Below are 144,179 nucleotides of genomic sequence, written 5' to 3'. Positions count from 1 at the left end.
CCTTCATTTGAAATTAAAATTGTTTTAATGATACCAGCTCCTTGATTTTTTTCAATGACAGAGGGAACGCAGTATAGGTGGCATATGGGGAGGTGCAAGAGCAATAAAAGTACAAGAATAAAAAAAATATTTGCAATAAAAACAATCAATACAAGAATAAAGGAATAAATAGAATAAAGTGCCAAGAGTATTGCACCTTGCAAATTACATTCCAGGAATGTACCTAATGCAAACACGGACAAACATTATATGGTTAGTGCAAAATAACTTTTACATTCAAAGTAAATAAAACATTTTTGTTTTCGTTCATTCCAGAAAGGCGTTAGTGTAAACTCACTGGACAGGATGTGGTCGTGATTAATCATATTTTTGGCCTTCTGGAGAACACGTTTCTCCCAGAGAGAGTTTTAGTCGCTCTGCTGGGTTCCGATGATTTTGGAGCAGACTTTCACAATATTATTTAGGCAATTCCTGTCCATCATCGACAAACCTTTAAACTAGCAAATGAATGGAAAAGTTAACAGGCTCTCAATATATGACAAGTAAACAGTACACAGGATAGATCCACACACCAAAGGAGTTGATTTTTAACAACGGTAACTGACAGGTTGGTCACCGCAGCAAACCGGTTTTAACGGTAGAAGTGGTTGCTCAAGTTATGTCAACATATTAGTTGGTATCAGTTTAGCTTCCGCTTTCAAATGTGACTCACACTTTGCTTACTTTTCAGTAAAACCTACGGGAACGTCCTGGTGCTGGATGGATTGATCCAGGTCACAGAGAGGGATGAGTTTTCCTATCAGGAGATGATTGCCAACCTTCCTCTGTACAGTCACCCTTGCCCCAAGAAGGTACTCAGATCTGTTGTTGTTGGGGGATGAATGAATGAATGAATGAATGAAGCTGCAGTGTGGCTACACACTCAGGATGAGTCATGTTTCCCCGTCTTGATGGTTCAGCCTGTTTCATCTTCTTTCCAGGTGCTGATTATTGGAGGTGGAGATGGCGGAGTGCTGAGGGAAGTGGTGAAGCATCCTCTGGTGGAGTCGGTGGTTCAGTGTGAGATAGATGAGGTGGGAGCAACAACACTGACAAGGATTATAGCTTCTCTCTAGAGAGTTATACTGATTAGTACGACGGAGTATTAGGGCCACAATTTCGAGAATTAAGTCATAATATTCCGAGAAAAAAGTCGTAATTTAATGAGAATAAAGTCATACTATTTCAAGAAAAAAAGTCGGAATATTACGAGAATAAAGTCATAACTTTGTGAGAAAAAAAGTAAAGTAACTTCCTCCTCCACAAAAGAGTCAGTTTCCCCATCAGGTCCGTGTGATTCTTTCTTCGGAATAAACGCAGTTTCTTGCACAATCTTTTCAAGGTCCTGATACTGATGATGATGTGGTGCTGATGTGCCAAAGATGAAGTATTTTGTTATTACTAAATATACTTAGGATAACTTCACAAGATGCTCCACGTTCCTCATTTTCACACAGGAGGCACGCTGCTCTATTTCCCCTCTAAAATAACACCTAAAATTACTTCTTTATAATACTATGACTTTTTTCTAGTAAAGTTATACTGATGATTTTTTAAATACTGCACCTGAGTGCTGCCTGCTCATATCGGTGTTAATGTTCTCTTCTGTGTAGGAGGTCATTAATGCGTCGAAGAAGTTCCTCCCGGGGATGGCCACAGCGTTTTACAACCCCAAGGCCAACCTCCATGTTGGAGACGGCTTTGAGTTCATGAAGAAGAACCAGGATGCCTTCGACGTCATTATAACCGATTCCTCAGACCCCGTCGGTAAGAGACACTTTTTAAAGCTGCAGTGCGTAGAAATCCGGAAAACGCAAAATCCTGCATCCCCTCGAGTTGCTCTCTCCTCTCTCTCCTCTCTCCGCTCTCCCCTCTCTGTCCGAAGCCCCTCCCCCCACACGAGAACGGGCATATGCACGCGCTTCATACGTGCTCGCTACATCTGAGGAGGCTACCGCAGCGAGCTACACATTACCTTCTAACGACATCAACAGTTTGGACTGTCTTTTTGAAAGTCTGTCTTTCTTTTTTTGGGTTGTTTTGAGGTGTAGGCAGTTGCTGCCAATGCTGGAATAGCAAGCTTTCCAGTAGGTTGTTCCGCCATTGACCAAGGCTTTCACTATCTACAGAGACCAGACGTGAACGCGCATCTCCTTTTGTGGAACAGCCAATAGGAACGCTCTCTCTGAAATGCCCTGTGATTGGTCAAAGTCGGCCGTCACGGGCAAGATGTTCTAAAGCCTGTAAACAGAGCCATGAGGAGGTGCAGAGGTGTAGTTTTCTCTCAGATCACTTGAATTACAATATGCTGGAAGGTTATTATGGAATTTTTGCCAAATTATGCCAAAATATTGTTGCCTACTGCCACTTTAAGTGAAACGACACCTTTCTTTGCCAACGGTTACAGGAGGCAGTCAAATTCTGAGTTGTGTTTTTTTTGTCTCAGGGCCTGCTGAGAGTTTGTTCAAGGAGTCTTACTATCAACTGATGAAGATGGCGTTGAGGAAGGGTGGAATCATTTGTTCCCAGGGTAAGTTTATATTTCACCACAGTTTTAGTTAAGTGCTAACTTGAGTACAAGTTATATCTATGCTACTAAATGTCAAGTTACATCCCCTTTTCAAGTCTACAGAGTAAAAAGACTATTACTTGTGTCTTTTATTAACTCTTTCCCCTGGAGCTGTTGTGTTTTCCATTTATATCGTTTGTCTTCTAACTGCCTCAAGATGGAACAACGGCAGACAGGAGATTAACATGCCCTCTCTTTGCTCTTGTGTCATTTTCACAGGAGAGTGTCAATGGCTCCATTTGGAGTTGATAAAGGAGATGCAAACCTTCTGCAAGACCTTATTCCCCGTGGTGGACTACGCCTACTGCACCATCCCAACGTATCCCAGTGGCCAAATTGGATTCATGCTCTGCAGTAGAAATCCTGTAAGTGTGCCAGCCGGTCTCTGTTCGCCGTTCACCACTTCTCTGATTGCTTTCGGATTGCCTGTAAATGCCACCGACTTATTATAAAACCATTCTGTAGTATTTTTTTTTTTAGCGTCCTGTAGTATTTTGTGTAGCGTACTGTACAGCACAATGAACTCGTCTGTATGTTTCTTGATGTCCTCTGAATGACTGAGGTGTCTTTTCACTTTTGAATTAGGAAACAAATTTCAAGGAACCGGCGAGAGCGCTGTCGAAAGAAGACTCGGAAAGTATGACCCTTAAATATTACAACACTGAAATTCACAGAGCATCATTCGTCCTGCCCGAGTTCGCCAAAAAGGTAAATGTTGTTTAAAAAAATAATTTTCATATTTGATTTGAGTGTAATTTAAAAACACATATTTACCACTTTTCACTCAGTATCTTTCCCAACCGTCGGCAGGTACTCCGTGAAGCATGACCAGCATCAACAGAGCACCATGTTCATCCTCTACCTGGCCCCTCAGATCACCGATAAACCACCTCGTTCTCTGGCTCCTTCACCTCCTCAACACAGTTCAGCACCACTGAAGAGAGCTGCCTCCTAAACAGTTTACGGGGGCGCCTAATATTCAGTCTTGCTGAGTTATATACAACGAGTTAATGTTTCGTTCCTTCCAGTCTTACATGCTCTCTGTGTTTTTTTTATTTTACGGATGTATTTGTTTTCTTCATTTTTACTCTGTAACCGTCTCATCGGTATTCTTGTGAAGAGCGATTTAACGGGCTGGGCCGAGTGGGAAGAGCATTTACCGTCGAAACCGGACCTCACTCTGAAACTGTGTACTGTCTATCGGATTCATTGTCATATACGCATTATGTAGTGCATTACATACCACACAGAGTAAATGTAATGTATACTTTTATTTGTAATGTTTAATATCAGTTTGTGCTCATATAGGATAAAACGCACGGTTGCCATCTGTCATGACTGTATATTCAGATTACTGATGTGTCCTCTTACACATGAACCCTATAGTGCCTGAAATTGGTTGAACTTGTTCTGTATCTATCAAAGTGTACCAGGCACACGCGCATAGTGGCCTCAAAGAAAGCTCAAGTGTTAATAGTTGAGAAAAGTGTCCCTTTAAAAAGAACTTCAGATGAAATAAATTTGCTCAGCTTTGACCATCAATTTGATATAAAAGTCTTTATGAAGTTTAAATGCAAAAATTAAGCTAAAAAATTCAACAGGGCATTGGAGCTTTGCATCGCGAGAAATGTCTTTTTAATATGTTACTTATGCAATTATTAACTTGCAGTATTGACTAGCGGTAGTTGGCTTGTACTGTTGTAAGCCTGTTTGCTGAGTCATTTACACGGTCAGTTACCTATTATTAGCTGTATGTCCACATTGAATCTGTCGATGAATAGTGTCACATCACCTGAGCAATGAATTTGTGGTTTTTATAAGAGCTGTAATAAATTGGTAACATGAAAATGGTTCTTTGAGATCTGTGTGCGTTCAGCTCAGCCACTGACGGGTTTTACTCAAGCTTCTTTATTTGCACTAAATTACCACTAAAGTTTGTTTTGTTCTGGTTAAAACATTTGATATTGTTAAAAGGTGTGGTGCTTAAACAAAGTAATGTTTGATTGCAGTGCTGGAAGACGTACAAATATTTTTTTTATTTAAGTAAAAGTAGAAATACCTTAGCCTTAAAAAAATGTTTTCATTCATTAATTTAACCTTTATTTAAATCTCGAGGAATCTTTGAGGTTATGGCCTCATTTTCAATGATGCCGAGAGTACAATAAAACTAAATAAATATAACAATTAACGAATTACAAGAAGCAATCAACCAGACAACAAAAGAACAATGAAAACAACTGTTACATTCTATGTAATCATGGATTTAAAATCACATATAGGTACAATTGTGTTTAATTTGAATGTATTTTGTAAACTGTTCTGAGTTTTTTCATCCAAAAAATGACTATAGGACCAATTTAATAAGGACATTATTATAAATAAATAAAACACAATGCCTATCACGTCTTACTGTTGGAGATGCTGCACCCAACCTTTTCATACAAAATACAATGATGAGTAGAATAACTGTCACCGGTAATAAATCTATAGGGCGGAGTGATAAATACTACCTTTCAAGTAAAAGTCTTGAATTCAAAATGTTACTTAAAGGTTATGTTGATACATTTTAATGTAGACGAATCATTTAAAAAAATATATACATCCACAGAGCTTTTAGAAAAGTGCCGAATAAAAGTATGGCTTTTCCTAAAAATAATTATTATTGTGAATTAATGATTTAAACATTTTTGGCGGGTCCAAAATGAATGTTTTTGTTTATCTCTGTGGAAGATATCTGACGTTTGGTTCCCACTTCTAACAAGAGTTATGAGCCAACAGTAAAACAACGTTGGTATCTCTGGGTCGTTAGTGATCACAGTTATATTATCATGATGGAATATTCAGTTTTTATCACTAACAAATATGCATAAGAGCTTTTTAATGTTGTAGCTCGTCACTGTGGAGCCAATTTTTGAGACTTGTACATTTTTCTATATCGTTTCTATCGTGATATAAGCTAGGCCTACATTTATTTATTTATTCTCTATAATTTCACTTCAAACTGTTGTGTTCATTTTACACTCAGGTTCTTAAAATGAGAAAATACTCAGTACTTTTTATTAGTCAAGTATTTAATTCTTTAATATAGACTTTATTGAATTAACAGAAAACATGCTATATCGTGATATATATCGTTATCGTCATAGTTGGGCCGAATAAAAGAGGCTTTTGCTAAAAAAAAAAATATGATTGTGAATTAATCATTTAAAAAAATGTTGGCGTGTCGAAAATGAATGTTTTTGTTTATCTCTGTGGAAAATATCTGACGTTTGGTTCCCACTTCTAACAAGGCTTATGAGCCAATGGTATAACGACGTTGTATTATAGTATTTTATTAGTATTTAATTATTTAATTATAGACTGAATTAACAGAAAACATGCTATATCTCTGGGTCGTTAGCCATCAAGTTACCAGTTAAAGGTTTTATCAGCAAAATGTGATCAAAGTATGAAAAGTAAAAGTAGTCATTATGAAGAATGGCTCCTTTCACAGTGTTATATTATCATGATAATATAATATTCTGTTTTTATCACTAACAAATATGCATAAGAGCTTTTTAATGTTGTAGTCCGTCACTGTGGAGCCAATTTTTTGATATATTGGGTAGATTAATATTATAGTACTGCATCATGTTATATAATCCAATCATTTAAAAAGTAACTAGTGTAAAGTAAATGTAGTGGAGTAAGAAGTGCAATATTTACCACTGAGATGTAGTGAGGTAGAAAGTAACAAAATGGAAATACTCAACTGAAGTACAGGTATGTCAAAATTGTGCTTAAGTACAGTACTTGTGTAAATGTACTTCCACTACTGTTTGATTGCAGTAAAATGATCCTGTTCTTGTTTCACTCTGGCTGCAGGACAGTCGGAAAAAGTTAAAGATCTGTTCAAGGTCTCGATCCACTAAACCTGTCTTATATTTTTGAGCTAATCTTTACAACTCTCCAACCAAATGCAGGTTAATATGTGATGTGCTTCAGCTGCCGCTCACTGCAAATGTGAGGTGCAGTTTCAGTATCCAGACACAAGATGGCATCCTTTAATCTGTTATATATTTAAACTCTAGAGGTTTAAAGGAATGCATTTTAAATCATACTGTTCAAATGCTTATTCAGAGGATTTGTATTTTTGGTTTTCTTTGAGTTTCTGAATGAAAAGCCCCTCGGCTCCATTAAATTGTTCAGATCAGTCAGTCAGTGTTTTGCAGTGTGAAGCGTCACTGTTGCCCTCAGTTGCATCAACTCTGGTGATTGTGTAAGACCGCGGCCCCGGTGCTGCTTTTCCTATTAAAATGTGACCAACCTGCAACAGCACAGTACATTATTATTATTATCATATACTGCCTTTATAGTGCGTTACGGTGGCTGTGCTCTACGTTGTTTGTGTTCACATATGGAGCATATATCCGCTGTCTTACATTAAGACCACTGAAGGAGTACCCATACATATTTAATTTGATGTTTATGTGTTTTAATCATAATATCTGTGCTGCAGTAACAGGACTCTTTAAGGTCTTTAAACTCTTATGTAAGTCAACTAGGGCTGGGAAATATGTTGATATAAGTCATCAAAACGATATTAAAATGTCTATGGTATATATTATTCTATATTGTTTTTATCGTGATATAGGCTAGGCCTGTATTTATTTATTTTTTCTCTATAATTTCACTTAAAACTGTTGTGTTCATTTTGCAATAACGTTCTTAAAATGAGAAAATACTTTTCATTTGTCAAGTATTTAATTCACACTGGAGTATACAAAAATAGGCTTTACCATGTTGTTATTACATATAGACTGTTTTATTTAATACTTTATTGAATTAGCAGAAATCTTTTTAGATCGTGATTAGGGCTGTCAAAGTTAACGTGATAAAAAGGCGTCAACGTAATCGATCTTTTGGAGGTTGTAGCGGGCTCAAAGCTAGAGTGAAGATACTGGTATATGAAACTTGTCCATACCATGTCATACTAGCTTGTCGTGAAGGAGGTTAAATAACACTCCAAACTTTACACTAAATTTTGGCGAGGGAAACCTGGCATGGCCATTTTCAAAGGGGTCCCTTGACCTATGACCTCCAGATATGTGAATGTAAATGGGTTCTATGGGTACCCACGAGTCTCCCCTTTACAGACATGCCCACTTTATGATAATCACATGCAGTTTGGGGCAAGTCATAGTCAAGTCAGCACACTGACAGCTGTTGTTGCCTGTTGGGCTGCAGTTTGCCATGTAATGATTTGAGCATATTGTTTGATGCTAAATGCAGTACCTGTGAGGGTTTCTGGACAATATCTGTCATTGTTTTGTGTTGTTAATTGATTTCCAATAATAAATATATACATATATTTGCATAAAGCAGCATATTTGCCCTCTCCCATGTTGATAGGTATAATAAATATTTGACAAATCTCCCATTAAGGTACATTTTGAACAGATAAAAAATGCGCGATTAAAGCTGAATGAGGTGAGATTGGAGCAAATATGATTAAAAAAAGTTTTTTTTATAAAACGGTCGCTATATCGTGACAGTAGTACATGAAACAGGTAACCTGAAAAAAAAATCATGTGCCTTTGTGTCCTCCGGTGCTCCTAACGGCATCTGTAAGATTTCACAGACCGGAAGAAAACAAGCAGTAAGAGCTGATCTGAGGTCTGCTGTCCAGCTGCCGTCTATGAGAGCCGGCTGTCGATCACTCGCGAACTCCAACGCAAACGGTCAAACTAGGAAGCGCTGATCAAATATGAATCAACATTATGTTACGTTAATGCCTATTTCTCTCCTCAGATGTTCTCTGACATGAAAGTTCCAGTCACATGACCGGAGTACAGCCAATAGGAACGCTCTCTCTCTCTCTCTGAAATGACCTGTGATTGGTCAAAGTCTGCCGTCACGGTCTAGATGTTCTAAAGCCTGAAAACAGAGCCATGAGGAAGTGCAGAAGTCTAGTTTTCTCTCAGAACACTTGAATTACAATATGCAAAGATGCCAAAAATATACTGCCTACTGCCACTTTAATCATGCGATTAATAAATAATTAAATGTATTGTTATCGAGATATGAAATTACCTCTATCGTGATAGAAGATTCTGGCGTTATCGCCCTAAAGTCAGATGATTTCGATGTTTCCAGATCCGCCTGTTTAATAGATAACACCCAACACGTAATCCTCAGATGATCTTTGAGTCAGTGTTCCTTTGTGATTCCTTTCAGAGAGCTGTCGAGGTGTTGCTCGAGGCCATATACGTGAAGTAGATGTAGTGAAAATGGAGACTTCTACGCACATTAATAAGATGTGGGAGCACCCGGATCCTGTCGTCATGCTGACGTTCTTCACAGCGTGAAGTCTCTTTCAGGCCGGACTGCAGATATACTTTATAAGCAGCCCGGTTGTTGTAGATTCTTCAAACACACTGAATTGCCAGTACAGACGTTTCAACAGTCAGCTAATCTTTGGATTGGCTCCGGGGCCCTTTCTCCAGATCAGCAGTGTGTGGAAGAAAATACCTCAAACACTGTTCTGAAAGCACGACGAATCCCTTTTTGAACATATCAACCGAGGCGTACTGAAATATAAGTTCTGTATGTTCCCTGCCGGTAGCACCGTCGAAAGACGTCACCGCAGTATAAACCATGTTAATTGTGCTATTTCGGCGATATACATCCTGGAGGGCAAGCTTCTCAAAAACACTTGAAACAATTTCTCCTCCCGACAAGAGCGTATGTTTTATTATATCTAATCAACTCTCCGTAATCAGTTTTGGTGAGGAGTTTCTCTCTCGTATGGACCAGTATAATTGGGTTTTGCAGTAGTTTGGGAGTCGCTCACACAAATCTTTTCTTTTCTAAGAGTGAACTTCATTTCTTGATGCAATTTAGCTTCAGCAAAGGCCACAATATTTACAAATAAATGAGTCTTTATGTAAGCCGCGACATATGTTATCGTATTATATCAGACAAATGCATCCTAGACATAATTATTTGTTGCCACACTTGAATGAAGACGGGCAAAAACTGTAATGTATTCTGCTTCATTAATATTTTAGTTAATGTTATATAAATCATAAACACTGGAGGCAAACCTCCAAAGAATGTTGTGTAGGAAAGACTTGGCTGAGACAAAAAGGGAATTTACTCATTTTTGAATGTGCGCTGGTTGCCAGAAACCATTTCTCACTAGTTTAATCCAAACAGCTTAGTCTATAGTGTGAATATAATTGAGCTGCAGCCACAGCCTATAATATATTTAACTGGAATATGTTGTACTCTCACATTCATTACTACTTGCAGAGTCCAGATAGGACTTTTCTTTTTGTATAATTAGTTGGGATAGAGTTTGTATTTGGTGGTACAAACCTGCCTGTAGTGTTTATCCTGAATCGAAGGCCATTGTTTTGTGTTTAATTCAGACAGAAAATCGATTAGTTGTTTGATCTATAAAATGTCAGAAAATTGTGAAAAATGAGTGTTTCCCAAATGACAAATGTCTTGTTTTGTCCACAACTCTAAGATATTCAGTTAACTGTCACAGAGGAGGAAACAAACCCGTAAATATTCACATTTAAGGAGCTGGAATCAGAGAATATTGACTGTTTATTTCTTAAAAAATGACTCAAACCGATTAATTGACTGTCAATTGATTAATCGTTGCAGCTTTAATGACTTTTCCTTTTGCATAACTAGTTGGGAAATAGCTTTTATTTGGTGGTGAAATCACTCATCAGCATCTGCCTATAATATCTATCCTGAACCAAAGGCCGTTGTTTTGTGTTTAATTCAGACAAGCAAATAAAAATATATTAAATTTAATCCACTAAACTGCCCGTGTTATAACTAGGGCTGCAACTAGCGATTATTTTCTCTATTAATCGATTAGTTGGTCTATAAAATGTTTGAAAATGGTGAAAAATATTGATCTGTGTTTCCCAAAGCCCAAGACGACGTCCTCAAATATCTTGTTTTGTCCACAACTCAAAGATATCCAGTTTACTGTCATAGAGGAGGAAAGAAACCAGAAAATATTCACAATTTTGACTTTTTTCTTTCTTTAAAAAATGACTCAAACCGATTAATCGATTACCAAAATAGTTGGCGTTGAATTTAATAGTTGACAACTAATCAATTAATCGTTGCAGCTCTGGACCAACGTTAACCATCAACCCCGTTGTACATCTAGCATTGAACTGCTGGAGAAGAATTGCTTCTTCTTCTTCTTCTTGTTCTTCTTTTAACAACTTTGTTTACTTCAGCAGACGGGTGATGTGCATTTCCTGAAGGCACTTCCTCCCATCATGCCGAGTGTCAGACAGCTCAATTGTAATCTGCAGGTGTCAGAGAGGCGCACGGAGGCGGCGTGACGGGAATCAGATGTTGACAGAAGCACCGATAAGTCGGCTTGTTGTCACTTTGTATTTCTTTTAGATTTTTGATGATTGCTGCTTACAGGGAAATGTGACCAGGCGATTAGAGTACGACATCACCCGGTTTACGAGTTGTGGAATTGTCCGTCCACCTCTCTCTGAAGAGGTCTCGCTCGAGGTCGTCTATCACAACTGTCAATACATTAGTTCTACGTTGATGTGAAAGCCCGTTGACGTCGTCGCCCTCTGCAGATGTTCCCAATTTGTCAAAAAGGTTAAGTGTTCAACGGTTCCATTTGTTCTATTCTGAACCCTTCATCTCCCCCTCCTCTTCCACACTCACACATACATCCTCCCCCATCCGCCCCCCCAAAAACCACCCTCACACATACACCCTCCACCCTCCGTCATACACCCACCACCCTGTACGTCAGTGGCAGACAGGGGTATAAAAGAGTGAGGGACTTTGGGGAGGTAGAGCAGAAGAACATTTCCAAATCTTGTGACCAGCTGCCACCAACTGCACCGCACTTCCTCCATCAGCACTCTCCTCCTCTGGAGCTGCTCAGACTCTCTCTCTTTCTCTCTCTTCTCTCCAACACACACTCTCCTTCCCATCTCCGAGAGCCTCCTGCTCCTGTGACTCTAGCTCTGGTCCGTCACCTGCACCTCCTCGTGTCACAGCATGCAGCTCCTGGTGGTGTTAGCAGCTCTCATGGGGGTCGTGTTCAGCGTTAAAGCAGCCGCCGTGCTTCCTGTGGAGGATAGGGGCTCCATCCACGTGAACAGGGTGAGCAGATCTTTAATTGTTCATGTGGGAAATGTTCTCTGTGATTTACATTGTTATTATTGATAGATTTGTTTGTGGGATTTTTTTTTTTATAATTCGAACTTTAAAAAGAACGACCTTAAAATCAAGATTACTTTTGAAAGCAACAAAAAATAATTATTTTGTGATATTTTATTGCATCTAATTTTCATTATAAAGTTTATGCATACTGTCTTAAATGGGTACATAAATAATAATAATACTTTAGACTTCACAGTAAGATAGTTGATAAAGATGTCAAAGATGATAATAAAGATGTTAAAGATGATATCAAAGATGTTAAAGATGATGGTAAAGATGTTAAAGATGATGATAATATTTTTAAAGATGATGATAAAGATATTAAAGGTGATGATAAAGATATTAAAGATGATGATAAAGATGTTAAAGATGATGATAATATTTTTAAAGATGATGATAAAGATATTAAAGGTGATGATAAAGATATTAAAGATGATGATAAAGATGTTAAAGATGATGATAAAGATATTAAAGGTGATGATAAAGATATTAAAGATGATGATAAAGATGTTAAAGATGATGATAAAGATGTTAAAGAGGATGATAAAGATATTAAAGATGACAATAAAAATGTTAAAGATGATGATAAAGATGTTAAAGATGATAACAAAGATGTTAAAGATGTTAAAGATGATGGTAAAGATGTTAAAGATGACGATAAAGATGTTAAAGATGATGATAAAGATGTTAAAGATGATAACAAAGATGTTAAAGATGATGGTAAAGATGTTAAAGATGACGATAAAGATGTTCAATTTTCACATTTTCCATGATCTAGTCTCTTTAATGATATGTTTAATAATAATATATGTGTCTGATTTTTGGTCAGGAGCTGAGCAAAGAGCGTAAGGAGCTGATCCTGAAGCTGGTGTCGGGCTTGTTGGACGGAGCTCTGGACACCAACGCGCTGCCGGAGGAAGCGGGACCTGTGGATCTGGAGGAGCCGCTGGAGTCTCGTCTGGAGGAGAGGGCGGTCTACAACAGGCTATCGCTGCCTCAGCGCGACCGCAAAGCCCCCTGTAAAAACTTCTTCTGGAAAACTTTCACCTCCTGCTAACAGTGCCCCCCCCACCCACCCACCCGGCTCTGCTGTCCTCCTTCCCTGCCAGCGATTCCACATGAACTGTAGTAGACCTCAGCTGTACATATCATCACCCACACCTGTCAGACACGCGGCGGCATCGATGGACTTCACTGACACAGTGTGTCTGTTTGAATATTAATTATGTATGTATCTATTTATGTATACAATATATGTATTTATGTACTGTATGTATGTAGACGTTTCTTTCAAGGGTCAACAATAAAGCATGAATATAACATTTGAGATGGTAATCACAGTCAACTGCTTTTTGTAACTTGTTCAAAAAGGTCATGCTTCTACAACATAAAAGCAAAGTCAGATTTCATGCAAAAACGGTGGCTGTATTTTTTATTTACGACGCTGAAATTGTGGAAATATTTTAGGGAATACACATATTTTTGGATCCACTAAAAACCAAATCGTACATGTAAACGCTGCAGATACAGATGCTCTTAAGAGGCAACAGAGCGCAGTTCATAATGCGGGTATCTTACTTATTCTGCTTACTTTTTACTTTCTAATTTATAAACAAAAGAAAATATTGAAGGGGAAAGACATATGGCGTATAGGAAAACATTTAATATTCCAATTTAGAAATAAAGATTAGAATAAAAGCGCCACAATTAGATCCTTATAGTATATTAGATTTCTAAATAAAAACTATACAATTACCGCAAAATAGCGATGCTGTGCCTTAAAGCTTTATAAATATAGATATACATATAAATATTTTTTAATCTAACTTTCATGTACGTGTTTTATCAGTAACCAGACGGTGGTCCTTATTAATTCCTAGTCACAAGTCGCTTCAGTGACTTATCACAGCTCGTTAAATATGTCAATAAGACAGGAAATAAATCAGCAGCTTCCTCCTGTATTCACTCTCAACGCTGTCAGCAGCAGTTAATGTCGTCTGGAAGGTGGAAACCTGTTGTACAATAAAACAGTGAAGGTGTGCGGTGTTGATATGAATCTGACCTCGCTGTTAACGAGCACAGACGAGGCTGCCGTTGCATGTTGGGATAACGAAGCGCCCCCCCACACGCGTGACCCGATCAACCCCGGTTTTTCGATTCTCGCTGCAAACGAGCGAGACCCTGCGTTGGCTACGGGGCGGCTCGGCCCTCAATCAGTCACACTACAATTACCGCATGCTCTCTTATAGCCCTTCTGGCTATGAACCACCATGGTGATGTGTTTGTGTGTCTTTTACCCACTTACTGAAGCCGGGAGTGGAGTATAGGTGCTGTATGGCCACAATCAAATATCGACCCACAGTCCCTATTAGTGAGCTGATGGATTTCATGTGGGGAATTACATGCAAGTTCAAATCTGTAGTGTTTTCTTTTATAGTTGTGAATAGATGGCCGATGGTTAAATAAATGTATTTCATGGTGTTGTTAGATTGCACCCCTTGTGTGTGGAAAGTGGGAGAGCAAAAAACGTTGTTTTTGAAAGGCTAAACGCCAACAAATATGGATTGAAGCAGAATATTTCGTGAGAGAAAAACATGTTATTACATCTGTCCTCTTCAATAAATTTAGACTTTTGGACTTCACAACGCTTTGGACTTATTGGAAATGCCTGAAACAATCCAACGCAGCCACCACTGGAATCTAATTAGTATAATACTAATAATATAACATTAGTGCAGCCTAATCTTTATCTGCAACTGTGCACAAATACCAGGTTTAAACACAACTCGGCCGACTAAGTAGCAAAAAATAAGAATCTTTTTAAATAGTTTTATATACAGACTTTTGTCTGTTATTATGATTTTAGCTATATACCAACACGTTCAACGCTTTGTCAGACCCCTCGGCGTCACTTTTCCATCGCAGTAAACACGTGCTTAACGTTGTGAATTTAACAAAAACACTTGCTTATAGGTTTAGGCAACAAAACCACTATAGTTAGGTTTAGGGGGAAAAAACAACATGGTTGGGCTTAAAATTATTAAGTTTTTTTAAGAACAAACAGCTGATTGTAACGTGAAAGTGAAACTTAACGCCCATCCTCCTCCCCTCCCGGTGTGTCTCTTTCGCTCTTTAAACTACGTCACCAGAGCACTTTCTCTGAGTGTTTACTGGTGCTGCAGATGGGTTTACATTGTAGTTAATGGAAAGCCTGGTGCATTTCATACCGCTGCTAAAGGATGCCTTGTGCGGCAGTATATCGAACACCAACAATATTTGGTATTTGATGCCCTGGGAATGAGAACAGGCTGGTTATACTTGTGCAAATCTAATTTTGACAACCTCCTTTGGAGGGTCCGGACATCAGGTTGGGAACCACTGAAATAGATGATTGATGAATAATGGAAGTAAAGGGTTTAGCACTTTATAGAGAGCATAAGAGCACTTTTAGTACATTATTGAATTGTATATATCAAAAGGCACTTCTTTCTTGTACACTAACTCTTTTACTGGCTCCGAGATTAAAATAAAAAGTAAAGTTTTTTAGATTTTTGCCTCGGTGTTGTAGGTTTCGGTTATTACCATAACAGCCAGCCCTGCGGTGTTGATCATGTCAAGCTATGTTTAATGGGAAAACTAACAATGCTGAATTAAATAAAGGTTATATCTCAGAGCAAAAAGCTAACAAATATTCACCTCGGCTCATAGATTAATGTATTTTTTTTAATTTAGCTCTTTATCAAAACTTGGGACGTAACTGGTTTCTTGTTAATGTCAAAATAGCTAAAAGTAGATCTATTAAAGGCAGATTTATTCAACCACCCCATGATAAATGCTGTTCTGTTCCAAGTTTCCTGCCAGCCATAATTTACCCCCAGTTGCTTAGCAGATGTTTGGCACATGAGCAATAATCAAACTATGAAATTTATAGTGAAATGTGTGAATTTTTAAATAACTTGCAATAATGTACCAGGCTCCATAGAAATCCTCCACAGAAAGAGGAAGAGGCGAAGCTCAGACTGGCTTTCATACACTTCTCTCTGCTGGGTTATACCGTCTCATTATCCTCCTGAACGGGATGAATAGGAGATAATGGCTCATAAATGTGCTTGTTTCACGGGTGCAAAGACACGAGTTAACGTAAGTTCACAGTACTGATTCAGTTTACAGGTGGAACATTAGAGGTCTACGGTGATGGCAGGTTTTTATCCTTTTATTGACAGTTAGAGAAAAAAAGAGCTCTTGAATGATCCGTCCCAGCTTTTATTGAACAAAGATGCATAATACCGCCTTGAAAACACCATTTGATGGTGAGTAACAGTACCACAAATTTCAAAAGCAGTGTAATTACATGGTTCTCGCAAACCGCCGGGAACTCTGCTCCGTCACTCCCTTTAACGACACTGAATAGACAAAGGCTCCGGTGGGTTTACTTGATTACAGTCACGCAGCATCTTTCAGTAAAAGAGCATCAAAATGACCCACGTTCAGGTTTACAGCTTGTGGGAGAATAACTGGACTCCGTTAGAACAAAAGATACAATAAGTTTGGAGAATAGAGAGAGATTTCTGCTCTACTAAAAAGCAGCATCCGATGCCAATCAGTAAAATCTGGAGTCGATATTATAAACACAAAACAATTTGACGTCTGCAGAGGTGCCGTCCACTCCTGACTTTATGGCCCCTGGGCTCAAATGAGCATGAGCAGAGGAGCAACATCAAAGCTGATGCCTGCAAGCGAAGCATTTTATTGGTTTTCCTTTTGATCTGAAGGAGGGAGGAAAAAGCAGCGCTCAGGCCTAACTGTGTAATTCAAATTTAAATGTGACTTCATATGTAAAAATAACAAAGACTTAGGGTTTTGTTGGTGCTCCTCATAGGAGGGGGAAAACAACTTCAAAGTGAACCCACCGTGGTTACATAAACGCAGAGAAGAGTTTTAAACTTTAAGGGACGTGACTATATATCATGGTGGGATTTCGGCTGGTGGTGCATCGTGATGTATGGCGCGTGATTTATGGCTAGTTCATGTTCTCAGTGCAAAAATAGTAAGCAGACATCTGGGGAATGACTTCTGATGATCAAAATTAGATTTGTAAATATGCACAACCACAAATAAATATTAAAGGTGCTATTGATTGATAAGATTCAGCCACTAGATGTCGCATTTTCCTCCCCTGTTCCATTGCATTCACTTCACAACAAGTTGTTGCCAGTTCGTTGTACAACCCTTCATATTTTATAGTCGAGTGGAGTAAGATTCAGACAAACAGTCATGTCAAGTGATGAATCTTTCGTGGTAGAGTAGTGAAGTCATTTTGCAACATGTAGCTATAGGCCTACGTTAGGTCTGCTGTAGTTTCAGCTGGGAGATCAGCTGTTCTAGTGGCTAAGCATCGTAAAACACACTTGATTCAAACTAGACAGAAACAAACTAGACAGAAACAAAATCAAATTCACCAAAACTGTCTTGATTAGTCTTTCCAACAATCACCAACAGTCACCCTCTTCTAAATCCCCTCAGATGATTATCTTTGCAGGAACGGCTCTAGCCCTTTTGTAGCCCTAGGCGAAGCTTTTTATTTTCATAAATAACTAACAATGTGGTTGGGCAGATGGAAAAACTGTGAAAAAGAGCGTTACAGGGGTGAAAAGTGTATTTCTTTCTTTCTTAATTTGTTTATTTGTTACCTGAATGCAGAAGATGAGGAAGGGCAACCACCGTCATTTTTTAAAATTACTTTTTTCTATTATTTTTTTTTCTTTAGAGGGTTACCAGCGCCCCCCCAGAAGGTGGCGCCCTAGGCGACCGCCTATATGGCCTATTCCTTAAACCGGCCCTGCATCTTTGTTGAAGCTGTTATTTTTCTCATTTTGACAATCGAACCGGTGACAGCACATTAGTTAAGGTTGTAAGGACTATGGCTGTTGGTAGTTGCTGTTAGTTTTGTTTAAACATACCAAATTGTAATTTTATGTTTGTTTATTGTTCGAACAATTAAGTTAAGATAACCAATATGTGCTAACGTCAGTTGCCACGGTGACTATTCACGTATTCTGCACCGTGATTCGGCATCTTTCTAAAAGCTCTCTGGATGTATTATTTTTTTTTAATTATTCGTCATTTGTTATCAATATAGCCTAACCTTTAACACAGTGAAAAGGACATCTAGTAAAGAAAGATATTCCATTAATCAATAAATATTTTCATATTAACATTCAAACAGTCAAACCACTATGTGTGATATGAAAGGGGTCCGTTGTACAGTCAAAGAGAATTATCATCCTTTATTTTTATAAAGATGTTACCTACAAATACATATTAAACTTGATGATTTACCTTCATTGTAAGCTGCCTCGCTGCCTCGCTGGATGCTACACGCTCGCTGTGTTTGTCTCTGTGTTTCTCAGATGTGTCAGAACTCATTTTCATCCTCCGGCTGGTGAGAATTTAGAAACGGTTAACATCAAACGGTCCCCTAACCCGGCCTCGATCGGTCAAGACAGGCCAAATTAACACCCGGCGCTCTGCTAATGCTTCTGAGGAAAGGTGCTAACAGGCAGGTTGTGTGGCGAGCCCAACCCACCCCCCCCACGTCTGACAGAAACGCCTGTCTCCCTTTTTTACAACAAAACACTGTCAACAAAGAGTTACATCATGCTGAAAGAAATTGATTTACATAAAACAAAACTGTAATGATATTTTTTAAATGAATGTTTTACATGCTGCAGCAGCTGACGTGTAATTTATAGAACGTGTACTATATTGATTCAATGAGTAAATTGGAAATATAAAACAACATTTGACATCTTAGCTAAGAAAAAAGAAAGGAAAAACACTTTTTATTTCATACATTATACAGTGAGTTTACATGTTTTGATGGAAGTTGTGTGCAGATCTGTAGTACTTGTACTTTATTAACCCGGTGACTCTGGATACAGCGCCTGCAGCAGCCTGATTCATCTCTGTCAGACGGACTCAATTTGTTTAGTTGTGACATTTCAGATAGGTTGCATCCAGAGCACAGTATGCTTCACTAGCTGAGGCATTTTGAAGTAAAATAAATATATTTTAAAAATGTTCTAGGACCAAGAATAATGGATCTGTCTCTCTCTGTGTGTGCAGCAGGTTTGCATGTCTTCCTGCTGTTGATCATTCGTTGCCTGAACAAGATTTTAGCAAGCAGAGTGTTAACAGATAAACTGACAACCAGATGTCTCAGATTAAATGAATTCAAAAGCCTCATAAAGAGCTACATCACCAGGAATAGGGAGTCTTTGACCGCTGAATGATGCCCCGTTGTGCCGGAGCAAAGTATCCTAACACAACACACAAGCCAAAGTGTCCTCTGATGTATTTCTCTCAAAGAGTTCTCCTGTTTGGGAGCACCGATGGGAATGGAGAGATTGTTTTCCCCCAGCAGGGTCTAATGATGCCTGATGGCTTATTCAGCCGCCCAGTGCCAGCGCTAAAAGCTGATCATTATAGGGCCCTATGCTCTTTCAGTGCTAAAGCCGTGGCTCAGAAAATGAGCTGTCACCAGCGCGAGGAAAAGGGGATGCAGCACGCCGGTCACTATAGTGACCCGGTTCAGTCTGGATGGCACACTGCTTTAGGAAGCTGGGCAGGTCTGTGGCGAGGAGGCAAAACACAGGGTTTCAAAGATTTAGTTAACGACGACCTTAAAGTGCCGTACGGATGCAAACCGCAGGTTTCATTTCTTCTTATCAGTTTAACATGAGGTGTCTTAAAGTAGAGCTCATTAGTGTGCTGACGATGACAACGGCCTCTTGCGGTTCCTTTTCTTTAAAAGAATAAATAACAAGAAGAAGAATAAAAAGTGAAAAAGTTTTGACTAGATGATCCCCAATGACTTTGTTGAAACTAAGAGTCGACCGCCATGCTAGCGGCTTTGTGAGGCTGCACCGGTGTGCTTTGAGCTAAATGCTAACATCAGCATATCATATTGCAGCCCAGTGTATGAATGAGTGAAGGAGGAGGAGTGAAGGAGTTCAAGTACCTCGGGGTCTTGTTCGCAAGTGAGGGGACTATGGAACGCGAGATTGGCCGGAGAATCGGAGCAGCGGGGGCGGTATTGCATTCGCTTTACCGCACCGTTGTGACGAAAAGAGAGCTGAGCCGCAAGGCAAAGCTCTGGATCTACTGGTCAATCTTCGTTCCTACTCTCACCTATGGTCATGAAGGTTGGGTCATGACCGAAAGAACGAGATCGCGGGTACAAGCGTCCGAAATGGGTTTCCTCAGGAGGGTGGCTGGCGTCTCCCTTAGAGATAGGGTGAGAAGCTCAGTCATCCGTGAGGGACTCGGAGTAGAGCCGCTGCTCCTTTGCGTCGAGCTGGTTAATGTGGCCCGGGAAAGGGAAGTTTGGGGTCCCCTGCTGGAGCTGTTGCCCCCGCGACCCGACCCCGGATAAGCGGTTGAAGATGGATGGATGGATAGTGTATGAATGACACAGTAATGTGCAAAGCAAAAGCGTGTAATATGAGTGCTGTTCTTGATGTGTCACTTGTACACAATGTAATCTGTACTGACTGCAATGTAAATGCATCCGTGTGAATATGCTACGTTGAGAGCTAGTGATGTAGAATAAAAGAGAGAAAGACTAGTTATGGTGGGCGGGAGGGGAGGGGAGGTGGATGGGTCCAACAAACACAGGACTTTCAACCAGGAGACCGCTGTTTTGTTCTGTTACGTTTGTGACGTGTTTTCCATACTTATGTTATGTTGTTTCCATGCCGATGTTTAACAGGTATAATGTTTACTTAGTTTAGCGTGTTTAGCTACAGCTATCGTTAGTTTTGCAGGTGTGTGGACATATATACGGGGGACCACAAGAGTCACAGAAATAGTAATAAAGCATTTAACTGATTAATAACTAATTGTACATTAAACACTGTACACACTTCACAATAAAGACACGTGGCTAATTAGCATTATTTCAGCTTTTTTTCTCACTGCAAGGCCCAAAGTGTCACGGAAAGGCAAAATGGAGAAGCTAAATGACAAATCCAATAGCTAACGGGTTTAGTAAAAGCCGAAAGGGAAATGCTAATGCAAATGGAAAATAAGTTGTCCTTTTAAATGCCTGATTAAAACCTGTATTCTTAATTCAACTTGTGAATCCAGTTATCAATTTCTCTTTTTAAACTGCATTTTCAATTTAAATTCCATTATTTATTTATTTATGAATTCATTAATGCATTTTTTTAAATGATGACTGTTTTATGGTGTTTTTGTAAATCCCCTTTTTAATTTGAACTATTTATTGATGGATTCATATTTCATTTGTAGAATATATTTGTATAATTCTTCTTTTTATTACTCATTAAAATGTTAAATAATGAATTACTTTGTAATTTAGTCCATTTATTCTTAAATTAATAAATTAAACAAATTTATTAATTTCTATTTTTATTGTACAATTAAATGCTTTATTAACATTTCCGTGACTCTTGTGGTCCTCCAACGTCGTAAACCAAAGATTTGACCTGATAATGACCCTACATGAAAATTCATTGCAATTTATAGTGAGAGGGACATGAATAATCCTCCACCATGACGTCCTGGTCTAAAATAATCTGACTCCTTTGTGAAAACACTTTTTTGCCGCAGGAGCCAGTCTTAACTGTGCTAATGATTGTAAACTCCTCATACTGTGTATCTGGCCGTTATATGAGCTTCATATCTGAAAAACAGCATTTTCCCCCCAAACATCTTAGAAAAAGCAACAAAAAGCAGGTGGACAAATGTCCATTTATGAGACATAATGCTTTATATCGGTCATATCTGACATTCTTCACTTTTGAACCTTTCCAGCCTACTTTTAGACCAGTAGATTATAACCATTTTGATATCAAAGGTAAGGGCAATTTTATACTTCCGTTTATAGAACGCTATATCTCTGCAGTTTTTACAATGCCAGACATAAAATGACACAGAAAAAGTTATTTGCACGTTTTCATTATTTGAAAAACTAAATATTTCAAACCACAAATCGTTAAATTTGAGTCAAGTTAAGCAGCGAGGCAGGAGAGGATTGTATAAGCAGTGGAGTAGAGGCTTTTGGTGCAGCGGTGCGGGGGTTGGGGATGTCCTTTTGGTGGCGATGCAAAACATGTAGAGATTAATTGTTTTGTGCTTCGTTGACCAGCTGAATGAATCTCTACACTGACAACTAATCTCATCGCTTTATCTCTTCTGTGAAAACGTGTTGTTCAACTCCTTCACAGGGCTGCAGGGTTGGAAATTAACTTTTTTTGTCTCCGTTGCCACTGTGGCTGATGGATTCCAGATTTTACTAGACACTCAATAGATTACTATTGTTTCTTTGGTTGCTGAGTGAAGCAGATCTAGCAGCCTCTTGCATATTTTACCAGCATTTAGCTGGTGGCTGGTGTTAATTTACAACCCTGTGTGCCTCAAGAAATGATTCCACTGGGGTTATTATGACTAAATATAACTGTCAAAGTTACTCTTTATCATATTAGTTATGTTCTAATAGGGTGAGTTGCCGTAATGTGGGACAACCATTAAGCTCCAGTGGGTTTAGGTCTTCCTCAAACAAATGAAAGTCAATAAAATTATTGGTTAACACAAGCTGTGGTGTCATGTGATCAAAATCACATGACACCTCAAATGTCCAATCAAAAGTTAGGTTGTAGGAATAATCAAACTGGAAGCACCCTGCGTGAACACCACCCAAAGGTCAATGACATAATGTTTGGACAAACTTAATGTTAAGGGTATAAATTTCTTAAAAATAAAATCAAATTTTTATCAGGATATATTTATGATGTACTTTTTCAACAAACAATTTTATAATATGGTGTAAATATACTGTATATTTGATATTTCAATAACATTTTTCATTGTCCCACTTTAGGAAATATCATTTAGAAAAGTAGGTCAGGATGATTTGCCTAATGTGGGACGGCGTGAATTGTGCAATATCAATGGTTATTTATAGTATATTAATGTTAATTATTTATTGCTAATGCCTATTTTTAATCTTATTTATTCTTATTATATTCTTATTCTTGTTGTGTGCTTGATCTATCATTGCTGCTGTATCTCAGAAATTTCTCCTTGGAAATTAATAAAGTACCTACGTACCTACCAAAATGGTATTTTTCTAATTTCTGCAGGTCGTTGTTTTTATGCCAATCATTACAGGTTATTCAATCAGTCATTACCCATAATGCAGTGTGTGGTAAGCAATGGTTTTATGCAGGTTCAGGTTTGATGTATTGGCTTCAAATAGCACCTATTATGCCTGTTACGGTTGTATGTGTTCCCTGTATAGTGAAATTAAAACATTTAAACTTTGCAATTCACATCAGATTCATGAATTTTTAGCTGTGCATTTAATTATGCTTTCTTTGCATAACAGATATGATAATATAGGTTATTTAATGTCTTTCTAAATGCTTCAGATCTATTATAGTCTATTGTTTGTTTGATGGTTTAACATCCACACTTATAAATCCAGGTTTTGTAACAGCAATAACATCGTCGGTGGTAAAATGACTGAACATGGGATCATTTCACATTTAGCCTTGAGTGTTTCCTACTTTAATTAAGGTGATTTTTAGGCCTTTTAACAGACTTTTCAGTGTCCTACGTTAAGAAGTAAAGATTTGTCTGAGACAATTTGGTACTAATATGTCTACCGTTTCTTTTATGAGTGTGATATCTGTGTTTTCTTTTATGGTTTGATTATGAGACATCCTGGGGATTTAGTATTCGTACCGGGTGTGCGTTTAGTGCGCAATATATTCCAGAAGTCTGAAATGCAAAAAAACTGTCCCACATCTAGGCTAATTCACCCTCTGATCTTATGATGAGGGAAGCTGATTAGATATGAAATACAAATTGTGCTTAAAGAAAAGAAACACTCATAGCCATATAGCCTCCGTGTATCACTGAGTGCCTCTATCAGAGCATCCGTCGTGATTCAGCGGTGGGAGTTACCGTCGCAGTTCATTAGTTTGGCTTTCAGACTCATGACCAGGAGCCACTCATGTTGATAGTGTCATTAGAAGAATAGGACTGCGGGGAGGGAGGAAAGCGCACACGAGATGGTATTGACTGTCTTGTTTAAGCACTCCTCTAGTGTCCTGTGTTGTATGTACAATATAGGTGTCTAATCACAAGGGTGACACTCGCTGTGATTATCTACCACAACTGACCTTGTTTGGCTCAGCCCTTTGCACCTGTAATAGATTTGTTGCCACAGCAGCAGATGAGGACCTCAACTAATGTTATTCCCCCCCCCAGTATGTAGTGCTGCTTAAGACTATTTTCAGGACAATTGGGCCCTTGTGGGATGGCAATACACCTGATTGCAGTTGCTCTAACAACACAAAAACGCGTGTCTTTGTGTGTGTCTGTCTGCGATGCAGACAGACACACACAAAAAAAGAAAAAACCCACATCCTAAATGTTACCACAGCATTACGAAAGGGTGACGGCGATGGTTATTAATGGCATGTGAAGTCCTTCGCCGCTGCTGACAAGAGTCGTGCCATCACTCATATCGGAAATCCATGTTTAATGTTCAGGCTGACCATCATTTTTCTCAAGCCTAACAGACCCAGGAATGTTTAATCAATTATACAAGAAATAACCCACCATTAATATCCCTACAGGAGTTATTGAGTCATGGCCTGTCGGCACTATTATATAGCTTCGTATCAGTGACATGGGTATGTTCACAATGAGTCAATGTACAGTATTATGTTAATAAAAGACACTGCTGATCACTACCAAGAACTTATTAGAGGTTTTCTTTGAGGCATTTTCTGACTTGTGAAAGTCGTGTTGGGTGAGCAAGTTGCAAATTCTCTCCTCGCCTTAAATTGCAATCCGGTACTTTTGTAAAAAGAGAGCGCTGTTTGAAACATAATGAAGGGGAAAGCACGGTGGCGTCGAAGCGCCCTAATGAAGGAAAGGATTCAGGGGGCGAGAGCAGCACCTGTGTGCCATTTCTCATCATTGCCCGTTCGCGCCGACATCACCGAATGCTTTACAGCCTCGTGGCAGTCCACCGGATTGCTGAAGCCGGTGGCCTGTTTGAATTAGCAAGGAAATGACCGTATTTGTTATCCGTGAAAAAGAGCCGTGCCGGGGCCAAATGGAAAAGAGCAGTGGGCTTGACGTCAGGAATGAGATCCAGCACAAAAAGGCTCAACATCAATTCATCAGGAGCCATTCTTTATCGTTAGCATCTGGGGGGATGCCGAGCAATAAATTATACGCCGAGCATGTGGGTCTAGTGTTTGGGACACTTTGCCGTAAATGCAGCGCGGCTCTGTCACAACAATACGCTGTCAGTGCAATCATCCTTACATGTGAGTGAAACCATACAACCCATGTTAACATATTTCCCCCCCGATATCTATTTATGAATTCAGGTGATTTTAGACCAAACATCTGATTGAAATGTGCAGCGTCTCCCAGCATGCACCACCATCAGTAAACAGAACAATTCATCTTGTCTCGTTACGCTCTTAGAACCAAGAAAATAACACACGAAATAAAGTCCACGTATATTTTGTAAATAATTATTTTACAAGCCAAACAATCTTTAACTGGATTCATTAAGATTTAAAGGAACAGTGTGTAACATTTAGGGGGATCTATAAGCAATCGTTGTGTTTTCAGGTAGCTTAGAATGAGCCCTTCGTCGTCTTCACAGAGTCCGCCACGTTTCTACAGTAGCCCAGAACGGACAAACCAAACACTGGCTCTAGAGCAGTGGTTCTCAACCAGGGGTCTGGGGACCCCCAGGGGCCCATGAGAGAGTCCCAGGTGGTCCCCAGACAAATGGGAAATACCTGTCTCATTCAGCACAAGGAAAGCTTGGGAAACAAAAAATTAAAATCAAGACAAAATACCATAACATTGTTGTACCACAACGGGCTGTCGATAACACCCTCACTCCACCAACATCCGTTATATGTCTCATTTTGTTCGTTTCGTTAGATTTGCCCTGTCGCGTTAATCCTGTCACGTCACCCGATGTATTTTATTTATTTATTTATTTATTTATTTATTTATTTATTTATTTATTTATTCATTTATTCATTCATTTATTCATTTATTTATTTATTTATTTATTTATTAATTTATTTATTTATTATCTTGTCAAGTATCACCTCTCTTGTCTTGCTTCACTAAATAATATTATCATTATTTAATTCAGTGAGTAAGAGTCAGTGACGATTCTGATCATAGGTTTCACTTCCTCCACGGTTATCTCTTCAACTGTTGTTGACAACAACAACAAAATTCTGGTCTTAATTATAGCAACCATCATCTTTTTTGATGGAGGTCCCTGAAGCGAAATATTATCAAATCAGGTTCTGTGACCTAATGTGTGTCAATTTAGGGGTCCTTGACACGAAAAAAGGTTGAGAACCGCTGCTCTAGAGAGACGTTCACGCTTTAACGTTACCTGAAGGCCACCCTAGCTCTCCGACACGCTTGTGAAACTGCGGTAACGTGAGCCGCAGAGTGCTTAACCGTGGTATTTGTTGCTCTTAAATTAGTGTCATTAAGGTAAGGATGCAGCTCTGAGCGAGGCGAACGGCGTTACCACTGTTTTACAATCTGTGGCTCACGTTACTGCAGTCTTGAGGAGGGAGGAGTGAGCAGAGGGGTACTCAGTTGGTAGCAATCTGCAACCACACCTCTAGATGTCACCAAATCCTACAACATTGTACCTTTAATATTAGTAAAGGTTGGCAATTTTTATTTATTTAAAACTCTCAACTTTTTCAAATTGTTTATCATTTAGTCAGATCATTTGGTCTGACATTTCCGCTGTGTATTGTCTTTGAACATTGATTACACCCACCAAGTTGACAGCATTTATGTTTTGCATTCATTTGCAAGTCCCATTTCTACTTATGTCATTTTCTCTGAAACCACCCCTAAAGAAAACTGAAGTGAGTCTTCAGCAAGAAGTCGCTATGAGACGTTTCCAGGTGTATTTTTTTTGTTTTATGCCATTTAATGTATTCTCTGTGCCCACGCACAATATGCAAGAACAATGGCAGTGTTAATGGAAGCATTAAACGAAACCTGCTGCTTCCCACAGAACAAAGAAAAATGTTAATATATATTGACGGCATTCAATCAATTTCTTTGGCTGGTGAACATCTGGCCTCGAGGCAGCAGCAGAGCGAGTCCCCGCAACAGCCCGAAGGAACAACATTCGAAACCTATTTTCTCTTCTTCTGTGTATTTAAACGTTAGACGTTCCTGCCAGTAACATTTTTTACATTTCAGCAGTGGAAGTTCAGACACTGACAAATGAGTGATACTAAGAGACGTCTTGGCCTGTGCTGCTTCCAAACCGTCTGTTATTTGCAGCAGGTACAGTGTGATGTGGAAGCATAAAAACCCTATCGTGTCTGCATAACTACAGTGGACGAGCAAATTACAGTGGATTAACTCCACATTGTTCCTCGGTGTTCGGCTGAAGTGACACATCCCCACTTATTCAAGTCCCTAATTACAGTTTACAGCATGTGGGTGGTTGAGACTGCTGTGATTGCAGCCGGTGGAGAGGACGGAGAGGATGAGGATGAGGATGAGGATGGCAGAAGGATGTCGTTGTGAGGGTAAATACACTCACAGAGTGTGCTAGCATGTCTGGGAGCACAAGATGTTCAGAGAGATGTGTAAATTGTGCAAAATCGGGGTAAAAAAAAGGAAAGAAACTTTCCCCTATTTGCCTCCTTCCAGCATATTCAACACTGATTTGCTGCTCTCTCTCTCTTCCCGCGTCTCCATCGCTGCCTTTTGTTGACTCCAGATACAAACAGCCGCCGTCCTTTCGTCTTTTTCAATTGATCTCAGGTGGCCTGTTCTTCATTTAATGACTGACTGACTTCCTACAAGGAAGTACTTCATTAAGGCATGGTATAGCGAGCAGGTGAAACAGTGCTGTCCGTCTCGCGCACATGGACATTGGAGATTTGATCATGCTGAAATCAAAACGGCCTGTGCCTTGTGTATCCGCTGCACGTTTTAAGTGCACTCACAGCTCCATGTGTGTGAGAAAAATTATCTATGGTACATGCACAACACTCACCACTGTGTTAAGTCTTGCAAATGTGCTTTGTTCATGACGCACATGTACAATACTTGCCCTAATTTCCATATGTACCCTGAAGCCTTTATAATGAATGTTTGTGCTTTGAGGATGTTCGGAGTTGCTCGATTTAGGTCACATTTAATTTCTTCAGGCAACACATTTAACACGTCTACATGAAGCTTTTCATAGTCAGATTCTGGCTGTTGCAGGTGCAAATGCAAAGTCATAAATGTTGCATCAAAAAAAATGTATCTGATCAACAAAAATAACAAACTGCAGTTAAAGGTGCAGTGTGTTTGCCTGCATCTAGTGGTGTGGTTGCAGATTGAAACCAACTGAGTACCCGTACGCTCACTCCTCCCTTTCCAAGACTGCGGTAACGTGAGCCGCCGGGTGTAAAACTGTGGTAACGCCGTTCGCCTCGCTCAGAGGCCATCCTTACCATAATAACATTACTGTAGGAGCAACAGAAGTCAGACGGCGGCTGGCGGTACCACGGTTTTTCAATCTGCGGCTCACGTTACTGTAGTATCACAAGTGTGTCGGAGAAATACGGTGGCCTTCAGGTGACATAAAAATGCGAAAGTCTCTCTCTAGAGAGCCAGTGTTTGGTTTGTCCGCTCTGGGCTACTGTGGAAACATGGCGGACACCATGAAGAGGACCCGCTCTCTATTTAGATATGAAGGGCTCATTTTAAGCTAACGATTCTTAGTTTCAGGTGATTATACATTAATGAAAACATTGTTACAGAATAATTTATTCCATTTCTGCTGATAGATCCCCGGAAATGTTACACGCTGTTCCTTTAATGTATTCCAGTTCTGCAAAAATAATCTTCTTTGGGTAACAAACGTCTTTAAAGGGAAAAATCCTCCACACATTATTCTTTTGATTTTGGATAGAAGAGCAGAAACACTTTCTTCATCCTCGATAGCTGGAAATTGGAGCCCCGAGGCTCGAGGAGGTGACGGTGCCATCAGGTGATGATTTTTGGAGTCACTTCTTTGAAAGTTAATTAGTGAACAAGTCTGTGGACTCATAGACATAGTTAGTTTGAAGCATCGCATCCACCCTGGTGACTTTTATTTTAATGAAGGGGCTCCCAGCTGTGAATAAGACAATGTCCTATCCCAGTAAAAAATCTCCACAGCTGCTGTCATGGTGTCAGCAGTTTGTTCCATTATTCACCATCTACAGACGGAGCACCGGGACGGTGCAAACAGGCAATGATGAGAAACGGCTCACAGGTGCTGCCTCTTGCCCCTGAATCCTTTCCTTCATTAGGGTGCAAGAAGAAGAAGAAGGCATTAGAACTGAACTGCACACTATTATTCTAAAATATTATTTTTCTATTCTTGTGTTTAATTACTTGTATGTGTGTCTTTTATTACTTTTTTTTCCATTTTGGCATACTATAATATTGCCTCAAATACCTCAAAATTGAAGCTTTAATATATTGATTGTGCTCTTCTCCATCCTTTTTCACCTGTATTATTTAATACTGCCTCCAGTCCAGTAAAATGAAAGGTTTCTCTACACCTATGGGTGTTAAAGGTATGACTATAGGGTGTGAAAAGGTTATAAGCCGGGCAGCTACAAAAAGCATGCGATGGTAAAAGGTGCTGGTGTCAGCAGCTGTAGGTATTTTAAAGGAATAGGTTACTTTTTTTCCATTTTAGAACAAGCTGCAGTGCAGACAACAGTCCTTAACCCACCAAAAACAATCTTTTGTGTCCAGTCAATGAAGCGAACAAGCAGCACATTATGAAGGATCGGCTGCTTCTACTGCAACTTCTAATTACTGCAGGTAAATGCCAATCACCAACATGACATTTAGGAAGTAGAGTTACCCCTCAGCAAAAGTAAATCTTAAAGGTGCAAAATTCGATATCCAGTGGGTTAATATAGCAGGAAACGAACTGTTTGCTATGTAAAGATATAGAAGAGTAATGTCATCCTGAGCAGACATTTAGCACCTTTAAACACTGCTTGCAGCCAAGTGTCTTTAATACACTTTTCAGTCATTTTGTGACTAACCATATTCTGCGTTTTCACAAAGCGATCACCAAATTGTCTCAAAGAGATCATTTTTGTGATTAGAAAATATGATTTATGATTGATTGATTCAAAATGAATATGGATTTTATGACAACTGTTTTACATTATTTTACAAAACATGTAAAACATCACATGTGTAAAAGGCTCCCTAGATTCCCTGATATGAACATTCACACAGTCCACCCGTCAGTCTTAATAATCACCTATCAGTGACTCTACCGAGCTACCAATCAGGTTGGAGCATTCCCGGTGCTTTCACTGAGGTCGCTCTGTTAGGTAACGAGCAGCAGGTGTTCAATGAGCAGTTGGACTATTAGTTGCAGTTGAGGAGACAGTTCATATGAAGATATAAGAAGCTGTTTGTTGCCGATGTGTGTGCATGCAACTACTTGTAAGTGCCAAACCTTCCTGCAGTATTACTTGCATATCAGTTTTTGGAACAATGTTTAGCGGGCTGTTTCTTCCAGTTTAGTATCGTCGTTTAAATGAGAACAGAGTGATCTGTTAAGAGCGTGTGTAGCTTAACAAATATTACATTTTAACATTTCATATTTTCAATTGCTGCAAATAAGAGTAAGCTTGTCAATTAAAGTGGCAGTAGGCAGTATATCTTTGGTATCTTTGGGCAAAAATTCCATAATAACTTTCAGCATATTGCAATTCAAGTGTTCTGAGAGATAACTAGACTTCTGCTCCTCCTCATGGCTCTGTTTTCAGGCTTTAAAAAATCTAGCCCGTGACGGGAGACTTTGACCAATCACAGGTCATTTCATTGAGAGAGCGATCCTATTGGCTGTGCTGTGGTCATTTGACCAGAACTTGGCGTTCCTTCAACAGATTTTACAATGACGGCCGCGTCACAAACTTTTTAATTTTACAGCTAAACAGTAACAAGATGATTCTGAAAACATTTGAGGCGAGAAATAGGCATTAACGTAACATAATATTGATTCATATTTGATGCCTGTAGAGGAGCCTACAGTCCGTTCAAGACATAATATCTGTAGACCCAGTTATTTAGCTGACTACCACACCACTAGATGCCACCAAATCCTACACACTGTCCCTTTAAGATCCCACTGAGTTCTCTGGAAATAAAGGGCCTAGAAGCTTGACATTAATTTCCACTCCCATAGGCAACAGAAATGGGACCCTGGGTCGTCTGAAGGACAGTGACAGTCATTATTAACTGTTTTTTTTTTTTTTTTCATATGATGAACTTCGCTTTTCCGGTAATGCTTTGTTGAGTGTCAGCGGGTGTCATTTCTGTTGGAGCATCAATGCCTGAGTGGCAACTGGGTGACATCCAAGAGGAGAACATCTGCCATCGGTACAGACTCCACGGTGACTCAACATCTCACAATCAGGCGAAAAGGGAAAAGGTCGTGGCACCGTTTAGAAAGCGTTCCATCAGAGAGGTCATTTGCGGCGAGAGAGAGAGAGAGAGAGAGAGAGAAAAAAAAGCATTGATGTTTATGTGGATAATTATTGTAATTCACTTCAAACACTATCCATTAGTGCTTTAGCGTTGGGGAAATGGGTGGTACAAGCTTACTTATGTCTGCTGGTTGAAATGCCCCATCAATTCTGAATAACATCAATATCCATATTCCATCAAAACAGACAGCATGAATACTCTGCAATTCCCTCATTGTGAGCCTTTACAATGAAGTCTGACCTTAAATTTGGCATTTGGCAGACATTTAAAAAAAAAGAAAAAATATGATGTAATGTGGTTTCATTCAATGGGAAAGTGTTGTTGATGTACTTGACTGTTTCTGCCCCTGATACGGTAATTATGGTAAATGGACAGCACTTATATAGAGCTTTTCTACCTTAGTGCTTTACAATTTATATCTCATTCACTCACTAACGTGTCCTCATGCAACGGTTCGTATGATATCTTACAAAAAGTTATTCACTTTTTGTGTGTTTTCCTACGAATGTCCAGCAACACGTGTCAATTTCTGCCCGTTACATGCATACAGTCTTTTCAAAATAAACTTCTGTCTTCACAGGAAACAACTTGGTTAGGTTTAGGAAAAGATCGTGGTTTGGGTTAAAATAACTACAGAAGTGGCGTTACTTAAAGGAACACTCTAAGGTAATGAAAACACAACAACTCTTATTTTCAGGTGATTACAGACTAAAGAAAACATAGTTATTAATATTATATTCCATTTCTGCCAATAGATCCCCCTAATTGTTACACACTGGTCCTTTTAAGTACGCTGGTTACGTGACAAATAAGTCAACATTTGGGTGGAACAGTGCAAACAATGGCAACAGTGCTGACACTAAGAGTGTAAAAATGTGATAGGGTAGTACATCCCAGATTTCGAAATCAAGGAGGACAAAATACTAGCATTTCACTGGTTCATTGGTTCACATCACACGCTATCACAAATTTTATGCTTATTGGACTTTGGATCTAGCACGGCGCCGTGAATCTCCAACCGACGGCGTTATCAGCTGTAACCGCCATATGAGGCCAGTGGGGCACACTCACATGCACGAACATGCACTAAAAGGAGGCCCGGCTGTGTCAACAAAGCACGGAGAAACTCGGATTACAACACACACAGAGGAAGAGTGACTTCATTCTCTGCTCAGGTAGACATTACTCCTCTATATCTTTACATAACAAAACAGATGTTTGCTGCTATATTAATGCTCTGAATATCAAATGTAGCACCTTTTAAATGCTAAACTAACAAGATTAATGAATTTTACCAATCAAAGGTGATAAAACTATATAAAATTGTGTTTTTTCTTGTTTTTATTTAGTTTGATTTAGACAATGAAGTTAGTGCTGTCAGTCTTCCTCCATGTGTTTGGTGAATGCAATGAATTAAATGGGAATTTTAGTGTCTTTTAAACTATCATTTACCACATGTAAGATCTGATTTGAGTAGATAAAACAAATAGGAAAGAGAGTTTAACAGAACAGAATGAATATAAATGATTCTGGCATTCATCAGTTTGATAGATTTCTGTGACCGGGGGAGAGGTGGGCAACGATGACAAACTGATCATGCGCCTGTCTCACTTTGTTTACCTAAATGTCGGCCAGGACAGCTGGGTTCATTTACCCTCAGATCACTGAGGGCGAACCTCTCCACAACACACACATTATCAGGGGGACTGTGAAGCCAACATGACCAGGTGAGTGTCAGATAGCGTTTATGTGTGCAAAATAATCCTTGAAACTGCTGCCATCACACCTAATTTTGCCCAGTGGGCGCTGTGTATTTGTCCTATTTTCCCTCCTCCATGTGTCGCTGAGTGTGAACATGACGGGGTTATACGGCAGCTTCACCTCCCCCGACTTCCCCCAGCCATACCCTGACAACCAGCTCGCGGTGTGGAACATCACGGTCCCGCATGGCCACAGGGTCAAACTCTACTTCAGCCACTTCAGCGTGGAACCCTCCCACCAGTGTGAATATGACTACATCCAGGTAACATGCTGGATAAACTCCCTTTTATCTGCACTGGAGTCTGTAAGCTTGCTCACTAAAAAAAGGCCTCTAACCTTGTCAAAGTAGGTTTTGGCGGAGGGGAACGAAACCTTGCGGTTCTGCGGTGAGGAAGAGAAGAACTCCGAAACCACCCCGAGGAACACCATCATCCTGTCGGCCGGGAATCTCATGTCAGTGGTCTTTAGGAGCGACTACTCTAACGAGGGACGATTCACAGGCTTCCAAGCGTTTTACACCTCAGAAGGTGATGCACTATAATGACATTTGTTTGCCAGGAGGCTTCTTTTAGTGGCTGCAGTTACACCGAACAATGTGTGATAGAGTTTCTAGTGAAATAAGAGCAGCATTACATCATCACAGTCATGTTTTAAAATTCAGATTTAGAAAGAAAGAGGCTACAAAACAACAGAAATGCAGTCGTGACAAAACATTGGGCCTCATGCAGGAAGCGATATGCCAACAAATTTCCTCTTATTTTTATTAGTACCCAGTTATTTCTGGGATTCATCAATATTTTCTTATTTTTGCTCTTTTCTCCATCGATGATATTGTGTGTGTTCACCGCCAGTCTTGACGCCCCGGAAAATCCTCTTTACGTTAAGTTTATTTTACGGTACCTCAATTTCATTACAGCTGAAGTTCTTCTTCTTCTTGCAGCATTTTTTTGGCGGCATCTCTCCATTTCTTTGGCATGTGCCAGAGTATTTGCACAACACCTGCCCTTATATAGTGTTTAGGGGACGTTACCTAAGCTCATAATAAACACGCCTCCAATTTATGATCAAGTGGGATTCATCATTCAGCACATCATAATTAAGAGAAAATATAAGAGAAATTTAAGAGAATGTTGCTGCATGGGGCCCAATGTTAATGAAGTGCCACATAAGTTACTGGAAGACACTTAATGTACATATAACTATCCAAATGCAATAACACAATTCATTTAAACATAGATTGGCAGGTTAAATAGTAATTTAACAAGCACTTCTTCCTATGTTTCATTGTCCTTGCATCCTTACATATGAACAAAACATGGTACTCGTCTCCCAGATAAGTTTCATTACACTGTCCACAATTTGTTTTTGTCCATTTAATACTTTTCCAATTTTTAAAAGGCCTGCTGTAGCACCTTTAGTTTCTGTCAATCCACATTTCTGTATGAGCTAGAGCTGAGACAAATCAGACTTGTAAAAGCTGTGGTGACACACACACTCTCCAGAGAGTTTAAAGGACAGTCGTATAAAGATGTTCATGGATGGAAAAATGCACATCTACTCTCTCAACCTTTCTGTCTCTAACAGACATCAACGAGTGTCTGTCCAAGAGAGATGGAGAAAGACTGTGTGATCATTTTTGCCACAATTACATCGGCGGATATTACTGCACCTGCAAACAAGGATACGTTCTCCATGACAACAACAGATCCTGCACAGGTAAGAGCCGTGCAGACTGAAGCTCAAGAGGCATGTCCATCTGAGCTCAATCATGTATAGTGATGTTCAGTGTTAAGAGCTTGGCTTATTGATCTCTGTAAATACCGTATACATATATATTAACCATTATTATGTGGTGTTTCTTAAGCTAAATACGCTGCTGCTGCTGCTCAGCTCCTCACTACCAGAGCTTTAAGTGGAAAGAATATAAGTGCCAGTACTTTCATTCTATCATATCCGGCCCGTGCTAACTCATTTCAGACTGAAAAGGCACGCTGATGCACAAAGTAGTTGATCTCTGCCAGCCGGTGTAAGACAAGGTTAATTACTGTCGATTCCTGAGGGAAAATCAACTTCAAAATGGCATTAAAAATTGATACCTGTGTGCAGCACAAATAATGTACTGACACTAGGTAGTTAATCACAATTACCAGTTGATGTGCCTTAAATTATCATTCTTTGCCAGAGGAAAAAAAGGGTGACAAAACAAATCATGCAATGAATAGGAAAAAATGATTATCCGCCTACAGATTGTACTAATTATATGAATCACAGGAACTCGGCCTATTTGCGATTCTCATTTGTTTTTGTCTGTAACAACATCTGCACATTTGCCGGGGCAATAATGCCAACCTAAATGAATCCCATCATTTATGATGCCAGCAAATGTCTCAATTGACATGAAATAATTATTGTCTTCTAAACAAAAAAACGTTTTCATAGTCGGTAACTTCATTGTTGCAGGTAGATCATCGGTAGACTTGTTCATCGGTATTCAAATTAACAAACAAAACACTGGTTCGGGACCCACCGGTGGGTCGCAGGAGATTTTATCACGGTCGTCAAATAAATTTGCAGAATTTCTTCCTGTTTTTTATTTAACATGTTCTAGTGGAAACCCAAAATACAAATATGAACCTGAAAATTAGCATTGTTTTGACCTCTTTAAGTGTGATTTTAATGTGTGTGAGTGTTCCCCCCACAGTGCCATGCCTCAGCCAGGTGTTGACCTCGCTGTCGGGGGTTCTGACTAGTCCGGGCCACCCGAGCCCGTACCCACCCATGAGTCACTGTGACCACACCATCCGTCTGCCGGAGGGCTACAGGATAATCCTGGACTTCCTGGAACCCTTCGACATAGAGAAACACTTGGAGGCCCCGTGTCCGTACGACATGTTGAAGGTAAGTCGTGTGACGAGCAATGTATTCCTCCTCATGCCTACGGAGGCAGTTTGTTATACAGACTTGTCCTCCCCGGGTGATCTACTATACGGCCATGCTGTTTCCTGCATAATTAAGTCTGGATGGACATAAATCAGTTTAATGAATCTTCGTATTTGATGCTCCCCCTTTTTACAAGATTTCAACAGCTGGACAAGAGTATGGACCCTTCTGTGGATCAGCGCCACCGGGTCGCATCGACACTGGAAGTTACGAAGTGCATGTTGCGTTCAGATCCGACCCCAGTGGGAAAAACAAGGGATGGAAGATCAAGTACACCAGTATCAAAGCTGGATCTTGATGGCTTGTTGACATGAACATGGTATGTGTACTTGTATCTGAAAATTCGACACAGTGACTTTTACATTGTGGCAACTATGTATGGAGGAAAGAACCTGCTAAAACCCAAAATAAATAAATAAATGACTTGATGAAAAATTTAAATATGCCATTAAATGTACCAAAAATAATATTAAAAATAAATGTAGGCATTAATTAATTGATAGCTAACCAGCTATCGTCAATCTTTGCACTGACCCCATGACACACGTTGAGTGACAGCCCCCTCATTTGCATAATGAGGCAGAAATGCATAAAGAAATGTATAAAGAAATGAATACAGAAATATATAAGTTTGGGGAAATAGATGGGTGAAATGCAAAGGGAAATTCCTGCAGAAAATACATAAATACAATTTAATAATGAATAAATAAATTTAAAAATAAATTTAAAATAAATACAAAATCCATGCATAAATAAAATAAATAAATAAATATAAACATTAGTAAAAAATAGATAAATAAATACAAGGAGAAATTAAATAGAGTAGATAGGGGAATTAATACAAAGGTAAATAAATAAAGACGCACATTAAAACAGAAAAATATCAATTTATGTCACATTTTAATAATTAATGAATGTCTTTATTGATTTTTTTATATTATTTTTGGTACATTTAATAGCATTTATTTATCTGTCAAGTCATTTCTTTTTTTATTTATTTATTCATTTTTTTATTTTGGCAGGTTCTGTCCTTTGTAGCATGCTAGTGCTACAAAAATACTTAAATTTCAAGGATTTAATTGAATCCTCTTATTTCTAATTTAATTGTCATTGTTTTATGTTTCCGTCTGGTGAGATGCTGCTATATAATCTCACCAGCACAATCATTTTTTTAACCACTTTTGTATTCGGCGTTTCATTGTTTTGTTACTTGAGCGAATAAAGGAAGACTCAAAAGACACTTTGACTTGAAAAAAGTTAATTAAAATACTGCAAATGCAACCTGAAGCCACATGTGATCAGACAAGCATTTTAATTAAACAAAGAGTGAGTATTCCTCAAAGTGCTGGATGCAAAACCGTTCTGCTCTTTTCCAGCTAAAGACAGAAACGCATTTTAAATGCTCCGGCAGAAATAAATTAATTCCGCGCAGCGCTCTGGAAGTCAGTCAGTCTGGTCTAAGGAGCGGTGAATGTTAGTCGTTTAACCTTCATACATTATGCAGCTCGCTCTCAGCAATCCCAGCAGCTCTACTCTTCTATCAAAACAGTCATTATATGGTTCTTCAGCATGAAATTGCCTCTCATTTGACACCTTTACATTCACCCGCTAACATTTCCTCCATCTGTGGCCCACAAGTGGTACCAAAGAGCACACCTGAATGTGGATGTGCTGATTTAAATGCACCACTTTTCTGTGAACCTTTTTTTTTTTTTAACCCTCATTATGTTAACTTTGATTGAACTGTTATGCTGCTACATACTTTGCACTTTGAAGGCCAGCACACCATAGCAAGGCAAGGTGCGTACTGACCCGTACGTCACCTTGGCATTTGCAACCCGACAGAATCACAAGGCCTTAAGGTGGACATGTGTTCTCTGAAAGTCATCTGACCACATGGGATGAGGTTTGTTTCCAGCGTGAAATGCCCAGACGGTCCCCAGGGCAACCTGGTGCTTACAGAGCAAACCTGCAGTTGTTACCTGAGCGCTGTTAACTCGTAATCTAATCCACCAAGACAGCGTGACACATGCTTAATCGACTGCTCAACCCATTAACCAACTGTTGGGAAATATATCTAGCAGCAGCAGCATGCACCCAGTCGGATAACAGCTAACATGCCCATCACTATTTTGTCATTACTACATGAGAAGAGAGAGATATAAAGAAGGTTCACTGTGCCAACAAAAACAACTTTTTTTGTTATTGTTGATAATGTTTCTCACTGTGGAAAAGCATTCATTAATCAGTATTTTAGGTAGGGCCAAATCTTTTCTCCCGATATACAGTAGGTCATTTCATATCTCGATATCTGGTACTTCAGTAAATAAATAGTCTATATGAAATAACCACATAGTAAAACCTATTTTTCTATATTCCTGTGCAAATTAAATACTTAACACTTGAAAAGTATGGAGTATTTTGTCATTTTAAGAACTTGAGTGCAAAATAATAATAATAATAATAATAATAATAATAATAATACATTTTATTTGTATAGCATCTTTCTAAACATAGTTACAAAGTGCTTGCACAGATACAATGAAATACAGACATAATAAAAACAACAATAAAAGAACTAAATATAAAGACCAAATAAGAGAAAACTAAAACCCGTAACCAGTGGTATCAATACATATGCCAAAAGAGATCAATATAAGGTGTGGAAAAATGAATATAACAGTTTAAAAAATTATAGAGAAAAAATAAAATATATAGGCCTAGCCTATATCGCAATGGAAACAATATAGAAAAATATGTACAATAGACATTTTTATAATGTTATGACGATATATATCATCATATTGCACAGCCCTAATTTTATTTTTAATTTTAATTTCTAATCAGAACAGCTCCTAGCGTTAAAGGGGACATTTGATGCTCATTTTCAGGTTCATACTTGTGTTTTGGGTTTCTACTAGAACATGTTTACATGCTATAATGTTCAAAAAACATTCTTTTTCTCAAGTGGTATTCATTTGTGGAGATTATCTTGCTGAACAAAACCTGTAAGTATTATAAATGTGTGTTTGCCACAGAGATTATTTTCTGCAATAATCCAAAACCCAATGGGAAAATACGTCATCCCTGCAGCACTCTGTATTCTAATGAGCCTGCATGTGACATAGGAAGGGGAGCTAAACCAGGGTTGTCTTATTTCACAGTTTGTGGGTTGCTCTCCAGATAACCAAATGTAACTATGTGCACAAGCGCCATTTTTCGTGACATGTCCCCTTTAAGTTTTGTCTACACAATGCTCGGCTTGAGTCTCAACAATAGAGAATCGTGTCAGGCAGTGAGATTTATCCGTACTTATTTCTATATGCATTTAAAGGGGAACTTTCAAAATTCATACGTTATTCCGATGGTCTAAGACAGTCCAAAAAGTATTAGTAAACATGAACAACTCTCTCCCAAATCCAAAAACTAGAGTGCTAAAACTCAGTCTGAAGCTGCTCCATAGACAATGAATGGGGAGAGATGTTGTAGATGACACTGAGAGCACCCACAGGGGAACGTTGTGAGTATATGGGTACATTTTTTAATACTTTTTAATACTATTTAGTATAAAAAAGAAAACAAACATCCTGTGGGTCCTATCTCCTATTCATTGTCTATGGAGCAGCTCCAGACATTATACCCTATGACATCACAAGTTTGAGACTTCTCTAGTTTCTGGCTCTAAGAGAGAGTCGCTCGTGTTCACAGACATTGATTCACTAAGCCATGGAAATAACATATTCATTTTTAATTTAGGTTAATATTCATTAATAAAGGACAAAATCATTGCCAAAAGATTGAAGGCTGGTTTATTTTAGAAAATTTCCTCCTGCCACCATTCAACATGTTTAGAAAAGGCACCTTAAATCACATAATGTACACTCATTATACAACTTCCTTAGTAACATTTGTCGTCCATGTTCAATTAAATACAAAGTGTGAATGTGTTGGGGAACTTACATATATTCTTACGGGGTTATAAAACAGCAGAGTGACAGCTTACACTTGGTGAAGTAAAATAAGTGCTCTTGATGAATGCTGTACTTTTCCCTGATATCTGATACTAAAGTACAAGCCGCCGCCGCCGCCGCTGACATCTCAATCTCCCCACAACACAAAAGAGGATCCCTCCGCAAATTCATCCATCATTTGTGCTCATTGTTCAAGAGATCGACGATGAGACGACAGAGGCTATCTTCCACATGACATATTAGTCACACAGACCTGCACACATTGTACACACCGTCTTACACAACGCGGCTACCATACTTCCATAATAGTTTATAATAGATCTTTAGTCTTAAATGAGCTCTCTTCCAGAAATATCGGTTCTCAAAGCAACTCAAAGATGAATGTGTTCAGTGAAGCTTCCCTGTATGAAGCGATACGCATCTTATCTTGTCGTACTCTTTACTGTTAGAATGATGGATTAGTCTGCGTGCCCCATTCAAAGTTAGCTTTTATACAAATATATTGGTTTGCATATATTCCTCTGTCAGTCTGATCCTGCCTGCAGTTCCTGTCCATGTAACTCTAACGTAGCGCTGTACATGTTACTTTGGTATTGTGGACTCAGGTAGAGAGTCCCTGTGTTCATTCATATTTTGGTATTTCTACCATTCATTGTACCGTGATGAGATTCACTAAACGGTCACACATCAGTTAACCCATCTGTGCCTGCAATTGATTTTTAAATCCGATTAAAGTGTTCTCTGGGCTTTGCCGAAACACAAATGTGAAGAGATTTTCAAACCGTTTGGCTGAGTTTTTCTGGACTAGACTATATCTAGTATTTGGGCACATAATGGGACTACTGTTTTTACAATAAACTCCATTATATCTTAGGAAATATTAGTAGTCCCATGTGCCCAAATACTAGATATAGTATGATAAGAAAATGGCAGTATTTCAGAAACTACAAGGAGCACAATCAAGTATTTGGTATCTATGAACACTTAAGTTAAATATCAAAGATATGCACATATATGCAGTGTAAAAAGAAATGCAAAAATCCTGTCTTTGACTATTAATAAAAGTGTGATTTTTAAGTTGTTCTGTTAGATACTTGCCCAAAGTATGTCCGTACTAGATTTTAAGACTTTTGACCAATCAGAACAAATGTTGTGGCATTTTTCCTTATCATATTAAATATACTCTTTAGGCACAAATGGGTTAATGACATTTCACACCGAGGTGCAACATACATGAAGACTGTGGTACAACAAAAGGAAAACGCCACATTAAGTGTATTAAGTGCATATTTACAAAAATGTTTATGTTCCCTAGAGGGAAACCCTGTCCTCCAAATGTTTTCATCATAAGTTAGAAAAAAGTTTAAGAGTCTGCTAGTGGCCTTTAAAACTGACAAAAAGATCAAAACTCAGAAACTGTAGTGGGAATCTAACAGCAGGAGTCACTGGGGAAGAGAACAAGCAGGAACACGTTATGAGGAACAGCTTCGGCCTGGCTGCCCGCTGATTGAAATAAGAGCACACTGCTACTCTAAACTTCCCCAAAGTATCCCCCAGTACTCAAGATGTACATGTCATTTCTGTGATAGCACACAAATTCTTTCCAACAGACACAAAATAATATATTTTGTCACTCATATCCACAGGGTTTCTGTAGCTAGTTCAACGTCCAGTTCTTACCTATATTTAAGCTTTCTAAAATAAAATGCAGTGCACACCTTCTCTCTGAATTAGCAGTGTTTAAGGGGAGCAGAATGTAAACAATAATGCTGAGAAGCTGATTCAACAGTAACAGTTGAAGTGATAGTTCGGGGGTTTTGAAGTGGGGTTGTATGAAGTACTTATCCATAGTCAGTGTATTACCTACAGTAGATGACGGTCGGCACGCCCTCGGTTTGGAGAAACAGACAGGAGCACCGACTATTAAACACCGATATTCTAAATATAGCGTAAACGATTATAATTTTTTTTAGATGAGCCTTCCTTTTAGGTGGCTAAAATACGTTTTGCTGCCGGCCCCGTCCACAACACCGTATTTCTTTGCTCCTGTCTGTTTCTTCAAGATTGGGGCACACCGACCGTCATCTACTGCAAGTAACACACCTACTAACGATAAGTATCTCATACAACCTAGGGCTGGGTATTATATCGATATTGTGATATAAGACTAGATATCTTCTTAGATTACTAAATTAGGGATATCGTAATGTGGCATAAGTGCATTACAGATGATTATCAAAAATCTTATTGTGTAAATATTTTGTAAAAGCATCAATAGTCAAATCTACAACATTGTCGCAATATTGATATCGAGGTATTTGGTTAAAAAATATTGTCATTTTCTTCGTATCGCCAAGCCGTAATACAACCCCACCTCAAAACACCCGAACTATCCCTTTACAGGAATGATTCCACCTTTTGGGAAATCCTCTTATTTGCTTCTTTGCCAAGAGTTAGACGAGAAGACCGACGCCACTCATCGATCTTCTCTCTCGACAACAAAGTGAATGAGCATATTTCCCTAAAGTTTCATATGGATATGTTTACGTGTGATTATTTTCACAGCCTGGCCCTCATCAAAATACGGAGCCAGTAGAAAGTTGAAGCCAGTGGTTAACGCCAGCATGTCTTTGATAAACATGACTTGTGCAAATGACTCCACTTCCTCTTGAAGCCAAAAGCATTCAAGTGGTTTACAAGTTGTACAAAAAGTCAACATCATTAACATTCATGGCTTCCAGCGTTGTGGATATTATCGGCAGGGTAAACCCCGTTCTTCTGACCCCGAGGCAGGTTGTGTGAATTCTTATCAGTCTCTGCTCAGGCGAAGCGTCGGTCTAGTCGCCGCCGCCTCGGGCTGGCGTTTCTACACCCTCCTCCTCCGCCGTTCTCTGCTCGCCGGACTGCTGGCTGCCGTCCAGCTGTGCGTTGCTCCTGACGGACTGCACGGCCTGAACCTGCTGGAGACGTCCGGTCAGCTCGGCTTCGCAGGCCTGCAGCAGCGCGGACGTCCTCGCCGTGTCCCAGCCCAGCACCTGCTCCATAGCCTCCACCCCTCTGCTCACGACCATCTAAAGACACGTGGGAACATGTGAGACTTTATACTGACTTGCCGTTTTTAGATGCACATGTACAAACTATTGCAATCCAATCAGGATTATAATGTTTTTGTTGGTACTGAGTCAGAGAACAGTCGACGCTATTTGACTGAATTATATTGAAAGGTGCTTCTGCTATTTTGTTCTCCTTGCGTAAGCAAAACTGATTATATGAGTCACTAATCAAGTATGGATGCGTTGTGTCGGGACTTGCAGTTTTCCATAATTGCTTCATCATTTCTGCAGCTGCTTATTAGACTTGGTTAGGGTTACGTTACAGCATGAGATGCACAAGTTTTAAAGCAGACCGGATATCAGTGGTGTGTGTGTGAGTGTATTACCTGCAGATCCTCAGTGGAGAGTCTGGTCTCTGGGCTTGTTTTGCCTTTCAGGACCATCAGCGTCCTGGACATGAATCCGGACGCAGGGTCCACCTCCATCGCGTCCACCTCGTCTGCAGCCTCTGACACACGTTAAAATAGATTTCAGGATCATTTGTTGTATAAGTGTGTAGTTGCAATAGATCTCTTCAAGAGGTGGGATTATTCAGCAGCAACAATAGTTCCACCTAGTGGCCAACATGCACAAACACAGCTCTTCTCTTATGAGCCATCTAAACACAATGAGGCACCAGAGGGACAATAGACTGATTACTGATTTATCAGTGTTAAAATAACATGTTAAGAGACAATATCTACAGTTGTTTTCATGCTTTTTTTTTTACAGAATTCTTCCTGTTTGATTGATTTTCTTTTCGTGATTACATGCTTTGCACTCTGCACATACAAAAACTAAAGCATGTGAGTATGGATGTGTTAAAATACTGATCGATTGAATACAAATAGTGGATTTAGTTCTTAAAAAAAATACATATTAGGATATTTATCAACAATTATTTTTTAGATTTCTTGATTCCTCAGAACCTATTTTTGTGCTAGCCCTATATGTTGATTAAGCTTTTGTCAGCGGTGTCCCTGACCCTTGTCCACAGAACAACCAGTTTCTGGGTCATTACCTTCCTGCAGGGCTAAACGGGTTAATATTGATTATTATGTTGGATGTTGTACTCATGCTTATTGATCAGCTATCCATCTAATTTTTTATAGAATAGAAGAAGATATATGAGCACCTCTGATATTTTAAGACTCTTTTTACAGCAAACAAACATCCTATATAAAAATATTATATATTATTATTATTAAAATATTGTTATATTATTGTTATAATCTGATTTATGTAATAAAAAAAAAAATCCAAACAATACAATAAAGATTAAAACAAATAAAAGAAAGAGGGTAACCCAAGAATGAAATGTTTAAGATTATGTTAAATTGTAAAAATGAAAACCACGACACGGTGGCACACACTCCGTCGTACCTTCCTGGCCGGGCTGGCTCGGCTCTTCCTGCTGTCCGTCCTCTTTCTCTGCAGCTTTGAGGTAGAGCTGGAGAAGCTCCTTGGACTGCCTCTCCTCTTCTCGTCGGTCCAAAACCCTCTGCAGCGTCTCCTGCAGGTCCTCGGCCTTCTTCTCTCGGAAGCCCAGAGCAGAGGCCAGCTCAGGGACCGGGACGTCCACTAAGGTCTGGAACAGCAGGGGACACAAAGCTTTAATACTCTACAACATTGAGAACACTACAGTATGTCTATGTGGTGCTTCACAGCAACAACAAATACTGGAACAAAACAAGGAGGGAATGAACAACAAAGCTAAACGTATAGCAGATAAAATCTTCTCAAATATTTAATTTTTTATTGAAGATTGCTTGCGTTCACCTTTTGCTTTTTTTTTTAGTCTAAATGAAGTTTTAAAGTGAACAACTCACAAGATGAGAAATATTACACTGTGAACTTATCCTGCCATAAGGCAAATGTTACCTATTTTAGCTTTAAAGGATACAGCTGGTGTTAGTATATGTTTTTCTTATTGTCAACAAATCCCAATAAAAGACCAGAAGCAACAATGTGTTAGTCCGTCTCTCAATACTTTCTGACTTCCCTAATTTGTTTGCAGCCAGGTTACGAACAAAACAACAAAAAACCCTGAACACTGATGGACAGCAACAACGCACAACAGGACATAGTTTACAGAGTGGTTCAGCAGGAAGTACTTGAAGTACAAGTCAACAATCTAATAACAAACGAGAAATTTACAGAGACGTTTAATAGGCTTCTATCTGCTGTTTAACATGTAAATGGCAGCAGGGACAAAGGAGACATTATATCTCTTGGTCCTCATAACAGGCACTTTAAAACGACAACATGAGGGTAACAGATCAAACTCTGGGAGTAACCTTCTCTGTGATACCATTAGGTTCCTACTGACAACGTAAATATTTAAAAATAGCTAACATCATTTATTAAAAGGCTCAGTAATTTCCTAAAAACAGCTGGGTACTGTAGTCTTGAGCAAACGTTACTCAAACAGGAGTAAATGGTGCGTTTGTTGGAGACTATTTTAGTTGCAGTTTAACACACGTTAGTGAGTATTTATGGACAGTGTATGCGAGATGGACTAATAATAAACAACAGTGCCCATTTTACTGAATGTGTTTTTAAATCATTTGTGGATAACAATGGAGGTCTATGGTGCGACGCCCCTCCCAGTCTTGGAGGCTGTCCTGACCAAACTCGCCACGCAATTGGCTGACGTGGGAGGGTCGTCAGCTGATTAGACTCAGCTGGGCCCTTGAGCTGTAAATGCTGGCCTCTGTGCTCACTGTCTCTTTTGGTTCTGCACCTTCAGCACCTCCAGAACATAAACTTATATCCATGCACTGCTTTCATTGCTGATGTACCTGCTCCATTATTTGTTTTGTGTTAGTCTCAGTTTAATAACTTCTTTTAAGTAAATCTCTTACGTGGATCTTCTCGTCACATTCCCTGAGCTTGTTTGTGACAAACGTGAACTCGTCCAGGATGGAGACTTGTTTGGTGAGGTTAAATAAAGCCTTAGCTGTCTAGCTTGGTCAAGCAGCTTTGGTAGTTAAGTGCTACAACTCATTCTGTTTGGTTTTGTGCGAGCTTTGCTGATGTAGCTAGGTTTCCTCCCTGTGTGTATGCGTTGAGATGATTTGGTTGGCCAGTGAGCCTTTGTTTTATTTTAGAGGAACCCTGGGGGTATGCTACTTTGGTTAGCTCTTACTTGGTAACTGTTTTGTGTTAACTTTAGTTTAATAAATAATTTTAAAGTAAATCTCTTGCGTGGACTCCCTCTTGGCCAGATTCCCTGAGCCTGTTTGTGACCATGGCAAAAAGGAATAAGCTATCAGACTTTAACCACACAGATAATACTTGTTAGTGGGATAAATATTGTTTGTCTTTCCATGGGATTTGTTGATATTAAGAATACAGAATATTATCAGCCATATCCTTTTTAACAGGACAAAGATTAAAAAGCTGATGGTCACAACTGAGGAAAGTGGTTTGTGAGTAGTACTATTTCCTTATTGCACTCTGGGATAGACATGACAGCCAACACTGTTGTGTGAAATAGAGGAGTGATGCTGGTACCTGTAAGTCTGCCTCAGACATGAGGATGATGCTGGCGAGGTCCTGCTTCAGCTGCTGAGACAAGTTCCACCAGGGTGCTGCAGCAGCAAAGTCCACAGAATCGGCCTCCAGCACCAAAGAGTCCCTGGCCATCCAGGCCGTGCCCCCATCCACTACAAGGACAAGGACATTAGTACCAAAACACACGTTAAAATCATAAGAATCACAGACAGAAGTAAACGTGCTTACTCTTGCGAACTGGAACCCATTTCTCTCTTTCATGTAACAGCATGAACTTTGTGTTCAGAGGTAAACACAGGAAGTACGCCTGGTCCTGTACGATCGTCCCATCGTCATCTAGGACCACTGTGACCGGCTCGCTGGGGCTGAACCCAAGAAACTCGCTGCCTGTGGGAAGAAGGACAGAAAAAGACAGATCTTATGTGAATATCCTTTATCACCAGTGCCAAACCGGTTTCAATACTCCTTTTCTGCAGTATCAATACTCAGGTACCAGCTGCTCTTTCTGTTCTCTCTTCTCTCAAACAGCGAGTTGACACACACTGCTATTTATCTTTACGTAAAAATCTAAAGTTTGATTTCGTCAATTTTTCCCCGTGGTATCGGAAAAAATATTTTTCAATATATTATATTAAAGTTAGAAATTCAAGTATGGTGACAACACCAAGCTAGGGATGGGATATAGGACTTTATTGCGGATCGCGATAAAAAAAAACACTCAATAAGTTGGTTGTGGTGAATTTCCATTATCGGGATAATCGTGAATATCCTCACATGAGTGACTTGAAAAAGCGGCCTATAGCTCGCTATCATGGTAGAGAAGTGGAAAAATAAAGCCTGATTTTAAAAAATACATGAATTATCATGTAAGAAACAACAGACTCACACAACATTAATATGTTTTTATTTATTTATTATCCTTTATTTATGCAGGGGGAATGTGTGATTTATGATTTTTTTCACTAAAAAGAGTATATTATAAATATTAAACATAAAAAAGTATAAATAAAAAGTTTCTTAACCATGTAAAGTGATTCCAGTATGTTTTAGTGACATTATTAGAGCATATTTTGATGATTATCGAAATAATTAGGGCTGACCTGAATGCTTCAACCGTTGCCATGGTAATCGACCTCCAAATCAGTATTCGAATGCTTCGTTTTTTTTTTAAATATAAGTATGTAATAATAATTCAAAAATCCCCAAATAGCACATGAAATAAAGACTAATCCCACAACATTATTCATTAGTCATACTCAACATTAATCATTATTAGTTATTCTGAGACAGATATCGGATATCGGATATCGGATATCGGATGCTGTCCCGAAGCTTCAAATACCTTCGAATATTTCTCACCCGAAGCTTCGAAGCCCAAAATATGGTATTCAGGAAACAGCCCTAGAGATAATATTATGAATATGAATGAATTGTGACATGAAATTTTCATATCGCCTCTGTGCCTATTCATAGCAGAACAACCAGGACAATCAGTCCCAAAGTTATACAAGCTAAATAAATATTTCAGGCAGTAACAACAACTCCCACACACCACCTGATCGTTCAAGTATTCAAGCAAATACCGACGTTCTTCTGTAAACAACTCAATCCATCTAAGCTGCCACCTCTTCTTTCATCACAGCTGTCCCTGTTTGTCACCCCTCTCGAGTGTTTGTTCTCACTCTCTCTGCCAACCTAACAAAAAAGTATTTATTTAAAAGTATGTATATTAATTATAAATCCATATTTCACCAATGTGTCTGGTGGTTTTGCTTCTGGTAGTTTTAGTTTCAGTCTCCACTGAATCTGATATTTGAATTCACATGTGAAGGATCCAATGAAACCCTTTATGGTTTCAACTGAGCTGCTCACATTACTATTGTTTTTTTTTGTATGTATGTACTGTATATGCTCTGAGGCCGTTTAAAAGGAAGGTACAACATCCAGTACTGCATGTAACAACACATTTGTAACTTTTATGTACGGTCTGCAGGACAGATAATAATGCACTATACTAATTTTTAACAGTCTCTTCTGCACTATATTCACTTTTTAATAGTCGTATCATATCTGTTACCCTGCACTATATTCACTTTTAACAGTTTTTCTTCATCTTGTATTTTTATATCTGGTATATCTTTTGTACTTTGCACTACTAACTTTTTTACTGCCTTTTTACTAATATGTTTTTGCACTATGGAACTGTGATGCTGGAAACTTCAATTTCCCCTCGGGATCAATAAAGTTACTATCTATCTATCTATCTATCTATCTATCTATAACTTTATGTAAAAGGTCAACATTTGAATTGAATGGAAGTTTTCCAGGTTTAGTTTGGTCTCCAGTTACAGGACTTTATCAAGATCTAAAACACATCTATATAGGCTATCCAAGATGTAGATGGTTTAAATAAAACAATAACACACTCTGCCCATGTAGAGTTAGTATTTTAGATATATTATTATTAGAGAGCTTGAAGTGTGCATTGAAGTGTGCATTGAAGTGTGCATTGAAGTGTGCATATTGATGTGGGCAACGCCTGCTGACTAGCATCCCAGGAATGAGTCAGTCCTGACTTCTTCTCATGTTCAGCTCCTCTGCGAGTTACAACACGATGGAAATGTTGCTCCACTCAGCTCTTCCGTGATCAGCACAGATAAGCAAGTTCAGCTAAAACTATGCAGCAAAATCGAAACTATGGTAACAATAGTGGCTGAAAACATCACATCACATTAGAGAGCAACACCTTTAATATCACTTTACACACCTAATTCACTAATGTGACTGTTAAATACACTAATACAGTGTTAAATGTATCTTTTATAATACAGTTTTAATCAAATGGAAGTCATGTAACTCTCCAGTCAGAAGTTAAAGCCTGTTTATTATAACTCTACTCACCTTTTACCTTCAGCTCGTCCAGAGAGGGAACAGCCAGCCCGTAGGATCTCTGTCGGCTGAAGTTACACACCTTACACGGCTTCCTATCTGTCATTATAGGCTTTTAATGGCTTTTATTCTTCCTCTTTAACTCAACACTGGCTAATGACTGACAGTAGTTCTCTCGTCTTCTATCTTCTGTCTCTTCTGTCTCCTCTTTCGAACACGGAACCGCCGCTGAGGCTTCTTCTTCTTCTGTCACTCAGAAGGTGAATACCACCACCTGCTGTGCCGGAGTGTGGAGCAGTAGATATTGTCATGGATTACTTTATATCACTAGGTACATAAAGTAATAATGAAATGATAATATTAATAATCAAAGAAAAACACACACAAAACAAAATAAATAAAAATCTTCTTCTTTGAGGTCTCTCTAACGGCAGTATATAATATATAATATATAATAATATATATAATATATAATAATATAATATATAATATATAATAATATAATATATAATAATATATATAATATATAATATATAATAATATATATAATATATAATAATATAATATATAATATATAATATATAATATATAATAATATAATATATAATATATAATAATATAATAATATAATATATAATATATAATAATATATATAATATATAATAATATAATATATAATATATAATATATAATAATATAATATATAATATATAATAATATAATATATAATATATAATAATATAATATATAATAATATATAATATATAATAATATATATAATATATAATAATATAATATATAATATATAATAATATAATATATAATATATAATAATATAATATATAATAATATATATAATATATAATAATATAATATATAATATATAATATAATATATCTAATATATAATAATATAATATATAATAATATATATAATATATAATATAATAATAATAATAACAACAATAATAATATTAATATAATAATAAATATAATAATAATATAATAATTTAATTAATATAATAAATGGACTAAATTTCAAAGTAATTCATTATTTGACATTTTAATGGTGAATAAAAAGAAGAATTATAAAAAATGATTTACAAATGTAATATTAATCCATCAATAAACAGTTCAAATTTAAAAAGGGATTTACAAAAAAAACAGCTAAAGCTAAATGGGGAAGCTACATGATTTAGTTAATACATTTAGTAAAAGCAGCAGGGAAATGCAAATGAGAAAAGAAGTTGCCCTTTTAAATGCCTGATTAAAACCTGTATTCTTAATTCAATTTGTGAATCCAGCTATTTATTTCTCTTTTTAAACTGCATTTTCAAATATAATTTTAAATTCCATTATTTATTTATGAATTCATCAATGCATTTTTGTAATGAAGTACTTATTGACTGTTATTTATGGTGTTTATAATAAAATATTTTATTGTTCAACATAGGTCATTTCGGTAGAATATGACAATAGAATAAAAATAAAAAAAACGTTGCTGCTGGGCACGGATGTTGAACAATTGACTTTCACTTCTTGGCAAAATACGTTTTTTAATATTATTGCCATCTTCTGGAGTTAGTTAACTCCTACAGTGTCCTACAGAGCTTGTCAGACTTTTCTTACTCCAGTATGCTCTTTAATACTGCTCCTGTTAGCCCTCATCTTTTAATTTCTTCCATCATGTCCTAAATCTCTGAATATTTCCTTTAACTAACAACTACATGTTCCACATGTTTCTGGTACCTGTATTCACAGAGACCAGGAAGTGTACCGTTCAGACTAGGCTGCTGTGTCCTATCTTTCCTTCCCTATTTTTCACAATACCCACTCTATTTAAAATAGTAAATCCTGAATATTATTGGACGCCCCTGACTAAAGACTGGACACAGTAGAGTCTGAGTCGCTATAGACTAGAACTTTATTTGGTTAGCTTTGTTAAATCATACCAAAGCCATCAAAAGGGTGGTGCATCTCAACACACTTAAAAATGTTTGTTTGCATATCTCAGGAACTTCAGAACCTGTATTATTGGATATTTCGATCCAAAGGTAAAAAGCGGCATGTACAATGCCTGTTGTAGGCTATATTATATTTACATTCATTATAGCCTAACCACAAAACTAACCCACTAAATCTGCACTTTTATTTCTTGACTTAAGGTAAAGTAATTCCAAATCTACCAACACCTGTCTATGCCATGGACACTACTTTTTTGTTCCATTGTTTAAACTTCATATGGTGGATAGTCTAGACAGAATCTCAAATAAAATGGTGGACAGTAAATGTAGTCCGCTATAGGCCTATAATAAATAGGGAGTGACCTCTGTCTTCAATGGAGTCTTGAAATATGTCTGTCAACTTCTCTCGGGAAATATAAAGACAGCATTGTCTTTCCACGAGACATTATGGTCGCAGCAGCTAATTTCACTTCTTTTAATGTGTCACTTGGTGGCGATTATGAAGATTAATGTTCCATTGTTATTACGGCTTATAAAGGGATATATCAGTCACACCGGCCTTGAGTGACAGGATTGTCTTGGAGCAGTCGGACTGCGAGGCGAGGCTGGATTATCAAACGGATAAAGTGGACAACTGCTCAAGACCCACAGAATTAGGAGCCCGATAGATTTCAAATTTGAGTAGGAAAATGCACAACTTAAGCACAGTATCTCCTGAAACAATAAGCATCATAAAGTGCTGTTCCTGCATTATTTGGGACCATCTTGTAGAGGGGCCCCGTCTCAAAATATAGGCCTAGTTTTACTAAATAATTTCCTTAGACACCCCTCACTCCCGTACTTCCCAATCTCAGTTTAGTTTATTCTACCGAGGGTCCAAAATATGGAATTCTCTGCCTTTACATTTTTTTGAACATGTCTCCACAGCATTTTAAAAGATCCCTGAAATCACTTCTTCTAACCAACCAATATTTTACATATGGACTGCCTATATAAGATAGGTTCAAACAATATTTCCCTGTGTCGTACAAGTCTAAAGGCCTATTACGAGTATCACTTGATTTGCATTTTTTTCAATATTTGTGTTTATTTTCTCTCTATTCTTTCTTTCTTGTCTTATGAAAACTCTATGCCATATCACATGAGCATATGCGCTTAAGTTAGTTTTTGACAGTGAATTATGAATGACTCTTCTTGATATTTCAATGGGTGTTTATGAGATGCATTGTTGTCAAGTAGCCTACTGTTTTTTTTTTTGGTTTTTTTTCACTATGTTTCACTTTGTCTAAAATTATTGATAAATGCATACAAATCGTGTATATTACATTACTGTAATTATTTCATTCAATATGCTGCCTGGAGAATCCAACTTTTCAAGCCCTTGGAGGGTTTTTAGGCAATTCTTCCCCTTGCAAATTATATTATATTATATTATGTATATTTTTAATTTTTCATATGTATAAATAAACAAACAATGATGTTTTTAATTTGTGTATTATTATTTTTATTGCACATACTTGGCCAATAAAGCTGATAAGCCTACGTTTATTATTATTATTATTATTATTATTATTATGATGATTATGATTATTATAATCATCATAATTATTATGATGATTATAATCATAATCATCATAATAATAATAATAATAATAATAATACAGGGCTCTAAACTAACTTTTCCACTGGTAGCACTGGTGCTACCAACTTTCTCAGTTGGTCGCACAAGCACATGATTTGGTCGCACCCTTTTTTTTGGGTTACAGCATGGTATTAATCAATGACCTTGCATGCTATTAAATAGTTGTCTTAATTTACATACCCCAGTGAAACATTGACAATGCCTCGAAACTTGATATTTGCAAAATATTTTAACTAACGAGTTTAGAGTTACCTGCAACGGATGGACTACATTGCCTACAATAAAAACACAGCACAGTGTTCCCCTCATACCGTAACCACGCGTACTGTGTTAGCCATTGTGGCTGAAAGTGGTACTTCTTTTTCTTCACCTGTCTGTCAGCCAGTCTATCCCTGCCTGTTGCACATTCATCATCGGTGGTGTCTGAGTCTGTTAGACTCTCCTCCTTTATCTTCCTCCTTTATCTCCTCATTTGTTTTTTTTAAATAATCAACGATAGACCGCTTCATTTTGGTGAACAGCGAAACTTTGGCGCCCTGCAGTGTGTGATGTGCGTGAGCAGGGTCTGAAATGAACTGTTTTCCATTAACTGTGGTTTGTTATTGCCATCTGTAGTGGTTATTTGCATAAAAACATAATTATTAATTGTGATTATTTAAATATAATATGTATAATCATAATTCCCTTTCTATTATCTATTTTATATTGCTGTGAGAAAAAAAAAATAGCATTTGGTCGAAAAACAAGATTTTGCATAGGACCCCCAAAAGGTTAGGACCTGCCCTGCTAGCTGCTCCTAAAGCTGGAGGAGCTGCTGGAGATGCTGCTGTCATGAGGAGAGACGCAGCATGTTGGTACTGACTAAATTCATTCATTGCAGTCTTGTTACCCAAAGGAGACAAAGTAAATAAGTGGTTTACAATAGTAAATTAGATAACTGTAACGTTACTTGCAACTACTAGAAAGTTTAACTCACTGACTTGAGAATAATTCCCAGTTGACGCTGCAGCTCCTGAGATCAGAGGCCGGCGGTGCATGTTATGTGTGTGTGTGTGTGTGTGTGTGTGTCTGTGTGTGTGTGTGTGTGTGTGCGTGTGTTTATGTTGTCACGGAGGTTTAATAATAACTGCGCGCTACACAAAACGCGCAGTCATTTTCATCATCGAACAAAAAGCACTGCTTTCATCTGCAATATCCAACGCTCTTACCTTGTTACCAAAATAGTAATGATCATGCCCTCGCACAATGCCACTAGGTACAAATTTTACTCGCGCACTCCCCAAAAAAGGTCGCATATGCGATCATTTTGGTCGCAGCTAGTCTAGAGCCCTGCTTTAACAAGCCAGGTGATATTGTGCTTGCTTTTAAACACAAGGGGCTCCAGGCAAAATATAATTAAGCTTTTCATATGAACTTTGATGTGCTCACTGAACTCAATGAATTTTTTTTTAATTCTTATTTTATTCTAACGTTTTTATCTATTCTTTTTTATTATACTGCTTATTTGCACCAACAAAACCAAAGCAAATTCCTAGTGTGTACCTCACACACCTGGCAATAAACAAGATTCTGATGAGTAAAACTGTCACTTTCTGTTATGAATATATAACAATAAACTACTATATTCTATATACTATATTCTATATACTATAAGATATGAATATGGACTATGGGCTGCTGATGTCTCCTCCAGGAAAAGCAGTCGATCTCGGCTCATCGAGCAGCCTGAGAGCATTAACCGAGGAGGAGGAAGATGAAGATGAAGATGGCATCCACCGAGCAACCTGATCCTCCAACACAGGTTACATTTATAACACTTAAACATGTACCTCTGAGTGTCCAGACACCACAGTGGACTCTAATAACGCGTTAAGATGTTGTGACTCTTTAATGACTTCAGTTTATTTAGTTGAACTGCTCTGTTAGCCACAGCTAGCCTGCTAGCTAGTTAGCATGCTAGGTAGCTAGCTCCTGCAAAAGTTCTCCTCTGCAGACAGACAGACAGACAGACAGACAGACATGCATACAGACAGACAGACATGCATACAGACAGACAGACATGCATACAGACAGACAGACAGACAGACAGACATGCTGGTGTTGACATGAAGGGCCCAGCTTTCTGCACTTAAAACTTGTTTACTAGGTCGTCTAGCTATTTAGCACCATGACTACATGTACCTCCTTCCACCTGACCAGGTAGTCTCCTCTGTGTGTTATTATGAGCAGGTAATAACATGATGTGGAAAGGTCACTGTAAGCCTCAACTAGTCTGCTGGATTGAACTTGGCTCTTTGCTAACAACTGTGTTGGTTTAACTTGCTGACAAGCATTTATCATTAAACACATGTTATAGAAAGTTGTGCCTCATACATGTAGCTGCAGGGACAGCTTTACACTTTGCCTCTACATTTATTATGCTTTTAATTTCAGTTATGTCATCCAGAATTAAATGTGAATAGTTCAACTGAATGATTGTCAAGCATGTTAACATTTACTAAACAATGATTAACTTTCTGAGAAATTAATTAACTGGTGCAGGAGGACAGATATCTGTCCAAGAACATCTAGTCCTTATTGCAAATTTATCAAGGTTATGGGTTATGTTTTCCCTTACTGCTCTGTATTAAATGGGGCACAAGTTTAGACAAATGCTTATGCATATAATAATTTAAGAACTAGATTTTAGGTGCATTCTATGACTGAGTATTAGGGCCACATTTGAGGGAGAAAAAATAAATCTGAGGTTTCGAGAATAAAGTCAAAGGTTTATGAGAAAAAAAGTCGTAAATATTATAAGAATAAAGACATAGATTTACGAGGAGAAAAGTCGTAAAATTATGAGAATAAAGTCATAAGTTTAAGAGAAAAAAAGGCGTAATTTTATGAGAATAAAGTCGTAAATATTCTGAGAATAAAGTCAGAAGTTTACGAGGAAAAAAGTCGTAAAATTATGAGAATAAAGTCGTAAATATTATAAGAATAAGGTCATAGATTTACGAGGAAAAAAGTCGTAAAATTATCAAAATAAAGTCAGAAGTTTACGAGAAAAACATCGTAATATTATGAGAATAAAGTCAGAAGTTTATGAGAAAAACATCGTAATATTATGAGAATAAAGTCAGAAGTTTATGAGAAAAAAAGTCGTAAAATTATGAGAATAAAGTCATAATATTATAAAGTAGTAATTGTACATGTTATTTTAGAGGGGAAATAGAGCAGCTGTGTGAAAATGAGGAACGTGGAGCATCTTGTGCAGTTAAACTTTAGTTTAGGTTTCACAAATAACCAAATACTTAATCTTTTGTCACATCAGCACCACATTATCATCAGTATCAGGACCTTGAAAAGATTGTACAAGAAACTGCGTTTATTCTGAAGAAAGAACCACACGGACCTGATGGGGAAACTGACTCTTTTGTGGAGGAGGACATGACTTTTTTCTCGTGAAGTTATGACTTTATTATTTGTACTTTTTTAGTTTGTCTTTTGTTAATTTCAGAAGCAATAATCTGTGAGATAGATAGATGGATAGATAATAATTTGCTTGCTGCAAATGTCACCACTAAGAAGTACTTAGATTTACTTAGCAATATTATGGTGTACAAATACTCTGTTACAAGTAAAAGTCCTGCATTAAAAATTTTACTCAAGTAAAAGAACAAAAGTATCAGCATCAAAATATAATTAAAGTACCAAAAGTAAAAGTACTCATTATGCAAAATGGCCCATTTCATAATTGTATATATTATATTATTATATATAAATCACATTACTGTTGCAGCTGGTAACGGTGGGACTAATTTGAAGTTTAAATAAAGTCTTATCTTAACCAATGATGGTGCATTATAATTTATTTGTTGATTATGTTTTGTATTTCTAATCTAAATCTGCAACTAGTAACTGACAGTATTACATTAATGCGGTGGAGAAAAAAATACAACATTTATCTCGGAATTGTATTGGAGCAGTAAAAAAAAGTACAAAAATTATTAACATCAAAATACATTTCAAGTACCAAAAGTAAAAGTACTCATTATGCAGAATAGCCCATTTCAGAATTATATATATATATTATTGGATTATAACTATTGATGCATTAATGTTGTCATCACTTTAATGTTGCAGCGGGTAAAGGTGGAGCTCATTTTAACTACTTTATATACTGCTGGGTATTTAAATGTATACATCATAGTTTGATGATTATTTTGTATTAATAATCTAAATCTGCAAAGTAACTTGTGACTATAGCTGCCAAATAAATATAGTGGAGTTAAAAAGTACAATATGAGATGTAATGGAGTAGAAGTATAAAGTAGTAAAGTACAAGTACCTCAAAATTGTACCTAAGTACAGTACTTGAGCAAATGTTCTAGTTACTTTCCACCTCTGCTTCTATCTAAACATCGCTGTAGCCTCTGTCCTCCAGTAGATGGCGCTCTAATACAAGTGTTTGTTTATGTTCTCAGCTTGGCCTTCCACCTGGAGGTGATGCAGCAGCCGCAGCTCCCCCCAGAGAAGCACTGGTGAGTACCCAGTATTTAATACAAACTACTTGACTGATAACGTAATATAGATTAGAATAACAAAAGAATTTAAGTATGCCTATTTGATATAAGTGCTTATATATAAATTTAATCTCATGTAATAAAGAAAACCATGTTTTCCTCATTACATGATCATTTTCAAATATTGATAAATGCTTTATGCCATGATTCTCAATGGAAAAAAATGTAAGTTTTTAAATACTTAAGCTACTGATTGTGTGCAAACCTGTGAAATCAGCTGCTGTAGTATTTGGAGAGAATGAAAGTCGGCATGCTCTTGTCATTCGATGACGCACAGTTGAGGAACAGTGAGTTTGTTATTTTATGATCTAGTGACTTAAAGAAATTTGTTTTCATCTTTTCATCAACAAACTACTTTTCCTCGGCTAATCAGATGATATTACACATTCCCGAGGGAGATCAAGTGTTGAAGGCTTCCAATTAGCAGCCAGTCACTTTAGCACCCACACTGATGTCCCCAGAAGCTCATAATGAGAGTGTACTTTATGTTCCTTGTCTTTAGAGAGTAAAAAGCAGGCAGGAAAGGTCTATTTTAGCAGTCACAATGGCTTCACGGTTGCTTTAATCATGTTTAGTGTAAAACTTTTACCACATAGCTTTGTCGTCTTTAGTTTGGCCCATTGTTTTCCAGTTTGGGTCATGACCCAGAATGTTTTTGTATTAGTTTGCCAATAGTCATAGTCAAACTTTTGTGTCATAGTCACACTTCAAACCTGCAATCCTCCCTGCACCTGCAAAAAACAAAGTTACTCATGTAGTAGAAAAGTGAAATATCATTTTGATGACACAGCACCTGCACATATTGCTTCATTGCTGCATTACAGTTGCATAGTTATACATATCCAGTAATAAGCTATAGAGATAATATGGAATATGAATAATATTTTTGTTCCCCTTTTAACCCAGTGTCTCCAGAGTCCTCATAAGTTGTCCAATGCAAAGCCAGTGACATTTAAAGACAATAAACGTCAGCTGTAGAGCTGCAACAATTAATTGATTAGTTGTCAACTACTAAATTAATCGCCAACTATTTTGATAATCAATTTGAGAATTTTCTTTTTAAGAAAATAAGTCTAAATTCTCAGATTCCAGCTTCTTAAATGTGAATATTTTCTGGTTTCTTTACTCCTCTATGACAGTAAAGTGAATATATTTGAGATGTGGACAAAACAAGACATTTGATGACGTCAACTTGGACTTTGGGAGACACATTTTTCACCATTTTTAGACATTTTAAAGACCAAACAATAATCGACCGATTAATCAACAATGAAAATAATCATTAGTTGCAGCCATAATCAGCTGTTTTTCAGTAATGTGTGAAGGAAAGTGTTCGTTAGACATCGCTCGGCTCAAGCGATGACAACGTTTATAGCCAGAACTTATTGCTAAGTGGGATGGAATACATCACAGGTGCATTCGCCCGTCCTTGTATGGACGCAGCATCCAGGTTATAGGAGTGCTGTATTGTTCAGCCTACATGTCTCAATGTCATTCACCACCATTCACTCTTCATCCTCCCCCCCCATCATCCCTTCATGCCAAGGCTAATTTAATCCTGGGGTTATTGATTGTGGGAGCATTCTCCCAGGCTTTCTTTCAATTTACTTCAATTTCATCATCCCAGTGCGCTTCAAGACTGCCTCCTCAAAAAAGGGAAGGAATTCTTGTTATGAGGGTCCTGATTCGAGACTGGTTGACAAGTCTCCCCGCACCACCACCACCACCACCACCACCACTTCCAACCCCTTTTCTCCTTTCTCTTTTTGATGAGCTGCTCTTTCCCAGTTAAGTGGATTATTACAGTAGGGATAATTCTTGTCACATGGCATTATTTGGATGAGGTGAATAATTGAAATTTATGTCTGAAAGGATTTTATCTGGATGAGAGGAAAGGGAGTGCTGGCAGGGTTGGGAGGGCAGAGAGAGAGAGAGAGAGGAGGAGAGAGAGAGAGAGCACACACACGTTTGTGTAACATTTATGTGCACATGTGCATGTCAGACAAGCCAGTGTGTCAGGCTGGGGACACCAGTCATGTTAACAGGTTCTGACTCACCTCGCCCAGATCAGCAGGCCCTGGCACACTGCACGGCGTGGGCTCTCCTCTGTGGCAGCAGGGCCCAGCTCAGGGGCCGGTGCCACGGCCCTTTGCCACCATCCAGGCCAGAGGGGGGAGGTCTGGACCTGCAGTGAGAGAGAAAGAGAGAGAGAGAGAGAGAGAGAGAGGAAAAAGGGCGGTTGAGCGTGTGTGCTCCATGGTTGACTGGTATACCAGTCGCTGCCAGCCGCTGCCGTTGCCTCTGGCGCTGCTCTTTGCTCGCTTTCACCCCGGCTTGCTTCGTCTCAGTCTATAACCCCCCACCCCTCCTCCTCCCACCTTCCACTCATCACAACCCCTGCCAGTCTCTCGCCGGTGTCTCCCTATAGTCTCCGTGCTCTCTCTCCCTGCAGTGACACCCCACACTCACCCCTCGTCTCCTCCGATCACTCTGCCCTCGTCGCCTTCGCGTCCACCCAAACACATCACAACAATAATTATATGTGTACAAATCCCTCTGATCACATGATACGAGAACAGGGTCAGTTCTGAAACCAGGAAATACGTCAACATGACATCCAGTAGCGTCGGAGAAGACTGAGATATGAGACTAGATATTAGATTTAAATGTTGTATTTTCTTCAACATAAAAAGCTGCATTGTAGTTGCATTAAGTAAATCCTTTTTCTTTTTAAATTATGTGACTGCTCTGAGTGAAATAAAACAGTCCAAATTCTCTGATTTCCAGCTGCTTAAATGTGAATATTTTCTGGTTTCTTTACTCCTCTATGACAGTAAACTGAACATCTTTGAGTTGTGGACTAAAACAAGACATTTGAGGACGTCATCTTGGGCTTTGAGGAAACACTGATTGATATTTTTCACCATTTTCTGACATTTTATAGACCAAAGAACTAATCGATTAATCGAGAAAATAATCGACAGATTAATCGACAATAAAAATAATCGTTAGGGCTGCAACTAACAATTATTTACATTATTGATTAATCTGCTGATTATTTTCTTGATTAATCTTTTGTCTATTCAATAGAAAAAAAGCCTTTTTAATTTACCAAGTCCAAAATGACATCTTAAAATTCCTTGTTTTATCTGATCATCAGTCCAAAAACCACAGATCATATATGACAAAGAAAATAAGGATGCACCGATCTGACATTTTCAGTCCTGATAGCAATACCTGGGGTTTGTGTATCGGCCGATACCGAGTACCGATCCGATACCAGTGTTTGATTGATAAGCTGTATGCCTCACTGTCTGGAAGTGACTGGGATCATTCTTGTAAGTGTAAGGCAACTTCAGGCTTAACTTAAACTTTGCTTTCTTAACTTTGTAAAATAAAAAAAAGAAACAAACAAACACATAGATATAAATGTATTGAATGGTTATTTATTATTAAAATAATAAATCACACATCAGCAAATTGTTCAAAACTTAAACAGGAATTAAAATTCCAGTATATAATGTATATAGTATATAAACATAGTTTGAATAGATTGGCTTCATTGTTGCTGATATCTGATCCAGCTATTTGAGTCAGTATCGATATTGATATCCGGTATCGGTGCTTCTCTAAAAGACGAGCATCAAATCATCAGACTGCAGTCAGTTTGTCACTGATTTTGATTGTGAACATCCAGAACAAGAAAAGGGAAAACCACAACTAGACAGTAGATTTAGGCCTGTCCTTTACTCTCCACACACTGAAAAATCACAGGCCCCAAATGAAAGTGCATACGTTTGTCACAAGCGTGTGGTTGATGTGTGCATCGGGAGGTGCATCTCTACCATTTGCACACCTCTGTGTGTGTGCATGTATAGTGTTAACCGAGTGTGTGTGTGTGTGTGTGTGTGTGTGTGTGTGTATTTAGGTTTGGGGGTTTTAGTACAGCAGAGGGAGGGTGGTAATGGGAGGGGGAAAAGAATTGTAAGAAGAACATCCCCGGTCTCACAGCAACTTCAAAAGCTCCCCTTCCCCAGGATATTAAGCGACTGTGATGAAAAATTTAGCAAGCGTTAAATAAGCCGCTTTGAAGTGATCTGTTTTGGCTCAGCAGTCTCCAAATTTCCGTAGCCCCTCTGCAATAGCCATCACACTATAGCGGGGGGGTGGAGAGGTGGAAAGGGAACAGTGTGTTAAGTGCAGGAGTTGCGGGGGACCTGGCAGGTTGGCAGAGGACGTGCCAACAGTAATCGGTCCAGCCAGCGTCATGAAGGCTCTGCCGCCGCCGCCGCCGCCACTACTGTCCCCTGTTGTCTTTTTCTGTTTCTTTTTCTCCTCGTTTCACCTCGCTCTCCCTCACGGCTCTTCTGCTGAGCCCCACGAGACAGATGTTCCTCATATGTTAGCGCTAAAAAAGAGATTTTTTTTTCTTCACTTGTGCGTGGGTGTAACACAAATGTAACACAGTGGTGATACCAGGAAGTCAGAGGTTACTCTCGGGTCTTGACTCAGTTATTTTTTTGTCCTTAATGACTTCCCCCCATGGAGCATGTGTTAGTGGAAATATACAGTACGTCCTTTTAACACCAGTCTATCCACCGCGGATTATACCGGATTATACGACTGAAGTGAAAATACAAGTTCATTTTAAGTGATTTGAACCGTTTTACATTCCCACCACCATAAAGCAAAAATAACAAGAAGCTAATCTCTTATTCCATCATTCATATTTCAATTCATTTCGCATTCATCACTTTCAAAACCATTATTTTAATTTTTGAGGACTCCAGGTTTCAACACGCCCCAAATTAATTATTGGGGCAGAATAAGAAATGGGAGCCGGTAATGAGTCTGGTATGGTAACTCCATTCTGTCAAGAAACTAGGCTACCATTTAGTTAGTCGAGGGAACCTTCTCTGAGATTTTCCTTTTTTCCTCTTTGCTCATTACTTTAATTGTAATTGTAATCCTTTATTGGAGCTGTCTGCAGTAAAGGAGAGTTATGGTCCGAGTGGGGGCGCGAGCCATGGAGATATTTCATGATTATTGGAGAAGACGGTCACTAGGTGGCAGCCACTAGTTCGGCCTCGCTGTAATTACTGGGTGGGAAGTGATGGCGAGAAAACTACTGAATGTGTGTGTGTGACTGTGAGGGTGTGTGAAGAGAGATTTTTCAGATTCGAACACACTCCTTGAAAGAGAAAAGTCGAATAAATCTGATCACCTGCCATCTCGCAGTCAATAGATTCAGCATCCTGTCACGTTGACTGTAAACATGCTCTGCAGAAGCACAGAACAAAAAGGCATGTGTGGAAGGCATCAATCTTCATATTTTTATGTTTAATTTCAAACTTTTTTTTTTTTTGATGTAGGATGTGGTGATGACATGAGATCCATTGCATTTTATTTCCCATGCTCAATATGTTTACATGTGAAACATCATGCACACCACAGTTTGTTTCAGTGGTCGTGGTGGAAGTTTTCTCTTTTTGAAAAGCTCAATTCTCTGTTTCTCAACGTAACGCTCATTGTGCATCATGCGCTGTTTGTTTCGGTGGTTAATGATACAGGAAGGGCCCTCCATTTTATTGTTGCTGTGTTGCACTTTTTCCCCCTCCTCGCCCAACCCGGCAGCCGGCCCTCCTTAGAGGACTCTGTATGAATTCTCACTGTCATGTCCAAGGACGAGTGGCGCAGGGTCAGCTAATTGCTTTTATGATTATGATTTCACGTCAGATTTATCGTGCATGCTCGGAGCACATCTTCCAGGTCCTGCCGACGTTGCTGGCTCGGATAGGGGTGGGGGGGGGAAATGAGTTTACAGCTTCTGGCTGTGACTTCTTGTTTAAGTGCAGGTCACACTTTTTGACTCATTAGAGATGAACGCGGCGGGTGAATCACACACAGGCTTTTCCTGTAAAAGCCTCTCTTTTCTATGTCGGTAACTCGACTTGTTTTTTCTCGTATTTGGCCACAAAAGAGCTCTTCTTTACTTCAACATGTGTGAAAGTTTGGAGGTTATGAGCGAGGGATGACACAGACAAGGATTTCTGGTTTTTGAACTTTTTTTACGAGCCATAAATCTCTCATCTTCGTTTCTGTTCGCAGATGAAATCATTGCTCTTATTCCCCCTCATAGTATGCCAGAGTTATCAGTCGACTTTCTTTTTGATGTTGGTGACTTTTTTTTCCTGATGGTTCCTCCCAGCTCTTTGAAAACGATGAGCACAGATGAGTCCAACCCTTTTTATACGTTTTATTTATTTTGTGGTTTCTGCCTCATGTGCTGAGCCGGACTAGAACCCCCCCGACAAATAGCGCCCTTTTGATTTTTCATGAGAGCATTGAAAAATCCTTTAATTCACTGTAAAGTTCATAGTAAATGAAGAAGAAGCTGTTGTCAACCGCGTGTCAATAATACGCATATTTTATGTAGATAGAGTCTCATGATGTCGTGGCCCCGTGGCTCTTGATTTGTTGCAGTAATTTGACCTCGCTGTGACCTTCCCCGGCTGGGCCGCAGTGTGACTGGTGACAGATGCAGCCTGGGAATATGGTTTGGATAGTTCTCCAATGCTCGGAGGAATGTTAACGCCAGTTTTACCCAAAGTTCATTCTGGAGACACATGCAAAGTCTGTGATTAAGCCGAATTCAATGAACTTTAATGAATACTTAGGGATTTATTTGCAGGGTTTTCGTCTCAGCGAGTACATTAATGTAAACAGCATGGTAACAGAGCTGTAATTTCCTATTCTCCCACAATTTAGTGAACTGTCATAATATGTTTACTTAAGAAATGATAGAAATACGACACCGGTTTAATTACAGCGCAGTCATTTTGCCTCAATATACTTGGGAAAGTGGCCTTATTGAGCCGAGCTTCCTTTATACTCTTCCATTCTGCTTTGTAATTACTTCGGCTTGATTTATCGTCTTTTCTTTGTGTTTATGGTTGTAAACTGCTCGAGTGAGTAACTTGGTCTGAGAGTGGCTTGTCTCCTCGCAGCGAGGCTGGAAATCTCCCGATGAATCTGAGATGTCTCCGCTGTCAAGACTGCTCACATCGCTCTCAGCCTCCAATGTCACTTTCAAGGCATAATTACACAAGTTGTGTTGATTAGTATGAGAAGCAATTACGCCGGCTTTCCGCCCGCAAATGGAGAATGTGATGGCTCTTGATTGACAGGAAGCATCCTGGCTTTAATAAGTAAATGACTATGGTAATTCAGGTACTGAGACCCTTTGATTTGTCAGCATCTTTCTAATTTTTGTGATGTCCTCTGATTTTAATGAACATGAATTTGATTGAATCCCCCTTCATTTCCCCCCTTGTCCCTGCAAGCCGTCCGTCTGTCTCTCTCTCCTCCTCTCTGACCAGCGAGTGCCCCTCACAAGGGAGCCATACGCTCTCAGAGCCATCCTAAACAATCCTGCTGCCGCTGCTGAATTATTTCCTCGTGAATGAATTCCGTTGTGTAAAAATAAAAACAAGAGAATAAATGAACAACATGCACATTGTGGCACATCCATTCAAAATGCTTTTTAGCACATGGAGGCTTTACACGAGTGTGGGAAATCAGAGGAAAAATTATTTGTAATTGACACTTTGGGGAACATTTTTTTCTCTTTTTATCTGGCTTCCCAGTAAGTTATTAGCTGTTAATTTGTCGGCAAGCTCCCCTACAGCGCCAGAATATTTGTTCAAATGCTGGGATCCCCTCAGTGCATTTGTAACTACACTTCTGAAAATGCTGCCCTGTCTAATTATGTAATATAATACTGCCTTTTAGGCAAGTTTCTTTTAATTGAATAATATTAGTTCTAGCTCAGCGTAAGCTATTAGAACAGCAATGCTTTAAAGAGCTCTTTATACTGCATAAAATACACAGTAGTCTACTGTAAAATAAGGATAAAACAATCTACTCCTTTTATATATGAAACAATGTTATCGATCGTAAGCTTTTACACTAAGATCTGTGTGTTTTTTTAGATTTTTGAATTGAGGCCAAACATTTAAATAATGCTGGAATGTGATTGGCCCGACCCTCCGCCTCATATTTCTTTTCTTTGTTAACCACAGTTGGCCTAATCAAGTAATTCCCTGTTTGTCTTAGTAACCCCCTATAGAGTCATACATGCATAAATATAATAAAATAATTTGCTCTTGCACTCCCTAGCCCAGCTGTAATTTATATGGATTGAATGAGTGCTGCATTGTGGAAAAGCACGAGTGGACCAAATGCTCGTTTGTCACCTCTAATAAATGTTGGAATGTAAATTATGAAGTTATGCTTCAGATGTAAATGCACTTTATTCCAGTCCTTTAATGTAAACAGCCCACTCCAATACATTAAGATGGGTGGGGGGGAGGGCAGACTTGGATTTTTGACTGTTTTCACAATCAATAATAAACACAAAAGAGCCGAGATGGGGAACGTTATAACATATCTGCTTCATAAATTATTGCATGAAAGCAGGCTTGTACAACCAAAAATGTAAATACATTAATGTTATTAATAATGTAGTGACTAATAGTTCTATCAGGACTGTAATAGCAGTTTAATGGAATATGACAGCAAGAATGTATTACACTTCTTACACTTAGACGGGACCTCACATGACATTTATCAGGGATTTCTGAAACAATTTTTTTGATTATTTTGTTAAGTTAATTGCTTCTTTTTCCCCCCAACGTCTTCTCTGGGAGAGGGGCAAAAAAAAAAAAAAAACTGGTAATGGATATTAATTAATATGTGTCAGTTTTCTGGGTTTGATTAAAAATAATGAAAGCAAAATGCTAATGGGATTTCAGTAGTTTCTCTGTGTGTGGCGCCCTGAGATTGTGGCTTTATCAGGGGAATCTGGAGAAAAAAAGAAAAAGAGATAGAGGGCTACTCTGCAGGCTATAAAAATTAAAGTGACGGAATACAGAAACTGAGATAAATTATCTTAAAACCAGCAAAAAATAGAGCACTTAAGTGGAAATATTGCACTCTAATTAGCCTAACTTTAGATGTATGATACAGGGCGGGGGGCATTACTGTAAAGTTTGTGATATAATGGAAAGTTGAGCTCTGAATGACGTTATCCTCACCTGCACATGACGGAGTTTTTTGTGAATCATTTCTGACAAGTTGCTGTCTTGGCGGGTTGTTTTTTCCGGCCTACCGCGATGTGTTTCAAATATATATGGTTGTTTTCCAGAAACAGGATGCTTACAAAGTGTTTTTTTTTTTTAGGCCTTTCATTTAAATTAGACGCTCCTCATGCTTTTTTTAAAATCGAGCTACACTTCACTTGGCGCTGATTACAGCTGGGACAGTCTCAAGCCTTCATCCGTAGTCCGCTACAGTCAGCATGGAGAAGAAACCTCTTTGCCAAGACTTCTTTGTGTCTGTCTGCAGCCTTCAGCAGAAAGAGGACTTGTAAAAGCTATCATTAAGGTGGGGCACAAGTGTAGACCAGCAGTGAAACACAGGCTGGCACAGTTAAAAAAAAAAAAAAAAAAAAAAAAGCAACCGTAGCCACTTGCACAACTGACAATTATCCAACACCTGGACTGGCTCCCCTCCCTGGCATGTGCGTCGAGACTGTCGACTTCTTGTTAATGCAGTGATTAACAGGAAGATTGCATTTGTTTTCCTGTGCAGCTCTCCTGGCAGCGGCGCTTTGCTTTCTCTTTGATTAAAATAGTAGACGGATGAATGCATTGTGGCTCTGTCATGAACTTCAAAAGAACGGGTGAGAATGAGATGATAGAAACGGAATAAATAGAATAAAGGCTGAGAGGCCTCTTTGTCCCCTTACACATTGTGTTTACTGTGGAATTTTGGATTTTTAATCCTGCGGAAAACTCTCGTTGGTTATCAGATTTTAAGTTATTTACTGTCGTTACATGACTCCTGTCCGTCCCTCCTCACATCTATTAGACTACGTCATGCCTTTTCTCCCCCCCCCCCCGTCCGCACCGTGTGGGAAAGTAGTTTTAGGTATCATGGGGACGAGAAAAGGGGGGAAGTGAAGGGGCTCCGTCAAACAGCCTGTACTTTTGAAATGCAGAGAGTGGCATTGTCATGTGTTTTCTGTGTCAAGGTCGACAGAAAATGTCAGAACAGGTGCGCGTCTGCTGCTGAGCTGCTTGCCAACTCAGCCCCTTTGCTGTAACACGCCACCCCGTGTGACATTATCGTGGTTCGCTGTGGGTCGTCTCTCCGCTCCTCTTTCTTTCGGAGGAGCCCGGTAAAACATGTATTTTTCCCCACCCTGTCACCGCGCGAGTTGATGCAGAGTTCAGATGGGTGTCGACGCCTAAACTTTGACCACTGCAACTCTTGATTGTCGCAAAAAGTATGGGTGCTGACATTCCTTTCTGATTACTCCTTTTTTTATTTCCTTCTGCTGTTTTTATGTGATTAAATCTTCCCCTTTTAGGAGACTTTTAAAGGAGAGTTCTTTTAGGTTAATTATTGGCCTTCTCAGGAGGAAGACAGAACAATAAGTACCTCTAAAGAAAGAACATACATGCAGGAACATTGCGTGACATCTGGATGGAGTTGTATAGGACTAGGTGTGCTGATTATATGCTATAATTGTCACGTTGCATATTATTTACAATCTGCAAACATGTTGCAAAACCTGAAAATTCTGTCTGAAGAGGTGGATTATGTTGAGGTGTGGCATAAACCGAAATGTCACACACACGCTTTATGACATTTTATAACCCATGAAATCTCCAGCGTGTGTGTGTGAAGCCTCTACCGGCTCAGAAAGGTTGAAACGAAGCATTATTATCCGATCTGACGAGCTGTCGTGTTTGTATCCTCTCTGGCGTCGGGTTAAACGAGAAGAAAGAGAACTGCTACTTCTGCGACCCCGATGAGTGTTGTTTTCTGACGCTGTCAGCACCGCGCTCCCTTTATGCTTATCCTACTCTCGAGGTTAGATTCTTACTGGCAGCTGGAAGCCTCCAGAAGAAGGAGAATTGGCCAACATTTTTCTTTGTCACTTAGTGTGATCAGGAACAGACTCTGCCTGCTCTCTTTCTCCAAAAAAACAAACGAAGGCCCACCGTTTTCCTCCCTCGTACGACGGTGATTTCACTCTGACTTTATCTGCCGCTGTAGATGTGTGGCCCATTGTCTTGGCAAGTGTGTCTAAATGTTTCTGACAGGTCTCAGTGAAAGACAGGCCGCGAGGGTAAACTGTCAGGCCCCCCCTCTCCTTGTGACTCCACCCGTACCACCCCTCGCCAGTAGATGGCGATGTTAATCTTCTCTGGCTCCTGCTCTTGCCTTCATGCATCTCCCCGTAACACCATCCTTCTCTCTGTGGCACTCGCTGAGGAAAGAGGGGTCTCACCCCGTGTGGAGGGGTCATGCCACCAATTCCTGGCCCCCTTTTGAAGACCATGAAATTGCTGATCCAAGACGCACGATTAGTGCATTCCGCCTATTGACTGGAGACGGGTTGACGCGCGATTATAATGTCACTGGAATGTCACAATCTGCCTGGTTGTCTCTGTGAGCGTACTCTCATCCGGTGGCAGGGTGTACCCAAGAAGGAATAATTTGATCAATAAAAGGACACCTCTCTCTCTGTTGTCACCGGCCTCTCTATTCTAGTTTTATTAGTCAATTTGGCAGGCTGAAAGGACTGCACACAGAACCCATGCCAACTCGCTGCATCTTCACTCCAGCTCACTGCTTTATTTGCATATCGCAGTGAGTTGCGTCGCTGTGTGTGCGTGTGTATTAACAGGGCGTGTGTGTGTGTGTGTGTGTGTGTCTTTGGGTGGGTGCTGCCTCGGTGAGAGGAGCAGTTTGGATCAACAGAGGAGGATAGGCTTGTCACTGTAAGTTGCTCGTGACGGAGGCGGCTCTTCCTCTTGACACCACAACACAACTTCTGTGGTGTGTCGCTCGGACACAAGCTTCACGTTGTTTGCTGCCGGTGCCGCTTGTGTTTTGCCTCAATCAACTAATTGAATGTGAAAGGCTTGCGGGGCCTTCGATGATATGAAGGACAACGCACACGGAGCAGTGGCAGTTTTTTAAGAAAAGCCTTTGTGTTCGTTTATGTGACTCATAGCCGGTTGCTTCTGCCATTTCTGCTCACAAAAGAAGTTTCAAATGTCAGTTAAAAACTTATATTTCAAAATGTTTGAATAGTTTTTATTGAGCTTAGTGTTCCTTTTTTTTTTTTTTTTTAAAGATTTACATACAATGATTTTATAAGATAAAAGGAAGTGTGTAATTTGTCAAGTTTTTATGAAATTCAAGTGATGATGAGCAACCAAACTTTTTTTATTTCACTTTTGATAACACATGTGTAAACCACTTAAAAGCACATTATAATTAGGGATGCACCGATCCAACTTTTTCAGTCCCGATACCAATACCTGAGCTTTGTGTATCGGCCGATACCGAGGACCGATCTGATACCAGTGTTGAATTAATAAGCTGTGTTTGCCTCACTGAGTGGAAGTGACTGGGATCATTCTGTTATGTGTAAAGGCAACACCAGGCTTGACTTAAATATTGTTTTCCTAACTTTGTAAAACAAAATGTAACAAATAAATGCATAGATATATATTTACTGAATTATTTATTATTCAAATATCTTCAGAATTTAATGCAGCAACTAATTGGTCAAAACTTAATTAGGAATTAAAATGCCAGTATATAATAAACGTAGAATTGAATTGAATAGATCGGTCCCATTGTCACTGATACCTGATCCAGCTATTTAAATCAGTATTGGCCTGATATCGGTGCATCCCTAATTTATATCATATCATTTACCTTTGTATCATTTATGTTTTACATAGATGTCCCACCACTTTGACCCAAATATTTCCATGAGGGAAAAATATGTCTAAAGGACTTGTGTCCTGTATGCCTCAGTCATTCTTTGTGTGTAAGGCAACATCAGGCTTGACTTAAATATTGTTTTCCTAACTTTGTAAAACAAAATGTAACAAATAAATACATAAATATAGATAAATAAATTGTTATTTTTTTATTAAAATAATAAATTGTACACCATCAACTTGGTAAAAAATCTTAGAAATTAACAGAAATTACAATTCAAGTGGAAACGTTTTTAATGCAGCAACAAATTAGTCAAAACTTCCAATATATAATGTATATAAACATAGAATCGATTGTCCCCATTGTCACCGACATCCAGCTATTTGTATCAGTTATCGGCAGATATCTGATCCGGTGTCTGTGCATCCCTAATTTTTAGTTTTTGTTCATTTAAAAAAATTGTACACAGTTATTTTGTGAAATAAGATAAACTAAATATGATTTTTTTTTATCTGAAGAGAGTCAGCAAACAAAGATCCAACACATTTTTATATTTTTATTGTATTTAAAACATTTTTTCATGTGCTTGATTTTTCATTTCTTTCAACAAAACTTTTCATACGCAACACATTTCGAAAAAAGTCAAAATACAGCCACATAATTTAGCACATTCCACTGGTCTGAAGTTGCATGTTGAGCGTTCTTGTGTTAAGTAACGCTCTCTCCTCCATACCAAAGAGCATCGCTTGTCACAGAATGTCATCATTGACTGTAAAAAGAAAAAAGAAAAAGCAAAGCTTCGAATTACAGGAAAGAGGCACTGCATTAAAGAACAAAGGAGATCGATGGCAGTACATTAAATTTTATGCGAATGAAAAAAAAATCAACTAATTAAAATTGATTACTCCTGCTTTGTAAATGTGTTTCTGAATTAAATTATTGTATGAAAACATTTTGACCAATCGAGGAGCTGAGGAAGTATCCATTACTGGATTGCAGCTGAGAAAGGGGCTTGAATGTTTTGTGGTGGCTAAGTAGTTTGTTGTGCTCCGCTGCGACTCCCCCACTGCTAAAGTGCCATGGGTTAATCTCTGATGACCCTCATCTCTCAGAGCCGCTCCAGACTCACGGTTTGGGCCCTTTTACCTGAATTAAAAGGAATTTGCGGTGCTATAGAAGTATTTTTGTCCAAAGTGGGTGAAAGTGAGGTGTCACTGGCGGAGTCGCTGCTCTTTAGTCATCGAGGCTCTCGGGGGCTCTCAGGGCCCCGCTGGGGACGTCCTTATCTAAACAGTCATCTGTCTCGCTAGTTTAGCAAGGGCAACCCCAGGCAGCACGACTGACAGTTACACATTATGAAATGTCAGACTCGGCTTTATGCCGTATCTCTCAAACTAGTTTTGAATTGGCTGCGTGCCACGTGTTTCTCTTCAGGTTCAGATCTCACGAGAATAAAAGAGAAAGCTTCACTTTGTTGTTGCCTCGTCTTATTTTTAAAACGCGCTGTTTCTTCATGCTGCACTAAAAAAATTGTATCTTGTTTATCCTGATCATAAAGAGGCTGAATTATTTTCTTTAAACCCCAACCTTTTAAAAACATACTTTTTTTTTACTTTGTTTATGAAGGAAGTGAAGCAATCACATGACATCAGCATGCATACCTAACATATGGAATCATAAAACACAAGTATGTGGCTGTAGTTTTGCAATATGTTTTAAAATCATAGTAGAGGGGAATGAACTTTTCTTTTTTCTTGATAGTCTTAGTAGAACTCCCAAGGCTGTATTAAGTATATTTATCTATACTACTGCACAGTTTTTACAGTTTAATGATGTCCTCAAATGTACTTTAGCCCCCAGTGTTTCTTACCGCTGAACCTGCTCAACTTTTCCATGTTTGTGATGACAGCGCTCTGATAGGGAAACGCTTCTGAATGGAAAGTTTAGTCTGTACATGCAGTGGACTTGAAAAAAGCTTGATTTCCGTCCACCAACCCCCCCTCCCCTTAAAAAAATTGCATAATGTGCTTTTGATGTCATGATTGTAGCCTTGCCCGTGGCTCTAACGCTGACACTGATACAGCGCTGTATGTTATTTTTAAACCTTTGCAAAGCAAAATGTCAATGAAGTTTTCCATGGCCCCTTTTTCATCTGTGTTGATCTGTAAATTTCGGAAGTTACACTCGATAAAGATTGACTCTCATTCAGAGAGGAGAATAAGAAACAAAACCAAAGCACGGTATTCATATTTACTGCACCGTTCTAACATGTAAAAGTAGGTTTAAAGCAGCTCATAGTTTGTCAGGAGAAGAAGAAAAAACTGCCCATGTTTTACTCCTTTTTTATCAGATTTTACTAAAGTTTTAATTTACTTTTCTCACATTGTAGCTTCTCTGAAAAGCAAAAGAGAAGAAGACACAAAAAGTTCCTTTTAGTACAGTCATTGTCAGACCGGTTCAGCTCCCGCAGAGCAGTCGCAGCTCCTGCAGCGTCTGAACCAGAGTGGATGTGGAGGGTTGGCTAAATGGTCGGGTCTGCACCTCACTTCCTGATGTCTCTCAGGGTCAATAATTCCCTATTGCTGCTCCCATGAGGCCCTTACTTCCTCTGCTAAAAGGTCACATCAAGGCGGGAAAGATGTCACAATTAGAAGGGCATTTAAAGCTGCTCTTTCAAAAAAGATTAAAAAGCACTGCCGGGCCACATCAAGCAGACGGGCGACTAAAGGAAACACAATAATTGCATTAAAACTTCATTCCTTTCTGGCCGGGCTCTGGTATCAGGAAAGGTATTGGGTTAAGTCATTTAAGACAGCTTGGCCCTCCCTGATAGCAAATCATCCATGAAAGCACCAAATTAATATAGAGCTTCATTTTTCGCCGTCTCTCACTTTCTCTCGCTTTTGGTCCTTCAAACGTGTGTTTGGGGGGTGAAATTTGAGACCGGCCTAACACAATTTTTGTTCATGTCTATCAGTCTGTTATTATATCAGGCTCATATTCTCCACAAATGTACAGGCCGGGGCAATTTGGAATGAATTGATTCACACTGAGACTGAATCCTATACGTGCTAATGATTTCCTTTTAGCCCCTCCATTGTACCCCCCCACCCAACTTCTAGTTCCATCATGTCCTCTCAATGTCTTCATTGTTGCAGACTAAATGTGTACATATACCTTTTTGTGGTATAGATGACCTGGATTAAGATGTTAAGTGCACAGCAGTTTATTTCTCTGTGGAAGTAGTTTGATAACTTTTGAGTTATTTTTTTATGTTTTGTTCCATGATACCATGACACGTGGATGGAAGTTTAGTTAAGCCTTTGGCTATGAAGGCCCACACGGCCCATTGTGTCGCGTCACGTCGCCGTTGTCTTGGCCGTCAAGTTGCATTTGAACAAACTGCAAAGATGACAGCCGACGGCCAGTTAGTACATACGTTCTGCGCCTGCGTGAGAGGAAATAACTCTCCACACAGTAGGCGGCGGTAGTCTGTATTCATCACTCAAAAAAAGGGAAACAGGAAGACCGAGGACGGCGGATATACAAGCCGTTGTTATGATATGTACACGAAACAAAGCAGCGTTTTACCGATCATTTTCTCACCACCCTCACTCACCACTTAGCTTCATTCCAGATGGTCTTGTCGTTGTGAAAATATCCGTGTATTGGAATGATCAGATGAAATGAAGATGAAAAATGCCCTTTTGACTTTACTTGCTGGCTCGCTTTCCTCACGTCCGTTTCTCTTCTTGTGCACTGATTTGTTTAAGCTGAACAGCCAATCGGAGGGATTTCTTTCACCGACGGGCTCCGCCGACGATTCAACATGCTGAATCGGCCAAAAATCATCATGATCCGGATTCAGGAATTTTTTTAAGGATTCCGATCAGCCAGAACATTTAGCCCTCTGGGTGTAACTGATGACGCGTTGATGATGCATGACCCCGCCTCTTTCCTTCAGAGGGAGAGAGCGGGGGGTGGGGGAAAATTGTAGAAATTACAGTTGAGTTTGACCAAAGCTCACTTGGTGATTGTTGGAAAGAGTAACAACGACAGTTTTAGATGAGTTTTATTTTGTTTCTGTCCGGTTCGAATAAAGTGTTTTACGATGCTACGCTACGTACAGCTGATCTCAAGATAAACAAAAATACACGTGGATGATGACGGCGAGGGGAGAGTCAATCATACTCGGGCACCTTGGCGAAGGTCTGCACTCTCGAGTGCCATTCCAGTTATGAATAATAATGGTAACTACGGTTGGTAAAAAGTCGCGGAGCCCCGGGTATCCAGCAAAAGTCACCACAAAAAAACGCTAATGACGTTGGCCGCTTCTCCGCTCTGAGTTGAATTTTTTTCAGTTCGAGGTGTTTAGGGCACTCCTGTAAAAACGCGAGGCGCACAGAGCAGAAAGGAAAGTCCCAGTTGTAAATGCTGCATTTTGACCTTATTTAACGCTTTCCGTTCAGAGTAATTGTTTGTTAACTGCTGGTTTGACTCGGCTAAAGTAATTAAGACCGGAAAACAAGAGTCAAAAAATCATTTCTTGTGAGGCGTCTTTTAAATCTGTTGTGGTTCAAATGTTGTTGTTCTAAATACTGAAACTTCCTGTAACTTCAAACACTGAAACCAGCCACAAGAACCAATCATCGGGCGTACAGTGTGTCGCAGTTTCAGTATAGAAAGTCTGAATGTCCCAACTGCTCTGATCCCGAAACCCCAGAATGCACATTTGCAAAAACATCCATAGGCCTTACTGTAGTTAAGTGCTGTTACTAGTTAGAGCAAAAATACACAACTGGTTACATGGATTCCCTCGGCCGTCCAACCATGTGGTTCGAACATAACTGGATTTCACCCTCATTTCTCACAATTCAAAGGTATCGCAATTGTAATTTTCAGACGTGCGCAGTGCAGAAGTCTTGTCCAATTCAAACTCAATAACATCGCTGTAATCTTGTCCGTTCATCAACTTCACTCCCTTTAAGTGTGTTGGTTAATGTTATCTCTTCCTATGATTGAGTTTCTGCCTCTTTTTCGGCTTTACCTGACACTTTATTGGTTATCCGGTTTGTAAAGATTATTGCTCTTAACATGGAGCACTTTGGTGCATTAGCAGTCAAAAGATTTACGAGAAGCTTTACAAAAGAGTCGTTGATTTAACCAACAAAATAGTTCTCCAAAAAGGAAGGACATTTTTTTTCTTAATTTTAGTTATTTACACTGCCAGCCCCCAAATGTGCCTTGTAGTGTTATCCATTTTACCCCCCTAAAAGCCCAGTTGTGTGCTACCCAACACTATAACTGGGATGATCCATAAGTCAATAACAAGACAAGACTGAAATCTCTGCAATGTGGTTATAATTGATTGAGATGTCTGGGTGGAACTTGTGCAAAGCATCTATGTCATCTGCTAAGAAGTGCACTTTTCCTCTCCCTGAAGATCCACCACTACAGTTTTAACCAAATGGACATTTGCTTCATTAGTTTGCCGCTGAGCTAGCTGCGGTCCTCGCTAAGATGTCATACTTACGCCAATTAACATTGACACAATCTTTTTCTGTCTATGTTGTGCTATTGAAATTTTTAAGAGAATGTAAACAAGGTTTGCTCATTCAGCATATTCCTCCTCTATTAGGTCATTACCTCTCACAGGGCCGACATCACTCCGCTGTTTACTGGAACAAATATTAGAATATTAGATCTCAGTGTGTTTATCTGCCTTTTACCACACAAGTAGTCTCATTGGCTCGCTTACTTGAACAGTAAGAGCTTTTGCCAAGAGCAGGATGATTTGGTCTTGTTATCAAAGGGGATATTTTCTCTGTGTTTTGACTGTATCTTTTGGCCCAGAACATCAGTTTGGGGGGGTTCACCATGCAAATGGTTTAATCTGCTTGTCACAATGAAGGTTCCGGGTGACTGACTTTAATAAGCCCTCAGCGTATAGAGATACAGGAACTTCCATACCGCTTGCGTAACCCATATGTACATCAAGGTCACGCTAGTGTCACAGTGAAATGGTAGATTAGTGTCTAAATAAATGCTGCCAGCATCTCTTGGGAATGAATCTGGCACCTTTTGATAAAATTCACTATTGAAGTTACTGCATTTGTCTTAAAGGAACAGTGTGTAACATTTAAGGGGATCTATAAGAAGAAATGGAATATATTATTCATTTGTGTAGAAGAAGTAAGAATTGTTGCGTTTTCATTAGCTATGAATGAGCCCTCCATATCTACACAGGGAGCGTGTCCTCTTCACTGAGTCCGCCATGTTGCAACACCATGTTTAGCACAGAACGGACAAACCAAACACTGCCTCTAGAGAAGAGCCATTCACGTTTTTACTAGGGCTGTAGTCACATTTTTTATCTGTTCAAAATGTACCTTAAAGGGAGATTTGTCAAGTATTTAATACTCTTATCAAATGTATGTATATATTTATTACTGGAAATCAATTAACAACACAAAACAGTGACAGATATTGTCCAGAAACCCTCACAGGTACTGCATTTAGCATAAAACAATATGCTCAAATCATAACATGGCAAACTGCAGCCCAACAGGCAACAACAGCTGTCCGTGTGTCAGTGTGCTGACTTGACTATGACTTGCCCCAAACTGCATTAGATTATCATAAAGTGGGCATGTCTGTAAAGGGGAGACTCGTGGGTACCCATAGAACCCATTTTCATTCACATATCTGGAGGTCAAAGGGCAAGGGACCCCTTTGAAAATGGCCATGCCAGTTTTTCCTCGCCAAAATTTTGTGCAAGTTTGAAGCTTTATTTATCCTCCTTCGCGACAAGCTAGTCTGACATGTTTGGTACCAATGGGTTCCTTAGGTTTTCTATGTTTAATATGATACCAATATTTCCCTCTAGCGTCAAAATTGAGTCCGCTACACATTACCGCATACTTGGAAAGGGAGGAGTGAGTGGAGGGATATTCAGTTGGTTGCAATCTGCAACCACATCACTAGATGTCGCCAAATCCTACACACTGCGACACATTGGTCATTTTAAACAATTATTGCCATATAAAATGATGGCATTTTAATTTGGTTCAAACACTACAGTGTGCCTTGGATTATTTTTGAATGAGACTTGCATTTTGTACTTTGAATAAGAACAATACACCTGACCCAGCAGCGCTTCTACTCCTTTAAAGTAGACCTACAATATAGTATACTTCTGCAGCAAGTCACTGGATGCTGCATGGTATTTTCATGTGTGTACCTAATTAGAATAAAAGTGTTATTAAGCTTTTGAGCGTATTCATAGTCTCCTAGAGAAAAAGTCAAATATATACAGAAGTTCCTTAAAGTTGCCTCCTCTGCTGTACTGTGTGTGTTTGTCACAGAAATCTCTCTTTATTCAGCCTCCCTGCCACACCTACCCCTTGGACAAGTTTAAACTGCAATTCTTTTGGATTGAAACAGGTTCATAGTATATGCAATGCATTACCCAAAACGAATTACCACTGGCAGGGCGCTCAATCACTTTGTATCTTTCAACACTAAGAGAAAAGAAGAGTAATCAAAACCTTTCAACCTATTAGAGGGATGACTTTTACAATTGAATCACGGGGACCACAGGTGTGATAATAAGTCATCTAAACCTCCCCTCCAGTGTCTTTCCCCTTTCTCCGTGTTCTTACATATTTATCTATTTTAGGAGGCGCCACTTCATGGCGCCCACTTCAAATTTATGTTTTAATGCCATTTGAGGATGATTTTTTTTTTTTTCTTCTCCCTCCAATTCTTGGAAACGCATGCTGGGGTGGAAAAATTAAGGTGCATCTCGAAGGAAAACATAATAGAATCGATGAACGCAGTGCACTTAAAACTACTGATGTTCTGATGCTATTTAACGTTCTAGTGCATTAACGTTTCAAGTCATTACAACATTCAGGCTGGGTGATTTGATCATGGCAGGTTTTTAACTGGAAGAATTACTGAAGTTTTTCAGCCTAGGATTCTCAAGTTATTAGATACAAATGATCACCTCTGCATTAAGTATAGATTTTCTTCCACTGCGCACTTAAGAATGGAAGTTTGTCTTTAAGAGGGTAATAGCAAATTAAGCTCCATACTCCATTTGTCCGGCACTCTTGATGGGCTAATTTTATAACTGCTGATTTGGTCATTCCCCACATTTAGCTGGAAAGTGGTCAGGTGGTCTTCCTCCTCACTGCTGGGTGTGTGTGGGGGGGTCTTAGAAGCAAATTGAATCCATTTTTGTCTGGATTTATAATGAACCTTTTTCCTTAAAGAAGGTCTAGACTGTTGTTTGGACTGTTAAAAGCATCACTTTCCTGCAGAGCAGATCTTCTTCCTCTCGCATTATCTCGTTATGAGGAATTAAATCACATTTCGTCTCTTCACAGATTACCACCGCAGTCAAATTTCTACAGAACCCAAAAGTACGTGAGAGTCCCTTGGCCACCAGAAAAGCCTTCCTGAAGAAAAAAGGTGAGACATTTGTGATTTATGTTGGAGGCAATGCAGGACGCCTTGAAAAACGCAATGTATATTTGTCAGAATATTGTATTAACATTATTATCCATATGTGTTTGTTTACAAAAATGTGGTTGGCCCTGGATGCACACACTGTCCTTTTTTTTTTTGTTGGTAAGATTAGTCTATAAGGGTCAAAGGTTGCGGCTGTAGCTCTTTGCCCTGGGGGGTCTGACAGGGGTCGATTTAGCTTCAGAGTGCATGATTCAGGCCCTGTGAATAAATGACACACCAGTTGGGATGCTCCTTTGGGTTCAGGAAAATTAATATTGACAAACTCCCTCTGCATTTTCAATGGAATTATCAATATTGCCTTCCAGCATTTTAACCCTTTTACTTAATTTAACTGTTATCGTAAATTTGAGGCGTGACACGGGGAGGGTTTTTCTAAGCAGGGACGGTGGAAATGTTTGCTGGCTCTTCAGTTTTTCTTTGCAATCCATTGAGATTATTTCTGACACATTGTTTGTGCAATAAAACTCGCAAAAAAGCTTTATTACTCTGAACTAATTTAAGTCGGTTCAATATAAAGCGGCGGTGGAAATGTGCAGGGTTGTGCCGCGTGTTTCTAACAGTCGCAATATGTGCAGGGGGAGAGTACGTGGCTTTACCTCAGATAAGCTCTTTGTGGTGAGTATTTTTTATTTCGGCTCTTCACAAAACAGTTCAGTACTTGGGGGACTGTACCTCTGCAGTGCTGGGGGACTTTGCCTCCAGCATTAGAGAAGCCAAACAGTGAAAAGTGAGCCTAAAAGCTCCATGACAGGGGAAGGTAACCTGAAACCAAATCCATGGTTGCCGGCTGCTACTACACACATCTCATGTGGCTCTAATGACTCTTGATATCTTTTGAAAATTTCTTTTTGTCTTTTGCGTCTCGTTATTGACAACTAAGGCATGTTCATAATCTACTGTTGGATATCTCAAATGTAATAAGGCTTCATCAATACCAAATGATGTCATACCGCGCCACATTTTTCTTCTTACTTTGTTGTAAAACTCCACGGAGCTCCGCTATCCAAAATGGTTTGCTCTTACTGCACTTTAAGTCCATGAAATATGTATGACGCTTTAATGCAGATTTATTTTGGAAAGTCCGTTCCACTGTAGATCTAAACAGGAACCCTCGATTTGCATAAGGGCATTGATCTCAGGGAGAGAGAGAACGAGGGAGAGAGGGAGGGTAAAGAATGAGAGACAATAGAGCAATGAAACACTAAGCACAAAGTATGTTTGAGTAGCACTCATATATGCAGTATTCATAGGATAACTCTTGACTTGCATGGTATAGTCACACAACAGTGAACCTGGAAGTCCTGTACATTCATACTTGAGCTTCCCTGAGTTGTTTCAGGAAAGTGTTTCTGCACACTAATTTCAACGTGAGAGAAGTGTTTGTAAATGTTTATGATGCAGGAAATTATGTCAGGAAAAGGCTCCTGGTTAGTTCCACCTTGAACCTTTCCGTTAGGGGTTGGAATCACCAGAGGCCCAACGATACCATATAATTAATTAATATATATAATTTATTACGACATGCTTTTATTGCGATAAGATATATTGCGATATATTACCTTTTTTCAACTGAAAATGATGCAGTTTGTCAACATCTGTTTTATCTGATAAGATACAGTTTTCACTCTGTTCATGTCAGAGGAGTTTTCATTCACATATTTTGAGGTCAAGAGGTCAATGGACCCCTTTGAAAATGGCCCATCCAGTTTTCCTCTCCAAAATTAAAGAGCACCTATTATGCTTTTGTGCCTTTTTGTTATGTAGTTTTTTGTGCATGTAAAAAATCTGCAAAGTTACAAAGCCCACACCAAAGGAAGTTACTCCTCGCCCACAGAAACGCTGCTCCTGAACTGCCTGAAACGCCTTTCTCGAAGTCCTACCTTTTTCTTTCGTAACGTGGTGATGTCACCAAGTAACACATTTGCATAACGGCTATTTCGGCACGCCCTCAAACAAAGCTGGTTAGAGCGGAGCTGGAATGGGGCCCGAAGAGTTTGATTCGGTTGACCAATTTGACATTTTTACGTAAATTTGGAGCATTATTTAGTGTTCTACCCAACAAGCTAGCGTGACATGGATGGTACCAATGGATTCCATAGGTTTCCTAGTTTCATATGATACCAATATCTTCACTCTTTAAAACTGAGACCACTATAACTTCAGAAAGACAGAATAGCAGCCGGATTGTTAAGAGGTAAATTATATAATAAAAGATCAATACTTGACGTCCGTGTATCGATACAGTATTGCCATCCAAAATATCACGATACTATGCTGTATTTATTTTTTTCCCCGACCCCTAATTTAGTAATTATCTAACTGTGATTGTTATTTCGTCAACAACTAATCTAAGTTGAAAGGAGTATAAATCATGAGTCAAATTTAAAGGTACTATATGTAACTTTCAGAAATTCCTTTTTATTAATGACACCGGTGGGCGTAAAGTGAACTGCAGTCGGCATCCTGTTGCTTGTGTACGTGCTCGCACTCCGTAGACGTAAGCGATCATCCTGGGCATCCTGGGCCAAAACAGGGACGTTACATTACAATCCCATATCACTGTTACTATCTGTAATGTCCAGTCTCCATGATACCAAATAGCTCGCCATTTGCAAATGACTTCATCAGCTAATAGAAATCAGTCCACAGGCTGTTATAGGCACCCGAGAAAGTCTCAGTGTTTAAGTTACATTACAATCTGTTCACACATTGGCAATACAAAGGAATTAATGCATGTAAATTGTTACATATAGTACCTTTTTAAAGTTTCTATGTTGACAAGAGTCACATTTTGAAATGACCACTTTTCCTCCACAAGTGTTCATATGTTGATAAAAGATAGTACTAGAACGTGATCTGTCACGATGATTGCCGATTAGTTGCTTCCTTTTCTGTCTCACTTGAGCCATATTAGACTTTTGCGTAGACATAGCAGCAGACCAGTACTCCCAGTTCCCCGATGTTTGTGTACCCAGCATGTATTGTCCTCTCAACCCTTTGACCTAGAAACTCAATCATCCTCCTCCTCCCGCCGTCACCACAGCAAATGTGTCAGTCTTAATTTCTAATACAGTTTAATGTCATATTTATGTAAATACTTCTGGATTTTACTCTGTATTAACAGCCAGAAATGTCAAAGCACACATAAAATGAAACAATACCATCTCCCGGTAGAGTGGATTTTAAATTGGATTCCTCTTGCTGCCGGTACTTACGCTGGACAGCTGATGAAGGGGAAAATAGGGCCCACTTTGATTGCATGTTGCAGAATCTTTACACAATAATCCCAGCTCCTGCATATTATTTCCCTGCACATTTGTGCCCTAATCTGCACTGAAGGATGCCTCTCTAGTTACATCTCCTTTTTTTTTTTTTCCAAAGAGATCCTAATAGTGTGGTTTATTTCAATATTCATTGAAAAATATAATTTTCTGTTTTCCTTCAACTGTCAATTTCGGAATATGAATTGGCAATTATGCAGTCCCAATATGTCTAGCTGCCCTTCTTGAGTCCTTGTTGAAGACACTGGCTGAAATATTGAAACTTTGTCACTTAGATATAATATAAAGGAAGATTTAAACCCAGATGTTTTTTTTCTTTCTTTCTTTAGCGGAGGAGTCGGGGAAATGAGTTGCATTTAAACTGTCTTGCAGCCATCTTGAAGCAATTTTGCTTTACTTGTCCCTTGCCAAGATCGAGTAAATTTTATTGTGTTTGAGTGAAATATAATGTGCTCCGGTCTCATCTTGTGAATTGTGCCATCTTATGTCCTCTACAATTAACAGATGTAACAACTAAAAGAGCATTTGGGGGGGCCCCATTTTGGCACTATCATTAAGCCCAGACAATTAGCAGTTACACACATAATTACCAAAAAAAAAAAAAAAAAAAATCTAATTCTCAGGACAAAGTCAACAACATTTTCCAGCTTTCAACGTGTCACTTTGACCGTGGCCTCTAAACCGACATCACTCAGACGCTAACCGATTGCGGTCTGTGTGTGGGGAAAGTACAGCGAGTCCACACACTGTTGCATTACAGGTACATACAATATTAAATGCATTACAGGCGCAGTACATTCTCTGTCAGCGAGACATAAATGATGGCTTGACTTATTTCCTTTTTATGCCGTCCCAATTGTTATTGAGTTGAATAAATAATGCTAATAGATTTCACCCTGAGTAGAGGGCCAGTGATCGAGGGTCACGGGGAACACAGGTAGGCTGTTGGGTCTATTACCATACCTGGTTTGAAGGTAAGGGGTAAGGTTCATCATCCCAGATATTAATAGGATGCTGTTTGTAAGTGGGGTTATGCGACTCACCTCTCGGACAAAAATGACAATGACCAAGGCCTGCGTAGAAGGTAAAGGGATTGATGTGGTTATAAATTACTCCACGGCGCCACCTAGCCGAGGCCTTGCCTACTTTGTCATCAGTACAAGGCGATAAAGCAGGGAAATGAGAGCAGAGTCCCCTTTTTTTAATACATAAATGAATACTCTATGAGAGTGGTCATTATTTAGGGACATGGCTATTTTCAAGCAGTTGTACCGATCCAAATGACATGTAGAATCTCGCTCGCCAGCGCGGCGTGAGAAGTTCTTAATAACCCATTGACCTCCATCTATTTATGACCCCTGCCATGCCCTGTTTTTTTTTTTCTAGATATTCAAAATGTAAGTAATTTTCACTCAAGGGCAACTTCATAATTCAAGCCTTGGGACGACAGTGAAAAAAAAAAAAAAAAAAAAGTCGTTCACCTTTTACCACCCAAAATATTTTAGTAAGCAATTTTTATAATTGGCTGTCCGGCCGAGGTGTTGACCCATAAAGTCCAGAAGTGCCAGAATTGGAGAAATGGATTTAATGTAAGAGCCTTGCTGCCTCTTTGCCCTTTAAAAAACACCCAGAGTACGAGCCAGTGAAAATAGAGCTGTAAATAACCTGACGAGCAATGGGTTTTCCTTTAAATAAATACCGATCAGGTTTATGTTGAAAGACAATAGAAAACGTAGCCCAGATATGCAGTTTACAGTATTTATAGCTGTAATATCGAGGTGCCAGCACCGTAATTTCATGCCCCAATGAGAATGGCAAGGTCAAAGCAAATGCTTTGGCTGAGCATCTGCTAATACGGTGACTCATAAACAGGCACTGCGTGTATCAGGTGCACCAAATAATACAGTATAATGAAATACAGAATAGCTTTCCATTATTGTTCTTTTTTTATGGTGTCGTCATTAGGTGTAATTTATGTCTTCAAAAAAAAGTCATCTCCCCCACAGGTCGATCTGAAATGGAGGTCCGGGGGTCATTCCACAGGTTTTGGAACCCGTAATAAATTTCACAATCCCTTTTTTGTCCTTTTCCTTTTATATGTAAAACTCACTTTCACCTTGTTCCCTTTTTCTTTTGGATCTAAGAGCTCTTTCATTTTTTTGCTGTTGTCTTCCACACCTCAACAATAAACAGATCAGAGCGTACAACACAACTTAACAAGCTGTAATTTGACTAGTAAACAGCTTCAGGAATTTCCATGTATTCTATTTTGATGCAAGGTACAAAAAAAAAAAAAACCTTTTCATATGCTGCATAAACAGCATCAAAGATGTGAGCAGCCATTAAGATGTACATACATTAAGCTCAATAGCAGCATAAATGTGGATTAAAAAAAAAAAAAAAAAAGACTTTACATTTCAAGGTGAAAACCTGGAGCATGTTTTTCTTCTCATTCAGTTGAAACTGAGATCTTTGCATGTCTCACTCAATAGTCTGCCACCATGTAGTCTGCTGTGGTCAGATGAATCAGGAGTCCAGGGACACATTATTGCTTATTTGACAGTGCAGTCTGACTGCACAAACTCAGCACATGGCGCTCACCACTTCCTGGCACTCAGGACCTGCTGTAGACTACAGGCCGGCCAATATTTGCCTTCAATTATTCAACAATTTTCATGGCCATTTGAAGTCCTCGGAGCATTTAAATAGGTGACGGGAGGGACCTCCTCTTGGCATAAAGAGTGTGTGGTAGATTATCAAAGGATTTCTTTATGCCTTTTGGGCTGCTGATACAGGGATAGGTTGAAGTGGGACTTTCTGATCAAGGTTCAACCTGCTATTCACATTATTCAAATGGGAGGAATCATTTGATTAAAAGATGTTTTTAAGACATTTTTATTTATATTATTTATACTCCACATTGGTGTTACTGTGTGTTCGGGGCGTAAATCACCGGAGGCCCCACGATACGATATTATCACGATACTTATGTCACGATACAATCTTATTGCAATAAGATATATTGTGATATATTACCTTTTTTCAACTGCAAATTATGCATTTAGTCGACATATGTTTTATCTAAAAGTTTTCACTCTGTGAGTTTTCAAAGGTTCTTTATTTGTCATTTTGTCAATTCCAGCAAAGCAGTCATCGGCGATGAAAATCTTTGGTCTCAGGTTCCTTCAACAATGCTCGTAAAATATGTATATATACTGTATATAAAAGGGGAAATCACGCACGTAAAGGAAAAATGATAATCTAAGGCATAAAGTAATGCAGTTAAATTAAATATAAACATAAGTAAATATAAAATAGTGATGTCAATTTGTAATTTAGTTGAAGACGGTATTTCAGATGAACTAAATGTAAACAGGATGTAGTATGTACAGTATATGCATGATGAGGAGTAATATGTAGACAGGAATGTAGTATGTATTGAAAAGTAATAGATATGTGCATATATATATACAGTATGTATATATATTTACACAGAGGTGTAACAGTATGTAAAGTATATATAGAGTTTAGCTGTCTTATGGCCTAAGTTCACATATCTTGAGGTCAGAGGTCAAGTGACCCCTTTGAAAATGGCCATGCCAGTTTTTCCTCGCCAAAATTTAGCGTAAGCAGCGTTATTAAGCGTTTTTCCCTACCAAACATGGTTGGTACCAATGGTTTTCTTTGGTTTTCTAGTTTCATATAGTACCAGTATCTTCACTCTGGCTTTAAAACTGAGCCCGCTACAACCTCTGAAAGACAGAATAGCGTCCGTGGGATTGTTAAGAGGTTAATAGTTTATGTAATAAAAGATTGATACAACTATATCGCCACGCGAAATATCGCGATACTATGCTGTATTAATCTTTTCTACTGTGTACTTCTCTTGTGAAGACCACTCCGGAGGTCAGTACCAGAGATATCAGGATGTGGCTCTCTCTGTGTGCACTTACTGTTAATGAAAACGTCGAGCCGTAGAGCCTTGAAACACTGCAACTGAACCTTTTCCAATTGCTCGATTTCATCTCAAAGGATGGAGGAAGCTTGTGTAAATTCTCTAAAACCCGAGGGAATAGTTGAAGTAAAAGGCTCTCTTACAGAAGGGGCTTTTCTGTCAATAAACAAGGGAAATGGTTTAAGGAAGTAATGGTAAGATGTTAGTGAGAGACGTAATGATACAGACTTAAAGAGATAAAGCATGCTCATCAGTGCCTACTGTTCTTACCAGTTCTGGTTCTCTGGATTCAGTTTTCTCCTAATTGTTTTACTATAAATTGTTTTTTTTTAATGTAGTTCATCAAAAGTTGTAATTATTCTCCTTTGTTTAGACCGAGTCGCTCATTAAAAGATGAGACCCACAGCAATGGCAGCATATGGCGCCTGAAATAAAATCCTTTCTTGCCACAAAAGGAGATGTTCATATTAGATTTTTTTTTTTTTTTTTCCTCTCCTGCCTTCAGATTCTCCATCAGGGAGCCCTTTGCAATTTAATCATCACTAAAATCATTAAAAAGATCTGAAGATTAAATTATATTGGCATTTGCAAAATTATGTAATACATTTACATTACAATGAAGAAATTAAAATAATGCATTTTCGCTGTCTGGGGTGTATGAAATCTCCACATGGGAAATATAACTGGAGAAGTGGACAGACTCTTATTTTCTTTGCCTTTGGTGGCAGTTAATAGGCTAGCAGAGTTTCAGATTTCATTGTGTGAACCTTTCCGCGCTATCTCCCCTTTGATGGATGTCCCCGAAGCAAGAAACTCTCAGCGGAGTTTCTGAATTATGAAATGAAAATGTATTTTTTTAGAAGAGAGGGGAAGGTAAAAAATTGAATGAAGATTTGTCATACTTTCTCTAAATTGTACTTAAAAGATTTGTGGGCAGCTTGGGAAGTATTTAAGCATACATTATGATAGCCAAGGAGCCATTTGGTGTTTCCCCATTAACACGCAGTCGCCGCCCCCCCCCTCCCTCTCCCGAATGTCTTTTAAAGGTGTGTGTATGTGTGTGTCTCGATTCCAGGGCTGACGGATGTGGAGGTAGAGTTGGCCATCCAGCGCTCTGGCAGCACAGAAGAAGTCCTGCCTCTGAGCCCCGTGGGGGCTCCATATCCACTCCATGCAACGCAGCTGGCTCTTGCACCACATAGTGAGTGCACACATCCTTTTTCTCTCCTTTGATACCTGCTGCATATACATAATATTAATATTTATGTGCACCTGAAAAAAAAAAAAAAAGAAGTCTAATTTAAAACTTGCTGTTAGAGGTCTTGTTTTTATTAATTTTAAACCAGGATTATCAGCAGCTCACCAAATACTTTACAAGTGTTGCCACACAACATTGTGAATTCAGATAGAGGGATATGACATTGCACGAGCTCGTGAAGCTCGCCGTTCAGTTTCAAGGGGTTCCACGCTGGCAAGACCCCACACCGCGACCTGTATCTTTATTACCTCAGGAGGTTATGAGTGCTGTCCGCTGATTTACCAATGCAGAATGAAGTCCGCGTAATGCTTAACCCATATGACAATGATTCCAGATGTATTCCACCCTCATTTATTACCACACTGTCCTTGACTCCCCTGGCATCTCATGTTTTGTAATGAAAGTGATGTTGATGGGATGGCCATGTAGTTAGGGAGACTCGCGGCTCTCCGTCCATAGTGGGGGGTTTTATATCAAAACGGCTATAAGGGAGCTGCATAATGAGGTGAGAGCGGGGAGTCTTGTATGGGGGGTCATGCTGAAAAGAGGGGGCTACCTCCCTTTGATGTCCTTGTTATGGGGACGGTGCGCGGGGACCCGCATCCATCTCTGTCGAAGTAATGGATACTCTGATCTCTATTTCCACGCGGTAGAAGGACAGGAAGGCCTCCACTGAACCCAATAAATTTGAGAGGAGATTGGAAAAACGGGGGATGGATACCACAGTTCCACAGCTTAAGTGACCAAATAAAAAAAGGAAGATGGCAGAGTGGAAGTGGTAGAGGGGAGGAAAAAAAGGAGAGAGAATGAAAGGTCCTAACGGGAGGGGAAAAAGAGCAAGTGAAGACCCCTGCATCCCCCGTGATGCAAGCGAGGCTTGTTCAGGGTCAACCACCTCTCCCAAGGACTCCCAGGCCTTTCAGAAGCACGGTATTCTGGGATAGGTGACAGTCTATCGCGGCCATAATGTTGATGAAGACCCAAATTTATGTGGTTACCATATGGATGCTTGGAGAATGACTCAAAAATCTTCGATAGGAAAGGTTACGGGTTCATCCCCGAATGCTGCAGCAGCAATGAAACGCGCCCTTGAGTAAGGAGAATAAAATAGCGTTCACCTTGAAGATGTAGCGTATAGTCCGATATGACAGCGGGTCCCTCGTTTTTATTTGCATGTCAAATCACACAAGTGGTAAGGCACCAGATCAATCTGGTTACTTTCAAGCCAGTAAACATGTACCACATAACCCATTAGGTGAAATCAGACCTGTAATAGAATATCAGCGGCGTGCTTTAGTGGCCTAGCCGCTAATAATTTCATATTCATTTGGGCTCCACCAGAGTAAATAAAAAAAAAGAAGACAAACTCACACAGTATATTTCCTCCAGACCTGTTTGTTGTTTAGTGACATTTTCAGTTGAATGCCTCTCTTATGTGGGGAATTTCCACTTTGACAGACAGTTGGCCTACCCAGATGACAGCTTGCACAATGACACACTTTCACATTATCTGTCACTCAGCAAGGCAGTCAACTTCTAAACACACACACGCACACACACACACTTACCTTTCTGTTTTCTGTACACGCGCACATGATGCATCCGGTCTGAAAGAGTTAAAGCTTTATATGCAAACAACTGCATTAGGCCCAACCCCAAAAATAAGTGGAAGACAATGGTGTCCTTTCTGGAAGAGCAGGATAGAGCGGGCTTGTTTGCTCTGCAGGCTTTACCCTTTACAGTTCAGACGTTTTGCGTAAACAGACGGATGAATAGATGGAATTCTTGTAACCTCACAAAGAGATAAATTGTGTTGCTTTGTGTTCATTGAAAGGCTTGCTAAAGATTTTAAAGACACATTTATGTGTTATATCAGCTGAAATTTTCATTACATCACAGCAATTAATAAATCTAGGGATGCACCGATACCACTTTTTTCAGACCGAGTACAAGTACCGAGTACCGATATGAGTACTTCTCTGGACCCTCGTTTACAGCCAGCTGGAGGGTGTGAGCGACACACGGCAGGCTGGGGAGTCCCGCATACGAGACGGTGCGCCGCGACTGGCTCTAGGTCGGCTTGAAACGGCTCGGGGCCAAGGTGGTTCCCGGGGCCGTGGGCAAAGTGCCACCAGGGCGGACTGTCCTTGGTGCGCCCAAACGGCGTCGTGCCCCCAGGGCGGGGCTCGGCCCTCGTACAAGGCGCCAGGGGTCTGCAGCGATGTCTGCAACCCACCCGACCTGTCTTGAAACAAGGACCAAGGAATCTAACGCACGCGTGAGTCAGAGGGTGGGTGCAAGCAAAACCCTGTGGCGCAATGAGAGGCCGGCGCGTGCCGGCTGAGGTGGGATCCCGGCCCCGCGGGGTCGGGCGCCAGAAATGAAATTCTGGACGGACTACCTGTCTATCTACCTGCGTGCTCTTTGCCCGTGCACTCATCGCTCGTCACTGGAGTCTTCCACAAGCTGCTAGCTTGACAGCTAACAACAGCCGTGTTTGTTGTTCACGTTCATTGTGACATGTTTATGTTCTTAATTATAATTGTGGGAGAGCAGCATCGGAGGGAGGCCTGAAGCGACGGACTTTCTCTCTAGATTTAGGGACTTTTGGAGCTAGTGCTGCTCGCTACTTACACTAGAAAAGACTGGTCTAGTGTGCTTTTGCTAGTTTCTCAAGATCACCCACCCTACCTTTAAGCGTACAAGTATATTTCTGAAACAGTGGACAATTTCTTTATCTTAGAGGACCACACCGTTCTGCTAGGTTTTTTACTAGATGGTTTTTTACTAGATGATTTTTTTCTATCGTTTCAGGCATCCATTGGCTTCCATTCACTTTTTTACAGTCTGAAAATCAATTAGGGGACTCTTACAACTTACTTGTGTTGTCTAATCTACCACAAAGCACATTTACATAATTAAAACAACTATTAGTTACATTGAGGTAATGCAGACTTTTTGTATCAGTCTGAATTAGGGCTGTCAATCGATTAAAATATTTAATCGCGATTAATCGTATGATTGTTGCTCTTATCAACATGGGAGTGGGTAAATATGCTGCTTTATGCAAATGTATGTATATATGTATTATTGGAAATCGATTATCAACACAAAACAATGACAGTTATTGTCCAGAAACCCTCACAGGTACTGCATTTAGCATAAAATATATGCTCAAATCATAACGTGGCAAACTGCAGCCCAACAGGCAACAACAGCTGTCAGTGTGTCAGTGTGCTGACTTGACTATGACTTGCCCCAAACTGCATGTGATTATCATAAAGTGGGCATGTCTGTAAAGGGGAGACTCGTGGGTACCCATAGAACACATTTTCATTCCAGTATCTTGAGGTCAGAGGTCAAGGGACCCTTTTGAAAATGGGCATGCCAGTTTTTCCTCGCCAAAATTGTGCACAAGTTTGGAGCGTTATTTAGGCTCTGTCGCGACAAGCTAGTATGACATGGTTGGTACCAATGGATTCATTAGGTTTTCGCGTTTCATATGATAACAGTATCTTCACTCTAGCTTTAAAACTGAGTCTGCTACAACCTCCAATTGATTGCCTTAATGCATTAAATCTGCATCCAAAGTATGCAAGCACACAATGGTTATGCAACATTAAAAATCAAAATCAAAATGTGGTACATATGATTTATACTTTAGAGCTAAAACTTCAACTTGACATAAAGTGATTCCTCCTCCTCTCCAGGTCCGGCGGGCTACAGATGGAGAGACTACGGCGCCCTCACCATCGTCATGGTGGGCATCGCCTTCGGCTTCCATCAGCTTTACAAAGTAAGTCACGCTCTGCTTCTCCTCCCGCTGCTGTTTTCCACCGCGTTCCCTCCTCACCGACTTTGTTTTCACAGTTAATCTTTCTAAAATTTGTTTTACAAATTATCCTTTGCATCCTCAGATCTGTCAGTCCTGCCTCTCCCTGATATTACATTAAAATTGGTGGGCCTAGCAGAGTACATCATTTATGATGAATTATGGTGCTAGAATTGAAGGCGCCTCTGCAGTATGTAACATCACTCTGGTCTTGTTATTAAAGCTACCCTGCTTTACGTCAAAGCATGATCTCATTTGAACCCCTTCTTTTTTAACTTCCCTCCTCCTCCTCTCATATATATTTTTTTTTTCCTTTTAAAAAATATAGTTGCTAACACAGCACACAACCATTTTTTTTTTTGACGTCCCACCGTCTAAAAATAATCACCCTGGTTTTTATCGGGCTTAGCAGCCCTTGAACATGAGCTCATGAGGCCCCCTTGTCCCCGGTGACATTAATCCCATAGTGGTTGTTAGTAGTAGTCTGAGTGGCATGTGGAAGCCATTACTCTCGTTTTAGAGCAGGACAGGAGCTCCAGCAGTAGCTCTCGGCCTCGATGACAGCCTGTTCTCCTCTCTGTGTGCAGAGAGAGAGAAGGAAAGGGAGCGCGTATCGTGTACTTGCATATGCCTACCTGACCCTGTCGGACATATTGGCTTCTCTATAGATCCTGTTATGTCCTATTATTTCATCCTCCCTTTTCATAAGGCTGCACATGCACAGTCTCCTGTCCCCGCGGTCTTTCTCTGACAAACACACACACTGTACTGTACTGTTTCCCCACATGCAGCAGGGTTTGCCAGCCACCGGCCGCCTGGGAGGTGGTGGGATTCCCTGGCGGGACGGCACAGGTTGCTGTCATGTCGCTGGAGCGTAGCGCCAGTCGCACCATATGTCCAGGCTTCTGCCCACACTTTATTTATGTTATGGCGCACCTTGTAAACACCACACTCCCAGCAACCCACTTATTAATTACTACGTGTTGACACTCATTTAATCTTTTTCTCTAAAAAGTGTTTATTACTTGCGCTGGTGTGGCCGCTTGCCACCTGAGTTGGAGAGAAAACCCGGCTCGGGGCGGCGGAGGGCTGCGAGGGATTAGGTCATCCTTATTCAGCCTTAAAACTGAATAAAGAAACGCAGTTCAGTGGGGCTCTCGTGAGCACATATGTAAAGGATTCAGTGAGACGCTCACAAGCTGCTCATCTGGTTAACCCTCACACTGGATAACAAACGTCCTCATTTGGCTGTCACACATACATATCATTTTGGTGGAGTTCTGTTTATTCAGCGGCGGAGAGACGATAAACAACATGACATTGTTTTTGGGGTTTTGTAAGACTATTTTCAGTGCTCACCACCATGTCTTTTCCCTGAAGGCCTGACTTATTTTCACTGTTCCTCTTTGGGTTTCATTCATTTTTAAGGCTCTAACTAACTTAACAGTTACTTTCATTATAGATTAGTCCCTGATTTACGGATTAAGTGTTTGTCTATAGATAAATGGTGAACATTTCTCAGAGCCTAAGGTTGCATCTTCAAATTCAAGAGTCTAAAACCCAAAGATATTTCATTTTCAATGGTATGAAATAGAGTGCTACAGGAATGAGTCAATGGAAGTCAATGGGTTTTCAGTTAGATGCTTGAAATAAGGTCTGTGGTTAAACACAAGTTTAAGAGATTTTAAAGTTTTGTTATACGACATAAAATACGTCAGTAAATATCTCACTCGTGAATTTTTTTAACCCTTTGCGTGTCTTAAAAAAAGCGATTGCTAACATGTGGTTAAATGAGACTACTAACGCCTGCATTCACGCTTCAAAAATCATAAAAGTGGTGTTCATTTGTGGAGATTATCTTGCAGGACAAAACGTCTAGGTATCATAAATGTTTGTTTGCCACAGAGTTTATTTTCTGCAATAATCCAAATCCCAATGGAACAATCCCATTGGGTCTTTGTCGAGGGAACCAGGGCGATGCTAACTTCCTGGTTGGCCTACAGAAATACATCATCCCTGCAGCACTCTATCTGGCAGCAAATTTAGAACAAGCAGCTATTTGACATTTTATGCTCTATAAATAACTTAAACAACCAATTGTTTATAATAAATGTTTGTTAATTTTTCTAATCGACTAATGGTTTCAACACTCTGCATGCTCCTAATCAGGCCGTTTAGACAATGAGGCTCTAGTCCAATAAAACAATGGATCTGACCCTCCGCTGCCAAGTCTAGGTGGCCCTGTCTTTTTCCTCATCTCCTGCCCCCTTCTCAGCAGAGAGAAGTGTAATGTTGTGCCATGCTTTTAATTGCAGAAATACATCCTTCCCCTCATTATGGGCAGCCGAGAGGACAAGAAGCATCTGCAGAGGATGGAGAGCAACATTGCGGCAATGAGTGGCACGCTGACACAGACAGGTGAAGATTAATATCTTCATCACTTTCTCCCTCCTTAACATTTTCCCTCATTTATCTGTCGCCAAAATCGGGGGGCCCCGCACGTTTTTAACAAATGACGCCGCTGTCATTTCGCTTTAATTTGAAATTGCTTGTTTACTGTCAGGCTCGGGCTCAATTAATTACGTTTCGCTGAAAAGCTCTTAACCTCGGAATATTAATGAGGAGTTGGGAAATGACAACTTTTCTCCCCCCCCACCCCCGCCCATCCTCTCTCTGACTCCCCCCCCCTTCCATCCGTCTCCCCCCCCTGCACCAACCTCACCCCCATCCAAACCTCCACCGCCGTCATCAACATCCACCCTCTTCCCCCGTAGGTTGCGAGAAAGTTCATTTTAATTTTCTATGCGCTGGTGTGTGTGTGTGCAGGATGTGCGTGCGGCATGGCACTGTGTGGCGTCTGGGCTCAGCACTGGCCCTAGTGTGATTAAGTGCACGGTGACAGGTGCGGCTCCCATGTTGGACAGGTGAGGAATCTCAACCTGGCTGTCAGACATGGAGAGAGAGAGAGAGAGAGAGAGATGCTTTCCGTGCTCTTCGTCAGTATAATTAAAAATCCAGGGAGGCGTAAATGAGAGAGGCACTCTGGAAAAGTTTGCTCTCGTTAGCAGTGCTGTTGAACTGGAGTGTGTTTTCACCTGAAAGGTACCAATTCCCTTTTGAGAAGTGAATACTACAGTTTCTAAAAGAAATGTAATGATTATAATAATACACTGTATTTATAAAGAGCTTTTCAGGATACTCAAAGACGGTTTACACGACAAGTTAAATAAAAGAACCTACTTTAAATCTAACATTAAAGGGACTGAATGTAAGTTTTTACACGTATAAACGTGTTTTAATTCTTTTTATTGCCAATGTTTGAACAGGTTGTAACTTAACCTAAAAAAACTAGACCTTCCGCAACTTTCTTGGTTTCCTCTATCAGCCTGTAGATCGCTTTTATTATTAAATTCAACGGATGTGACCCCATGCACGCTCGCAAGAGCCTTTAATTTCAGCTCCTCTTACAGGGCTAACAGTGTGCAACGGTAGCTAACGTTCGGTTAGAAATGGAGTCCGCTAATGCCCACAAACAACCAGCCTTCACCACAACTCAGATTATAGGAAAAACTACACGGATATACGTGTAAAAATGTACATACAGTCCTTTTAAAGCTGAGTTTTGAGTAACTTTTATGGAATTTTACAGCTTTGATGGCATAATTTGGGTCAACTTTTTAGTTTTAAATATGAAAGGATAAATCAAAATGTGTATTTCAATCAAATTAAGTTTCTTTTAAATTTAATAAAGTCACATTGAAGTGTACATGAGCTATGTGCACCTGTCTGTATGAGATATCAAACAAGGTAAAACCTTCCCCTCAGGTGGTTTTGATGCCTAAAGAGTAGGGGTGGGGTGGGGGGGGGAAATCAATACAGCAGAGTATCGCCATATTTTGCGTTGCAATATTGTATAAATACACGGACGTTAAGTATCAACCTTTTATTATATAAACTATTAACCTCTCAACAATCCCACGGCCGCTATTCTGTCTTCAAAGAGTATCGAAGCAAAGACACGAAACTCTGGTTCTTTTTTTGACAACAGTCGCTAGATGACGCTGCGGTAGCTCTGCCGCCATAGTGGACCGAAAACGCCAATAAGTCCATGGCCATAGATATATAAAGAAAAGTCTGTAAATCAGAGGATTTAAATCAACTTCCCAGTACGAATGCTTAAATAGCCCTCATTTAAATCGTTGTAACATTAAGTTACTTTAGTTATTTTAAGTTATTCTAAATTCCGTTTATTTCCATCGTCCACTTTATGCTCTTCTGGGAAGCGGCCGGGAAAAAACGTTTAATAAATAAATAAGTAATTAAATAGTTATAATTGCGTGCATATTTATAATATTTGTATCGTTCAACACAGGCCATTTCGGTAGAGACATTAGATATGACAATAGAATACGAATCATTTTGTTTCACTTTTGCATGGCACTTTGCAGGCGGACGTTTGTCAAAATGTCAAATTGGTCAACCGAATCAAACTCTTCTGGCTCTGTTCCAACTCCACTCTAACTAGCTTTGTTTGAGGGCGTGCCAAACTAGCCGTTATGCAAATGTGTTACTTGGTGACATCACCACATTATGAAATAAAAAAATAAATGAAGAACGCTAAATAACGCTCCAAAGTTGCGCTAAATTTTGTTGAGGAAAAGCTGGCATTTTTAAAGGGGTCACATGTTGACAAACTGCATAATTTGCAGTTGAAAAAAGGTACTAAATCGCAATATATCTTATTGCAATACTTGTATCATGGGGCTTCTACTAAAGAGTGCAACAATTTCCAGGAAAACCTGTATGAATGGCCATCATGCTCGTGTTTACAGGAAAGACAAAGAGGAGCCAAACAAATGTTTTCCAGCCACAGGCTGTATTTTTAACTTCATAAATACCATGTCAGTTTCAACACAAGCATCCTTTGTTTGATTTCCCCTTCATCTCCAAATTAAAACAAATTAAGTGTTCAGAGTTTACAGCTCTTGTCACGGACCAACACGGCGTACACACGGCTGTTATCGTTGCATCCAGTCACACCCATGCTATTGTTTTCTGGTAGGTGGAGGGCAGTGGTTGTGTGAGATCGCGTGCGAGGTGTGCGCCACCCTCAATCTGATTAACAAATATCTGCTCTTTTATGGTCATTTTCTCCCCAACTATGCAAACACATTTCCTCTGGCTTCACTGCCCATTCTTAGATCTACTTATCACTTTCTGGAGATTTGCCAGCTTAATACACAACCCTGTTGTGTTTTGTTTGTCGGCATATAGACAGGATTTCACAGCGAGAGTCTCCTGTGCTTTGCGGCAGAATAGGTGAGACTCCAGTGAGGGGAAAAAAAAAACATGGGTCTTTTCTTCAGCCGGTGTGGGGAACTAATTTGCTATGACTGCAGTAGCCAAGCTGCTATTGTAGTTAATGACTGTTGTAGTTAACAGTTGGGGAGAGGGGTTGCAATTACACTGAGAGTTTTCTCCCTCTGCTTTCCCTTTGTCTCCCTCTCCCTCTCGCTCCCTCGCTCCTCGCTGCACTGAGTAATAGCGACCGGCTGCCTCGCCCGCTGCCAATTGCTTGAACCCCCTTTTGTTAAAGTTCATGTATTTCTCTAGTGCCGGGCGCAATGAGGTGATGTATCCTTTTGAATGGGGACCACATTAGTCTCTCTCGCCAGCCCCAGCTCGAGAGTAGGGGCCTTGACTCCCATTATGATTTGCCTACAACTTCACACAGACAATTAATGAATGGATCTTGGAAGTACTTCAGCGCGGCCAGGCTGTAATGGAATTGTGCGGGCTGTTTGGCCACTCTTTGTCGGTGGGAGCCATATTGGTGACCAGCTGGCCATTAAAGACAGAGACATATGTAGTGTACATTATATCGAGGTATTTACTGAATAATTTACTGAATACACAATGTGCACCCGTCCTCGCAGCAGCTGCGAGCCTCACACATCATCTTGTCTCTGATTTTCTCTCTCACACACACACACACACACATCGCAGCCTTCTGATTCATGCCCGGCCAAAGTCATTGACTTCATTATTCTTGGCTTCATATCTGTGATAACTGGGGGGATAAGAAGTTGTGCATTTTTTTTTTTTTGTCTGAACTGTACAAAGGAGTCAACTTTTGTGGGAGAGACATGAAAAGGTTTGGCTGAAAAAGTGGCTGAAAAAAAGCGGTGCCACTGGTAATTCAGGAGGCACAGCGGTGCAGGCTGGCAGACTGACACACACACACATCTGGATAAGCTGTTTTGTGGCGAGGTGGAATCAGAGACTAATAGGGCGGCTCTCGGTTTAGCGCGCACACCCCGTTCAAACACCTTTTTTAAGCAGGGATGGCCGCGGTAATTTAGTTTTATTACAGTCTTCAGTAAGGCCGGTCGCGCAAACCCACTAACAAACTCAAATTTGTTTGCACAATGATTTTTTTTCCTGCTCCAACTGGTGTTCCATAGGATTCTGCAAGCACGGAGAGATCAAACACTCCAGCACCCCACCTATATTGATACAACTCCACCCATTTAAACACAGGTGTCAGTGCAAGATATTAGCTTCTTTGAAAGATCAAATATTTTGTCTGTGTTGGTTTTTCATAATAGAAACACAGCATCCCCAAGCAAGCCGCTGCTGCGTCTTTTGTCCCGGCCCGGGTTATTCTTTACATCCCGTCCAGCCGGCTGCAGGCTCAGGCTTTTAACCATTGGCCTGACAACCTCAGCAGGCGGACCGCCACAATATCTGTTGATGTTAATCCTATTAGGCTTGATTTAACACTTTACACGCCCATGATTTATATGAATGTTTATTGGTTTTCTGTAATATAATCAGCTCGGGGAAACTTAATGCATTGTTTGGTAATACACGCGTGACTGGAAGCAGGGGGCAACAAACTGTGCCCGGTGTTATTTGAAATCATACACCCTCGTCCAACACCAACACTTGAACTAATTCAATCTTCAAAGTCAATGGAAAAAGAACAATATTTATTAGGATTAGGGGGGACATTTTGTCTGGCAGCCTCCTCCCAAATGAGAGCCTTGTTTTTTCCTTTGTTGATCGTTTGAGGATTTAAGATGCATTAGAAGGCAGTGTCTGGGTGGATAATGGAAGGTTAGAGACTGTTATTTGATTTAAGTTCAGGCACTAGAGATTAATATCTCCATCCTATGTATGCCCCCCCCCCCCTTTCCCACCCTCGGACCAGAAAGCTGCGACTAAAGTTACCGGGTATTAGCTTTGATTACAATTTTTAGAGGGCAGCTTTGATCAGTGACACAAGTTAAGTCTCATCACTTCTGTCATCGACGCTTGAAAGAAAAAAATGTTCACTTCTGTGGCACCAAAACAACATTATCACACAATCTTAACTTCCTTTCTTTTTTTCTTTTTTTTAAGTTTGCTAAATGCACCGTCTTGTTTCCACAGTCAGCCAGCTGCAGCAGACCCTGGTCTCCGTCCAGGAGCTCCTGATCCAGCAGCAGCAGAGAATCCAGGAGCTCTCTCAGGAACTGTCTGCAGCAAAGGTAGCTACTATATCTCAGTGCCCTTCACTAACCACCACAAACTGCTAGAATATGAGTCATTTCAGTTAAACCTCCGAGAGTCTGACCTATTTATCATTCATTCATCCTCCTCCAGATTTTAGTTGTCTTTATTGTAATTTAGTTTCAGCAGAAACTGGCACATTTGTAGATTTAATCGTAAGGCCGTTATACACCAGCAGCGCTTTTTTGTGCTGTTGTTTTTGACATGAGTACTTTCACACAGAACGCGGCTATTATGCGGCGAAAAAGTGGCATAATTTTTTTTGTAACAGGGTTGATTTTCTGAGCTTTCGCAGGGTTGCGTCTAGACGGTAACCTGGGAAATCTGAAAACTTGCAAAAACTCTTGTGAGACTGGATTTCCCAACCATAACTATTCAAGATCAGTGCCTAACCTTAACCGTCTCGCAAGGGCTTCCCAACTCACGGGTTACCTTCTAGACACGACCCTTTCACACCGCGAATAAAGGCATCAACCAATCAAGTTGTGCGGAACAGTTTGATTTGCGTCTATATTTATGAAACCACACCACGGAGGCTCCGTAGTCTGAACCAGGACGGCGAACTTTATTACTCCTTTCAACCATGATAAAGCCAGAGCAGACCAGATCCTTCTGTTCTGACCTTTCACAATAAAAGTGTCTTTACACTAAGTTTGATTTCAGTCATTTTTATCCTTCATAGTTTGTCTAGTTTTAGTCAACGACAACTCAAGACGTTTTAATCCAGTTTTACCTGACAAAAAGTCATTCTACTTCTCTCTTAATTTTGTCAGCTATTTTTTAATTTATTAAAATGTCCTTTTTTCATCAGATTATATTGAACTTTTCAGTCAATCTGGTCTAGATAAAAAACAATAATTTTGTAATTTTAGTCAAATTTACTTCACATAAGATTTTATCTTATCATCATCTGATGAAAAACACAGTTTGAATGATTAAGTATGTAGCTCTGCTACTTCGAGTCCTCCCTGACTGAGCTCATTAGTGACGCACGGGTCAGTCGCACCCACCCGGCCCGTTACAAGAGCCAATCCGCAACCGCCCAACATGCAAAAATATGTGTTTATCAACCAAACCCAACCTGACTCGCAAACAGCAACTTTATGCATTATAGCAGCACAACCATCAGGACTGAGGACACAGAGACGGACTGAGCGCCGCCTATGCAGTGTGCGTTGTGTGTTTGAGACCGAGAGAAAGGAAGAGAATGTGTAAGGTGTTTGATAGTGTTAAATGACGTCAGTGACGTCTCGTCATCATCTCGTCTCAGTCATGGGAAAAAAAGGTTGTTGCCGAACATATTTGGTCATAGGTTTCGATACTGAAATTAACACCGACTGTGTTAATCTGGTGTGTCAAGTCACACCTGTTTGTTTGAAAACACTCTCTAACTTAATCATTTCACTAAATTACACGTTTGCGTTATTATTATCTTGATGGCAAACTAACAACTTTACAAAGCTGGCGAGAAGTGCATCTTTACTGTAGTTAGAACATGAAAGTTATGGACTGCACCTTCAAGGTCTGTTATGTATGATTAATGTTTTTTGAGGAAAGCGAGACAGGCAGTAACTCTGAAATTGCAGAAGAGCTCCGTAAACGTAAAGTTGCAGGTTAAAAATTTCCAGATTGATGAGGAGAGAGAAAGGCTTTCTCGAGGCCTCTGTGTACTAAAAAGCTCTCGCGCTGCCCCGAGTCATAACTAGCTAAGACGGACAGCCTTATTATACTGTATATCATCAGAACACAAGCTGCAAAAAAGTATGGTGCATCTCATCATGGGACCATAATCTTTAACCATATTGTCGCCTTGATTTTTATAGGCCGTGTTCATAATCTACTCAGAATTGGAAGTGTTTAGGTGAATCGGTGTGAGTGATTGGTCTAAAAAACTTATGTGCAGGGGATGAAATGTTGCTTGCTTTTTATAACACCGCTCATAAATCGCTTTATGATCTCCGGGCTTTAAAAAAAAAAGTGCCTTGGAAGAGACAATCTTAGACAATGTTTTATGTCCACAGCTTGTTAAGCACATGGGTGTTTCACTGTAGCATCTGGATATCGCAGGAAAACATATGCGGACACATCTGCTTCGGCACAAACGAGAGAGAAAAATATGAATCTCTTCCCGGGACGAGGTTCATCACAAACTGACGACTCACGGCTCATCATGTGCTTTTTTTTCCAAGTTGTGAGCCACACAGTGTCTCTCTGAGCGGCGCGGAAAGCAGCGGCGGCCCAAATCAGCATGTGTGAGCGACTGATCTGATTTGACCCCATGCTGGTCTGATATCTGAAGGCTTTCTGTCAGCCAGGCTGCAGGCCCCGCTTTCAAACAATGAGCATAAAGCAACAAGGGATGTTTTCTCTTTCCATTTGTCATCTCCAAAATCACAGATTGGATTAAACTTCATTTGCTACGAGTGCCTTGTTGGACAGCGGCAGTGTGTAAAAAGTATAATTCACATCAAAACAGCCATTAAACAAATCATAAACTCTGCTTTATAGCTATAGCGTTGATCTTAAATTTTCCCTGCGAGTCGGCACAAGGCCCTCTGTTGTCTCGGGCCACGGGGGAAATTGGGAAATTGTTTTCAGGTCCGGGACGCTTGATGAGAAACACATGTTGGAGCTGGCGAGCCACTTATCATTCACCGTTTGCGGCTTTCGGGGGGTTCGCCTCACCACGCCGCTCAAGAGTGCGCCACGCTTAGCAATTATACCTCTCAACGCGGAAATGTGCCTTTAACCCGAAACACATGGAGACTTCTGTTTCCTCAGCTGCTAAGAAAACATTTCTCTGAGTTTTGGAAAGCGCTCAGTTGCGGCGTGCGTTTACTGTCCCTAAACTGGGGACCTCATTATGGGAGTGAGTGAGTTTAGACGGGCTGACTCACGTCCACACACGCTGATGCTGCACATTTCCAGACTCCAGAGCCTGAGACACTTTCCTCTCTTTTTCACTATTTTAATTTAATTTTGTCAGCTAATTTTTTCCTTTTTTAGTCATCAGATTATATTGAACATTTCAGTCAACATCTAGTCTAGCTAAAACCAATCATTTAGTAATTTTAGTCAAACTTATATCACATAAGAGTTTATCTTACCATTATCCGATGAAAAATCAGAATGATTTAAAGCTGCAGTGGGTAGAAATGGAGCAAATATGATAAAAAAAAGTTGTTTTTACAAAAAAAAATTGTTATCTTGTTTTTGTGCCTCTGTGTCCTCCGGTGCTCCTAACGGCATCTGCAGGATTTTACAGGAAAACAACCAATCCTTCCGTCTATGAGAGCCGGCTGTCAATCACTTGCAAACTCCGACTAAACGGTCAAACTAGGCAGCGCTGATCAAATATGAATCAGTATTATGTTACGTTAATGCCTATTTCTCTCCTCAAATGTTTTCAGAATCATCTTGCAGTGCACTGTTTAGCTGTAAAATTAGAAAGTTTGTGACCCAGCCGGCAGCCATGTTGAGATCTGCTGAGGAAATACCAAGCACCGCCCACCAGCCGGTGCACGGCCAAAAGGAACGCTCTCTCTCTCTGAAATGACCTGTGATTGGTCAAAGTCTCCCGTCACGACCTAGATTTTTTAAAGCCTGAAAACAGAGCCATGAGGAGATGCAGAAGTCTAGTTATCTCTAAGAACACTTGAATTACAATATGCTGAAAGATTATTATGGAATTTTTGATGCCAGAAAATTGTTGCCTACTGCAGCTTTAAGAACGTAGCTTTGCAGTTACTCCAAGTCCTTCTGACATTTGTGAAGCGCATTTCAGTTGCACCCACCTGGCCTGTTAAGAAAGCCAATCCGTACCGCCCATTGTGCAAAAATATGTGTTAATCAACCACAAAAACCCATCCCGACCTGCAAACTTTATGCATTATACGTCCACACACACAAACACACACTGATGCTGCACATTTCAGTTCAGACAGTTCCTCTCTTTTTTCACTATTTCCCCCGTTATCATGACTCTGTATTCTACCACTGGTGTCGAGGATGGATTTGCCCGAGGAAGGATGATTCAGCCTGGATGTTAAGCAGCCCAGTCTATTTCTGCTCCATTATCATTACAAATCTGCCTGTTAGCCGTGTTTTCCCCCGCTGTCTCAACTCACTGATCGTTCTCTTTATTAGTGGATACTACATAGAAGATTAGAAACCGCCTCCTTTGCTTGCGCGAGACGAACTGCCAGTGGGAAAGTGCATAAATAGAGTGAAATCAATTGCACTGTACCAGCGTTTCCACTCAAAAACACTCCTCTGGGGACTTCCTTTTGAAACTAATTCCATCATAAATATACATGCGTTACACGAAAACACACTGTCTGCCGGCGGAGTAACTGTGAATTAATTTGCCTTCAGACACTCTTAAACAAGCCTTGTTAAAGATCTTATCTTGTTGCTAATGGTCCACAGGCATTTATCTTCATTTAGCCAGATGCGTTGCCGTCCTTGGGTGCTGCTAGAGTTGATAGTCTTTTTTTTTTTTCTTTGCTTGTGATATCTTCTTTTTTTTTTCTTGAAGCTCTCATTTAACCAGCAGCAAGAGGCCGACCTCTATCACACCCAGGCACCCACCCGAGACATATTAGTTACAAACCAGTTAGAGGAAATCTCTTCTTATGTACAGTATTCACACATCCAGCCAGCACAGTGGTGGCTGATAATGTTAATAGGTGGCTGGCACCTCGCATCCCAGGTTGAGTTGTTATTTTGGTTTTGGTTGCACGGTTCATTTTGTTTTGTTGGTTGTTTGTTCACGCATGATGCTTTTTTGCGATGTGCGGTGCCAAGCGGAGAATTATGTTCTCCAGTGTTTAGGCCACACAGAGCCCTTAGAGCCCTGCACCTGTACACCAGGAAGTCTGATAGAAGTCAAACACCACATTAAAGAGCAGAGAGAAGATGTGCACTCACAGATCTGAATCTTTTTTATTTTTAAATGCTCATATTGCCTTCTTCAGGGTAAAATTGTGTTTTATCGACAGGTGGATCAAATCACAATCAGAATCAGAAATACTTTATTGATCCCTCGGGGTACAGTTACAGTTAGAAAGAAATGTAAGAAAAATAGAAATAAAGGAGTAAGTAACGTGTAAGTTATGTACGTAATGCTGCAATATTATACATAATGCTAATGGCCTCCCTCCACTGGCTGCCTGTCCGTTTCCGGATTGATTTTTAGATTTTATTGCTTGTTTTTAAAGGTCCCATATCGTGCTCATTTTCAGGTTCATACTTGTGTTTTATGTTTTTACTAAAACATGTTTACATATTTAAATGTTTTAAAAAAAAGAAAAAATTCCTCATACTGTCTGCCTGAATATACCTGTATTCACCCTCTGTTTGAAACGCTCCGTTTTAGCGCATTTCAACGGAATTGCGTTGCTAGGCAACAGTTTGGGTCCATGTTTACTTCCTGTAAGATGATGTCATTCACATACTCTGCAACAGGAAATAAACTGGGACACATTTAGAATGTTTTCGTTTAAAACCGTGTAATGATCTATATATATATTGTATATTTGTGACATCACAAGTGGACAGAAATCGGCTTGTTTCAAACGCACAATTTCTGAATACAGGCTGTGTGTATTTCTCCGTATATTGAGCGTTTTGATAGTTTAACAGTATTTTTATAGCACTTAAACCTGCTTTATAATATAAAGGAGATGAAAATCTCACTTTTTACAATATGGGACCTTTAAGGTTTTAAATGGGCTGGCACCACCTTATCTATCTGAACTATTGCACCTTCATAACCCAGTCAGTGCACTGAGGTCGACCAATCAGATGCTCCCGGATGTCCCAAGAACTAGACTAAAAAAACAGAGTTTTTGCGGTGGCCGCCCCTTAATCTCTGGAACAGTTTGCCTCTTCAGATTAAAACTGCTCAGACCGTAGAATCGTTTAAGTCACTGCTGAAGACTCACCTCTTCTCGCCTGCTGGCGTTTGATTAAGTTGATTTTCTGTCATGCTGCTGCTCTCTTACTGCCGTTACGTGCACAGTATGGTTATTGTTTTTGCTCTGTTCATATTGCTGTTTGCTTTGCATTTGTATTATGTACATGTTCAGCACTTTGGTCAACTGCGGTTGTTTTTAAACAAATAAAGTTTGACTTGACTTGACTACAGTATAAACACAATATATGTAAACAAATATCAGTAAGTAATAAAATGAAAATGGAATAGAAGAAATCGCGATATTGTATCAATTCTCAAAAACGCTGTATCGATTTTTTTTATTAACCTCTTACAGCCCGCCGGCGGACCCGCAGCTATTCCGTCAGTTTTAAAGCTAGATTGAAGACACAGATATCGTATGAAACTAGACTAAACCTAATGGATCCATCAGTACCAACCATGTCAGACTAGCTTGTCGCAAGGGAGGCCAAATAACGCTCCAAACTTGTGCTAAATTTTGGCGATGAAAAACCGGCATGGCCATTTTCAAAGGGGTCCCTTGACCTCTGACCTCAAGATATGTGAATGTAAATGGGTTCTATGGGTACCCACGAGTCTCCCCTTTACAGACATGCTCACTTTATGATAATCACATGCAGATTGGGGGCAAGTCATAGTCAAGTCAGCACACTGACACACTGACAGCTGTTGTTGCCTGTTGGGCTGCAGTATGTTATGATTTGAGCATGTTTTTTATGCTAAATGCAGTACCTGTGAGGGTTTCTGGACAATATCTGTCATTGTTTTATGTTTTTAATTGATTACTAACAATAAATATATACATATATTTGCATAAAGCAGCATATTTCCCCACTCCCATGTTGATAAGAGTATTAAAGTCTTGACAAATCTCCCTTTAAGGTACATTTTGGACAGATTAATTTGCGATTAAATATTTTAATCGTTTGACAGCCCTAGCAAAATATTAAAGTCAAGCAAAAAATTATTGTTATTAATGGTAAAATTATAAAAAAAAACTAATAATATAGAGGTCTAATTCTGCATTTCAAAGTCAAACATTAACTCCCGTATATCCTCAGACCTGGAAGTATCTCCTCGATGACGCTGCTTTTGGTAATCAAAAGCCGGTAAATCATCGCAGAAGTTAAATATTTTGATCAGCAGTTTGTTAAAACATCACGTCGTACACACATCGTGCGGTCTGTCGGATACGTGTCAGCACTCCAGGCGGGGTCTTTTAAAGTCAGCGGTGTTTCTTTCTCTCCGGTCACTGATACCCCTCCACTCAGCCTCCACCTCCCAAGCAGCCAGTGCACTTAACACAGGATTCTTACACCGTGTGCGTGTGTGTGTACACACTCTCATAATGTATCTCCAAGCTGAAATCCAGTCCTGGCCCAACATTTAATTAGGTTTCTTCAGACTTAATAAGACATATGTCAGTGGTAGTGTTGTGTGACAAGTCTTGATGTGAGATGGTGCTGCTCTGTAGATAATGCACATTATGTAGCTGGCGGTTAACAATCCTACTCTAAAGCCTTTTTTTTCATATGTTAAGTGATATATATATAGAAATAATTTGCAGTTATTTGGAGCAATTTGCATATTTCTTAAGTTGATTCTGTGAAGTCTTTTAGCTCAGCCCATACAGCAATTAATTTTTTTTGGATGTAAAATGAGAGAGAAGCAGAATCCAGCCTTATTATACGGGTGCCTTGGGGAGGCGAAGGGATTAAGATGGTTCTAATGAGGTGACGGCTGTAATAAGAGTGTCTTCAGCAGGCCTCCAACGCACCACCTCTAAAACAGGGCTCCTTATCAGCGAGGTTTAGGAGTCGATAAGAACCTGGGAAAAAAAAAAGCCTCCTTTTTCTGTCTCCCTTCACTTCTCCTCCTCTGCCTCCCTCCTTCCCACTGTAAATGAGTCTGATCCCTTTCAGATGTGATTCAATTAATTTCTCTTAGATTTAATTACAAGCGAAAGAGTCCAAGTTATCCCTCTCCCCTCGATAGGGGTCCACGCTTCCTAACAAGCTTCCTCTGGTGAGTCAGGAGAGTCTTAATTACAGTTTTTACTTTTTCTTTTATCCCACTTTTCCCTCGCCTTCTCCCCTTCTCCTCCCTCTGGTCTCATCAGTCGATCCCCCCTGCTCTCGCACATGTTTGTGCTTTTTATTCAGGAATGGATTGCGATTGGGGAGCAATTATCTACATCACTGGTTACCCATTTTTTTTTTGGGGGGGGGGGTTTAAAGCCAAGCAATGCCTTTTCATGACGCTCCGTCACAGGTTGTATTTGTCTATGAGCAGTTCAGCCAATGATTGTTTCATTTGGAGGTACAACTCCCCAGTACTTCAGAAAAAAAAATGCAACACATCAGACCGGCACATACGGGTACTTGGCAAAAAGTCAAGGCCGCGCCCCCTTTTGGGGGATAGAAAACCGAAGAGCCCGTAGACTTCAATGCAATTTGATGTATGTTTGGGTTGTAATTTTGACAAGTTCATATGCATTCATCTCTTGATAAAAAAAATATTGTTGTATTCACATGTCTAGTAATCATTCTGCGATCTTGCCCTGAACCTGAGCGTTCGCGATTCCTTAATAAATGAAGGTCAATCGCCGTCATGTCCCTTCAGTCTTCCTTCGTCCAACAAAGTGGCCAGATATTGTGGCTTATCCCGACTTCTCTGGCGTTGTTGAATACTCGATTCTGATTGGTCAATCACTTAGTTCTACAGCCTGTTATTTCTTTATAACAGACCGTTGCTACGGGCGCTGTTCTGATGTCGAACTCTGGCGGACCATTTTTGTGTCAAATTATTGATTTCTTAAGTAAGTAGCCGTGTAATAAGCGGGATAATGTGCAGCTAGCGGGTCATTGTTGTTGTGCCGCATCGCCCTGCCAGGGTTTATTTCACAACGATGACCAGCTCGCTGTACATTATCCGTTACATTCAGTAACTTAGATTGTGGTCGGCATGCTCCCAGTTTGGAGAAGCAACCTCGAGGTAAAATGGTGTTTTTGTGAATGGAATTTTGGTCTGGCCTTGAAGACCGCGATATATGAATATAGAGTATACTTAAACAGATATTGATTTTTTAAATAGGTTTTTCTGCTGCTCTCGTCCACAGCCGCTTTACCTCGCCGTCAGACAGCCTGTTACAACGGTAACTGAAGCCGTTATATCGCTCTCTTCAAAGCCACCAGACTACATTCACAAAAACAGTCATTTTACCTCGCAGAACACGGGAGTATACATACTTCAAAAAATCCGAACCAAAGATGACAAACAAAGATGGACCCGCGTTTTAATCATCTCACAAACTCTCAGATTGATCTTGACCTCCATGTTTGGCCTTTGATGTCTTCACTGTTTGAGTTGCTATAATATTTTCATTCATTTTGCAGTGACCAAACTTTGACTGTTGCCATGTGATGTTTTTTTCTCTCTCTTATCAAAACTGGTAATTTTGTACCTCCCTCTGTCACAGTCCCGCCTCTCCCTAAAAAAAAAAAGTGCTGCAGCGACAGATTTTCGGGCAGCAATTTGCCATTCAAATCCTCGCCATTATACCCTGTAGCATTTCATGCCACGCCAGTGTGTGTGTGTGTGTGTGTGTGTGTGTGTGTGATAACACGTGCCTTTGATAAAAATGGACAAAACAAACTGCTAAGCTATGTGTCTGCCTTCATGAATGTGGCCATTGTTCAAGATAAAGTCATTATCCAAAACACCGGCCTAATCTTTTTTCTAGATAGTATGGAAAATTATGTAAAAGCAGCATGATTCCCACTCACTGGACTTTCTGAGCAGTTGAGGCCATAAAGGTGACTGTAGCGGGATTGTTTGTCCTCCTTTCTGTCATCGCCAGGCCGTTGTGAGGTTGTTATGGTGACGAATGACCTGACTACACAAAAACATGTGGCTTTTAGCATTTGCATTTACCATATTTGTTTACCTACCCTATGAACCTTTTTCTTTTCTGTTTTTCAAACAAAGCTTTTTTTATTATTATTATTATTTCATGATGTTGAGGCTGAGTACAGAGGAGTTGTTGAAAGACGTATATTGACTTTGTGCTGCGACCCTGCATGTGACCTGAACAGTGCTTGTGTGTGTGTGTGACTGTGACATTTGTTGTTGTGTGTGTTTCCTATATAGACATCGTCTTCAACCAGCCGCATCCTGGACAACCAAACAGTTGGAGAGCTGAAGGCTGAGATCGTCTCTTTGAAGGGCTTACTGCTCAGCAGGTAACAAAGTTATCCAGACCCCCGTCACATGAAACAGTACAGGTGTGTGTGTGTGTGTGTGTGTGTGCGTGCGTGCACCATGCGACTCTTTTTATCCTGTGAGACCTGCGGGATCGCCAACAATCCCGACTGACTTCACTGTCTTTTAGAGGCTGTAGCAGGTTCAGTACTGAGCTAGAGTGAAGGTACCTTTTCAAAGGGGTCCCTTGACCTCTGACCTCAAGATATGTGAATAACAATGGGTCCTGTGGGTACCCTCGAGTCTCCCCTTTACAGACATGCCCACTTTATGATAATCACATGCAGTTTGGGGCAAAAACATGCAGTTTTATGCATGCAGCATAACTGTGTTATTCTATAAAGTGGGTATTTGAATATTTCTGCATACTGGGGTCCTTAAACAGTCTTAAAATTGCATAAATTTGGAAGGCTCTTGTTGATCCAATGAGCCCAATTGTATTCATGTGTGATGATGTTAGTCCCCATAGTAGCCATTTCATTGTAGTGAGACCATCCATAAATGAGCTGTGGTGACCTCTAGGATAATGATGTACTGTATGGCTTTCCCAGGTATATTGAGTGACATGACACATGAATAAAAATCATGTATATGAATAAGAAATCCAGAGAGTCTCAGCTTTACAGTCATACCACATTTATGCATCTCCAAGACTGTTTAGGGACCCCCAGTATGCAGAAATATTAAAATACACCATTTTTAGAAATAGGTGAAAATAACACATTTATACTGCATGCATAAAACTGCATGTGATTATCATCAAGTGGACATGTCTGTAAAGGGGAACCCATTTTCAGTCACATATCTTGAGGTCAGAGGTTAAGGGACCCCTTTGAAAATGGCCATTCCAGCGTTATTATCGTGTTAACTTTGACACTTATATAAGTATTATACTTAAAGATAGGGTCGACGATGTTGGAAAGCTCCGTCTAAACCCCCCCCCACTCCCAGGGACGATAGAACATGTCCAATACTACACCGTGAACAACACGTCCCTGTTGAAATCAGCAGGAGGAGAGCTAGTTAACGTTAGCTGTTAGCAGCCGGTGAGCAGCAGAGTCCTATTTGGCTAAATAATTGAGCTAACAGCTAACGTACAGAGGTTGCATTGAGTTATATTATGATGTGTTCAAGCTATATTCAGAAATTAAATTACATATAACTAACTTGTATACTTGTAAAATTCAGTTTTTGGTGAGAAACTTGAGACGGATAATGTTAACTAGCTCTCGTTCTGCCAATTTCAACACAGATTAAAAAAAAGGGGGAGTCCAAGGCACTCTTCTGGCAAAAAATAAAAAGCCTTTTATTCCATTTCATTATGAAATACTAAAAACAATGCTGGTACATGTTCAGATTGGGTAACAAACCAACGCGTAGCGGCACAAACAGCCTTCTTCAGGGTGTGACAGATTTGTTGTTTGCATTGTAGCGTTATCAGGGGAAAAGCACGGTGCACCCCCTGGACGGTACTTACGCTACTGTAGAAAAATGAGTACTGTCGCGTTTTCAGAATTTTGGCATCAACTTGGTACCGAAGTATCAGTTCTCACGACATCTCTAATGGTACGTGTCCACAGGCTCCGAGCAGCCGCGCAATGCATTCTGGTAGCGTGGCGTCGCGATTCGAGAGACTAGGCGTCACGACGCCCGCTCCTTATTTGCAGTTGAGGGCTCGTCTACTTTATGCAAATCACGGGTGTCCGACACGACTCGCCGCCTCTCAAAACTCCCGATAATCTTTTAAAATAAACGTTGTCGATCCAAAATAAAGACAGATTCAGCAACTGCGTGGCTTATTTCTCGCCTCAAATGTTTTCAGAAACACATTTCAGTGAACTATTTACGTGAAATAAGAGAAGAAAGTTTCCAAACGAGCCTCCATACTGGTTCCGGTTTGAAAGCTGGGAGCAGCAGCCAACGGCGGGAAAGCGTTCGTCCAATCAGGAGCCGAGTGCCTTGTTTCTAGGAACAGCACACCAAGCGTCCAATGTTGGGAAACGTCGCATCCCCTCGCGATAAAAAAACGCCCCTGTGGACACGTACCGTAAGGGTAAAAACAAAACAACCATCATGCAATTCTCCTTGCATACCGACTAGTACAGCACAGTTCTGTTGTTGATGGTCTGAAAGTTTGTGTTTGTGACTGAATAAATAAAATAAAAGAACACATAACGTCACATTGCTCTTCCAAATTACTCGCACACTTAAAACATAATCATGAATCTCAAATATGTTTAATCTCAACGGGCGCCAGAGGTTATGATACTGATTGTGCCATTTCTCTCACTTCACAACCGATTAGCATACTGCAGGCATCAGCTGCTCTTCTTTGTTTTAATGCTTTTATTAGTAAGCGAGATAACCACACGTGCGTAATTGTTCTTTTGCAACTTCAGTCATTTTACGAGTGCAAAATGACGCGGCGAGAGAAAACGATTTCTGTGAACTGATAAAATATAGATACTTCATTTTGTTTGTTGTCGGGGTAAAATGGGATCGTACCGACCACATGTTAATACGAGGTGTAAAGTATTTTGTGTTGTCATTGTCTGCCGCCAGACATCGCCTCGTTCTTCCCATCTTTGTTCCTCAATCTAGTCAGGCACAACCCGGCTCAGTCAGGCCCATTAGCATGCATGATTATGTATCAGTGTCTATAATGAAGCCTGAAGTAAGAGTGTACATCAGAAAACCCGGCGAGGACGAAAATTGCCTCAGAACTGTGTAGTTGAGCGTGTTTTGTTCCCCTCGTACATTCTAATCAGCAATAATATCCCTTTGTCATTTGACTTCATCCTGACTCTCACAATGAGTTTTCTGGCAAAGGCTTGAATCACAAACTAAAAGGCTCTGTATCACCATCTGTCTCCAGACGTGTTCCCGTCCTGTTCAAATGATCCAAATCATCTCCAAACTGTTTTTGTTTTTTTTCAAACCACCAAGAAGTGCTTATCCCATTATGATTCAACGTTGTCTTTTTGATCTTAAAAGCTGCAGTGGATGTAATTAAAGAAATCTCAGAGCATCTTTACCAGGTGTGACGAACATCTGGCTGTTTAAGGGGGGAAAAGCCATTTTCTCTGCTGTAATTATGAGGATTACGTCGGGTGCTTTGTGTGTGGCTGCATGCTAAAATGTAAGCTGGTGTTGAGGATATGTTCTCTGTCAACACCTGACTTAGGAAGCTACATACTGTATACATATGTTTTTGTGGTTGCAGTATGGCTGATTCAGGCGTGTCAATCGATTCAAATATTTAAACGCGATTAATCGCATGATTGTCACACATTTTTTATCTGTTCAAAATGTACCTTAAAGGGAGATTTGTCAAGTATTTAATACTCTTATCAACATGGAAGTGGGCAAATATGCTGCTTTATGCAAATGTATGTATATATTTATTATTGGAAATCAATTAACAACACAAAACATTGACAGATATTGTCCAGAAACCCTCACAGGTACTGCATTTAGCATAAAACAAATATGCTCAAATCAAAACATGCCAAACTGCAGCCCAACAGGCAACAACAGCTGTCAGTGTGTCAGTGTGCTGACTTGACTATGACTTGCCCCAAACTGCATGTGATTATCATAAAGTGGGCATGTCTGTAAAGGGGAGACTCGTGGGTACCCATAGAACCCATTTACATTCACTGATCTGGAGGTCTGCGGTCAAGGGACCCCTTTGAAAATGGCCATGACAGTTTTTCTTCATCAAAATTTTTTGCGTAAATTCCGAGCGTTATTCAACGTCCTTCGTATGACATGGTCGGTTACCGATGGATTCATTAGGTTTTCTGGTTTTATATGACTAGAAATATGGCACTGAGCCCGCTACAACCTTAAAAATCGCAATTTGCGTTAATGCATTTAAGAAATAAGTGTCGTTAAACAAATTTGCGTTAACACGTTATTAACGCGTTAACTTTGACAGCCCTCTAAATAATAAAAGAATATTGCGTTCATTCTCTGTATGTATTTTGCCATGTTTTACAACACATTCAGGTGTCGTAATCGGTATCAGGAAGGAAAAAAATGGTATCGTAACATCTCTAGTTTACGATGAGGTTGTCTCTCTGGTCTCTTTCCACAGGAAACAGTTCCCTTCCACTCCCACTATTCCCAAAATCCCGTCATGGCAGATTCCCCTGAAGCCGCCGTCGGCACCGGGCTCGCCGCCGGTCAACCACACCAACAGCAGCAGCGACATCTCCCCCGTCAGCAACGAGTCCGCCGAGTCTGCCGAGTCCGCCGACTCCTCCCCCAGCAAAGATGGACTCCACAGCCCCCTGGATGCACTGGGAGGGCCCGACGGAGCGCAGCACGGTATCAACGGAGACGACGGCACGACGCTGCACCTGGACCTGAAGGACCAGGTCCGCATGGAGGTGCAGGGGGAGGAGGAGAAGAAGGAGGAAGAGGGGGAGGAGGAGGCGGAGGAGGAGGATGATGTCAGCCACGTAGAAGAGGAGGAGGAGAGGGAAGAGGACGGTGCAAGCATGCAGACAGTGGATCGGCGAGGTGGGGATGGACAGATTAATGAGCAGGTGGACAAACTGAGGCAGCCCGAGGGTGCCAGCAATGAGAGCGAGGTGGATTAGATAGCAGTAGAAAGCACAAAAAACACTCTTCTCTTCTCCGCCGACGGCTTTGTTTCACTCTGCTCCTCTCCGCTCATGCTTGTTTGTGTTTTTTCTTTTATTTGTTTTATCCTTCCTCGCTGTCTGTTTCCACTTGTTTTCCACATCTTAATCTTGAGCGAAACGAGGCATGAGAAGACAAAACCGACAAATATTGGAGTGTCTAGTTGACACACGGCTTACCTCGATTTACTTTTCATCATGCAAAACTAAATGACTGCATGCCGAGCCAAGTACCACGCTGTGACGTTTCTTTGAAAGGAGAAATGACGAGCAACAGTCAAATCAGGAGGACTTTTAAAAAGGCTGCGTGCAATACTAACCGTGTGTGTGACTGACTCGCTTTTTAATTTTCATGATCCGATCAGATAATTCACAGCTTTGCCTTGTGCGTCCTTGTAATTGTACTTTTTATACAGAACCAAAGAGGCACAGAATATCTCTCTTCCTGTATAGTGCAGCTGCAGGTCAGGAGTCATATGTTGGCACTTCAGTCCCTCAAAGTTACCGTGAGCTCCCAGAGAAGCATTAGCAGAGAGTTTGTCTCCCCCGTTGATGGCGATAGGAGAGGACAAGCTCTTCCAGGGCCGGAGCTTTTAGCCTCTTTTATGTGTCCTTTCGCATTGGTGTCAGTCTGTCAATAATTCACAAGGCCAGCAGGGTGGCATTTGGGTGAAATAAAAGCCCTGAAATTCGAGATTAGAATGTGATGACGGGCTTTGTTCCACGCCGGTGTCAGAGTGCTCAAAGGAGAGGGGGTGGAAGATAAATGTTTTTTCCTCCCCGCTTTCCTTTTTCACTGAGGCGCTGAATTGTGCATCTTTTGTTTTTTTTCGCGAGTGCGCGCGTGTGCAGGGCGAGAGAGAACCCAGACTGTCTGCTGTGCTGTATCTGCGTCTCCAGCAGGGCAGCTGATTTGGTTTGTGAAGTATGTTAATAATCAAATGATCAACAAATAACAGATGTATTAGTTCATGCAGCTTGAAATGTCAAGGAGGCTAAAAGCGGAAATCTAATACAGAAAGCCCAGTTGCATTGTATTATTTTCCGTGACAAACCCCGCGGTCCAAATTATGTAGGGGGCCTCCTACGGTGAGTAATCTTTACAGAAAACGGCGCCAATATTTTGTAATTAAGCTGCAGAAAGACAACGAGAGAGCTGCCACAGATGGAAGTTGCAGAAGTTGCGTCGCTTTTTCTCAGTGTGGAGGTGGATAGGGGAAGTTCGAGGAGAAAAAAAAAAAAAAAAATTGCCCGATGATTGAAAAGGAAAGTAATAAATGAACACTTGACTTATTGAATTACTCACTCTGTACTCACTTGTCTCCAGCTAACAAGAAGAGTCCGTGAGTGAGAAGAAGGGATATCAGCTCTGGTGCCATTTCCACCTGCATCACATGGCCTTCATAGGAACACAGAAAAAGGTAGAAGGGCTCTGCACATTTTCCTGTGTGACACCCGTCCTAAACCTGCAGATTATGTCTGGTTATGATGATTGAGTTTCTGTTTAAAAGTGTCGACAACAATGCAGTATGCTGTGAACTATATTTTTTGATTTTTAGTAGAGATGAGATTTGTATGGATGAATAAGGTTGGAGGTTTAACTTCTGCTTCTTAGCCACTGTAGAACCAGTGATTGGTCCTCTCTCTCTGTAACCTGCTGATTACTGTCTGAATGTCAGCCAAAAGTGTACATAATAAATCTGGTTTATCTCAAGTAGAATCTCTGTTATATTCTTTTTAAATACACGCCACTGTATGTTACTATTAAAGGCTAAACCTAGTATTACAGGGTCAGTTACATATACTTTGAAACACACACACACACACACACACAGCAAAATACTTGACTTGCAATAAAGAACAGTGCACAATAACAAACTATTTTTATCAACAAATTATATTATTAATATGTGTTAAATTATGTGTTATCTCTCTGAGATGTTTGTTGTGTGAATGTTCAGCTGCAGGAAGTTTTTTTCTATAGTTTCGTAATAATAAAAAGTGAGAAATGAGACTATCCAGTCTATGAGAAAACTTTTTTTTTTGAGCCTTATACGTCAGCATTGTAATTTTTTTAAGTCAAAGTTTCTGTTTTATCTTTGTGGTTCCTGAGCTTTCTGTTTTTGTCACGTATCTTTAAGACCAGATAGAGATGAGAATACTACAGTACTTTTCAGGAAAGCATGACGGGGCAGGGGACTTTCAGCCTTTTTTTTTTCAGCTTTCTCTCTGGAAATGATGACTGGCATAGTCGCACATTATGTGTGTGAAGTGTTGTTTATTTCTGTAGGTGGATCGTCAGTGTGTCTCTTGGTTTCTGTTGTGAGCATAGTGCCCTCTCAAAAAGGGGTTTCCTATTCTATTTTGAATACATTGAAGATGATGAAGAAGGCCATTATAGACTTTATAGTGCTTGATTTTGAAATAAATACCTTTTGCTTATTCCAACAGTACAGACAGCTCTGAGGCAGGGTGAGACAGGCGGTGAGACAGGCGGTGAGACAGGCAGTGAGACAGGCTGAGAGAAGGAAAAGAAAGTATTATGATTGCAGAGTCAGAAGGTAAGCTGGGATTGTTCACAGTAATCTGATGTCACCAGGGTGCAAAGAGGGACCGGTGGCATTTAAGTGTTTGAAAGTGACCCGTTGAACTAATAACACGCTAAGTCTATCGCCACGCTAGAAGCCCTGTGAGGTTGTAATGCTCAGACCCAAATACAGCATCACTAAATCCATGCTAAATGTTAGCAAAAATGTTTTGCAATGCTTGAATTTTTACCACCAAGGTTGGCGTGAGGTGGCGCCAGAGAAAAGCCATGTTGTTACCTAAATCAGACGGGTTTATCCTCTTTACGGTGTCCATTTTAGGACATCTCAGAGTGTCAGGCTCAGCTTTACATTGTCAAACAGTCTAAGCTGTTCCTTCTCATTCCCAGCTAAACTTAGTTATACTGTTAACTGTCATATGCATTGATGTTAACTTGTATAAGAAGCTAGCTTACATGCATTAGCTATTGCCATGCTAGTGCATATAACATGCATGGATATCTGTATCTAATTTAATAGAATACTTCCTTTTTATTTCACACGTTCTTTAAATCGAAACAAACTTAAATGAAATCTAAAAGTCAACACTAAAATAAATAAAAAAATAATTGAAAATTCAAAACCTTGTTTCGCACTTTTTGCTGATAATTCCTCAAGTAAGCATTGACGGCTCAGCTCAAATCACACTCTGCCACAGTGCGTTTTCTTAATATGCAATTGTCTACCATCTTTCCGATACAAAGTCCCTCCATAGATCCTCATCCCCCACCAAAAAAAACTTGGCTGAAAAAGCCAATTTCTCCTCATCCGGGGGGCATTCTGAATATCGCCGCGCATTATCAAGTGTATGAATTTAATTTATCAGGGTCTAAATGATCAATAGCGTTTCACATATTGATGAGGTGTATAAACTTCTCTGAGGCTCGATACCACATCCCTTTGTAATCCATTAACCTCTCCCTGGAGTTCAGGCCCACCTTAGATTTATAGGGACCTACTGTAATAAATCCAGTTGTACATCATTTAGTGTCTTCGGGGATTTGCAGCGCATTCCTGTCCAGAAAGCTCCATCTATCCTACCCTCATATTCTCATCTACATTTTAAAAGTCTTAACGACATCCACCACATTACTGTTCAGAAACCGTGTGTAAATACACTTCCTGGGTGGAGCTGGTGTGTTGGCCAGTAACCAGCGCCTCTCAGTGCGGTGGCGCAAGTGAAGGATTGTTTGTCCAAAGCAACACCTTGGTTTTGACACCATTTGGCTACCCGGCTGGGAGCCTTAACCTCATCAATCTTGCTGCTAAACGGAGAGCACTCAATAGGGTAGTGTATCGACGCGCTCTGAACTCCATTGTTCACTGGAACTGAGCACTCAGCAGGTTAGAGGGCTGAGTGTCTCCTCGGATCAATGCAAGGGTTGTTAGCCCATCGCAGCCAGTCAGAGGGCTACCGTGATCCGTCTGCACCCCGCGCGCGCATCACCTCTACTCGTTTTAAAACTCCTCCTTGAGTCCTTGAGCGGCGGACAAGCGGTCCAGCTTTTGTTTTCTCATCACACTGATTCAGGACGTCTCAGCAGCATCGGTCCGGTTCTTGTAAGCTTCGAGCTCCGCCCAACATGGGTCCCTGATGCCTCTCAGAGGGGAAGTGTCCTGTAAAGGTTTTTGCATAGGAAAGGTCACGGACGATTTGGGAAGAGGAGGATGAAATGCTTCCTCTTCCTCTTCCCTGTGAGATAAGATACATGTGGCATGCAGCTGGGAGCGATCTGATGTAACACTTGATTTGTGACGAGGCCTCAGGAACTCAAGCGGTTGCTTCACCCCTTTGGAAATATCCTTTTACTCCTCGGGAATCCTCGCTTGGACTGATGTTATCAACATCTGCGGTGAAAATCTGTTAACAGTCTTTCAAGATGTTCTCATCTTAAGTCCTACTGTAGGCTATAGGAACGGCTACGTCGCCGCCACGAGGCTGGCATTTGTGGTTTTTAGTGAAACGTCTCGGCAATTATTGGATGAATTGCTGTGATTGTCCACGCATTCATGTCCCCGTCACGATAAATTGTAATAAGTTCGATGATCTCTTAAAGGGAAACTTTGCTGAACAATGTTGGGCCTTCTTTCCTTCCATCATTTTGCCATTTTTTCGCCATTTCACATCATCCAGCGGACCCTCGCCGCTTAGAGAGCGGAAAGCTCCAGGCACCGGTAAAACAGAGGGAAGCCGAACATTATTCATTTGCACATACCACCCACATTGCAACAGTACAGAGCCGGTTGAAAATCGGCAACGTTACCCTTTAACTTTTTATTTAGTGCCATCATCAGGTCAAGATTGTAATTTGTCCAGTGAATGACAATATCAGCTTCAGATGTATGTTGTGTTTAGTGATAATTAGCAAAAGTTAGCATGCTAATATTCAAGAATTGGAATGGTGCCCATGGTAAACATTATACCTATAACATCAAAATGTAACATCGTCATTGTGAGCATGTTAGCATGCTGCTGTTAGCATTTAGCTCAAGTACAGCCTCAGAGAGCCGCCGGCATGGCTGCAGACTCTTAGGACGCCGTCACAAACCATAGTCCGTTTGGCTAGTCCGAATCAGAGTGAAATTGATAGTTTTCTTTTTAGTCTGGTTTGACTTTGATGCCGTCAAAGTTCTTTCACTTTGACTCGGCGCTGTTCGACTGCGCACATATCCCTTCTCCTCCAGTCTATCTCCAATGACTTTAAAAACGTCGCCCAGATGTCAAGCAAACATCGGACTTCTACTGAAGTCCAAGTCAGTCCTCTCCCACTCATGTTAACCTGTCATTTACCCATCCATCTCAACGAAGGCTTGCGCAGGCAGCCTGCATTTTGGTTCGCTTGGAAGACCACCTCTCGCAGCAGACAATGCTAAGTAGTTATGTCGTTATGTCGTGAAATGGCTAACGGCATTTCTATAGACGGAACAGGGTGAAACAAAAACATATGATTGGTTGACGCTGCAGCGCGTCATTGGATCACTGAAAAAAGTTCAACTTTATTTGTAGCTCGTCACGCGGCGACACGTGTCGGCCGTCAGTTTATAGCTTCATGTCACCGGCTTCCATTGAAAATGACTTGTTGCCTGTTACTGTGTCGCTCGTAGTGTGAACAAAGCATTAGCCTTGTTGAAAATATCCATGGCTTTTATATTCCACATAGGCTCATAATTCAGCGGGTTAGCAGGCCTCAACTTTTCTCTGACTGATGCTTTTCCTCAACGGTGTTTTCAGCAGCGAGAGTAAGGAAGCGTGGGTCACCTCCAAAAGCTCTCGGCGGCTGTCTCTCTAAAAGCAGCTTACCAGCTCTGAGCAGCCGCTGAACACTGGCTCCTTCCTGGTGAAAATGAGAACATTTGACAAGCCAAGGTCACCGGGGGGCTTTGCCTGTATAAGGCTTCAATCGCAGGGGCCCAGCGAACACTGCAAAGTCATAAAGCACTTTGTCATCACTCGCTATATAAACTCTCAACAATCAAGTGGGATCACATTCCCCTCCCTCCCTCTCTGTGTGGCCTGTGTCACTTGATTTTTCTCCTGGCGCTGTTTCAAATCCAAATGGAGTATGTGGATACTGGAGGGCTGTCATGTGGAAGGCTGTTGGGGCCTCTCTTGTGAACCTGAAGGAAAGCTTTACTCCCCCTTATTGGCAGGTAGAGGAAGGCGGCTGGTGAGGAGCAGCGAGGGGGAAACGACGGCGGCAGGCTGTAAAAAATAGGGAGGTGTGTACCGGCTGGCAGTATTTATGAATGGTCCAATAATGAGCCATCAGGAGCATGGCGGCCATGAGAACACGAAGGGAGACAAGAGGTAGAAAAAAAAAATGAATGCCCTTGTCTTGTGCTGGTGGAGAGCGGCGAGGAGATTGGATTATCCAAAGGAAGGCCTGTCAGCCGGCTGAGGGGCCGCGGCTGCAGGCGGCGCAGGGGCAACAGGTGCGGCGCTCGCCAGCGTTTGTGCAAATTAGACTAATCACAGGGCCTGACTGTGGAACACCTGAAGCATGCTAGCGGACAGGAGGAAGGAGGGGAGGGGTAAGGGAGAAGAAAATAAAGGGGATAGAGAGAGTTCAAGTCTTCTTCATGGCTTTTTTGCATTCGCAAAGATATTCAACTCTTAGAACTTAAGAGACATAAATAAGACTCGGAGTCTACAGCCGTGCTAGCAGCGGACAACGGGACTGAAAATAGTGATTTAAACCTGCATTCTTTGTAACAGCCAGCAGGGGGCGACTAGACCAGGAACATAAAGCAGGGTGTGCTTTAGGGCGTGGCTACCTTGTGATTGACAGGTCGTTACCACGGCATTGTCCAGTCTGTGAGTTGTCCGTGTTTTCGTCCTACAACATGAACCTTTCACAGTGTGTGTTTTCAGTTCATGAAACTGTAACTAACATTTTAGGCCCCTAAAAATGTCTTATTCAGCTATTGTACTTAGCTCCACCCTCTCGTGTCACTTCTGGTTGCAAAAAAAACAAGATGCGACGGACCAAAATGCAGAATTCGAGGCTTCAAAACGGCAGTCCACAAACCAATGGGTGACGTCACGGTGACTACGTCCACTTCTTATTTACAGTCTACGCGTGCTAGCGACTCAGTGGTTCTTAAGTTAAATGCTAATGTCAGCAAGCTAACATCCTCACATTGCTAATGCTAACATGCTAATGTTTAGCAGGTGTAATATTTACGAGTAAAGCATTCCATTTGAACTGGGAAGTCGGAATTCAGAAGTTCCCAGTCTGGAATTTCAGTTGGAATAGTGAATAGTGAGAAATAATTTAGTTTTACTTTGTACGGCACTTTGTAGGCGGACGTTTTACTGGCGTCTGGTAGTCGCTTTCAGTCCAAAATGGCGGAAGCGTAGCTTTGCTTCTGGTCGCTGATGTTGCAATGGAACAAACAATTGACTTTCAACCCTTGGCGATATACGTTCTTTGGTGATATACTGTATATTAGCATTCGTGTCTTATTTGTGTCTCAATAGATCAGTCGTACACACAGTACAGTCCAACTTCTATCTGTGGACGTGTTGCTACGGTGTTTTTATGCGCAAAATACCAGCGCAACGCGTCGTTATCAATTGGTGTTGCTAGAAATGGCTAACCTGCCTGGAGCAAATCCCATTAAGTTTTCCGACTCGTTGTACTGGAACACGGTCAACTTGGGTGACTCCCGGCTCCGACCTCAGATTACCGAGGTAAATGGAACACACCATCTTCGGTTTTAGCATGTTAGCACGCTAACATTTGTAGTACAGCTGAGGCTGGTGGGAATCCCAGTTCTTCGGGGATTTGGCCATAATGGCAAATATTAAATTTGACCTGATGGTGGCGCTAGATGATTAATCCTGAGGGGGACATGAATGCTTGCACCAAATTTCATGGCTGACTTCAAAACATTTTGTTTACAACACTTTTTCCTCTGACTGTACGCAGAATAAATACATTTTTAATGTATTTTGTAGGTCTGTGGTGACCATTTTTAGCTTTCTAAACCGTGAAGCTTTACATAATATATGAGTTTAAGATTGACCAGGCCTATAGGACCGGCCCTATAGCTTTCTAATTGCAGTCATTGAATCACCGGCTGCCCAGAGGCCCAAACTTTCACCCACCGCCGTAAGCCTCGTGCGAGAATTGATGGGTTAAAGAAGGGTGGTCTGTGAAAGAAAAAAAAAAAAAGAAAGGGGGCAAGGCTGCACATTCACCGACCTTGTCCTCCAAAATTGGCAAGGATTGTCACAGCGAAATACAATCCACATTTTCATGCCTCTAGTGAGGAGGAGAGCGAGTGAAAAAAAATAATCCCAAAATCCCCCGGTGGACACCCAATGTCTTGTTTTGGAGGGTCTGCGGTACTCACAGAATTCTTCTGGTAACAGAAACCCACAGCGAATGATGGACGTTTTCTATTCTTAGCATCAGCAGAATCTTCCCAACCTTTTGCTTCTTCCATGCTACAAATATCACATTGCTGATGTATTCCATATTAAATTACTGCGTTTTAACCGAGCGGGGGCCTGTGCAGTGTCTGTTATCAACAACCATAATGTGGAAGATTAGCACACACATGATGCCCACCTGTTGCCCAGCTCTGTTTTTTACGAAGGTCACAGCTGTGATACTGAAACCGGTCTTTTTAAAGGCTCTCGTGATGTTCACGGTTGAGGGGGGGTCGGTGCTGGTGATATTCAAGAGTCATTCAACAGAAATAAAGCGGATTGTAATGCTTTAATTTTAAAGTTGTAACCGACCGGAGACGATACAAAACTCCCAAACTTTAACCAGCTGCGACCTGCTAAGTGTTTTCTTAGGTCTCCACCACATCTTTCAAACGCCACAGTTGTCACATTTCTGTTTAACCACCATACTATTTCAAGTTTACCCTCATTCCCACCAGGACAACACTGTGACACTAATGCTATTTTTAGTATATTTTCATAGCACAAATACTCAGTAAACCCCTAAAGAAGGTCACAAGAACTGTTTTTATTACTCAGATGATCTCTTGCAACATCATTATACGGTGAGGAAATCAGTGTGAAGCAAATATAGCCCGGCCGCATTATTAATTAACCACAGCTAACTATTCTTTTGGCAATCATTCACCATCTGCAGTTATGTCGTTACTTAGTTGCTAAAGCCAGTGGTGGAGGAAGAAATCACATCTTTTACTTCAGTACAAGTACTAATATAACAGTGTAGAAATACTCTGTTACAAGTAAAAACCATACATTCAAATATTTACTTAAGTGAAAGTAGAAAAGTATCAGCATCAAAATATACTTAAAGTAGCAAAAGTACTCATTCTGCAAAATAATAATATCATATTATTGTATTATAATTATTGATGCATTAATGTGTTCATCACTTTAATGTTGCAGCTAGTAAAGGTGGAGCTGTTCCCCTATATATATGTAAAAAAACGATATTTTCTACAGTTTTGCTTCCACGTCTGTGACCAAAACTTCATCTTTTTTTTATTTGACCTGTGGCTGCTCCCGGCTGAAAGTCAGTAATGAAATGAGTCACACTTCCTGCATCTTGTGGCCACATATTTGATCGTTTCTTCACGTAAATGAGACTCATTTGATGCATTGGGGGTTTAGAATATGAGGACTTTTATTAAGGCAGATTAAGAACAGGTGTGTGTGAGTTGAGCATCCTCATATTCAGTAATTACCAACTCCCTTTTATGTACAAACAGACAAACCACTTTAAGCCGCTTCAGGAGAAGAAAAAAATCATCATTTTCCTCCACAGAAATTACAGTTGAAAGGCTTTCACAGAATTAACATAAGAATGAGTCACGCAGCGAGCGGTTGCCAGAGTCAAACGGTTTTACAGCTCTGTCAAACGCTGTCCGTCGTGTGTTCCAGCCGTCGTCGCGGAGCAGAAACACCATGTTGGACCGTTCCAGCTTATTGTCAGCCAATATGCCAGGCTTTTTCCCTGAAAGAAAATGATCCCATTCCCCTCTGACTCACGTCAAATTAAGCAAATTTACAGCTTAGCACTTAAGAATTCTCCGTTTGCCAAGAAAGCAGCAGCAGCGGGCCTCGCCTGCCAGTTAGCGGTGCAGCGCTGTGGCAATTGAAGTGGAATGAGAATTACTCTGGCCTCCGAGAGAGCGCCGGGCCATTAGACTTTTTTTTATTTTGCTCCAAGCTCTCCCCTTTTGGATAAAGACTTATAAAGTGATGAAACACTCCCACTCAACTCTGGAGACCTCTGGTCCAATTGTGAAGCGAACTACTTGAAGGGTAATGGCCGCGTGGCGGCGAGCCAGCACGGATCAGCCCGTTTTCTGCACTTGTTTCTGGTTGCTGTCTGCTACTAGTTGTTTGTTCTGCCGGCAAAGTCGTGTTTAACTCTGGGGGATGACTAATCTGTGGCAATGGGCAAACTTGAGGCAAAGTAAAACAAATAGAACACAATGTTTGGTATTTCTTAGTAAACATTTATGTAACAGGGCTGACAGGAGGCTCGTTTTTCACGAGCTGTTTAAAGGGCCAACGCTAATCTTTCCACTGGATTCTGTTTGTGTTTGTAAGATGACAACTGCGTGTTTACCAAATAACATCTCCCGTGTAACATTACACCCCCGCCTCCCCCCCACCCTCCGTTCTGAAAATGTGTTCACTTCAAACAGAGCTCACAGAAATAGAGAAACTGTGTTTGTTCTGTGAGCATTAAGTCCTCATTTGAACTTACTAGAATTTATTTATTTAAAATCAAACATCCATCAGCATTTAAAAAGCTCCTGATTGTCTCATCTAGAGGACTTCTAGTCAAGTGTGTGGAGATAATTCATTTTAATTTTCAGGAAACTTCATCTATAACTCATAATCTAAAGTGCTAAAAAAGGCTGTGTATTGGCTAGAATCTGATGATACGATACATATTCACGATTCAATACATTGCGTAAGCACGGCGATATATTGCATTTTTTTAAAATTCAATTTTAGGAAAACTGTCGCAGTATAAGGAACACACCAGAAATACATCATTTTAAAATAGTAAAAAATGACACACCTCTACTGCATGCAAAAAATGGCATGTTTTTTGCCCCAAACTGCATGTGATTATCATAAAGTGGGCATTTCTGTAAAGGGGAAACTCGTGGGTACCCATAGAAACCATTTACATTCACATATCCTGAGGTCAGAGGTCAAGGGACCCCTTTGAAAATGGCCATGTCAGTTTTTTCTCACCAAAATTTAGCACAAGTCTGGAGCGTTATTTAGCCTCCTTCACGACAAGCTAGTTTCATATGAAGCCAGTAGCTTTAAAACTTAGCCCACTACAACCTAAAAATCACAAGTGGCGTTAATGCGTTAAAGAAATTAGTGGTATTAAAACTAATTTGCGTTAACGTGTTATTATGGCGTTAACTTTGACAGCCCTATTTATAGCCTGACATTGGCTTTTTACTGGCGATTGCGTTTACGCTTCAAAAATCATAAAAGTTCTGTTCATTCATGGAAATTATCTTTGTGAACAAAACGTATAAGTACCATAAACATGTGTTTGCCACAGAGCGTAATTTCTGCAACAATCCAAAACCCAATGGAACAATCCCATTGGCTTTTTGTAGAGGGAACCAGGGCAATGCTAACTTCCTGGTTGGCCTACAACAATACGTCATCCCTGCAGTCACGCCTTAACCACGATGAGCATTTCGGGTAAAGTACTTTTGAGCAAGAATTCCTGTCTCCTAACAAACCCTGACTTCTCTGCCAGACACGAAAACAGAAAGCATGTTGTTTTATCAAAGAGCAAAAAAGACAATGTGGGTCATCACCATGACGATCTGATCAACAGTTGCCGGGCGGTTTGCTCAACTTCTTTTTTACTGTGTCAACCGGCCAAAGTTGAATCCAGTTTTTCTGGTTTTTGACGTTAATAACCACGCCGCCGACGCCGCTGTTGTTTGTTTTCACTAACAGAATGTTCCATCAAAACTGTGAGAAGAATGCTTTTGTTATCTTTAAGAAAAAATGTGTTGAAAGACAAAGATTTGTAGATACACCGCCCTCTGAAGAATGTGAGGTGTGTTTATGGAAAAAAAGAGAAGAGAAAGAAAAAGTTACCCGGCCAGAAACTAAACACACAGGTGTGTTGCACAAGAGAAAAACTCATTGAAAACCTGCTGAGCTCGTAGAGAAGTAGATCTGTGCTTCAGAAGGATCTGAGGGATAATTATATATTTGTATATTTGGAGAAAGTCAACGCTAGTCTAACCAGCGGTTGCTATGTTCTCTTAGTGTGGTTGGATTTTAAATGTGGAAAATATAAAACGGATGGAAATCTCTCGTTTTTGCAGATCTTAGTGGACCAGATTCGATGTTTGAAACTATCTCATGTTACAGCTCAGACTTTCCTACCGATGGTTTTAACAGCGCTTCCTCCATCGACATGGAAATTCTTATTATTGAGGCCACTCTTATATACGTAATGCATCTTTTTCTGCTATTCATGTTACATTTTTGGTGTTCTGGCTGAATATAAATCCTTATTTTTTAATAGTAGCTATATATAACACAACAGGGCACCTTGCCGGACGCTAACAGCCTTGAGATTACTACGTCCGCCACACTCAGATCCCCCAAACAAAGATGCCAAGACTATCTCAGACCCCGGTCACACACACACGTGGAACAGCAGCATATCTAAACAGAGCCACATAAGGCAAAGCCGCATGTTCCTATGGCCCTGCATCCAATAAGGTCTTGTTAATGGTAAATTGGATGAGTGTGTGTCCAATTCTCCATTTCCTCAGAGGTGTCTCAGCAGCAACAGCTGCTACCAATGGCAAAGCAGATTTTTTTTTTTCACACAGCCCCCCTTTTTTTTCTGCCGTGTGACTGAGGTCTTTCCAAAATAAGCCCATACACATGCAAAAATAGATAAATGGACATCTATTGCAAAGGGCAGCGGATTTAAAGAGAGGTCTAACTGGGGCAGAGCGCTGAAAGAGACGAGGGGGAAACATCTCATCCAAAAACGTGAACTATAAACGGGCCAGTGGAGCAGTAAAATGAGCGGTGCGGCCGTGTCATATACACATGATACGTGATATAGTGTGTACCTGCGGGGCCTATCAACAACAAGCTGCGCTGTGTCTGATGACAAAGATATGAGAGACGGCAGGTCATTCATTTCATGCAAAAGGCTTCTCTACTTGTGGTTCTTTTGCGGTGTTGAGCTGAACATTTTTGTTTGCATCCCTTAAAGAGAGTGGTGACCAATATACAGTATGAAGAGATTCCATGTGTAAGACTTTCGAGCATTCACAGCCACAACAGTTGTATGATTGCAGATTTGGTTGTGTGAGGATGTAAAATACTGTGAATTGATAATATAGCACCTTTTCTGGAAGATTCGGGTTTAATCATTTGAACTATGGACGTCTTTATTTGTTTAATTGCGAAGAAAATCTGAGCTGCCAGCATAGACTGTATTTAAGAAGTGGACGTAGTCAACGTGAGGTCAGCCTTTGGTTTGTGGTCTGCCGTTTTGAAGCCATCTTGGTTTTTGGCCGTTGCCATCTTAGTTTTTGGCCGTTGCCATCTTGGTTTTTGGCCATCACCATCTTGGTTTTTGTCTGTCACCATCTTAGTTTTTGGCCATTGCCATCTTGGTTTTTGGCCGTCGCCATCTTGGTTTTTGGCCACTTAGCGCTTGTCAGTGGAAACAAGCTGTAAACAGAACATTAACATATTATCACAAGCAACACAGACCATTGCTTATTTACACATCCTGTAGATTTGAATTTGAGTTGTGTTTCTGTCCACCTGGTGAATATTAAGTCTAATATTCACTCTCATTTTAGCTCTGTTTTTGGTCTCCACCAGCTCCTGAGAGAAACATCTGGCTCTTTAGCAGCTGAACGCTCCACTATGTTCACCGGCTAGTCTCTAACTTTGTCTGTCTGTTGTTTGGTGCTGAGCGGGTAGTGTGCAGTGGGTTTATCAGACTACGAACATCGCTATTAAAGTGGTGAATATTTTACTGCAAAGATTCATTAATTTCTCATTTGTCTGACTCCAACCAATTATTAGTGAAATAATATCAGCTTCAGGAATAATAGGAATATCTTCCCCCAAAAATGCGAGTCTGAAAGCACCAACCAGACTGATGAACAAACTAGTGAAGAGTCTGTTTGTTTTACAGAGAGATGTGAACTGAACTGAACTGTATTGTAAAGAGCACATCTCACTGAAGTCTCTCTGTCTCAGGCCCTAAAACATACATGGAGCCCTGCAGGTGCTCCGTGTATGTTGGCAGCCGTCTCGCTGTAAAGTACATACAGTCCAGACAGACTCAGCCAATCAGAGCCCGTGTGCCTCAACTTTAACGACCTGGAGCCGTTTGGTTCATCTTTGTGCAGATATGACACCTGTATGCTCACATTCAACATGTTCAATATAGTGAGTGTTGACTTTATATAGCAAATAGAAAAATGTAAATGTAATGTATAAACCCACTGGCACAGTTTTAGCTATCTTCATATATCTGTAGTTGAATATACACTATTTAGGTATATATTTTATTATGTCAATGCACATCTTTATGTCTTAACGCTTTCTTTAAACCCAGTATTGTGTATATGATGATGTTTTTGCTGCTGTTATATATAGTCTATTACAAGTATACTGATATTTATTATTATTTCATAATGCATGTCAAAGTTGTTCATCACAATCAGCTGCTATTTTGCTCATTATCTTAAATGTAATCTGCGTTTTTATAGTGTCATCGTGTCATTATTGGTTGTGTGTATGAATACGATTTCATTTATTTTTATTCCTGTTGGCCCTTTTCCCCTTTTTGTTGCAGCAGTGACGGACCGTCCCTGCAGGTATTATTATAGTTTCATCTCATCTTATATGATCACACTCTCCGGCTTCTTGGCCGGCACATTTTTCTCTGTGAGCTTCTCCCAGCTCTCTCCCCCTCTCTCTGGCTGTATTACTGCAGGACTCGTTGGAACAAGGCAGGCGGCGAGTCCAGGGCGGGCAAATCTTCATAAATCCTTCCACAGTGGCTACCCTCTTCAGACTCCACTGTACAATATCTGTCTTCATCTAAGAGTGCACAGGCCCAGCCACCTGCTTTTCCTCTGTTCTCCCCCCTCCTCCCTCCCTCCACGCTTTGTGAACTTAATAAAAGCTGCCATTAAGCAGCGCTTCATCTGTTTGGGCCCTAATCTGCCTTATAGGCGTCATGTGACCACATATGCAGCGCACACCTGTCGTATGTGTTCCCAGCCCCGACTGTCGCCTCCCCACACTGCTCACTCAACCTGTTCCTGGCACATCAACCCACTGCATGTCAGCGATGGCCGGCACGCACGCACACATTGTTGGCACTTCTTATATAAATATATATACGGCCTGGTGGTGTGTTTTGTGAAAAGGTAGAAAGTGTGCATCTGTTGAAAAAGAAAATACATGGACACTGAAAACAGGCCTAAAGTCGTTCAGTACGTTTTTATTTCACTGAGTGAAAAGCTCAATCTTTGCATAAGACATGCAGAAACAGAGGAAAAAACATAAATATAGCACAATGAAGATGAACAGCACTGTATCCAAGTGGAAATAAGCAATACGACAAGAATGAATAGTAGTGCTGAGGGCAACAAATTCAAGTAGAGACGTTTAAAAAATTGCTTCATTGTCTACTTTGTCATATAAAATGTCTCATGAGTGGAGCCAAATTGAACGCAAACGGGAGATGGCTTTTAGTCCAAAAGTGCAATATATTTTTACAAAGTCTAAAATGTTGCTCTGTTTATCCACTACGCTGCGCAGTAAGCAGGCTTTCATATTACATTTTTTTTCCCAGCAGTGGAAATACATCTCAGTTTATTTCCCCACCACTTTTTTATACCATCCTTTTTACTCTGTTAATTAAAACAGTAAAATGATCTGTCGTTTCGGCAGCAGCCTATGCAGGATTTGGAGGTCGTTTCCGTCTGGTTTTTGTGTAATATAATTTTCATGTTTATTCTTTTTTTTTTTTTCTGGTAGATTATATACAGGATGCCAGCTGGCTGACAGATGGTGATGCCTTTACCCGATTTTTTTTTTTCCTTTTTTTTTTATTAAAAAAAAAAAACATCACAAGGAAGAGAAGGAGGAAGGACAGGAACAGCTGTAGACGAAGGGGACAGAGAGAAGCAGCACACTGGCCACTGGGTGACATGAGGGAGTGGGAGGAGAACCCAGCACATGGCTCAAGGCAAGAAACTAAAAAAAACTAAAATAAATAAATGTGCCCTGTTAACACTGAACAAGACACAGAGAGCCATCTTGTTAGCAGAAGCAGGCCTCTAAATCTCCCTAATGGTCCTCAGCTCTGATCTTGTTCTCGCACCGCCAATGTCAAGCGTGAACAACGGGGCGACCCCAACAACAAATATTGTTGATTCCTCTACCTGCATGAATGCAGATTCTTTTTTTTTTTTGTTGGTTCCTTCAAAAAATTCTGCGACAGAAAAAGTTTCCCAGTTGGATTTAAAGTGGAACAAAGCAGGGGGAAAAAGGCGCACAAGGTCGTGAAATATGAATCGAAGCTCTGAGCAGCTGGGACGGAGCCACAGGTCTGTGTTCTTACAGCCGTGGCCTATCTGTCTCTCTCGTGGGGGGAGACACACACACACACACACACACACACTTCAGTAGTGTCACTGACAGATAGAAAAAGAGACAGAGAGATCGCCGCCGTGACCTTTTGCCCCGCTGTCGTCCAGCAGCACCTTCCCCCTCCACACGTGACCCAAAATGTCCTCAGGCCCGAAGCACTATCAATCACTACATGTGTATTGTTTTAATAATTATACTTTCTTTATTTTCAACTTTTTACAAATCCTGCTATTTTACACCCTCACACACACACACACACACACACTCACATAAGCTGAATTCAAGTGCACAACGTCTCTCAGCCCCGACAGTAATCTGATGAGAAAACAAAACAGACGTGGTGACGCCTCTGCTTCGCAGCAGAGTCCCCGGAGACAGTTCAGTCTGTGAACGAGGCATGCCCACAGCAAAGTAAATAGAAACCAAGAATTTCAATTAATGAGGTGGGGGGGGGAGAAAAAAAACAAAAGCACACACATAGTAAAATGACAATGAATAAAACGAGTCGTTAAATAAAACAGAAACATCGATGAATGAATTCAAATCAGTGTATTTTAGTTTGAGCTTCTGACATAGTTTGGAAAAAGAAAAAATATATATATATACTGCAAACATCATAACGGAATCTGCCAATGCTACAGTATGAACAACTTTTCCCAAAAAATCTGGGGGTAATTAAAAAAGGTCACGCACACAAGCAAACTATGATGAGGCTATTTGAATTTTTAACTTTTTATTATTCATTTCTCCTCTTAACGGTTTTCTTTTTAAAGGAAGCTGTTCATCAAAGAGCATTTTGTTCATATATAGTTATTTTTTTACAGAGGAAAATACTGTACAACCTTTTTTTTTTTTTTTTTCTTCTCAAAACAATATCTGGTGGAATATCATCTACACACATTATTATTCCCTATATTATGATTTCCAATGCCAAGCTCAGGAGATAATTCATGATCAGTGTGTCCACTTCTCGGTCGAACATATTTGCTCAGTATAAACCAGAGAGGGGAGCTTTGACAGATTTATAATTTAGTACTACAGTAAGAGAGCATTACCATGAACTTCTTAAGAATTCATTTAAAAATCACAGTCCGTATTAGTGTTTCTCATCAGGGCACCGTTTTTTCTGGCGCTCCCATTTCCTTTTTTTTCTTTTTTCTTCAAACTGTCGAATCACAGAAGCAAAATAAAAACCAGTCTTTAAATAAATCACAGAACAACAGTTCTTTGTCACACTAACATCTATTTGTGCATTAAAGCAAATGTGAACTAAAACAACATCTTTAAAGCAAAAAAAATTCCCTGTTAAAAGATATATATCATTTTTTTTTTTTTCAGACGGTAAAAATGAACCTAAAAAGTGCAATAACACCCTAGAAATTTCTCATTGGAAGGTCACATAAATATTAAATAAAAACCGTTAACAACAGGAGCTCAACCACAGCCATAGTGAGTGGAAACAAAATGCCGTTGAGACATTTTCGGTCTGCAAATTTTTCAACATAAAACACCCTGACGCTTCCTCTGTCGTCCCCCTTCGCTCTGCATCTGAGTGACTCATCATTTCTTCTGGTCAGTCTGACCCCACCCCCCCCCATCTCATCCTCCACATCCTGACTCTCCAGGCCGTTAATCACGACCTCGCCTGCTTACAGATCGATATGCTTCTGACTAACAACACAACAAAAAACGACATTGTAATGCAAAGATGCAAATGGTAACAAAAATATTTTTTAAATATGCTCATGAGTCATCTATCATCATCGTAATCATCGTGGTCAGCTAATATAAAAGTGCACTATTCACACACAAACTTGATTCCTCCGCAGAAAGGGGGGTTAAAGTTACAAGGACTGAGCTTGGTTTTGGTGCTAGTCGAACATTTCTAGCAGAATGTCAGAGAACTGTTGAAAAGCGGCGGCTCGCCAGACGCCGAGACTGACCAAATATTTACTGGTCAATTCCACATGTCACTGAGAACAAAGAAAAACATCTGAGAGAGCTGGGAACAAGCAAAATGTAACTCCCTTTTCTCTCAGTGTCTCATAATAATTAATAATAATAATAATAATAATTATACAGAAAAGAAAAAGATCAAATGTTTGAACGCGTCCTGTTTCCCCCTTAGTGATTCACGTCCCTTTTTCTATGTATCCACAGCCAGCAGTTTCCTTTTGTATATCATCGTTCACACACACACACACACTTACATATATAGTTATATAGAGAGATTTTTTGTTTTTCTGACGTTTTTCTTGTTTTATCCACACACAAAAAAGTGAAAAAAATTAAAATAAATTAAAGTCAAACATGCACGCACACAAAAAGACTGATGTGTAGTAAAATGCTTTACATTGCTGCCCCGTGTGTAAACCAGGGCCTAATTCTGTGTGTCTCCGTTCATATTTTCTTTTAATGCATAATTGAATTAATAATGTTGGTCATCTTGTAAACATCATAATAAATCATTTTTGGGCCGTCATTTTTCTCCACGCTGTTTTTTTTGTTGTCATCTGAAGTCTCTAAACATGATAAATGAGGCCACTTTCATTTTTGTTTGTTCATAGTACACAGAGTATTTCTTCAGTCCCTACAGTCACTGCTAGTTTATCTTTCACGGGTCAACGTCTTGCTTTTCCAGTCGGGAAGTATCAGTGTGGTTAACGGAAGCATCAAAACTCTCGCCATTGTTCTTCTCGCCATCGGGCTCCGCCATCGAATCATCATTCGAGTCACTGTTGAGCTCTGCCTCCTCCTCCTCGTCCTCCTCTTCCTCCTCCTCCTCTGCGTGCGCCTCCTCCTCTGGCGACAGGTCGTCTTCGGCCTCTCCGGACGTCCCCGTGGTGTCGTCCTGAGCTGCCGGCAGACCCAGCTGGGGGGGCGCCGGGTTGTGGCTTGACCGCGCCGCGTCGTGGTGCATTTTCTTGCTGAGGTCCAGTGAGTCGCTGAGACCCAGACCGGCTGCGTTCTTCAGGAAGAACAGGGAGCTGCTGGCGTCGGTGCCCAGGTTGAGGGAGCCGTCCAGGCTGATGGAGGACGGCTGGTACAGGTGGTTGTACTCGGACCCGAGGCCGCCCGTTGGGTAGAGCATGGAGGGAGCGCTGCTGTTAATGCTGCGGGACAACCCGTGGATGCCACCGGGTGAGGAAGTAGAAAGACCCATAGAGGCCGGAGGGACCGTTGACACGCTTCCTCCCAGGTGGTGGTGCACGCCCTCCCGTTTGGGCGACACAGACGGCAGCTCGCCCCGCTCCTGCTTCTCGTGCTTTCTCTTGTGGGAGTCCATCTGGGACATGCCCACCACCGTGTGCTTACACTCGGGGAAGGTGCAGTGGAAGTGCGAGCACTTGAGCTTATATTTGCAGTCGGGAACCTCACAATCGACGCTGGAGCTGAACTGGCAGAAGCCGGCGGCGGTGATCACATCTTGCTTGCCGTGGTGCTTGCGGTGGGCCGTCACCTTGGTGCTGTCGGTGCAGCGGAAGCCGCAGCGCAGACAGTGGAAGTGGGTGCTGTTGCCTGAAAACTGGCAGTCGGGGAAGTTGCAGCTGAGGGAGGATTTGAAGCGCTTGAAGTCGTCCAGGACCAGGTTGTCCACTCGGTCGTGGTGCTGCGCGTGCTTGTACATGTGGGTGCGGCCGCAGAACTTGTAGCCGCAGTTCTCACGCGTGCAGTGGTAGTGGGTCACCTTCAGGGAAAACTGGCAGCCGGGGTCCTTGCAGTTCTCGTAGAGGTCATAGCGCCTGAAGCCCTCCAGCATCATCCCCTCGTCCAGCATCTTGCGCGACGACGCGGTCTTGCGGCGCTTGCCGTACGGCGACATGTCCTCGATGATCCAGAAGCGCTTCTTTGCACCAGTTGCCGTGGGAATGGAGATGGTGTTGCCTGAAAGAATGAAGGCAGGAGGCACATTAAACAATAATCACTTGGTTCGCAAAGTAAAATTACAAGCAAATTACACAGCGAGACCGTCCTGGTTGAAACTCTAATGTGCGACCTTACTCAGCCAGAAGTGGTTCACAGCTGAGTAAGCACAAACACATTTTTTTTTTTTATTCCTAATTCCCAGAATGATTAAAGGAGGGGGAAAATGATAGATTGACTTTGGAACATGACACTTTTACAGGGTGTCTCCAGCCTCCAAACAGAGGCGGAGCTGTGGGTCTTAACCGACCCTCTTATCTCCATGTTGTTTTATGAGGGGGCACCCACCTTTTGCTACACCCTGGGGTCACTGCTAATGATGTGATCCCTGTTCTGCAAGACAGGAAGCAGTGGGCCTCGATAAAACTTGCGGCGTGATTAAAATAAGAGGCTGCTGAAGAGATGCAGCCTTGTTAATGGAAGCTAAACAAGGCCCAGGCTTCATACTACAGGTGCCAAATTTACTGCTCTATCTCTAAATCCTAGTCATACTAAAACACACGCAAAGGTGCGGGTGAGCTAAACATACACATTTGTTCTGTCACTGTACCCAATCAGTAAGCATGCACATTTTCTATCTATATGTTTTGCATGCTGGGAAGCCCCTTTTATTTCCCCGTCTTTCCACAACAATACTGCAGAGAAAGACTGGATCACACAGTTAAATACTGCACAGGACTCAATTGAGAGTGACAGCTGCAGTGTTGGTTTGCGCCGGGGATAAGTACCTGCAGCATCCTGCACTATAGGGACGTCATTTTTAACCGGAGACGGAGTGGCAATGATGGGGCTGAAAGCTGGTGTGTTGGTTGGCATGACAACACTCCGAGTGGCTCCCAGAGAGGCGCTGAGCAGAGAGTATGACAGACAGGATGGAGAGAGGAGGTATGGGAGTGAGGAGAGAGGAGGTCGGAGGAGAGCGGGAGAGAGGGATGGGACCTGGGACTGTAGGCCAGGATGAGGAGCGCAGGAAAGAGGAGGAAGAGAAGGTGGCGGTGGTGGTGGAGGAGGAGGAGGGGAAGAAGGAGGTGCATTTTGGGTAGCGCTAGTGTCAGCAGGGGTGGTGGGAGCAGAAGTGGTGGCGAGCCAGCCTTGTCCTGGAGAGACAGGTTGACCAGAGAGGGTGAAGGACAGACAAGAGGGGAAGAAACACACACAGACGGGTACACAAAAAAACAAGGGTCAAATCACGCACACACACCCGCACACACACACACACACACACACAGAGGGATGGGAGGTAAAAAGGGAAAGATAAAAGATAAGAGAATGATACAAAATGATGCCCATTCAAGACAAGTAACCCAAACACCAGCCAAAACAACAATGATGAGAGTAGTGGATAATATTGGCAAACACATGGAGAAATGTGAAAATCACAGGCAGGCTCAGATTTAGAAAAAAATAAAAATAAAGCAGAGGAGAATCCATTTATTCTGTAAGTTTGAGGGGAAATGAGGCTGTTTCTCCTTTCTTTTCCTTTCCTTTCCTTTCTCCCACAATTCAAAATACGAAAAGTGCTAAAGTAGACATAAAGCCACAAGGATGATCTCTGGCCAAAGGAAAATGTAATAAGCTACATACAGTGCAATAACTCAAACCACTGATGTACAAAATGGATGTTTTATGAGGATGACCAGGCAAACTGCAAAAAGACCTTGTCCACGACTCAGAACATAAGAATACAGCATTGTCATCAACCTCATATATTATGACTGATGTGCCATTATGTTATTGATTGCAAGTCAAACTACTAAATCACAAAATACATGATTGAAGAATGAAATGACTGGTTTTCTGGGTATGGTAGATGAATGTGGACTGAGTGAAGCATGATGAATGACGCTGAATGTCAGAGTAGAATACTTGTATAAACTAAACTATACATGCTGATACTTAGAGACACCTGTCGGGTATTTTTTTTTAAACATATTCTCACCTGCTGGAGAACCATCGTTGCCTACAGGTGTGCTGGAGCAGCTCCGGTCCTGATTGGAGGACTCTGAGGAGAGGCCCAAGGGGCTGCCCCCTCCTCCCATGTAGTCCATGTAATCATCGGTCTCATCCATGATGCCGGAAGAGAAGCTGGAGTTGACACCAGAATGGCCCCCGATCATGCCGTCGGCCCTCTGACCGAGTGGCATCACCTGGAAAACAAATAATCTTCATTGTAAATGATGTGTGGTCAGGGTAGATAGAGTAGGCAGTGCCTCACCAAAGTTTAAAAGAAATGTTAAGATTGCATGATGTATTTATTGTCCAATGTCTTCATACTCACAATTCATCATGTTATGAATTGTATTTATTTATTTAATTAATTAAAATTTTTCATTTTTCATAATTTGTCTGTGATTACACATATTCCAGTAAAACCAGTCAGAGTTGCATAGTATGCTCCTTTTTGCCACATATTCCTAAAAATAACCTAAAAACAACTGAAAGCGACTACCGGACGCAAAGTAAAACGTCTGCTGTCCCGAAGTAAAACAAAATTATTTCTATTCTCCTGTCATATTCTGTCAAAATGTCTGTCTCTTTGCTTCTTCTACTTTTTTACTGCCTTTTTACTAACATGTTTTGCACTATGGAACTGTGATACTGGAAACTTGAATTTCCCTCTGGATCAATAAAGTTACTATCTATCTATCTATCTATCTATCTATCTATCCATCTATCTATCTCTCTCTCTCCCCCTTTCTAGACTATCCACTGTCCTATAAAATAAAGGCTTGAAAAACGCCCAAAAAATAAAATAAAAAATAACCTGTGTTGATCAATAAAATATTATAAATATGATAAGCGTTTTTTAATCCAAAATGGCAACAGCGGCTGTTGTAAAAAAAAAAGTCGTAATATAACAAGAATAAAGTCATAACTTTACCAGAAAAAGTTGTAATATTATGAGAGTAAAGTCATAACTTTACAAGAAATAAAGTCGTAATATTACGAGAATAAAGTCGTAACTTTACAAGAAATAGACGTAAAATTACGAGAGTAAAGTCATAACTTTACGAGAAAAAAATAAAATAGCACGTAAAATTACTACTTTATAATATTATGACTTTATTCTCATAATATGACGACTTTCTTCTCTCGAAAACTTCTGTTGTCAAAAAAAAACACTGGAGTTTAGCTCTGTTATTTTCTATACTCTTTGCAGCAGCGTTGACTCTTGATGTGCGCATGCGTAGTCGGTTCTGACGTCACGTGATGCACGCGCTCCGGCTCAGCGCCACTCGGTGAACTTCGGAGTAGCAGCGTCACCTAGCGGCTAGCGCGGCTAGGCTAGCTCAACGGCTCTGCGGTTATTTCTGACTTTTTCTAGGTTTTCAACGCCGTCTTATGGCTGAATAAAGAGCGGTGTTCGCTAACGGTAAACCAACACCTGACCTGCAGCATCTTACCCGGCGGAAAGGTAAAATATGAGGACTTTTTAAACCGAGTAGTACGAGGTTAGCTTAGCTTGCCAAGCTAGAGCTAACGTTAGCTAACCAGAGAGCAGTGACGTCAGCTCTGCCAATCACGAGATGAATGTTGGAACTGTTGCATGTGTTAGCAGCAGAAAAAGATGACAAGTTAGCCACACATTTAAGCTCCTCATGCACATCCAACCAGATGATTTAATTGAAGCTTTTGCCAAGGTTATCAGGAGTCTGATCTCTGGCTTTCAAAATCATCCACCTGATTTCTCCTGATGTCATTTATAACCTGACAGATGAGCTGTTTTCTCTTCTTCAAACCAAGACTATAGACATTGGCCTGTGCTCCATTTAGAGCAGTTTTTATGATAGTTGTGAACAGAAAAGTAATTATATAACTAAAGTAATAACTAAAACTGACCAGTAAGGAGACCTGCCACAACACATTTATCAGAGATGAGAGGAAAAGATTATTGTATAATTTTCTTGACTACATTGCTGTACAGATGAAAGCCGGGTTTGACTGTTTGGAGGAACTTGGTTTCCTTGGCTTAGTTTAACATAGACAAATTAAAGAGCCTGTCCAGATAGGCAAAAATCTTTGATCTGATAAAAGTCTGATTTGGTGGGATTATACTTGTTCACAAACAGTCTGAAGAATGATGCCTGTGCATCTGCTTATTTTTTTGACAGACACAATGATCTCCAGGATCTACCACCGCATCTGTCATTGACATCTTTGTCCAGAGGGTCAGGCGCATGGAGTTTGTCTACAGATAAAGTAAATGCCTCCTTTTAAAAGTCATAAAATAAATAAATAAATAAATATATATATTAGGGCTGTACCAAATAGTTTGAAACTTCATTCATAACGTTGAATTCAAATTATTATGATTAACAACTTACAGAAACATTGGGTTCTGCTTCAATCCATATTTGTTGGCATTTAGCCTTTCAAAAACAACATTTTCACTGCGGGCAAAAAACTGTTTGCTCTCTGGTTTGCCGCACACAAAGCACACAAAGGAGCGGACTAGCAGCAATGTAACGGCACTAAAAAAAATTAAATTACATTAATGTAACCACAATAACACAAAATCACATATTTCCCATTTGTTTAGTGTAATGACATCATAAAATATGATGACAGACATTTGAAGCTTCATTCGAAAACCTCAATCAAAGCTTCAAATGTAAAAAAAATTACATTCGGTACAGCCCTAAAAATGTATTTCTTTATTTACTTTTTTAACCCTTTTATTGGCAATGTGTATGTTGTGTGATGTTGGGCTACTGGTGCGCCGTCACCAATATTTCTCTTTTTTCTTAAATCCTGGTGCGCCGCCACCAGATGCTCATTGTGTATGGTTATTGGTGCTCTTTTGCGCATTTTGTATCAATGAATAAGCTGTTTTCCACAGGTGCGCTGACCCCAAGATTTCTCTTTCTTCTTTCTTTATCTTGGTGTGCCGTCACCAATATTTCTCTTCTTTCTTTGTCCTGGTGCGCCGTCACCAGATGGTCATTGTGTGTGGTTACTGTGCTATTTTTGTGCATTTTGTAGGAGTGAAGAAGCGGTTTTCTACCGTCATTGTGTGTGGTTATTGGTGCTTTTTTGCACATTTTGTAGGAGTGAATAAGCGGTTTTCTACCGTCATTGTGTTGTTATTGGTGCAATTTTGCGCATTTTGTAGGAGTGAATAAGCGGTTTTCAACCGTCATTGTGTGTGGTTATTGGTGCTTTTTTGCACATTTTGTAGGCGTGAATAAGCTGTTTTCTACTGGTGCGCAGATGCCAAGATTTCTCTCTCTTATTTTTAGAGTTAGAGAGAGACACCATTCTCTATCTCTCTCTTTTTCACTCTGTCTCTTTTTCTCTCAGGGCATTTATTGTTTTGTATGTCTGCCTAACTAATGTAGACTATATTTAAGACAAAATTTACTACCCATAAAGATTTCACCGCTTATTATCTGAAACAAACATCTTCGGATATGACATGTCATTAATGCAGGTGTTGGCTTTTGGCATACCACCAAGCATTTCTCAAGAATAAACGTCTTAAGAAAGAATGAACGTCATTCAGTCATTATATGAATGCTTCGAAATGAAAAAAGAACAAACAGAACTAGAAAATCCACATGTTTAAATCCGCTTACGGTACATGACGTACCGCAAAGGTTATGTTCGGAAATGGAGTACACTGCACAGTGAAAAATTTGATTTGTCACTGACTGGTATGACAGGATATGAGCGGTACTCTTTTTTGCCCTGAATGAACTTGTTATGCTTTTCCCAGAATCGTATTGACTCATATTGACGATAAAAACCTGCCAAAACCAACCAATCTAGGTACACAAGTCACAAAGACTTTGGATACCAACAAATAATAGTTTAATTTTGAGCTAAAACAATAAAACAATGAGGTGAAAATCTGATTTTTATATAAAAATCTAAGAGGAACTGTGTTCTACCATTTGCAGTGAAACTCTTTAGTTTAGTAGCTCATTTTCATTTTCATTTTCTATAACCAGATTTACAGAGCAGTGCTTGTTGGAAAAAGGCCTTTTTTTTTATCATCTTCTTGCAGCTCCAACCAGGAACATAAAATGTAACTTCCTTTTAAAACATCTGGGTATTATTGGGTGGAAACTGGCAAAATCAAAACCATGAGCCTTAATAATAGGACAATCTAGACAACTTTCATAAGTCTGCACAATATGTTCCCAATTTAGTCTTTCAGTAAAAGGGTGTGTGATGTACCTGGCTTTCTTAAAATATGTTTCAATAAACGGCTCAACGCCCGTTTTAGATCGCTGAGGTGTTGAGCCAGTATTTTCAGACAATTACCCCTTTCAATTTGGCATGTGTCATATGTTACAGTTTATGGTTGTACCTGTGATGGGACTCTGTCAAAGTTCTTCCCCAGCATCCGCCTCATGTGTTTGCGTGCGTGCGAGGTCATCTGGTGCTTGAGCAGGAAGGAGAACTGGCAGCCCTCGCGGATGCAGTGGAAGTGGCTGTTGACTTGGTTATACTTACAACCTGCAAAGAGAAAACCAGTAGCAGTTTTTTTTAAACTCTCTCCATTTGCAAATTAATTTATCTTTGTGAGACGTCTGAGAACAGCTAATGCGCTGAACGCAATATCATCAGTGCGGCGGTGTTATGATTAGATCAAACACAAAGTGAAATATTTTTAGTTTTTTTTAATTTCATGATATAGCTCCGACAAAAGAGGGATCGATTTCAAAGTGTTTGGGAGTGTACATGTAGGAGGAATATTAGATCACTCCGGTGTCACACTGAGCAAGTCAAGGCTTCTGTGCACTAAACCTGTGGAGCTCTTTTATTACACTGACATGCTTTATTCAATTAGGAATTTACATAAATAAATTCTCATTTTCTGTGGGCCAATAATGCACACACCCCTGCAAACCAAAGTAAATATACAATTATTACCATATTAAATTCATTTTTCAAAGTATCTCCATTGTCATTTCCCCTTTTGTTCTCCATTGTGCCTGCTCCATAGTCTTCTGTTCTTTTCTAGTGTTTTAACCGGTCTAGCTCTAATTGCTTTATGATTTCAAATTAAATGAATGCTCCGTTTTGTGCTTGTTAATCAAATACCATTATTTAAAAGCAGGCAGAAATAATTGAAAGAGTAACATGCTGGGCAGGTGCTAGCATGTCAGTAACCATGGCACCCAGTTTAAGAGCACAACACGTCTGTGTCATCACATAGCTTTTGCACACACAATGTTTTAAACACGCAAAGTTGAGCAAATAACAGTTACCCCCGTGACACGCAGGGCCTTTTGTGAGACAGAAACCAGGTAACATCATCAGCGGTGTTCAGTTTAATGTTGCTGCCATGGATACTGGCAAGCCATCAATTCTTTATGACTGGAGTGCTAGCGATGGTAATCCTTTCTGTTTTTTCCCCCCCCAGCCCTAAACAATACAGTTGGCAGATCAGGCTGGGGACAAAAAACAGCTGTTTAGGGCCCGTTTTTGTGTGCTTTGTTTCTGCGTTCTGAAAAGCTTGTGTAACCGCCTGAAAAAAACAGATCACTTTTAATTCATTTCTGTGTGATGGCAGCGGTGGCTGTGAGGCGCAGCTTCAGAACACAAACAGGCTAAACCAGACAAGCCGGATAATTAACAAACACAAACCTAATTGCTCATTTCTGACAGGGGCAAAAGGAAGAAGAAAACAACCTGGATGTGATTGCCCCCCTTTGACGTTATTGCTCATATAGTGTACAGGCAAGACTACCTCTGGGACTTGAGGTGCCATTGTGAATATGCAAAACACAGCAACAAAACCTACGAGGCAGACTTGTTTCATAGCATGGCATGACACTGTGTTTGCCAACACTGGTCTCTCTCCCTTTGTAAACACGGAGAGTATATACTCTTGCAACAACCGCCAAAAATCAATCTACATCTTTCTCAATTTTATACTTTTAATCCACATATCATCGCTCCAGGTAGAATATTATAATATCAAAAGCTGAGTGTTTAAGCTGACATGCAGGGCCTGAAATTCACTTTTTGCACTGCCTGCCATTGTGGCAGGCAAGTAGGAATGCACTGATACCGGATCGGATATCGGGCCGATACTGACTCAAATAGCTGTGACAATGGGGCTGACCTATTCAATTAAATTTTATGTTTGTATACTATACATATTATATACTAGAATTTGAATTCCTGTTTAAGTTCTGATCAATTTGTTGCTGCAATAAAATGGTTTACACTTGAATTGTAATTCCAGTTAATTTTGAAGGTTTCGATTCCCATCTCTAGCGTTTTATCTGTCCACCAAAGACAATTTTACCCGCCACCGCCAACAATTTACCCGCATTTGGCGGGTGGTGGGTGCTAACAAAGCAGGCCAAAACTTATACTAAACTCATATTATATCAGAACTTAGTATTTTTTTCTTACCCAGCCTGCCACACTCCTCCCTCTTGGTGAAATATTTGAAGCCATTGGCGGCGCGGCGCTCTGCCTTCTCGTGCTTCTTGACGTGCCACGGCAGCTTGGTGGTGATGTTGGTGACGAAGTAGCAGCTAGGCCGCAGACAGTGATAGTGGCCCCTCATTCTGAACTCGCAGTGCTGCAGAAGAAAACACACATTATTTCCAATTTCATGACTCAAATCGTGGTGAATGTTTGAAAGCTAAAGCAGTTGATTAATATTTTTTGATCTCTCTTTGTGTGCAAAGTTAAAGTGACACACTCCAGAAAACATAATCAACACCTCACAGCCCTTTTTTCCTTTCTGGTCATTTGGAACATACCACATTTCTAAGCACAATTTTTTTTTCTAGGCTTCCCACAAAAACCCCTCCTTTCGAACATGTCTGTACACCACCATCTGTTTGTGAGGCCCAGATCCCAAAGGACCGGGCCAAATAAGATCTGCTCAGTTCAGGAGATGGAGACGAAGGGGAGGAGGGGAGGAGGAGGAGGAGGAGGAGGAAGGAGGGGGGGACTTTTTGTGAGAGGGGTGATTTTCGACACATTAATGAATTCATTTAAACGGTTTTCCAAATACGGGCTCATGAGAGCAGGCAGGGGCTGCCATTTAGGTTTCATTTGCGAAGCATTCCCCTGATTTTTGCCCTATTCCAGACAGCCTTGTTTACTGTGCAAGTGACAATGATTTATTGGGTAATATCAGCTAAATTGGCCTTTTCTGAGAGGAGAATGCGGCAGTCAAAATGACATCATTGACATATAAACAGGCATTACTGGGGTGAGTCGACTGTCTTTTTCGGCAGAGATGGAAGGCGGGGAGCGGCGGTTGTGAAAGCCTTGAGTCAAATAACCTCAAATACCAGTCTAATAGATAGCATACTTCATGCTTAGAAACCTCGGGGAGATGACAGTAGGTGATTCAGCTCCTGGCTGAGTTATCAAGCCACACTCACCTGGTTGGGACAGAGACACTGGAGAGAGTAGTAGGAAAACTGGTCACGGACGTTGACCAGGTTGTTGTTGGGGTTGATGTGGTCCAAACAGTGGGACTCGGCCTTGCCGGACGTCTTGCACACATACTTGCAATTCCCAAACAAGCAGTGGAAGTGGAACTTGTTTGAGTACTTACAGTCGGTAGCCAAGCAGGGATCACTGGATGAATAAAAATGGAAAATGCAGTTAATGGTCAGATAAACATACTGTACTGAAATGTAATAAGTGGGGCTGGGAGTATTTTGATTC

The 144,179-nt window shown here is 40.3% G+C and overlaps 6 protein-coding genes and 1 long non-coding RNA gene across 24 annotated transcripts in view; 5 read left to right on the top strand and 2 right to left on the bottom strand.

The window, feature by feature from the left end:
• srm (spermidine synthase) overlaps positions 1-4,460 on the top strand; it is a 7,122-nt gene extending 2,662 nt beyond the window's left edge. Inside the window, exons 2-8 of one of the 2 annotated variants that reach the window (XM_037773479.1) lie at positions 731-851; positions 981-1,073; positions 1,653-1,806; positions 2,486-2,569; positions 2,828-2,973; positions 3,194-3,316; positions 3,397-4,460. In XM_037773479.1, coding sequence (XP_037629407.1) covers positions 731-851; positions 981-1,073; positions 1,653-1,806; positions 2,486-2,569; positions 2,828-2,973; positions 3,194-3,316; positions 3,397-3,429 — 754 coding nt within the window. In that variant the 3' untranslated portion in view covers positions 3,430-4,460. The remainder of the gene's footprint in view (positions 1-730; positions 852-980; positions 1,074-1,652; positions 1,807-2,485; positions 2,570-2,827; positions 2,974-3,193; positions 3,317-3,396) is intronic. The other variant, XM_037773480.1, reaches the window with a different exon arrangement.
• Positions 4,461-11,422: 6,962 nt separating this feature from the next.
• On the top strand, positions 11,423-13,148 carry cort (cortistatin). The gene is made up of 2 exons (XM_037771683.1): positions 11,423-11,761; positions 12,651-13,148. The coding sequence occupies exons 1-2, from the start codon at positions 11,657-11,659 to the stop codon at positions 12,876-12,878; spliced, it is 333 nt and encodes a 110-aa protein (XP_037627611.1). The 5' UTR covers positions 11,423-11,656; the 3' UTR covers positions 12,879-13,148.
• A 19,410-nt stretch (positions 13,149-32,558) lies between these two features.
• Positions 32,559-37,433, top strand: masp2 (mannan-binding lectin serine peptidase 2). Of its 3 annotated transcripts, XM_037771480.1 has the most exons (8): positions 32,559-32,616; positions 33,077-33,168; positions 33,242-33,464; positions 33,552-33,729; positions 34,787-34,918; positions 35,904-36,100; positions 36,279-36,461; positions 37,165-37,433. In XM_037771480.1, exons 2-7 carry the CDS (start codon positions 33,161-33,163, stop codon positions 36,438-36,440), a joined length of 900 nt encoding a protein of 299 aa, XP_037627408.1. In that variant the 5' UTR covers positions 32,559-32,616; positions 33,077-33,160; the 3' UTR covers positions 36,441-36,461; positions 37,165-37,433. The 3 variants fall into 3 exon arrangements, with proteins under 3 accessions (XP_037627408.1, XP_037627405.1, XP_037627407.1); XM_037771477.1 differs by lacking the exon at positions 37,165-37,433 and having other exon boundaries at positions 36,279-36,618; XM_037771479.1 differs by lacking the exon at positions 37,165-37,433 and having other exon boundaries at positions 32,569-32,616; positions 33,082-33,168; positions 36,279-36,618.
• Positions 37,434-42,708: 5,275 nt separating this feature from the next.
• dffa (DNA fragmentation factor, alpha polypeptide) lies at positions 42,709-49,872 on the bottom strand. The gene is made up of 6 exons (XM_037772607.1): positions 49,623-49,872; positions 46,950-47,108; positions 46,722-46,873; positions 44,589-44,793; positions 43,553-43,674; positions 42,709-43,184 (listed from the first exon to the last, which is right to left on the bottom strand). Exons 1-6 carry the CDS (start codon positions 49,714-49,716, stop codon positions 42,951-42,953), a joined length of 966 nt encoding a protein of 321 aa, XP_037628535.1. The 5' UTR covers positions 49,717-49,872; the 3' UTR covers positions 42,709-42,950.
• On the top strand, positions 46,020-115,593 carry pex14 (peroxisomal biogenesis factor 14). Of its 2 annotated transcripts, XM_037772606.1 has the most exons (11): positions 46,020-46,142; positions 54,909-55,016; positions 57,685-57,741; positions 78,984-79,068; positions 87,440-87,565; positions 91,333-91,418; positions 93,770-93,872; positions 98,889-98,986; positions 109,114-109,205; positions 113,324-113,751; positions 115,201-115,593. In XM_037772606.1, exons 2-11 carry the CDS (start codon positions 54,969-54,971, stop codon positions 115,218-115,220), a joined length of 1,143 nt encoding a protein of 380 aa, XP_037628534.1. In that variant the 5' UTR covers positions 46,020-46,142; positions 54,909-54,968; the 3' UTR covers positions 115,221-115,593. The 2 variants fall into 2 exon arrangements, with proteins under 2 accessions (XP_037628534.1, XP_037628533.1); XM_037772605.1 differs by having other exon boundaries at positions 113,324-115,587.
• A 15,545-nt stretch (positions 115,594-131,138) lies between these two features.
• The window catches only part of casz1 (castor zinc finger 1), a 224,844-nt gene continuing 211,803 nt past the window's right edge, over positions 131,139-144,179 (bottom strand). For 12 of the 14 annotated variants that reach the window (XM_037772598.1, XM_037772599.1, XM_037772593.1 and 9 more), the window contains 6 exons: positions 143,891-144,089; positions 142,902-143,073; positions 140,842-140,990; positions 136,468-136,675; positions 135,257-135,625; positions 131,139-134,489 (listed from right to left, as the gene is read on the bottom strand). In XM_037772598.1, the coding sequence (XP_037628526.1) occupies positions 133,219-134,489; positions 135,257-135,625; positions 136,468-136,675; positions 140,842-140,990; positions 142,902-143,073; positions 143,891-144,089 (2,368 nt within the window). In that variant the 3' untranslated portion in view covers positions 131,139-133,218. The remainder of the gene's footprint in view (positions 134,490-135,256; positions 135,626-136,467; positions 136,676-140,841; positions 140,991-142,901; positions 143,074-143,890; positions 144,090-144,179) is intronic. The other 2 variants (XM_037772603.1, XM_037772604.1) reach the window with 1 other exon arrangement.
• LOC119489776 overlaps positions 138,637-144,179 on the top strand; it is a 68,405-nt gene continuing 62,862 nt past the window's right edge. The window contains exon 1 of the long non-coding RNA XR_005207249.1: positions 138,637-138,728. This is a non-coding gene — a long non-coding RNA (uncharacterized LOC119489776). The remainder of the gene's footprint in view (positions 138,729-144,179) is intronic.

The sequence above is a fragment of the Sebastes umbrosus genome, chromosome 6 (genome assembly GCF_015220745.1).
Source record: "Sebastes umbrosus isolate fSebUmb1 chromosome 6, fSebUmb1.pri, whole genome shotgun sequence".
Lineage (NCBI taxonomy): Eukaryota > Metazoa > Chordata > Actinopteri > Perciformes > Sebastidae > Sebastes > Sebastes umbrosus.
This window is presented reverse-complemented; position numbering and strand designations above follow the sequence as displayed.

What these genes read in the sequence shown, in the direction of transcription:
- dffa (XM_037772607.1), bottom strand. Translation starts at nt 49,716, where the DNA reads ATGACAGATAGGAAGCCGTGTAAGGTGTGTAACTTCAGCCGACAGAGA. An exon ending in GGACGAGCTGAAGGTAAAAG is followed by an intron (nt 47,109 to 49,622) that starts GTGAGTAGAGTT and finishes TTCTTCCCACAG; the next exon opens with GCAGCGAGTTTCTTGGGTTC. An exon ending in GAGCCAGCCCGGCCAGGAAG is followed by an intron (nt 43,675 to 44,588) that starts GTACGACGGAGT and finishes AACGTGTGTCAG; the next exon opens with AGGCTGCAGACGAGGTGGAC.
- cort (XM_037771683.1), top strand. Translation starts at nt 11,657, where the DNA reads ATGCAGCTCCTGGTGGTGTTAGCAGCTCTCATGGGGGTCGTGTTCAGC. An exon ending in GCTCCATCCACGTGAACAGG is followed by an intron (nt 11,762 to 12,650) that starts GTGAGCAGATCT and finishes ATTTTTGGTCAG; the next exon opens with GAGCTGAGCAAAGAGCGTAA.
- masp2 (XM_037771480.1), top strand. An exon ending in AGCGTTTTACACCTCAGAAG is followed by an intron (nt 33,730 to 34,786) that starts GTGATGCACTAT and finishes TGTCTCTAACAG; the next exon opens with ACATCAACGAGTGTCTGTCC. An exon ending in GTCCGTACGACATGTTGAAG is followed by an intron (nt 36,101 to 36,278) that starts GTAAGTCGTGTG and finishes CCTTTTTACAAG; the next exon opens with ATTTCAACAGCTGGACAAGA.
- pex14 (XM_037772605.1), top strand. Translation starts at nt 54,969, where the DNA reads ATGAAGATGAAGATGGCATCCACCGAGCAACCTGATCCTCCAACACAG. An exon ending in AACCTGATCCTCCAACACAG is followed by an intron (nt 55,017 to 57,684) that starts GTTACATTTATA and finishes TTATGTTCTCAG; the next exon opens with CTTGGCCTTCCACCTGGAGG. An exon ending in AGCCTTCCTGAAGAAAAAAG is followed by an intron (nt 79,069 to 87,439) that starts GTGAGACATTTG and finishes TCTCGATTCCAG; the next exon opens with GGCTGACGGATGTGGAGGTA.